Genomic DNA, 119,624 nt, shown 5'->3' with positions numbered 1-119,624 from the left:
CGAGGCCCAGCTTGCGCCCTTCCCCCACCCCTTCCCCAAGGAAGAAGGTACAGGCCCTGGTGACACAGGTGGGCTGGCAGCGCGACAGGCCGAGTCCAGAAGGCCGGGAAACTTGGAACCAGAGGGACGGGAGGAAGAAGAGGGAGAGGAAGAGGAGAGCAAGGGGGGCCTGCCCCTGCGCGCGTGAGCCAAGCCCCGAGCGCAACCCCGAGGCCGCGGGGAAAGGCAGGAGCCCCTTCGCTCTGCCGCGCTGCCCGGCGGCCTGCGCACCGGCTGCGGGGAGCCCCGGTGACCTCGCTCCTGGCTGCGGGGCGGCGTGGAGGGGGCAGCCGGGCACCTGCGCCGGCCAGACGCCTGCCTGAGAGCCAGGGGCCCCTCCCCAGGTCTCAGGCCCCAGGGCTGCCAGCCACCCACTTCTCCTGTCCCCCTGCCTGGCCTGCTCTGCTGATCTTGTAGCTCCGGGGACCATTCCTGGATGTACCTGGACCAAGAATGGGGGAAGTCATGAATTCAAAGCCCCCTTCAAAAAATTAATTAATTAAAAATAAAATAAAATTTGGTCACAGTGCCACCTAAATATTCTGTTCCCTAGTGACTACGTTGTAAAGTTGGCCTGCAACTTGTATGAAATTTTAAAGGGAAAGAAGAGAGAGAAAAAATTGTTCCTTTGCACACATTTATAATATACATACAATGCTAATGGGTGCGCACGTACACACAAAGCAAGGAAGAACATACGGATGGCTGCTAGAGTCATCATTTCTGTAACTAATCACAAAGCTATATTTATAACCTTTTCCTATGACCCATTTTATCTTTGCCCTCAGAAAAAAAAAACAGCCAGTCACGATTCTGAGGTGAGGCTACCCAAATTTCTATTCCTGAAGGGTGTGAATTCTTAGAACCTTTCTTTTTCTTTCTTTGTTGCTCTTTCTTTCCTTTCACTTTCTTTTGTTTTCTTTGTTCTTGTCATTGCTGCTGCTGTAGTTTTGGTTGCCTGTTGGGTCAATGGCATTAGTAGACCAAAATCAGTACTTGGCGGTCTTACCTCCCAGTTCAATGGAAACATATCTTGCTAGGAACCAAAACCTCCAACCCAGCAGAGCTCAAAGCTGCAGTGATGGGAAGCAACAATTCCACAGGTGGGTTATGAGCTGTAATAATGAAAGTAGCTAATAATAATGTTATTAGCTACTCCTACCTCCATCCTTGACTCTTGGACCCATGGCTGTGGGCGAGGCACACAAATATGTACTGGCTTCTGCTTCTTTGCGTTTACTGCATCCTGTAAGGTAGAACCCCATGCTCGCAGGGAATCTCCCCTAACTGGAAGTCTTACGGGGTCTTCAATAAGCCATGCCACTGTCCTGTTAAGCCAGCAGTTCCTGAGAGATGAAGTATGTGGTAGAAACCAGTGAATCCCCATGGGCACTAGTCCTCTGCTGAAATTCGTTTGCTGCAAATAGAGCTTCTTGATCAGAAGCAATCAATATGTTGTGGAGGGTGAAGTCACCATGATGGTGGGTCAATGTCAAGGACATATATCTATTCCAAAGAAAACACATCTCTTTGCCCTTCACTCTGGAAGGGGTCCAATGTAATCATAATCTTGCCACCAAGTGGCCATCTGGCTGGTCCCCAGGGGAATGATGCTCTATCGAAGGCTCAGTGGCTTTCTCTGCAGTTGCCAGGTTAGACACTCAGCCAGATCAGCCTTGGTGAGGGGAAGTCCATGTGGATGAACCCAGAACAAAATATCATGATAATCAACATTTATTCTCTACTTAAAGATTAACATTTTCAATGGGTTGTTTCAGATTGAATGCAGAACAAGGACTCTAGCCCTTACAGCTGCACTTCTAAAAATAAAAAATGAAAGAGAGAGAGCTATTCACAAGTTCCAGTCTGCCTCCCCATCAGCACTGGACTTGTTAAAATGCTATTTATTTAGTGAGTGCTCAGCAAGGAATCAGTCAGAGCCAGTCAGCTATCTGGCACGGGCGGGGGGGGGGGGGTGTGTGAAAAAATGTCTCAATTGCTTGGCATTAAATCGTTCTGCTGACTATTTCAGGAGAGAACAGTGGTGTGTGAGCGATCTGCGTTTCCTCCACTGCACTTTCCCTCGATTTTTTAAGGCTGTGGCGAATTTCCGTTCAAGAGGAAAGTCACCCCCACGGGAAATGAAGCCATTTCTTGCTAAACTAAGAAATAAGAACAACAGCCACATGATGATGCCAGGGCTCTGACATGGCTGATCGGTGCAACGTTGCCTGGAGGGTGTGACTTGCTGTTGGCTTTACAGACAAGCCTATTGTGGCTCAATTTGTTTGCCAGGCGGATGTTCCAGGAAGGTAGTTTACTGACAGAGGAGAATTGAAGGCCGAGCACTGATTGCACGATTAAAGCCGAGGGCCTGCTGAACTGAATAAATGCAACCTAAATCCCGAAGTCACTCTGGAGTAAAGAAAATGAAATAACAAGGGGAAAGAGGGATTAACTTGCAATAAAACACAAGGTGATTTCTACCTGCGTCTCCTAGTCCAACAGTCTCCTCGTGGGCTAAAGCCCAGTAAATTAGTCTCTATCCGGGCTGAAATGCCTCCCCGTGAGCAGAATTCCACTGGAAATCTTGGTAAAGAAGTGAATAAGCTTTGGGCCAGCGTGCACATCCCTTAGCTGTCACTGCTTTTTAACTCTTTGGAACCTTAAGAAAGATTTTCCATTGGATTTTACATCCTTCCGCATGATCCGTGAGTAGTATATGATTTTGACAGTCTCCTCTGACATTAGTTTCTCTAACGCTGCAACATGAAATTCAGCTTAAGGCAGGTCTATCTTGCAGGCTCGTGACGGTATTGATCCTACTGCCCAAATGGATTTCTGAATGAAGGTTTATAAGAAAATAACACTCTAAATGGACTCTTTGAGGGACTGGAGCCCACTCAGGCCTCCTGGTCTTTTCTCTTGTACTTTCAATGTCAGGAATAATGATTAATTTCAAAGACTAAGTGATACAAAAATAGGTCTCCAAAGGTGAGATGGATTTGGTGATCATTAGAAGCAACTGTAAACCTTCCTGAGCAACTGATTCATTTCTCCTTGTGGGGCAGAGTATTAAATTGCGTGGGAATCCACACTTTATATCAAGCAAGAGTCTCCAGAAGAAGGATCTTGGAAATAAACCCTCCCCTGATTTAGCCAGGGAAGGAAAGAACATGACAGGCTCCAATCAGAACTAGATTCCTCCTTTTTTTTTTTTTTAATTCTTCCATTTTTACGTGGAGCCTCAATGAAAGTTAGACATTTGCTAAGTGCAGTCCAGGAAGTGGTAATGAATATGAAATGAGGACACCTGTAAAACCCTCGAAGCTATAAAATGGCATAAAACTATAAAATGATGACGGCACCCAGAGCTGCATTTTCTCTGAAATGAATAAGCGTAATGGCTTGGGCAGGTTTGTGTGAAAGGCCGCCAAGTAAATATTCCCACATGGCCACACCTGCTGCTGAGGTAGATGCATAGAACCGGGAACATGATCTTCCTGGAAAAATAGGAGGTGTGTCTGTTTCTAAATCAACATCGTTATAGTCTTTTGTTCAGGTACCCTCAGGGTTTTTACACAGGAAGGCTTTCTGACACTTGGGTAAATATTAGCAAATCAACCCATGGCGATTATAAAGGGCAAACTATGTCACTCCCATCCTCTGCTTCCAGCTTCCCAAATGATGCCAGAGACAGTGAGGCGAAGTCATTTTCCGGAGGCCAAGCAGCCAGCACTGACCCAAGCGGCCTTGCTTTAGGCGATTCTGCTTCCTTTCAAACGTGGGCGCCCACCCTGAGGCTGTTTTATCCACACGCACCTCTACACCTCGGCCGTGCGGGCAAAGGAACACGCGCGGAACTTAGTCGCTTCCTCTGTGAACTTGGTTTCCATAAAGGAGTTAGGCTCCCATAAACACTTCTATTTCATGTTTCATAATATTATTTCTTTCTTTTGTGTTATTTGGCACCAGTAATGTACATGGCACCCAGCAGTGTACCTAGGCCCAGCAAGGCCCTGATGAGACCCTAATTGAACCCCCGGGACGGGAGCGCTGCTCCAGGTTGGAACACTGGAAGCGTTAGCTGTTCCTTTTCCTCAAGAACTTAAATTCCACCTACCTTTCAGGTTGTCACAGGCACCCTGCTCTCCTCGTCACCCTGGCCCTGGAGGAAATTCGGGCCACAACAAAATGGCTCTTTCTGCCCCTCTTCCTGAACCTGCCCATCCTGAGACCATGGGCCTGCCAGTCAGCAACCCCGCTTCCCCAGGGGCTAATTCCCAGCGGGACTAAAGGCATTGGCCCTCCCTCCGAAACAGCGCGGTCCAAGGCCCGCCTCCACTAAGTCCCAGGAAGGTCGGTGCTTGTTGAAACAGATTCTGAAACTCCCATCAGATCTCCTGAATTACAATTTGTGGTGGTGGGTTTGGGAACCTAGCATCACTCACAACAGAATAAAATGGTTAAATCCAAATTGGTCCTTTAGGAATGTAAAGAAACATTCATGGCAAGCAAAAGCCGAGGCCCTGTGTTATGAGAAATAGGAAAAAGAAGCCAGTGTTGCATGCAGCTCAGGCCAGGCCCTGCATCCTCTGGGCCAGCCCAGATTTCTTCTTTGCCCTGAGGACATGACTAGGACTGATCTTCATGGTTTGCACAACACACTGGTTATGCCTATTCTGAGTGATTGATGGCAGGAGCGGGTCTACACCGTCATCAATGCAGAGCATGAGTAATGTTCATTGAGGGATGCCAAGCGCACATTTCAAACAGGCATCTCCACCAGTGTAAACTCAGTGGTGCGTGTCTAAAGCACATCATAACCTGGGAGCCTAACCATAGCGTCAGCTCCTAGAAGAGGGAGGCTCGCAGGCCTAGATGGTGATTCAGGTCAATTTGTTCTACTCTGTATTCCTCGCTGTTCTCCTGCACCTGGGTGAAATTGAAATAGGCTCTATTCACATCAAAGAAAATCAGTTTCTTGGTGGGACTTACGAGTTAAGAATCTTCAGATGTGTTTTCTAATGGCTCAGAAATGAAAATGCACTGAGGCAGGAAGTCAGCCTCGCGGCAGGGAGGGGGCCTCAGAGAAATATGGCTCAAGCTTTTTTGAATTTACTCCATTTGGGGGGACAAAGTCCCTCACAGAGTGCCCACCATTCCAACTTTTCCATGGGGGGAGAAAAGCTGGATAACAAAGAATTAGAGAGGAACAAATCAATCAGAATAGTGATAATGGAGCAATTACCCAAGAACAAAACAACTACCAAAGCAAAACCATAATAATGATTTTACAAATACATTATTTAATACAAAAATATCGACACCTCCAGGTCATGGCCAGCTTAAGCAGTGACTGACCATTAGGGTAATGGCATCATTTATCATCCATACCACAAAACTTCTGAGTCAAAGGTGGTGCCATTAACAATTTCGTCAGGATAGCAGGCACAAACCAGAACTATCCCAGGGGAGCCGGGACTTCCGGCCACCCACGTGATAATTCCCAAAACATGTCCTTCAAGAAAAGTGTGGGCATTCCAAGCACCTAGATGTGCACATGCTCATTCAAGACTCTGCATCATTTGGGGTCACATACTGAAAGAAGGCCTCGGAATTCTCCAGCAGCAGGCCGATCCTAGTGTCCAAACACTCGTGACAGGGTTGGCCTCCTCGCTCCTCAGAGATCTAGGGTAACCTCACCTCACGTGAGGACCCAAATCTGCAATGCCCCACCTCTCCTGCCATTCGGTTCCAAATACTTCTTAATTTGGGGTTCTTTACACATTGATGAGTTCTTTCTAAATCCAAGGTTTCCTTATTAATGCTATTTGGTTCCCAACATATGAGCTGTTTAAGCTTTACTTCTGTTACTGATTTCTAATGTTATCAACTGTTATCCAGGTAACATAATTGGGACGATACTGCTCCTTTTGGCATTTATTAAGGCATCCTACATGGCCTAGTGCATTGTATTTGCATTTTCCAGGGAAACAGAACCAATAGGTTAAACAGATGTAGAAGAGGAGATTTATTATGGGAATTGGTTTACACACGGTATGGAGGTTAAATCCCGTAATATGCTGTCTACAAAGCTGGAGAACCAGGAAGCCAGTGGTGTGGTAGAGTCAAGTCCAAAGGCCTGAGAATGAGGATCTCTGACATCCAAGGGCAGGAGGGGATGGCTCTCACAGCTCAGAGACAGCCAACCTACCCTTCCTCTGCCCTTTTTGTTCTGTTTGGCCCCAACAGATTGGATGCCCACCCACACCGGGGAGGGTGGTCTTTACTCAGTCTACTGACTCAAAAGCTAATCTCTTCCCAAGACACCCTCAGACACACACCCAGAAATGTACACCAGGTATCTTGGCATCCCTCAGCCCAGTCAAGATGACACAAATTAACCATCACATGCATGGTTTTTTAATATTTAGTTTCTGTTCAAAAAGAATGTATTTTTCTGTTTGACAGGTTTACTGCCCCATTTTCCCTTCCTCGTGGTGCCTGTGTTGACACTTCTGTGTCTGTAGGTGCTGGCTCCTGGACACCACTGTCTCCATCTGTGTCCTCAAAAGACCTAGTACAAGTTCCTGAATGTAAATTTACCGGCAATTTGAAGTGTCGCTAGGAGAGTGTTCACCACGCACCGCCCAGCTTGGTGCTATTGCACAGCTCTCCCTCCTCCTTGCCCCCATCTCTCAGAGTCCGCCCTTTGCCAAGGTCCATGCTCACACCATGAGACCTTCCTGGGCTCACATCACAGGCAGCAGCCGCTCCTGCCAGCCAGCCCCCCAGACGGGAAGCCCGCCTTCTGTCCCCACGCTTTGCCTCCAGGCAACGCAGTAACAGTGTGACCAACTGCCCAGCACCGCCGCTGTTGGCGGCATCGTGGGAAGGGGCCCTGAGCCTCACCTACCGGGAATGTTGTGCCCATACTTCCCCTCTCTTAAAAAAACAACTTGGTTAAAGATCACTTGTGCTAACGATGAGTGCCTCAGAACTAATGGAATTAACCAGCCTGTGCTTTCTTTGTATGAGTGACAAATTATATAAACTGTGTCTTCCTCATACAAACAATAACAGGAATTTGTGACAAAGCCCTTTTTTATTTAATCTGCCTTCAAGCCACAGAGCAAGCTGTTAAAAAAAAAAAAATCAGGCACATATTAGCATTAACATTTCACAGGTGAGGAAGTGAAATTCTGAGAAGCCAAGTGGCAGATGCAAGGAGCTAAATTGCAGGGAAAAGCCCTGGAATCCAGGTGTCCTGATTCTAAATCCCACCCTCTTCCCACCACACTCACTGTCTCATGAGTTTGTCCTAAACCCAGAGTATAACACCTTGAAAAACCTCATAACTAGTAGGGGGAAAAAAACCCAAAATACTCATTCCAAAAGACTCCCAAAATTATTGTAGACTACATGTTAAATCACATCTTATGAACCATTAACATCAAAAACAAGCTATTCCATGGACAAGATTAATACAACCATTCTCTAAATAACTAACTCAATTAGCAATTTTTGTTAAATATGACAGTAGCAACTCAAGAATTTACATTTTGCCTCAGATTGTGTAAACATTCTTCTGAAACTTTGAAATAGTTTGATTTTAATCTTGTTCGGACAGCTCACCTTTGCTTAAAGGCAAAGTGTTGAGTTCAGTCACCTTTGAAAATCCCAGCGTTAAGATCCTATGACTTTAATGAGACTAGAAGTTTAAGTTCAGTTGTCAACCAGTATATGTGATTATAGTTTTGCCACCATTTATTTGCATTAGTGTGAGGAAGTTTAATGCACAAATAAGGTTGCTATTAAGGGGGAAACAGATTCATTACAAAGTTATCTTTGATAAGAATTAATTTATGTTCACTTAGTATTTTGAAATTACAGTTTTCTGGATTTTAGGGAAACGTAAATTAACTCATGTATTATATTACTGCTATTGAATATCTCATATGACAAGGTCCTAACATGTAAGATTTAAAACACCCAGGTTCTCTTCCAAAAATCCAAGTCATTTTGTTTTGAGCTCCCTATTTGTCCCAGATAGCAATGAAATTCCTCATTTGTTCCTTTAGTTTCTACGCCTACATAATTCATTTACCTCACCTCAGTTATCCAGATTTCAAGCCTCCAGAATTCTCAAGCTACCAGACTACCTCAGAGCCTGCGTCCCAAGGAAAAAAAAGCAAAGTAAATCAAACAATGAAAAAGAGAACCGCACTATTGTCTGTATCCATAGGTTATATATATATATATGCATATAAATTATTTGGTTCATCTCCCCCCCCCACCCCCACTTCCCCTCAGTCTGTTCCATGCTTCTATGTCACTGGACCTATTTTGTTCAAGAGTTTATTAAGTTCTTTAGATTCCATATATAAGTGAGATCATGTGATATTTGTCTTTCACTGCCTGGCTTATTTTGCTTAACATAATATTCTCCAGGTCCATCCATACTGTCCCAAAGGGTATGAGATCCTTCTTCTTTACAGCTGCATAGTGTTCCATGGTGTAAATGTGCCACCGCTTTCTTACCCACTCATCTATTGATGGGCACTTGGGCTGTTTCCAGATCTTAGCTATTGTAAACTGTGCTGCTATGAACATAGGAGTACGAGGAATAACTAGAGGCAGAACTGTGGAGGTTTGCCAGCAGTGAAAGAGCATTCTAGCTTTGTGGCGACCAGGCCTGGCTCTTTGTACAAACGCCATAAAGCACTGGGGAAACAAGACGCTAGGAGAAAAGAGCAGGGAGATGAGAAACAGCTGCTGATGGGGAGGAAACGGGGATGGCCAGGGACCCCCGCAGCGTTCACTCAGGCAGCAGAAGAGGAGCGGAGCCGCTCTGCTAAGAGGGCCACCTGCTCTGGGTAGGTCACTGAGCCTCTACCAGCTCTGCAAGTGCCACCACCAGACCACTCTGTGAGGAGGAGGTGCCCTGCACCTGTGCACAGCCTGGGTGCCAACCTATCCCCATGTCACCCGGGGAGAAAGGTTGGGAGACCACGGAGCCCGTCTAGTCCCGGCATACCCCTGACTTTGATAGTAACCACCATTTACCAAGCACTTACTAAGTTCAAGTCCAGCTCTAACTACACCTTTTACTCATTCAGTTCTGCCTGTGAGGTAGGTGCGATTATGAGCACCCTGTGGAAGTAAAGGTCCTCCAATAATCAGGTACCAAGATGGTATTAAAGTTGCCCCGATTTTTTGCCAGATAAAATGAGTCTATTAAAAGTTTAAATATACTTATAATAAAAATTATTTATCTGAAATTCTAATTTAACTGGTCATCCCATTATTTGTTTATCTGTTGCTTAATCTAACAACCCTGTGGTAGGAGAAATGCCCATTCGAGGGGAAAGAGAGAGGGAGCTGGAAGAGGCTGGATTGTGATGCACGTCTGAGCCCAGCCAGGAGACAGAGGGAAGATTGGCTGGAAACATCACAAAGGTCCTTTAGGCAAAGCCATCAAGGGATCCTCAAGCCAAAGTAGCAAACAAAGCAGGTCCGTGTGGCCCCGTATAGGGTTCGCCTTAACATCCAGCCGCAGCCGTGGGGCCTGCTGTCAGCGAGCCCTGTGACAGATATCAGAGCACAGTGGCCAGTGGCCCTTGGTCACTTATGATCCCTGCAGTCGGAAGTTTGCAAAGCACACCCTACTGGCCACATACCCCCCACCACATTTTGTAGGTAGTGAAACTGAGTCACAGAGAAGTTACGTTATCCAAAGTCAGGGCTAGTTAGTGGAGGAGCCAGGATCTGACGCTCTGGTTGTGGAGGCCACGCTGGTGGCCACTCTGCAGGCTGCTTCCTGTCTTAGCCCCCACTTTCCACACCTTCAGAAGCTGTCTGAAGGTCACCAGTGTCTTTAACAAATGACTGCACGTGCTTCCCTTGGTACAGATGTTCAGGGAAAGGAAGTTGATAATAGCTTAAATAGATGTCCATCAAAGCAGTTAACATGTTTACAAACCACCAAAATTAGGAGATCAATTCCAAAGCCTAGGTAACCCCAGAGCCATCTGGGAAAACTGCATATCCACGATGACTCCCAAGCCCCTAATATGGGATAATTGAGATTACTGCTATTCTTTTTTAATAGCACAACATTAGTAAACTCTACTATTTCATTAGGTTCCTCAAATCTCAGAATACCTGCGATATGTTTCTATTCTCTAGGACCAGGTGAGGCCAAACTCTACACGAGAAGCCAGGTAAACAATCCTATAACGCTGGGTGGGGTTTTTCTTAACATGTCTCAGTGACATAAATTTATTTCCTGTCTCAATAAATAGCGTCTGGGTTTTGGGGGCACACTATTTATTCAGTGGGGGAAATTCACACACTGCCTTCCATCTACCCACTCACATGCGGCACCCGGATCACCCAGTTTGGAATAGTACAGCTTCCCTAGGCCCTGAACCACACCCGGCAGTTTTCTGGCCCTCTTTCTGGGCTTCAGATTTGCTTAATAAAATATATTTTGTGTGTCTGCCTCCCTCCACATGTGACAGACGACCAGGAAACTTAAGTTTTTATTTGGAGAAAATCCATAAAAAGCAATAATAACCAAATAGTATTCATTTTATTCTTTTTTCCTTATAATTTGGGAAAACAATGGCCAAGTATAATGGTCCCAAATCTTCTAAATCTCAGACTGGTCCGAATTTGCAGCGTGTGTGTGGCCACCCCGCCCGCACGCCCACACCAGCCCTGGAGTGTTCTGGGCTCGTGAGGCTGGAGGTGGAGCAGCTGTCACCTCTCAGACCTTAGGCTTTACAAAAAGTAGGCTGCGTGGGGAATTCCAGCTGGGTGTGGGCTGAGTGGGTTTTTCCTTAAACTGGGTGTGTGAGAATGAGGAGGTGTCTTTTCTCATTCTCAACCTAGCAAAGCTTTCCAATGTACAAGCTGGAAAGAATTTCTCTTCTCTCAGACCTGCGTAAACCCTGGGAAATTACTCACCGAGGATCTAAAGTGGCCCCTGGCTGTTTTGTGTTTGCTTTGTTCTGGGTAAGCCTGTTATAACATACCACCCACGACATGCCAAATCATTTTTGCTGTACTTGTCTTTCAAAACACTGCCTTTTTCACTTAGACTTACGAAATTTGACTGGTAAGGACCACACATGGTGATCCTTAATGTTGAAACTGCAGAAGTAACTCATGTCCCAGCACTGGCACATGTCATACACCCTAAGGCCATTCAGTGGTTACCAGCTGAAAATACTGACCGTGACCCGGCAGCACAGTGATGCAAAACACACTATCTCCCTATTGCCGCACTGGCCTACCTGCCGGAGGGCAACGGGGTGTGTGTTCATTTCTTAGAGAAATCAGAGTATCGTTCTGGCTAAACGCCACGTTATTTTAAGCGAGATTCTGAGGAAATAAGAGTAAATAGGTAATGTAACTGCAGGGTGTTACAACTCAAGGAATGATATTAACATTCTGTACAAACTCATTTTTATCTTCTGCCTGGGCTTCAGAGAGGGCAGGAGGCAAGCCAGTAACAAAAAAGAATCTTTCCTATTAGAAAAATGCCCATTTATAGATTTTTACTCAGTCTCAGGGAAATTACTTTCACAGAAGCATATACAGAGAATTAGCAGGGTTTTTTCCCCCTGAGTTATATCATATAGATAAAAATAGGGAGTGCAGTTCTCTCTCTTACAAAGGCAATGAGAGAGCAAGTAACGGGCAAGGTTTCCTGGCTAAGGGCAGTTGTACATCAAAAGGACTTGGATCCAATATATACATCTTGATAATTAAGAAAAACAAGTAACAAATAATCGTGTACACAGAGTTATTCCATTTTTGTTTTTTAAACTACATATATAATTAATAGCCCCAGTGGGACAGAATTCCAGCTCTCTTCCAAATCCTATGAAAGCGTGTGCATGGCCAGCCCTCGTCCCCTGCCTCACTCCGGCCCAGCCACCCTGGCCTCCCCTCCCTCCTCCTGGAAAGTCTGTCAAATGGGCTAACCTCCTTCCTGCTGGAGGGGAGGAGAGACTGCTCCTCCAACCTCTCAGGCTCTGGGGCTGGGGCCTGTGAATTGAACTGGCAAAAGACAGACTTACAGGAGAAACAGCATACATACAAATTTTACTTGATGTTAATATTTTTCCATGGCCTAAGGGGCTTCCTAGAAAGAAGTGAAAGCCCCAAAGACACAGTTAGACCTGAGGGCTTCTGCACCACTTTATTTAGCAAAGTGGGATAGTTATAGAGATAGGACAAGACAATGGGAAAATGGGTTTGGGATAAGAGCAGTAAACTATGGGAAGGTGACCAGGAACTACCTGGAGGAACTAATGCAGAAGAAGGGTCATTTTCGACGGCTGGTCTGTGCAGCCTTGTCTCAGGTTCACTCCCTGTCTCCGATAAGAATGTTCTCCCTGGTACAGGCAGGGCGCCTCCCCACGGGAAATTGGATGCCCTACTTTTAAGCACAAAGGGAGATGCCAGAGAGCCTTCCTGCACCTGCTGTTTCTCAGGTGCTCAATCAGTTTGCCACAGTGGCATATGTGGGGGTGGCAGGTCCAGAACCCCTTCGGGCCCTGACTGTACCTTTGCCTGGACACTCAGCTCTTTGTATCACTGACTGCTTACCATTCTCACCTGAGCTGAAATGTCTCCTCCTCAACAGGCCTTTTCTGAACCCCCCCTCCCCCATCTAATTTAGGGTATTTCCCGCTCCTCTCACCCCATAACTCTATATCACAGATACCCTTTAAAAATGATACTTGGTTTCAAATATCTCAAGGTATAATCAAGGTATCTGCTGATCTGACTTGGCCCTCCTCTAGACCCAGGGCAGGGACCATGTGTGCTTGTCCCCCAGTCTCCCAGCACTCAGTACAGGGCCTACTCCATACAAATTTGTTAAATAAATGAGCACACAGAGGTCAGTCTATACATCCAATGTTAACAGTGCTTGTCTCTGGTTGGTGAGAAGAAGCCAAATTTATTTTCTTTTACCTACTTATATTTTCAAGTTGTGTTGGTTTTTTTTCAGTGCCTTGTGTTCATAGTAAGAAAATAAGTTATTTTTACATTTAAAAAGGATGAATGTTAATGTTAGCAACATGCTGAAGTGCTTCTTTAATTCCAAGGAGCCATATAACTACATAGAAGCTCCAGGCTTTCCAAGAGCTCCAGAGCAAAAAAAGTTCATCTCTGCAGTGAGACTCTTCTAAACCTGACCAAGGAGGTCACTACATTGAATGCAAGGGACTCATGGGTTTCAGGTTCAGCCAGATCCAGGTTCCCATAATGACACAGATCCCAGCTCTGAACATGGGCAATAACCTCAACTCTGTGAGCCTTATTTTCTTTATCTGCAAGTTACTCATTTTAAAAATATCCATTTTCTGCCATTGTTTTATACACAATATTTGTTCTTGGTAATATTTATGTTGGTATTTTAAGAAGTTAACTTTGCCCGGCTGGGCGTGGCTCAGCGGTTGAGCGACAACCTGGGATCCAGGCGATCGGGGTTTGATTCCTGGTCAGGGCACATGCCCGGGTTGTGGGCTCAATCAATGACTCTCTCATCATTGATGTTTCTATCTCTCTCTCCCTCTCCTTTCCTCTCTCTGAAATCAATAAAGATATATATTTTTTAAAAAGTTAACTTTTCTTTGGAAAACAAGCAAACAAACAAAAATACATGGAAACTAAAACCTCTTCTATAGGTTGAACCAAATAAGCTGCCAAGTTGACCATTTTTTTAAACTTAAAACAAAATGGCAATGGGATATGATTCAGCATAATTGGTGTGTTTCAACCTGGGAATTCGGTTGGAAGCCTAAGGATTTGGACTCTGCAGCCAGCCAAGGTGTTGTCCAAACCAGTGAAATTTCCAAATCAGCCAAACTGACAGGACCCTCAGCTTTTTGATCCCTACTATACTAGTTCAGGGTCCAGACATTCAGGGGTGAAAGTTCTTATTTTAATGTCCCATAGCTCCAATTAGATTGATCAAGTTCTCAAATTCATGATTGTCTGAACTTAATGGGAATTCCTATAGGGAGAAAAAAGGGTATCATTTACTTAAAAATGAAGAAAAGAATTTTCTCATGAAGCCATAGCCCACAGACCTGCTCGTCTTTGGTATAGCTCACAGATTGCCTTCCGCACCGTCTGCATTCACCCACAGCCACCACTTCTTTAAAAAAGATAGACATGCCCGGCCGGGCGTGGCTCAGTGGTTAAGCATCGACCTAGGATCCAGGCGATCAGGGTTCGATTCCCGGTCAGGGCACATGCCCAGGTTGTGGTCTCGATCAATGACTCTCTCATCATTAATGTTTCTGTCTCTCTCTCCCCCTCTTCTTTTCTCTGTCTGAAATCAATAAAGATATATTTAAAAAATAAAATAAAATAAAAATAAAAAAGATAGACATTCCTTGCTCCCTTATGGTTAAGAAGGTAAGAGAAGTGTAGTTTAGAGAACCGATGTACACAGGAAAGAACTAGTTTAAGAAGTAAGCATTCACTGTCAAGGAAGTTCTTATTCATATGAGCTAAATTAAACCAGGCAATAAAGAAATTAAATCCTTTAAAGGAAGCCATGAAAAAGAAATTAGCTCTCGTGACATAAAAATAATAGGGGATTTAACAATAAAGATAAATTTCAAAAAAAAATAGGGGAAAGCCCTGGCTGGTGTGGCTCAGTTGGTTGGGTGTCGTCCCATGCACCAAAAGGTTACTGGTTCGATTCCCAGTCAGGGCACATGCCTGGGTTTCCACTTGATCCCCGGCTGGGGGCATGTAGGAGGCAGCCGATCAATGTTCTCCTCTCATATCGATGTTTCTCTTTCTCTCTCCCTCTCCCTTCCTCTCTTAAAATCAATAAAAATATTTTAAATAATAATAACAACAAGGGAAACTCTTAAAAGGGAAAAAAAAAGCAATTGGTTGCCTTCTTTTTACAGCTAAGAGTGAAAAAAAACACCAGCGTGGACACATTAAACTTCTGGCATTGTTGCCACTTTTAGGTGCACAGACATTTCCAGCCTAACAGGAGACATTAAGTATATCAACATTTTAATGCACTAATTTGTTATTAATATTTCTAAGCCAAGGGGTAAGGTGGAAAAAGAAGACCTGTTCCACATTTGTGAGTGAATGGATATAAAATAAACTAGCAAAGAAAATAACCTCAGCTAAGGCTGTCATAAGATTTTGAACACCTCTAACTTAAAAATTTTTTAATGATCATCCTGGCTAGGTTTAGATTTTTAATCCCAATCCCTCCCTGGTCTTCATATATGCAAGTGTTTAACCAACACACCTGTTATGATTAGGTTTGGCTGCAAGTAATAAACAAAACACCAAAATTACAACAACGTAAGCAAGATAGAAGGTTATCTCTCTGTCTCAGAGGAACCTAGGGTAGGCAGTCCGGGGCAGGGAGGTCTACCTAGAAGTCCTCAGGAAGCCAGCCTACTTTTTCACGCGGCCACACCTCACTGCATGGAGATGAAAAGATGCTGTTTTATTCCAGGCAGCCATGCACCCACCGTCAGAGGGAGAGATTGTGCGTTGGAGCAGTAAATGAGCCGTCTCTACCAAAACCAGTATCTACCAAACACATGAAGGGGATCAGAATATGCCACCCCAAAATGTGCCTCTTTGGCATAAGGATTATTTTGACCCAAACACAACTGAGAAAAAGCAGGCACAGGAAAAGCTTTCTGCCCTCCCCCCATCTGCTTAAAATGGCATCAACTTCCTTGTAAAGGATCCCCTCTCCCGTATCTGAAAGAGGTGGAGAAGGCGCTGTGACCAGCTTCCAAAACTAAACCTTAGTAGATAACCCTTATCTTCTGAGTCCCCCCATATATTTCACCTTCCCACAATTTACCACTCCTAGAAGCCAAGCCCCTTTTCCTTAGACTTGTCATTTCTCCACGATTTGTCACCCTTTGGTATGTAAGCCCCGAAGCTTAATCACTTCTTTCACGCTTCATTTTTATGAAGGGCTCTGTGAGCATACAAAATAGTAGTATCAAATAAATGTGGATTCCTTTTCTCCTATTCATGTCTTCTTTTCAGCTTAATCCACAGGTCCCAATCAAAGAACCTAAAAAGGTAGAGGAAATTTTTTTCCTCCCGTACACATACAAAAAAAAAAAAGCCAAAACCTCCACAAAGCATTTAATTTTTTTATTCAACCAACACTTACTGGTCCCATACTCTGTGCCAGGCATCTCGCTAGATGCAGAAGAGACAGAGAACTAGAATCATCTAGACAAGATCCTGACCCCATAGGGCTTTCATTTAGGGAGAGGAACAGACATTTAAAAAATCAGGATGCATTGTAACCATCAGGGGCAAAAAGAGGGAAAAGTGAATTTGACTTTGTGGTGAGGATGGTCATAAAAAGCTTCCTTACCCTTCCTTATTGTTGTGAAGCGAGACACACAAGGAAAAAAAGTAACAAAGCAGAAGTAGACCTTGGAAGTCCAATTATAGCCCCAAAGCACATTTCCTGTGGTGATTATTTGACCACAGCCGCATGCAAGGGGCACAGTGCAGCTTAATGATAAACAAAGGCCAGCCAGAGGAACTTTGCTGGAAGCTATCGTTTGTCCAGTTAAAAAGCCCCTTTTGTTTCTGAGAGCTACTAAAAATGCAAGCCCTTCAAGTGCCTCAGGTAACTCAGGGCACAATTAGCCTGCTTCGGAGAACTCGTTTTACAGGGAAGCATCCTGTGGCAGGGAGAGTGCCGGCCCTCCGACCAGGTTATTTATAAAGACGGGACTGAGGGGATGGAGGCTCTGGGGCCCTTTAGCCCGGGAGCCACGCAGGCTGTGAAAACTCTCCGGTGTGGGAGTTCTGGGGGGCGCCGGGGGGGGGGGGGGGGGGGGGCAGGGCGCGGGGCAGGGTGTTCCCGGGAAGGCTGAACCAGCTGCAGCCAGCTGGGCTCCGGGCTCCGTGCTTTCTGTGAACCAGAATAAAAGGAAATCCCTCGAGGAGGAAAGGAGGCAATGCGATCACGAGAAAGGAAAGTCCTCATTAAATGTGCAGAGGTCAAAAGACACAAATGGGGAAGCAAGGAGGCCTGAGGCCCTCAGCTTACCTCTGTTCTCAGGCAATGCTAGGCTGAGGCCAGGAGGGCAGCGCTGAGAAAACATCTTACCTTTGTCTGGCCAGGAGAATGCAGTCATGGAGTCATTGCTGCAGGGCCTACGGTCCAGAAGCTATAGAAAAATCCTTGGCACTTCTTGAGAGCTCCCCACCACCATTTTAAGAGGATTAAAATCATTTGATCTGCTTTGGGGGTCTGGAGTCTGGATTTAAAACACCAGGGAAACATTGCAATGATTATGCCTAATTTTTTAAGTTGGAACAGATCATTACCTCATGGCAAGTAAGAAAACTCTTCAAGGAATCATCTTGACTGTTACTATAACTGTTGGCTATATTTTTTAAATGAAAGCTGTTAATACCGAGAGATGTAGTATAAAATAATATGATTCTCTCAGTGCAGCACAAAATAGAGCGAGATGCTCCCTGAGACACTGTCCCCTCATACTATCCTCAGAAAAGATAAGGCAATGTATCATCCAGACCCCAGAAAGGACACAGGCAAAGCTTCTCTCACAGGCACTGTGTGAGACTGAGCAAAGCTCACAGTCAAAAGGCTTCGTGCCAGCAGCACTCTCGAACGACACTTTAAATCCGAGAAAATGTCTCCTCATTCCACCCAGGGGATTTTTCACAGATGAGAACCAAGCCATTTGGGTTTTGGGTTTTTAATATGGTTTTCTTGAATTTAGAGAAAGAGGAAGGGAGATGGAGAGAGAGAGAAATATCTATGAAAGAGAACCATTGACTGGCAGCCTCCTGCACGCCCCCTACTGGGAATCGAGCCCGCAACCCGGGCATGTGCCCTGACCAAGAATTGAACCAGCAACCTCTTGATGCATAAGACAACGCTCAACCAACTGAGCCACACTGGCCAGGACAGAAAGCCAAGCAACTTGAATGTGAGTTTACCAGCTCAAACCAGGTCCAAAGTGGAGAGAGTTTCAGTGGTCCGGTTACCTGGCTCACTGCAATCCAAGACAAACCAGTTCTCGCCAGGGTTCTTGGGTTCCTGTCAAAAGCCCTGGGCTAGGACTTCCTTAGCTCCTTCCTTCACAGGCAGCCCTGGAGGTTCTACCACACCTCCAGTGGCCCAGCCGAGGGTGTTTCTCTCTGAATATACCTGACACGTCCATCTCCTCCTCCTTCGCTCCAGACAGTTGTCTGCACTGAAAGCCCAGGTCTGGACCTGCGAAATAGAAGCCTAACCCCTTGCCTGCCCCCCGGACTCTGTGGCCTCCACTACACCCTGTTTGCCAAAGGAATGACCTCTGAATCAGGGGTGACTCCCATTGGTCCAGACCTGTGAGCCTCTCTCAACTAAATCTGTGTCCCTGGGATGGCCCAGGCCTAGGCCAGCTCCACACCGGGAGCTCCACCGGTCTGTCAATAATCCCACCTGTCCGTTACACTTTACACAGAAAGTTTCACACTTGATTATTGCATTTGTATTTTACAGTAGTGTTGGGAAGGGAAGCGTGGTAGGAAGATCACTCCCTTTTACAGAGGCAGTTACTGGGTCTCGGATGACATGTGACTTCCCCACTGCTACCTGGCCCAGGGTTGACTTGAATCCAGCTTTTCTGACAGCCCCAATGCAGTAGATTAAGAATCCACTGAGCCAGGAGGGTGGAAAATGGAGCAAAGAGGTGACGCCGAAGGAAGCTCAAGTGCTGGTTGCTAGCTAGCCTCACGCCGGTTTCCCACCTCTCTTCCACCGGCACCACCTTTTCCAGGCAGCCACCCTTTCCATTTGGCCCGTCGGCTCCCCACAGGTTTCCTACCTGTCTGCCAACTCTACCTCCCACTGTCCCACCTGCCCAAACCCGTCTCTTCCCCCTCCCACTCCTTCCTAAGCAACTTTGACACTTCCCTGATGGGCTGCTTTTGGAAGCAGATTATTTCTATTTTTTACTAAGGGATGAATGAGGATAGCCCTGGGAATGAGAGTAGAATCTAAAAGAATCCTTGATTGGCAGATTACCGGGTAGCATGGGGAACAAAATGATACGCAGCCCTTTTCTTGCTGGTGGTAATCTTTCCAACAGCACGTGAACACGCCTCGGCTGTCTCCTGGAGGGTGAGAGGCCAGGTGGAGAGGCCTGGGCCACGCCGACGATCCCTGCCATCCAGCAGAGCCACGGACATACCCTCAAAGCTGACTGCCTGGCAAACCTTGGATGCTTGCACAGAAGGTCTGGCAAGTGCCTAGCAGTCTCAGACACACGTTGGCCAACCGGTATAACAAACTGAGTGAGTCTGCAATCAGTCCATCAAACACGGGTGGATAAAAAAGCAAAGGGCAAAAATATTGTTGTGCGTCTAGCCAGCAGAGCACCCCCAGGGGAACGTTTTCCAGAATTACTGCAAGATACTTACTTTTATCTAAGGTGTTTATGGTGATTGAAATGTACTAATAAAATTTCCTCTTGAAAAAAAAAGGGACATGCAACAGAGGATATTCCAGACAATTGAGTGAAGTAAGTATTTTTAACAAATATTGTGGTGGAAGATGCTAATTTCCCCCACATCACAGAACACCCAAGTTTTGACTGGATACATGGCTCCCAAGAATAAAGGTTTGTTTCTCAACCTCCCACTTGGCTGTATACGCTGTGTGACTACGTCCGGCCAGTGTGAGGCGAGTGGAAGTGACATGTACAACCCCTGAGTCATACCCTTGAATGGAGGAGTGCTATCCCCAGGCTGAGCTGTGTGGTGGCCATTGGCTGTTGTTACCCTGCACAGAACAACGTGGAAGCCTGAGGCCTGGACACCATGGGTCACGGGTCCACCCTGGACGCTTTACACCCGGACTGTTAAGTCGGAGAGAGAAACTATCTTGGTTAGCCTTTATTCTTTGGAGTCTCTGTTAGAGCAGCTGAAATAATATTCTAAATAATACAAGGGCCCCAACTGGAAGTCTGTAAACTGTTTCACTCTTCTTGGTGGAAACACTGTCCTTAGCCAAGAAGTAGTTTGAGACCAGCCTAATCCACCAGAACCTAAAGAATACAGCTGCAGAATCGTGTGGCTGGAAGGGAATGTGGGGAAGAAATGTGATCACCTGAGCTGCAGCCCACCTGCGGCTAACTGGGAGCGCATAGCTCCCACCTAAAGCAATTTTGATTTTATTTTTGAAAGCTAACTCCCAGACAAGCCCTGAGACCCACTGTGGCCCAGGCACCACTAGTTTTCACTTCAGATTTGGTCCAGTCCACTCATTTTACACATAAGAGCAGGGCACCAAGAGGTCAGATTGCTTCTCTAAGGGCCCCAGCTCCCGGTAGCAGAGCTGTACCTAGGTCACGGGCACTCCCCTTCCCAGACCTGCGCCACCTCGCACGCCCAGCTGACGTCCATGCATCTCTGCTCCCCGGCAACAGGCACGTGGGGGGCAGTCAGGTGCCATCTTGATACTGACTCAAAATCCTGCATTTGAGGAAAGGCCAGTGGTTCTTCTTCTACCTCCTTTCTCCCTGAACAGTTCAGTCCTAAGCCGCTGGGTGGGTGAGGATTTCCCACACAGGGGCAGCTGGGCATGGGTGTGAGAGCCGAGCTCATATGGGTGAGGAAGACATCCATGCGGGGGACGAGACCAGCACCCTCAGAGGTGAGCTGGGTGTCCTTAGGAGGATGGGAGGTCGGTTACACCACCGAGAAGATGCATCAAGGGGGTGGAAGGCAGGTTTCTTACCATCAGAGACAGGAGTTGAAAATACTGAAAGGGAAAAAACAAAAATGACAAGCCTTGGTCGGGTAGCTCAGTTGGTTAGAGAGTCACCCCGATAAGCCAAGGCTGTGTGTTCAATCCCCGGTCAGGGCACATACACAAAGCAACCAATAAATGCATAAATAAGTGCAACTACAAATCAATCTCTCTCTCCCTCTCTAAATAAAAAAAAATTTAAAAAAACTAAAATGAACACTATGACACTGAACTAAAAGTGAACGTTGTGATGTGAACCCATGGCTGTCAATATAAGCAGATGGTCTTACAAGTAAACATAGACGTAAGGGCCCGGGAGCAGTGACGTCCTTCTGTCCACAGCCATGTCTACACCAGACCTGAGCTTCTAAATAGGAGTCCTGACTAAAAGGAACTGGGGCTCCTAGGAGAAATGGCGGATTCCAAGGCTGGGGCAGGGAAAGGACAAGAACCTAGGACATCTTGTTCCAGAAAGTAAGGAGGTGCTCAGAGAATGGCGACACATCGAAAGGACAGAGGCCAGCAGAAGGGAGTCCTGCCAGCCAAAGCAGGGACATCCAAACTTATTTTAAGCATCAAAATAAGTAATGTAACAAGTGAATTATACCATACAAAACAGGGAAATGTAAGAACATACAAATAGGTGAATAAATAGAAAGTCTGGTGGAGAACAGGACACGGAGGTGATTTCAAAGTACTGTACCTCCCCACAAAAGACATTAATTTACAAGGCGGGAAAGAAGTATTTTACAATGGAGAAGTCTGGCAGACACCACCCTAATCAAGGTCAATGCTAATATCATCAGTAATGGGCAAATCACAATCACAGGCCACCTGATAGGATGCAACGAGGGGACCACAGCACCGCTTCTGTGACTGTGCTGCCCAAGATGCACAGCCTGAATCTAATCACGAGGAAGCACCAAGTTGAACGACATTCTGCGAAGTAGTGACCTGTAATTTCAAAAGTGTCAAGGTCATAAAAGTCAAGATGACTAAAGGAGACTAAGGAGATATGAAAACTCAGCTCCTTTTGCTATAAAGGACATTACTGGGACAAGTGGCAAAAGTTGAATAGGGTCTGAGAAGTATCTGTTAGTAACATATCAATAATTTCCTGATTTCGATGGCTGTGTTGTAGTTCTGTAGGCAAATGTCCTTGTTTATGGGAAACACACACTCAAGTATTTGGGGTGATGGGGCACCAGGTGAACAACAGATTCTCATATAATTAAAGGGAAACAGTCTTTGTACTGTACTTGCAGTTTTTCTTTAAGGCTGGGATTATGATAAAATGGAAAACAAAGGACATTACAAAAGAAAAACAAAGGGTCAGCAATGAAGAGAGAGGGGCACAGAAGAGAGCATTATACGAATCCCGAATCCCGAATCCTGTAATTTCAGGAGATTCTTATCACCAGAGCACTAACTCTGGAGTCAGATTGCTTGGGTTCCAATTTCAGCCCCATTGCTTATCAGCTGTGTGACTTTGGGAGAGTTACTTAACTTCTGTGTACCTCGGTTTCCTCAAAAAAGGGGATCATAATATTTCTTACCTTGGAAAGTTGTTATAAGTATTAAATGGGTTTATATTTGTTAAGTGCTTTGAAAAATGCCTGGGACATAGTATCATGAGTGTAAGTAAAATAAGTAATATGTCCCCTGGGGGAGTAGGTGGAAAATAAAAATTATGTTTCTTAATTTAAAAGACACTAATCTGCACTTACAGCCAAACATTGTTTTTTCTCTTTAACATTTTGGGGCTTATGTTTTAACCAAGAATAGTAATCAACTGAAGCTCAGGTGATCTGTGCAGTTTTCACAGAGAGAGAGGGGGGAGGGAGGAGGAGAGGTTGGTTGAGGGAGAGAGAGGGAAGGAGGGTTACCAACAGTGCTGGAATGTAAAACAGCTCATAAAAGTGCAGAGTTCAGCACATCTGTGAATAGAAAACTTTTTCCATGGTGACCTCCAGTACACCGGTCAACACAAGGCCCTTGCGGGCCAAGGGGAGTCGTTTGCTCTGACCAACACTGCCACCTACAGGTCAACACTGTAAAGACAATTGGGCAAATCCAATTCCTGGCCAGAATTCCAGAAAAACAAAATTACCAGGCTGAAAAGACCTACAAATGGCTGAGTAGTTGTAGGGTCTGTGTTTCCATTTTCAAACCTAATATACCTTGGGAAAGTAAATGGCCTCTTCAATAACTTACACATAAGGAGGGAAATCCCATTTAGTTACTAAAATGATAAAATACATAGAAATAAATTTAAAAGTTAGGACACTGCAAGGAAGTAAGCTACAGAATTTTGCAAGAAATTATAAATATGTAAACAAATCATATAACTAGATAAAAATATCTAAGTACTATAAGTTTATTCTTTCTAATTTATTTATAAATTTAAGGCGATTCCAATAAAAATCCCAAAGAACTTTCCTTTTCAAAAACCTGAAAAGCCCGGCCAGGCGTGGCTCAGAGATTGAGCATCGACCTAGGATCCAGGAGATCGAGGTTTGATTCCAAGTCAGGGCACATGCCCGGGTTGCGGGCTTGATCCCCAGTGAGGGGCATGCAGGAGGCAGCCGAACAATGACTCTCTCGTCATTGATGTTTCTCTCTCTCTCTCCGTCTCCCTTCTTCTCTCTGAAATCAATAAAGATATATATATTTAAAAACCTGAAAAATGCTTCTGAATTTTATTTAGAAAAATATGGAAAATACCCTAATAATAATAGTCAATACTGACTGAGCCCTTCCCGTATGTTAATCACTGCTACTTTTATAATTTTTCTCTGTCATCTTTACAATTATGTGGGACAAATATTACCATCCCAGAGTGGCGATGCACGATTTTAGCTGACCAGCATCCATATTTCTTTCCTCTGATATCTCTTGGATTTCCCAATCAAGGGAATTCTCCTCCCTTGACTTTGGCATTAGGACTATTAATCCAGCTGTCCTGCACTCCCCAAAGCAAGGGACAGGTAAATTACCTCACAAGTAAATGACCCATGCTATGCCAATTACCTGCTGTTGCAAAATTTTAATTTTGCATGAAGAAACAAAAACCCTAAAAATGGTTGAAGTTCACTCATTAGCAGTGGTGTCCTGACAAGACAGTTATTAGCTCCTATCTAGCTAGACTCCTGGAGGTAAGGAATCGAGGAGGGAAGGTGATGAACCCAGGAAGTACCAACAGAATGCCATGTGCACTTGCTGACAGGCAAAAGGGGACAGTGTTGGCAGAATCTGGTGTCACCATAGCAAAGGGGACCCCGACAAGGTCTGCGGTGGGAGGAAAAGGAATAAAACCATTGACAATAACTACCCGGGGCTGGGAAAATGAATATCCTGACTTCTGTCTGCTCTGATTTTCTACCACTGGCCAATCAAAAGCCAGGACACGAAGAAAGCCCAGGTGAAGCAGTCCACAGACCTCAGTCCCAAAAGACAGAGCAGGAGAGGGGATGCTGGAGAACAGACGTGGAGGAGCAAAATGAGTCCTGCACGCTTCCCAATCTTTGCTAAAGGCCAGATTGGTGTCTGCAGCTTCCAACAAGGCAGTAATACTGATATGCCCCCATTTTACAGGCAGGAAAATGAAGTTCAAAGAGGTTAGGTTACTTTCTGAAGGTTGCACAGGTAATATATATAGTACTCTAAAACAGCTTAAATAAAGGAAATGTAAAAGGCCATAAGAATTAAATCAATCCAATAGATGTGTTTGCATGTATATACACACACACACACAATACACAACCCCAAAACAGATCCTGGTATCCGTAAGTATGTAGTATATTATAAGAGGCGTCGGTGGGGAAAGAAAATTCACTTGTCAAATTTGGAGTGGGAGGGAATTATTAAATATTTGAAGAGAATTTATATCAAATCAGAACATATATCCAAATTCCAAATGGATTAAAGACCAAAACGTCCCCACCACAAACGTCTGTGAGAGCTCCCAGTGCAAATGAAATAAAACACAGTATATTTTAAATCCAGATCCTATATCCAATCTTCCATTCAATGTGGGGATAAAGTTATTTCCTTTAGAAGTTTTCAAAAATTAGCTCCAAAACAGTCATTCTTAGGAAGCCTCTGCAGGATATGCTCCAGCAAGAGTGTAAGCAATAAAGAGAAAAACAAAGGACCCAGGAAACACAAGACTCTAACAAAGAAGGGCAGCAAAGAGAAGTCCATGATGATACTTGTGCAATAGCCCTAGTGAGCAGCCCGTCTAATTGAGGCAAATAGGATAAAGGGCACTTGATTCCAGGAAAAGTAAAATAAAAACTGAAACTTATATGAGTAATTGGAAAATATTAATAGGCTTGTTACAGAGATAATTCAGGCATTTGGAAATAATTAGTAATAGAGATCCTACTTATATGAGATATCCAGAGTAGGTAAATCCACAGACACAGAAAGCAGACTAGTGGTTGCCAGGGACTTAGGGGTAAGGGAGAATGGAGAATGACTGCTTAGTGGGTATGGGTTTCCTTTTGAGGTGATAAAAATGTTCTAGAATTACACAGTAGTGATGGTTGCAAAATTCGTGAATGTACTAAATGCCACTAAACTTCACACTTTGAAATGATGAATCTTATGTTGTATTTTACTACAATGAAAAGATACAGAGCAAATTAAGCAACAAGGGCAATTATTAACTATGGGGAAAATAAAAGATTAGACAAGAAAGTAGGCATGATTTTAGGGCATGGTTAGGCTTGGTTGTTTTTGCATATTCACAATAATTAAATGATGTCTATAGATTTAACCAAAAGCTGCAATATTAGCAGAGTAGAAGTAAGAGTTTATGTTTGGGAAAGTGGTAATAAGAACATCATTGCTCACTTACCACAAGCCAACAGACAATACCTACATTGACAAATTGAAATATAGCAGTAAAAGCTTATTATTTAGAAATATGGAGGTCGATAACAGCAGAAAGGTGAGGGTGATTCTCTCTCTGGTAAGTGGGGACTGTGGGAGAGACAGAGCAGGAGGGAGCAGGAGCTGCTGGTGTTTGTTATAAGTATTCTAGCCCCATTTGAATTTTTAATTGCACACATACAAGTATTCTTTAAAAACACACTGAAACAAAAAAGTAAGCAGAGGGAAATATTTGTAACCTAACTTCTTAAATTGGAAAAACAATCAAGGATCAATAGATTTCATTATATGAAAAGTCTAAAAATTGGGTACATCAAAACGTATCAACAGTTTCTGGGACTGAAAATAATGGCCTGTCACCTAATCTCTTCACACACCTTCTTAGAAACCTTCAAGACCAAGTTATGTGGAAGGAGTGCTAAGCATGGAGAGGGCAGAAATTGCAGAAACAGTAACCTGTGCAAATGTCTAGAGCAATCGGGCAGATAAAATAAATCAGGGAAACAGGATAAACAAGTGACCAGGTCAGATGTAAGACAATGGGGTGTTGGGGACCACAGGAAATGAAATTTGTCTTTAGCTGGAAATACTGAAATAGAAAACATCTTAAAACACTCCAAACCAGCTTCCTGCTGGCAACCTTGTTTGAGTGAAGCCAACAGGAAAGAGGTTTGAAAGTGACTAGCTTAGAGCAGAGGAGCAAGGACACTGGCCCCTCTCGGTCCCTTCAGCATTCTCAGGGACAGAGAACACCCCCAAGAATGTTCTGTGAGGAGCGCAAGATGTAACAGCATCCTGATTGCTTTGAGAAAACTGCCTCATCCACTGTGTGACATCCCATAACAGAAGCCCAGATGGCCAAGTCTTCCACGCCCTTCCTATGGAGGCACTGTCAGGGCTCTAGGATCAGCCGACTGGATGCTCTCTCCAGGGGCTGGAGACAGACAAGATCCTAAGAAACCTGGGGTTCAGCACAGTGGCAGACGTTGGCCTGCTGACCACAATTTCCTCGGGTCCACAGTGAGGGTGGGAACCGGCGGTAAGGCTACCACAGCAGACGCAGGCAGAGGGCAGGACAGTCGGCCAGAGCTCAGTGCAACTAGTAATCAGCAGTACAGGGCCCCTAGCACCTCAAAACACACGGGCCAGGAATGACACATGCAAATACGCATTTTAACTTTTATGGCTGAAGATACTAATGAGCAGTTCTCACTTGTTAGGTCGAACATAGAACACAGAGAACCAATGTAAAAGTAAAATTTTTTAATAATTATGGCAAAAATGTCCTTGTTGTTGATAGAAATATGTAAAAAAACTATAAATTAGTTTCAAAGAAAGCTTTCAGAATCAGTTTAACTTGACTTCTACTTCGGAGATCAGAGCTGCCCGTCGCTCCCGCTAGCCAGTGTACTGGAAATTAATTATTCCGAGTGGACACAATGCCGTGACCTTTGCAGAAACACGGGAGGATGGAAAGCCTCCTTAAGTACCTAACTGCAGAGAAATTATACTGTAAACACTTATGAAAACAAACACTGATACTGCTTTTAGTTGGGAATGCTTGTTTAAAAATAATATGCTGGGGGGAAAACAGAATATAAAAAATATTTTAATTAAAAATCTTTCACAATTTCCCAAAACAAAAATTATCTATTATTACGTGGTTCCTAAAAATGTTTTAAGTAGTACTTTACTTTCTTCAGAAAGTATTGGAGTCAGTAAACCAGACAGGCCTAGAATACTTCACGCTGTGACACAAAAAGAGAAACCATGGCAAGATTTTTAAATGCCCACATTGCATAATTTTCTTAAGCAACCACTTATCTTAAACAGTATATGTGTATCAATACAGAATTATCTAGTCTATTTTAAACTCTAAAAAATGGAATAAAAGTAGGCTTTCAGTAGGAACATTTTATGAGACTTTTTTTTTTTTTTAATACTCCCCTGAGGATATTTTTTCCATTGCTTTTCAGAGAGTGGAAGGGGAAGGGAGAGAAACATTGATGTGAGAGAGACACATCGATTGGTTGCCTCCCACACATGCACTGACTGGGGCCAGGGATTGAGCCTGCAACTGAGCTACATGCCCTTGGCTGGAATCGAACCCGGGACCCTTCAGTCCGTGGCCCAACGCTCTAACCACTGAGCTAAACTGGATAGGGCTTATGAGACATTTTAAAAGAGCCCCCAGTTCAATAACGGGGAGCAACAAGTGTGCAGGTATGCGGGGAGTGGGGTGGAGGAAAGGGAGTCTGGAAATGCAGGAATCCACGGATCAGGAAATTCCTGATTCTCCAACAATTGGTGTGTTTTTTTTCATTTTAATTTTTATTCAGTTATACATTGTCTTGATTTAAAAGAACAAAAGAGCTCTACAGGACTTGTTATAAAAAAGAGCAATCTATCCTGTCTCCAAGCTCCACCCCCCACCTGACCTCCCCCGAAGCAATGCCTCTTTCGGAATTTACCTCCCTATCTTTATAACCCTGTTACTATTTTTCTTTTGTAATTTTAGGTATTACTGATGTTCCACTATGGAGCATACAGAACTGCCCTCCTTTCTAACGGCCTCACCCCTAACTTCTCCCGCCCACACCTTCTCAGAAGGCGTATCATCAGCACTGGGCTCGATGAGTACTGAAGGCTGAGAGCAGCACACGGCGCACACGCGTCGCACTGGCCCGTGGAGCACAGCACCTTTCCTTCCCGGATACATTTATAACTGCTTAGTTTTTTCATTTGCTTGCTTCTCTGTCATAACAACCCCAAACTCTTTGCCAGCTGTGAAAATCTCTCCATACACCCTGATGCATCAGGTCATCTACAAACGTCATCTTCAAAGGCACCTGCCCCGGTCCAATCGGCAGCAGCCCCGGGGCGGGGTGGACTGCCGGGAAGAGGAGGACCGCCCGGGCCAGCTGGAGCTCCGCAGGGCCCCTGGGCAGCTTCTCCAGGAGAGGCGGAGGGCTCTCAGCGAAGAGCAAGCGCACTTTGCTCAGTTCGCCAACACGCGCTGCCACACACGTGGCGGTCCTTCTCCGAGAGCAAACCCAAGGGCAAGTGCAGAAGCCTAACAGCTCAAGAAGATGGCCTAAGGCCGCAGAAGAAATCCAGACACGCTTTCTATAGAATCCTGCACAGGCCAAGTCCACGGGAGGTGCAGGCTCCAGGGCAGGAGTGACATCTACGTCCCCCACAAACTTCTCCTGTGGTGACACAAGCCACCGCGAGCAAGAGAAGTGGTGGTGGTGATGAACACCTTAGTCATTTTTCACAGAACAGGCCATTCCACAGGCACTGTGCTGTGGCCCCCAATACATGAGGATATACCCCTTTCTTCCAGTACAGGCTAGTGGAGGGCAGTGTGAACCAACACTCACCGGGGAATTCTTTTCTTGCTCAGATGTTCCTGCATCTACTGAGAAGACTTCTATTTTCTTCTCTATTATTTTTGTTCTATTTTTCCAAATCCCTACAATGGCATGTACTATTTTTCCTAAATTATAACCATGAACTTTTAAAAAATTAGTGACTACTAGTAACATAAAAATCCATTTTTTTTATCTTTTTACTAAATACGGCTATGCCATGACCATTTTTATTTTTAAAAAATGAGTCTCTTGATTTAGTCAGGACCTAGGGAGCATAAAGGATTAGCCACTGTCATACTCAAAATGATGCATTTATTCAGGGCAAATCTTAATTTTCTTTGTCTTCTTCAGAAGAAAGAGCTGCAAGAATACCTGGAAGACTTGAAGTAAAGTCAATTTAAAGCACCTTTACTGAAACTTGATTCCTTGGGCCAGCGGAAGGTCCTTACTGTAGTTGATGGTACTAGGGAGGGGAAAAAAAATGAACAAAATTAAATGAAGGATAGTACATACATGATATAGAACATTTTTATGCTTTTAAAAATGTAGCAGATCTATATATATCAACAAGGTGAAATGTCCAAGTTACAAGTTGGTGAAGAAAAAAATCAAGATATAAAACAATACTAATATGGATCTACTTTTATAAAAGAAAAAAAAGGAGAAACAAAAAAGTCTGGAAAGTATGCATGTTATTCATAGTTTTCAGGGCATAAGAATATAGGGACTGCAATAATCTTCTTTATCTTTCTCAATAACTTGTATTGAATTAGCAGGAAAAACACAGATTCCCATTGTGAAAAAACTATAATACAGAAAATAAAAACTTTAGTAATTTAATCATCTCATTTTTCTCCTACGAGAAAATGTGTCCCATTAAATGGGTTCCCAAAAGGCCATAGCTAAGTGTCTCCCACTCTAGAACTCAAGTGCACAAGGAAATAAAAGGAACATAAGTGACTTTAAAGAACAAATCAGGCAAAAAGTGAGCATGTATTTGAGACAGCAAGCCACAGCCAAGACCACCTCAGAAATTCCTCACAGATATAAGGTGCTAAGGCTACAAAGGGTCAGGGCTGAGAAACCCACCGGAGGTTACAGAACTAGTGGGAAGCAGTAAATGGGACAAGGATGGGTGTCCTTGGTTCCTCACCACATGGGCCTGACCCCACATACTGTTGTATTGCACTTGGGTAAAGCTATTTCTACCCAAGGGGGAGGGAAAACAGAATACATTTAACAGAAAGGACTCCTAGTCAAAATCTCCCAGAAGCTGGCTCCCTCACCAGCTATCCATGTGCTGGGTGAATGAACTAATCCTACATCTAAGGGTCATGCTCACTATTCTGAGAGCGGGGATCCCCCAGCTTGCTAGCCAGACCCCCAGGCCCCCTGCCCATCTCCTCTCCTCCTGCTTCTGCAGTCTGCAAGGGTGGTAACTGCGCCCAAGCAGAACTCAAAAGGACAGCTTCTTCCACTTTCTCCTGCGGGTTGACACCTTTCCCCAGTGTCCTGTTCCTATGCTGCCTCTAGAAACCACAGTTGGGTGCTAGCTGAAGCTGGACAGGGAAGGGTAGAAAAATAACAGTACAAAATGGATGCTCTGGGAGGGGAGAGCTGGGAACGTTAGAAAAATAAAATTAAGTGGAAATGCATAAAGCCAGAGCAGAAAGTAGAAGAGTTTAAAAGCACGTTGCAACAGCTTTAAGTCCAAACCCGTCTTCCCAAAGCCTTTTCTTACCAAGTAGATCTTCTCATGTACTGTTTCCAGGCGTCACTGCCAGACTCCCTGCCTCCGCCAGTGTGCTTTTCTCCCCCTAGAGAAACACAAAGGCAGCTCACATCTCATCTCCTGGGCTGTTTTGTTCTGTGTGGGTTCCTACTTTGTATCACTGAAGTGAAGATACCAAAAGGAGACCAGAGCTACCTGACCAGTTCCCGCACATTTAGCCCTTCACATTTATTCAATTCCTTTACATTTATTTGGTAAACAAATGCATAAAAGACAAAGACCAAAATAAACACAAAAAAGGAACTAAGAGGGAAAATAGAAGGAATTAAGAGGAAACAGAAATGTGTCAGGAAGAAAATCTTTAAAAAACAAACCTCCCATTAGACCAAGGTGTTAAGAATAGTGCCTCTGGGCAGTGGAAATATGTTATTTTCTCATTTATGCTGATCTATGTGTAATTTTCTATAATATATATAAACTGCTTTTATAATAAAATATTGTAAATGTTAAATTAATATCCTTAGGTTAAAAGAAGATAATGATTCCATAAAACAAGAAAATGATACTATTGAAAAATGTGCCATTGCCAGGCCGGGCGTGGCTCAGTGGTTGAGCATGAACCTAGGATCCAGGAGATCATGGCTCCATTCCCAGTCAGGGCAAGTGCCCCGGTTGCGGGCTCAACCCCCAGCAGGGGGCGTGCAGGAGAAGCCGATCAATGACTCTCTCATCATTGATGTTTACCTTTCCCTCTCCCTTCCTCTCTCTGAAATCAATAAAGATATATTTTTTTAAAAAAAAAGAAAAAGAAAAATGTGCCATCAAAGCACAGGAACTAAGTCTTGGTGGTGTTTTTAATTATAGCAAAGGAGAAAACACTTAATAGGATTAGAAGAAAATTTTGAAGAAATCTTGCATACAAAAAACAAAAAAGATAAAGAGATGGAAAATAGGAGAAAAACACAACCAATTTTTCAAGAGATATTCAAATAATAGGAGTTCCAGAAATTAAAAATAGAAAAAAATCAAAGGGCAAAAACTGTCAAAAAAACACTACCAAAGCAAAATTAGAACTGAAAACTATGAGTCTCTATATCCTAAGGTCAATCACTGGCCCACTGACTGCCCAACAAATACTTTTACAAAGATCTCCAGTGAGGCATATTACTGTGAAATTTCAGAACATCAGACATGAATTGTAGAACCAATATTTTTTGAAACAGGAAGAAAAAAAAAAGTATCAGAAATCAAAGTGGATCGATTGGACTTTTCAACCACAATATTAGAAACCAGAAGACAAATGGGTAATAGCTTCAAAAGTCTGAGGAAAAATTATTACAAAACTGCAGCAAAAGCATAGCAGGTCTGCTTGCGATGCTGCTGGCACCTGGGACCTTGGCTGCTAAACAGTTCCCTGCACTGGTATAAAACATTCCTAAATGGTCGAGGTGTCTTACTGAGCCTAAACTGTTTCTGCACAGACAATGTGGTTTATGTTCAACACCTGCCTTCCTCTGAGTCTGGAATTTGGGGTACGTGCCAGGTGGAGGATGCCTCCGAGACCAGCCCCCCCATAGAAGCCTTGGGTGCGGAGTCTCTCATGAGCTTTCCTGGCAGACTATGTATGTTGTCACAATCTGTGGCTGGAAGAATTAAGCACCTCTTTTGTGACTCCCCTGGAGAGGACTCTTAGAAGCTTGTATCTCATTTCCTCTGGACCCCACCCCACACGATAATGTCACATCACTTACAGGGAAAGAGAGAGAGGACTTAACAAGGTTAATCGAGCCCGGCCGGGCATGGCTCAGTGGTTGGGCATCGACCTAGGATTCAGGAGATCGGGGTTCGACTCCGGGTCAGGGCACGTGCCTGGGTTGCAGGCTAGACAGCCGATCAATGACTCATCATTGATGTTTCTATCTCTCTCTCCCCCCCTCCTTTCCTCTCTCTGAAATCAATAAAGATATGTTTAAAAAAAAAAAAAAAAAGGTTAATCGAGCATAGCAGAGGGTCAATTCATAATGTCCAAAGTTGTGAAAGACTGCAGTTAAAGCACACTATTAAGAAAAACTGAAGTAAATGCAAAGGTAAATTGACTTTTTTCTTTAAGTGTGAACCTCAAAGTGGCTGCCTCTGGGAAAGTAGAAGGAGGAGGAAGTATGGGCAGAACTGCTTTTTCCATTAAAAGATTTTTCTTTTTTAATTTCAATTAACTGTGAGGGCTGAAATGAAGAAGAGTCCATTGGAGAGAGAAGGCATGGGCTGGACACAGGGATTAAAGGGTTCAGAAGGACAGACAGACGCATTCAGGCCACTGAACAGTAGAGGGCAGGGGTGACGGGCTGAACTGACAGCAGGAACCTTTTGTCAAAGTCTGCACACTGAATAGTAATTATAGTCTTTTGTTTAAAATATATGAAAGAATGACCCCAATTATTTAAACTTTAACAGGTGTTCAATGAATGTTTGTTTTGCTTCTGTATATATTTAAAGGCAATCTGTTTTTACTGTACTTTGGATCATTTTTAATAAGAACAGCAAGTGATTGTTTGGAAAAGGTTTTTTTAATTATTACTATTACTAAGTTAAGCACTAAGAAATCAAAGCATATATAGAGAAAATAGAGACAGATTAGGTGAAAAGAAACAACTTAGCATTTTCTCTAAGATTAAAGATAACATTTAACATTTACTATGCCCACTTTGCCAGTAAAAGCCAGAATTTTTTGTGTGAAGTTTTCTGGCTTTAAAGCAGGGGCTCTTCATCTTTCTTGGGTCTTGAATCCTCTCCCCAGAAAATAGATGCCACCACTTTAGGGGCGCACACATCTCAGGCTGAGGGCCCTGCCCCAGTGTGATACTAAATAACTAAACGCAGCTGAGAATAAAATGCAGGACCTGGCCAGTCAGTCACTCAGAAAATGGAGCATGAGCTTTCTCAAGCATGTCCGACCAGGTAAGACTATCATTTCAGTTTCTTGGTCAAACTTTTCTAAAAGCTACTACTGCGTTTCCTTTACTGCCTGCCTGTTATGATCTGAATTGTCTCCCCCTCCCACCCCCCAACACCATTACTATGTTGAAGCCCAAAAACTCTGAATGTAGCTGTATTTGGCGATAGGGTCCTTAAGTAGGTAATTAAGGTTAAATGAAGTCATAAAGTTAGGGCCCTAAGCCAATAGGACTGGTGTCCGTATAACAGGAAGAGACACCAGGGATGTGGGTTAGAAAAAAGGCCACGTGAGGACACAGGAGGAAAGTGGCTGCCTGCAAGCCAGGAAGAGAGGCCTCAGGAGAAAGCAACCCTGCCAACACCTTGATCTCAGACCTCCCGCCTCCAGAACAGTGAGAAAATTGACTTCTGTCGCGGAAGCCACCCGGTCTGTGGTATTTTGTTATGGCAGCCCTAGCAGACCAATACACTGCCCAACATGGAAAGGAGAAACGATTCTCCACATACCAAAGGCACCTCCGATCTCAGCGCCGCTCGTCGGAATATTGACGTTTACGATGCCACAGTCTGATCCTTTCGGTCTGCGTGTAAAAAGGGAGGCATGGTGAGACCAATGTACAGGAAAGTAAAAAACAAAACAAAAATTAAAAATCCAAACAAAACCTCTAAGACTCTCAGTGCCAAAACATGGATTTTCAACTATGATGGTTTCATTTTCTATTTTTTTAAAGTCTGTCACCACACAGATCAGACTTACGTAGGTTTTTAAAATAAAGAGAGTGACTGGGGAGGGGGAAGGAACGGGGGGAATGGGTCATTGGGGAAAAAAAGGGACATCTGTAATACTTTAAACAAAAATAAAATAAGTAAATAAATAAATTAATTAATTAAAATAAAATAAAATAAAATAAAATAAAATAAAATAAAATAAAATAATAAAATAAAATAAAATAAAATAAAATAAAATAAAATAAAATAAAATAAAATAAAATAAAATAAAATAAAATAAAATAGTTTTACCCAAGCCAGCGGAAGATTCTGCCCAAATCCTTGGTAAAGACGCTACTTGAAAGTCCCTGTTTTACTTCATTATTCCACGCAAAGACTTCGTCTTCATTCTAAAAGGACAGATGTTAGAAGCTGATAGATGATACAGGGTTCAGGTCAAAGTTACTAATGTTAAACTCATTCCATGAGATGTGCCAGTATAATTTTAATGCAAAAAAGGAAACCATAGAGCCAACCTCCGACTAATTCTGTTTCTCTTGTACAGTGCCTTTGTGGGGGTTTTCTCCCCAATTGTAATTTAAGAAGCAAGTATCTTTCTTCCATTCTTCCAGTACTTCCTTCCATTCAAGCAATTATGTATAACAGCGAATGTTTACTGAGGCCTTATAATGTGCAGCACACTGACCCACACACTTAGAATATATTTAGTTATTTAGACCTCAACCTGTGACACAGGTTTTCTATTTCCCCCAATTTACAGATTAGGCAAAGGGGGCCGAGAGAGGCTAATTTGCTCAAGGCCTCATAGTCGCACACACATTACAAAACATGAAATTATACTCTCTAGTCACCATATGTGGAACAATTTAAAGCAAGATTTTAAGCCCTGGTGGGGTAGCTCAGTTGGTTAGAGAGTCATCCCTATGCACCAACGTGGTGGGTTCAATCCCCGGTCCGGGCACACATAAGAAACCACCAATGAACGCGTAAATAAGTGGAACAGCAAATTGATGTTTCTCTCTTGCTCTAAAATCAATACATAAAATATAAGAAAAAATAAAGCAAGATTTTAAAAAATGCAATCATGTGTTTGCAACGAGGTGTGATTCACATTATTCTTCAACTGTTAATCATGGCACATTCAAACCCTGATTCAATCTCTAAACACGTTCCAGCCTGGCTAGGGCCTGTCTCATGCTGGGGAAGGGGACCCTCTAGTTTTCTTCATCTGTTAAAATCTCCAGACTGTCCTCTGATACAAACTGTAACTGTAGATCTTTAGGTTGCCCCATACCTTCCCATTTTGTCTGCGGATACTTAGCTCTCAGTCTATCAAACTACCTAGTCCCTCTGCGTAGAAGCCAAATTTTTGGCCCGCAAGGCTCAGAATCAGGTGATACAGGCGATGAGGGTCACATTCTCCATAAATTACAACACTGGTTCTCTGCTCGTCTTGGTTTCCCTGGCAGCTGGCTTGACATGCTCTATAGTTTAAAGTGTTCATCCCATCATATTTTATCCATAACCTTCAAATTTATACTAATCAGAATGACTTTCTGAAACCTCCCTAAAGGCCAATCGAGTGAAATTTAATACGCCTTCATTCTCTCCTAGTCTTCTCCAAATGTTTGCTTCAGCATTAGACTAGAGAAAAGAGAGACAGAACCCACTTTTACCTTGAATTTGAAGACATAAAGAATTGGAGCAAAAGTCTCTGTGTGTGCAATGGCTGCATTGTGGGCAAGGCCTGTCACAATGGTCGGTTCTACGTAATTTCCAGGGCGATCCATGGCCTTCAGTAGAGAAATGAAATAAAAACAATGAAAGCATTTTGTTTTCTAGTACTTGTGGTCCGGGGACAACATCTTTGCCTAAACTTATGAAGGAGAAAAAAAAAACACACCCACACCATTTTAGGTGAATTATTTCTGCAAGGTAACTTCCCATCATGAATGAAAATTTTGTCTGCCTCTTATTGGCTCTAACTTGGTCAAAGAAAAACAGGAAAAGAAGAGGAATCAAGGATAGAGAGCTGTGCCATGTGTCACAACCAAGTAGTGTTGAAAAAACAGGTGCAGATGATGATTTTAAAATTTATATAACTTTAAAATAGGTCATCTATACCCACTGTATTATAGACTACATTGTGTCCCCGACCCCCAAATTCACATGTTGAAACCTTAACCCCCCAGAGTGACTGAATTTGGAGACAGAGCCTATAAGAAGATAATTAAAGTTAAATGAGGTCACATGGGTGGGGACCCAATCCCATGGAACTGATGTTCTTATAAGAGGAAGAGACACCAAGACCTCTTCTCTTCATGCACGGTGGGAAGGTCGTGTGAGAACACTTCCTGCCAGGGATAGAGGCCCGGCAGCATTTAGACTTCTAGCCCCCAGAACTGTGAAAAAAATAAATTTCTGTTTTTCCAGCCATCCAGTGTGAGATACTTGGTTATGGCAACCATTGTACAAAAATCAAAAGCTCCAACAGGATATAGTGTAGACACTCCTAACCAACCTTCGTGTAACCAAATTACTAGATTATGTGCAGTTAACGAATTTTCACTTTTCCTTCCATGCCACACTGATGCCCACAGCAAGCTGCTCTGGCAGGTGCTCGGCTCTCCAGTGTGCTGTGTAATTCTGCTCTCAGCCTCTGAGCTTATGTTTACCAAGAGTCCAGGGGACTTACTTCCAACCCTGGGCACAGCAGCTGTACTTGTTACTGTAATGCTATAGTACATTGCATAACTTAAATAAATATTACACAAAGGAAAAAGGAGCTATGTCTATAAAAGTGGAATATTTCAGAAAAAAACTCACCAAAAGTAACAAAAATATACATAATATTCATACGCACGCTGTCCAATGAGATGTGGGTATGTCAATGGTCAGATGACTAGGGAGGAGTCTCCTCTCAGAGAGCTTTGCAAGAGACTCAGTTCTCAGTGATTTTTAAATAAAGTGAAACTCAATTGTAGATAATTACTGGCATAGCTTATGCAAGGATGAAGACGAATTCCTCCCGCACAGGAAGAAAATGCTTTGAATACATCTAAAGACTCAAACAAGTATAGTTATCTGTGTTACATTAAAATGTTTTCGGCGTGTATTTTTTTGATTACTGTCTTACTTGACCTTTTAAAATAACCATTAAATACAAATCCTAATTACCTTGAATACAAAGTCTTCTACCGTATCATGACAAAGTCTCCCTCCATATAAATTCCTAGACCCTCAATTCAAAGGCAACCATGCCTCTGAGGTTCTTGTGCGTCCTTCCAGAAATTTCCATGCAGCCTATGTTGTCATTCTTTAAAATATGTATCCCCCTTACAAAAGGGAAGAGAGAAGCAAGACAGCAGTGGGGACCCTTCTCTTCTCCACCAGTTTTCCCAGAGCCCTGCTTGTGCCCAAGGGAGAGGAGCGAAAATCTCACTTCTGAGCTCCGAGGGGTCCTTACCTTGCCGCCATAGACCACTGTGCCTCCTTCCTTTTTCGCTGCCTCCACTGCTCCAAGAAACATGCTCACTGCCTGTTTGGTGTGGAGTGGCCCATAGAGAACATTAGCTGGAGAGAAAAAGGCATGTTTTTCATTTTCCCCTAAATGGCACCATTTTATTATTATAACAGCTTTCCCAAGGAACAGACCAATAATCCCTTCCTAAAGCTTCTCAGTTGAGAGCAGGAGTCTGCAACCTTTTTCTGTAAAGGGCCAGACATTAAATATTTATATTAAAATATTTACATGACATCTGTGGTCTCTGTCACAAAAACCTGGCCACTGAAAGCAGCCACAGAAGATACGTAAACCAGTGGGTGTGGCTGTGTCCTGACAGAAGTTTCTTCACAGAAACAAGTGGCAGCCAATCTGTGTGTCACCCCTGGTCTAGATCAATTAACCAGAGTGCACCTGTTCATTCACCGCAGTGTGATCACTCTCTAAGAACTTCGCAGGCTCAGCAGCTGGCGTGCAATTTACAGGGGAGAGATGGATGCCGCCCTATGACCAGCTGCCAGAAAGCAGAGCATTAAAGGTGAGCCCGGGAGAGGAAGAGAAAGACTTAGCTGGGCCTCAGGAGGAGGTGGCTTTGAGCGGAAGTAGATGTGGGATGGCTTAGACGAGAGTAACAGTAGTGAAGAGTGAAAAGCTCATCAAACTCATCCCAGCGGAACACCACCCCCCAGCTCACATTGACCACTCAAGATCCTGACCTAGGAGCAGATGCATCACCCTAAATGCCCTATAACCTGCTTTCTATGCCCTCAGTCTCCTCAGGAAAGGTGGGGCAGGGGGCAGGGGGATGGTCAGAAACACTTGTAACACCAGCTATCAGAAAGGAACACCTCTGAAAGCAACTCACCGTCCCACGGGTTCCCGACCCGGATCTGCGCATAGGCCTTTTTAAGCCTATTGACAACTTCATCATGGACACTTTCATGCAAAAACTAAGTGAAAAAAAGAAATATGCAAGGGCATCATCAAATAAATGTATAAATTTGTTAACAATTACAATTTTTCTTAATAGTGCTGATTTATAGTTCATAATAATTTTTGAAAAATTGTGATCTCCAAAAATATATGCAAATGAAGTATGTTTATTTTTGTAATTATAGAATTTCTAATTTTAATGTTAACTACATGAAGATAATAATTTCCTGTAGGTGGCTGTTAGAATAAAATCATAAGACAAGTCTTTATCAAGTCTCTAAGGATCTGTTAGACTAAGCTTTACAAATCAATTATGCCTGTTTCTGTTCTAGAGCATGTGACACCTTAAGAAACAGAAAACCTAAGCGTACGTATTCCACAGCATGCCTGTGTGAGTCACGGTGAGCACACAGCACAACGGCCTGGTCAGCCTACCTCTGCTGCTGTGTAACTACGTGCTCCCAACCTCAGGCTGAGATCTCCAAAGTGAGGCCTTACTCAGGTGACGACAGCCTTGGACTCGCTCTGGGTAGGATGTGAGCTCCACGCTATGTTCCCAGTGGTGGAGGTGAACTTGTCAAGCCACCCATTCTCTGAGTTGGTCTCCATGTGGCAAATGCACTGACATTACGAGTAGTACATTAGCCTGTAGTGCTACAAGGGATTTTTCTACATCATCACTTAACTGTTCCTCAGGAAATCAATTTGGGCAATGAGCAATAATATCCTCTAATTTTTAACACTAAATATAAAGCATGCCTATGTATATTTGCTATAAGACACAAAGGAAAACGAAAATTTGGCTGAATAAGGAAATACTTCTTTTATGTCATTTCATATTTTGCCATGTAATTAAGATTATAATCTTTTTTAAAGAACCCATTTTCTTCCCAGCATTAATGGAATAAATGTTTAAGGTGAATAAATTTAATAAACTGTATATACTTTATGAATATTGCATCATAGATTTTTTTGAGAACTTCAACTGAGTAATGTCAAAATAAAGGAAATAAATTTTTTGTTGCAAAATACAGGAAAAAAATGAATAAAAAATGTTATGGGAAAAGTAAAGACTTAATTTTCAAATATATGTTATCTTACTTTTATTAATTTAGATTTTGTCAACCTCATAAACAATTTGATCATACTCACTGTGGGTGAGAGTTAAAAACCGAAAGCCAATTCCTCGGTAATTTTACCATAAACTCTTTTTTAATTACAGGAGGTAAACACTAATAATTTAAAAATGACAAATGAAGCCAAATTTTGTACCTAATCAAACCTGTCAGGTGGTAGTACAGTTTTGTGTCAGGTTGTATCTGACACAAAACTGAAACCCAGCCCAAATCTAAATGTGAAGATTAACATCCCAAACCCTATTCATGCTGAAGCTAAACAACATCTCATATGCACTTAATATTCATGTCTTATTTATATATTTATTTATATAGAGAGAAAGCACATACACGGAGTCATTTGCTTTTCAATAAACCATGTCACATCAAGTCGAATCTGAGACTTGATTTATAGGCCAGAAATTAAAATCTTTAACATGTTTTTATAAATAAAAGCCAACAGCTTTATCTTTTAGCTCACAGTTTTAGAATTCTTCAAATATTGAGCTTGTTTTAGTCTCTAAGTGACACTGGACTTTGTCCATATTGTTCTGGGTGGGACTGAAAATCGTCTCATCTCCCAGTCCAAGGTTAACCAGTTAGAGTGAGGCCACTTTCAGCCTGGGGGGGAGGGTTAGACAGAGTCCCTGGCTGATTGGCAACATCTGCCATGGGCAGAGAAGAGAATAGGGCCATGTATTTGCCAACCATGTCTAGGAAGTACATGTTTCTAACAGTACTACCACACCTCCGTAACACTACAATTTGTTAAAAAGTGGTGTTTGAAGAGCAGGACAGCCTCATGTGCCTACACAGACACACTCACCAGGCGCCTTGCAGTGGTGCACCTCTGGCCGGCTGTCCCCACGGCGGCAAAGAGAGCTGATGGAACGACTAAGCTGAGGTCCGCATCCTCAAAAGCTTAGAGAAGCACAAACACACACCCATCAGTGTCATGAAGCAGGCAGACAAGGTACTTGCTAACTGGTATAAAATGATGCCTTTAGCCCGGCCGGGCGTGGCTCAGCAGTTGGGCATCAACCTAGGATCCAGGAGATTGAGGTTCGATTCCCGGTCAGGGCACATGCCCGGGTTGCAGGCTTGAACCCTAGTAGGGGGCGTGCAGGAGGCAGCTGATCAATGACTCTCTCATCATTGATGTTTCTCTCTCTCTCCCTCTCCCTTCCTGGCTCTCTGAAATCAATAAAGATATATTAAAAAAAAAAAAAAGATGCCTTTAATACTTGTAATAAATCATATCAGAATGAGCCCTGTAAAACAAGCATGTTCACATTGCAGAGGCCACTTTTCTTACACAGATTCTATGAGAATAGAGCGATGAACCCTATGGTCTTTATCCAAGTACATGTATACGGAGTCTCTCACTCGTCTGAGCTCCTCATCTTTCATTTCTCCAAGTTTCTGATACTGACTGAGACCACCACCCTTTTTGTCAGCTTTACTTGCCTCCTGCCTCAACCCCAAGCCCACTCTGATGCCAGCTTCCCTGGGCCCATAGAGAGCAAAGGGAGCTCTGACCATCACCGCCTCCAGACTGGCTCTCTAACATCTATACCCTCACGGGCACCAGGCCCTGCCCTGAAATGCCTCTTGCTGCTCCTCGACAGAAGCATCTCCAAATCTCTGAAGCCCCTAGAGCTCTTTACTCCTTCCCCAGGTCACCTCACCCCGCTCAGTAAAAACTCTCAAAGTGACCCCACGCGGAGGGCCCTTTCCTGCTTCCTCTGAAGAGGTCAATGCGAGCTCATTCCGACTCCTAAGTCTGTGCCTTCTTTCCTCCTCCCCTTTGGCCCTCGGAAGAAAACACCAGCACAGTCTTCACAAAGTGAGCCTTCCATTCATATTATCTGTAATTCCTTCCTTCCTGTCCCTTAGAGAAACTTACGGACATGATTCCCTCTGACGTCTTCAATGGTCCCGTTTCCAACCTGACAGCCTTCTCAGGCTGATGGTTAAGGTGGTTTGTGCAACCAAACGGCGGACCAGGGTTCTTGTCCATTTCCACCACTTTTCAGTTGTATTATTTTACCCTTGTAAGCCTCAATTTCCTCATCCATAAAATGGGATAATGATGTCTGGGGTATGATGGGTGATAGTAAGGAGTTAAGGAAAGAGCCGAGCTCTGCGGCCTGACTGCCAGGCTATCACTTGCTAGACCATCACTTCAGCATATAATCACTTTAAGCCTCAAAGTGTAACCTTCGAATGAGGCTGATAGTGAGATTGATAATTGATAATGGCCTCCTGGACTTACTGTGGGGGTTCAATGAAACAAAACATAGGAAACGGCTGAGCACCGTACCCAGGGAACACCCAGTGCTCACCGAGTGCTAACTGTATTTTTAAATGAACTCTCTCTTTAACTACATTAGAATTTCATCTTGAACAAACCCTTTGCCATGTACTTTTTAAACTTCTGGTGTGCACCACAAATGTATAGGCATTTAAACATGATGATGGTGGCAATATACACACATTAGCAAGTTTTTGCTTTTTATCACAAAATCCATGCTTTTATTGTCTCAGCCTACTGATGTTCATTATATTATCCAGTTACGCTGGTAGACTATTTCCTTTTGTGCCCAATAATTGAGAGACAGAATTAAGTAATGCCCAGGTCTATAGGTAAGTGATTAAAATGCCTTAATCACTCACCTGAGCATTCCATCTCAGTTATACAAGCACTAAATATCCCACTAAAAACAACTACTGCTTTTGAAATCTAATGTAATCAGCAAGTCACATAAGAGTTACTTATTCTAGAGATACATGTGGCCATTTTTCAGAAAACAGAAGGAAAAACAAACGATGCCTCATTAGGAAGTCTCATTAGGAAGTCTAGGTTACATTTTCCAAACATGAACCTTTCCTTCCTAGTCATCTCTGCCTTCAAACTATTGTGTCCTGTCTCATAAGTAAATTCCTAAACATGTGAATTAGGCCTTAGGCATGTACTACCTAGCACAGGTGAGTTCCTAAGCAAGTTCTGTACATTCAGGAAAACTACTGAAAATATTCTGAACAGGAAACAAAACAAAAACAAAGGGCAGCCTTACCAATAATGGCATTATTTCCTCCAAGTTCTAACAAGCTTCTCCCTTTAAAAACATAAGACAAATTAATGCCCGTTTTAGTATTTAATGCACACTGATAGACGGCCCCAAACCATAACCTATCCCACTTATGTTCTCATTTATTTTGATTGAAAACAAAGCATGAGCATTGAATCAATGTCAAATTTCCTGACTTTAATAACTGTACTGTGGCTATATGACAGAATGTGCTTGTTCTTAGGAAGTACACTGACATATTTAGTAGCAAAGGAACACAAGGTCTTCATCTTTCTGCAAATGGTTCAAAAATAACGTGCAACCACAATATACGTGTGTGTGTGTGTGTGTGTGTTACTGGAGAGAGAGAAAATGATAAAGCAAATGGGGCAAAATGTAAGCCATTGGTGAATCTGGGTAAGGGTATAGAGAAATTACTTGTGTGTCTTATAACTTTTTCTTTAAGTTTGACATTATGTTCAAAAAAATCCCAGTTAGTATAAATGGTACAGCCACTATGGAAAACTATATGGCAATTTCCCAAGAAACTGAACACAGAATTACCATATGATTGATCTAGCAATTCAACTTCTGGGTACATAGCCAAAAAAAGTAAAAATCAGATATTTGTACACCCATGTTCACAGCAGCATTACTCACAAAAGCTAAATGGTGGAGGCACAGATGGATGACTGGATAAAAAAAATATGGTGTGTGTGTACATATATGTGTGTGTGTGTGTATATATATACATACACACACACACACATATAATGAAACATTATTTAACCTTAAAAAGAGTGGAAATTCTGACACATGCCTCAACATGGATGAACCTTGAAGATATTATGTTTAGTGACATAAACCAGTCACAAAACGATAAATATTGTGTGATTTTAGTTATATGAGCTTCCTAGAATAGTCAAACCCATAGAGACAGAAGGAAGAATAGTAGTTGCCAAGGGGCCGGGGGAAGGCAGAAATGGAGAATTAGTTTTAATAGGTACAGTTTCAGTTGGGAAGACAAAAAAAAAAAGTTCTGGAGATGGATGTTGGTGATAGTTGCACAACAATGTCAATATACTTGATGCCAGAGAACTGCACAATTAAAAATGGTTAGAATGGTAAATTTTTATACCTTTTCTCACAATAAACAAGTTTAAAAATTATGTGGTCATTGAAGAAAATTATTTTTTTAAAAGAACAAAATGTATCAAGCAAGCAAAAAGCGATGGCCCATAGGTGACCATGATATCTGTCCTTATATTTTGGTATAGTGCCTTCCAATCTTTTTCCTGTGCATTTATATTTAGTTTAGATCACACAATCTAATTAACTTTATTTTCTGATTAATATATTTTATACCTTCTCCTAAGTTATTAGCAGCTGTTAAAAAACATATTGCTGCATTGTATCCATCATAGTGATGTACCAAATTTTATTTCGCTACTTCTCTAGTACTGAATATATGGACTGTTGAACATCTACATCTTACCTACTTAGGTCAGGGCCAAAGGACATGAATATTAGGGCATACACACACACACACACACACACATATATATATACACACACATATATATATATTGCCAGCTTACATTCCAGGCAATTATACAGCAGGGTATGAATGCCATTCTGACCTTACACTCCCCAGCATAAAGATCTGAAATTTATTTGCCTCATTTTAGAGCTGTGTTTACCACATCTTTTGAACATACACTTATTTTTCCTTGAATGCATTCTAAAATCAGCTCCTGTGCAAATCACTTTTATTTATTTGTGGTGTCAGGAGTGTATGTGACAGGGAGAGCATGTTCTCACTTCCACGGCTCTGAAACAGCTACGTATCAAGTGAATGTTAATTGTAAGGGGAGGGCTGTTATTACCAAGCCACTGAGTGCTACGTCAGCTCCAGTCTCCGCTGCAGCAGCTGATGTGGTGACAGCTTGCTGGCTACAGCAGAGCACTACACTAGACGGCAGGAAAAGGGGAGGGAACAGGAGATTCTACACCTCACACCAGCTCCTCCTGCCTGGCTAGAAGTGCTGTGCGGCAGAAGGGAAGGGACCTATACTCCCTGCACCCTTCCAATTCCCTGTCTGCTCCCAAACCACACTCCTGCAGACAACCCCCTCTAAGACAAGCACCTGTACCTTAAGACAGGTGGATACACTTTTTAAAATTACAAACCTATTATTAGTGCTACTTAAGAGAGAACAAACTACTGCTTTGAAGAAGAGGGGGATGGGAGGGGGACCAGAAGAGGAAATTTGCTAGTGGGGAGAGTGGAGTGAATGACCTTGAGCACCTCCGGGCATGCTTGTTGGCCAGTCCTATATCTTCTTTGAAGTAGTATCTATTCAAATCCTTTGCCCGTTTTTAATTGGGTTGTTTGTCTTTTATATTGTTGAATTGTTAAGAGTTCTTTATATAGTCTAGATATAAATCCCTTATCATAAGATTTGCAAATGTTTTCTCCTATTCTACAGGTTGTCCATTTTTTTAATGGTATCCTTTGAAGCACAAAACTTTTTCATTTGATGATATCTATCATTTCTTGTGTTGCTTGGGCTTTAGGTGCCATGGCTAAGAAACCATTGCCTAATCCAAGGTCACAAAAACTTATTTCTATGTTTTCTTCTAAGAGTTTTACAGTTCTAGTTCTTATATTTAAGTCTTTGATACATGTGAGTTAGTTTTTATATGCTGGGTAAAGCACATATCTAGTTGTCCTAGCACCATTTATTGAAAAGGCCATTCTTTTCTCATTGAAACATCTTGGCACCCTTGTCAGAATCAACTGGTCATAATGGTTTATTTCTGAACTCTCAATTCTACTCCACTGATCTTTATGTCTGTCCTTATGCCAGGACCACATAGTCTTGATTACTGTAGTTTTGCGGTAAGTTCTGAAATCAAGAAGTGTTAGTCCTTCGACTTTGTTTTTCTTTTCCAAGATTGTTTTGGCTACTTAGGGTTCTTCGTATTTCCATATAATTTTAGGATCAGCTCGTCAATTGCTACAAAAGGCAGCTGACATTCTGAAAAGTATTGCATTCAACATGTAGGTCACTTGGGCAGTACTGATATTGGGCAATAACATTATTAAGTCTCCCAAAAGGTGAAAATGGGATGACTTTACTTTTATTTAGGTCTTTAATTTCTTTCAAAGATGCTTTATAGCACTCTGTGTGAAAAACTTATACATCTTTTGTTGAATTTACTCCTAAGTAATTTATTTTTTCTGATGCTATGTTATTAAATGAAATTATTTTGTAGATTTCATTTTCAGATTGTTCATTGTTAATGTATAGAAATGTAATTGATTTTTCTTTATTAATCTCATATCCTTGCTGAACTTGTTTATTAGCTCTAATAGTTTTTTTTGCAAACTTGCATTTTAAAAGCAATGCCAAGCTCTGGCTGGCATGGTTCAGTGGTTAGAATGTCAGCCCGCACACCAAAGGGTCTTGAGTCAGATTTCTGGTCAAGGGCACATACCTAGGTTGCCAGTTCAATCCCCCACCCCGGTCAGGGCACATGTGGGAGGCAACCAATCAAGGCAACCAACTGATGTGTCTCTCTCAAATCCATGTTTCTCTCTCTTTCTTTCTCTCTCTCTTCCTCCCTCCCCCATCCCCATTCCTTCCACTCTGTCTCAAAAAAAAGCAATGCTTAAAAAGCAAAAGGGAGGCCTGGCAGATTTCCTAGTCAAGTCTCATCCTGTTAGAGTCTAAATTCACAATAGCCAAAAATGAAAGTCAATATTATCCTTAAAAAACCTCTTTAATCAGTCATAACGTACAGTGTGCAAAACTATGTTTACGTAAATGAGGGAACAGATTTAAATCTCCTATTCCACATTCACTGTAGGTCCTGTACTCAATGATGCTGTTTAAATTGTGAGTTTTCTTTTTTTAATTTGCCAAATAGGTCTGATAGAATTTGATAAATATATTTGATATGATATTATTATAGTCATTTGGAGAGAAATTGACATCCTTTTCCAAATTATGCTATTTAATTTGCGACTGCCCTAATATTAACCCACTAATAACTGTATTCTTTCATTTATTTGGACATTCAAATAAACATGGCTGGTATAACCCCGGAAAGGGTCAAAGAAAAAACACTGTTAGATTTCATATCCATAGCTCTGAGGGAATTAAAATCCTCATTAGAAAGCCGACACTTACCGAACCTCTCCTGCACCATAAGGGCCACCTGTTTCCCCACCTGAGTGCTCCCGGTGAAGGACAGCAGGCTCACTCGCTCATCTTTGGCCATTGCTGTGCTGCAGGGGAACAGACAAGGGCGCTCAAGCAGAGAAACCCAGCAACGGCGCCACCTGGTGGTACTGGCCAGAAAACCCTGGCCCGGGCTCTTGGAAAGGCAAAGTCAGGAGAGCCAGGGAAGGTCTCCGTAAAAATGAACTAGGTTTCCATAAGCAGAACCATATAACAGAATGGGCTAACCTCTTCCATGAGCTCTCTATAAACAGAAATCACCTTGAAGACATTATTAAGGAAGAAAGCCCTTGTACTGAGTGGGTAACTGGTATGTGAATTATAGGGTGGTTTTTAAAAACAATAAATTTAGATATAGAAGCTGTATTCCCAGGGCTCCCTTTTACAGTCAGCTGAAGAACCCAGACAGTAGGCTGTGTTCTCGGGGCAGGGGGTGAGACGCCAGACTACAATTCCACAGCTCTGCTTTGTAAGTAAGCACCTTTATAAACCCAGTGTCAGCAAGCCATGGACTGACACTGTTACAGCAGTTTGTTATTTCAGGATATAAGCACCTTACAATATCAGCTCTGGGCAATTTAAAGGATGATTTCTTATTCATCCTCCAGCAGAGGCTATGCCTTCATAAAGGCAGAGCCCACTGGGGTCCATAATAATAATGACTCCAAAAAACCACTCTCACTCCAGCTGCACTGGGTCTGGTTATTTTAGGGCAGGTGGTTCTAGTCGCTCAACCTGGGGACCTTCAACAGAAAGATGTTCTCTGTCTATCCACCTACCCGATATCGGCTCCACCACAAGTCAAGGAACAAATCGCACCAGGCAGCTTGTTGTCCTCCAGGACCTTGGCTATTATCCTAGGAAGGAAAAGCAAGTACTGCTGAGGGAGCAATTTCATTTCTTAGGGTTTTTGAAAAACTAAGAATAAATTCCAACCACCTAACTTCCCTGTTTCAACTCTCTTCCTCCCCTCAAACATCCAAGCCTGCATTTCTCCTCACATAACAGAAATGAGGTTTCCAACCCGGCTGGTGTGGCTCAGTGGTTGAGTACCAACCCATGCACCAAGAGGTCACCAGTTTGATTCCCTGTCAAGGTACACGCTCAGATTTCAGGCCTGATCCCCTGTAGGGGGTGTGCGGGAGGCAGCTGATACATGTTTCTCTTTCATCGATGTTTCTCTCCCTCTCCCTTCCTCTCTCTCTCAAATCAATAAAAACATACTTTTTAAAAATGTTTTTTTTTTTAAAAGAAATGAGGTTTTCAAACAAAAGCAGAACTCTTTTTTTTCTCCCTAAGAGAATCTTAAAAAGAAATTTTTTTAAGAAAACATGCAAAAGAAATAAGACATAAAGCATTGGTCAGATAGTGTTTTTCTGCCAAACTATGAGGATAAATCTAATTCTAGACGGTTGACTGATCACAGGGCATTTTTTGTCTTCTGGTCTCTCACTACAGAACCACTAAAATGATGATAAAGAAATTTAAAAAAGAAATACTAAGAAATAAGCCCTAGAAAGATGACAAAATGAAAGGGCATCCCCATCAGCAAACGAGAGGTTTCAATATGTCTCGGCAAAGCAGAGGCAGCCAGAAAAGTGGCTCAGACGTATGATATGTGGCCCGTGTTCCTCTTATGAGTCTGAACTTACGAGTTTAGTTGAATTTAAGAACTCCTGTTGGATATGGCGGCACCCTTGCTTAAATACGGCAAAATTTCAGCATCATTTTACTCATTGTCTTTCATTACAAAACAAGATATTCTCAATTACCTGAAATATCAGCCATGTTCCTATGTGAACATTCAAACCCTTCAACATATTTAAAGCAAATAATAAACAACTCAAAGCAACAATAACTTAGGACATTTGAAACTACTATCAAAACTGACAATATTTTAAACCAGTTGCTTAAATTGGCGAGTTCTATGTTTTTAATTTTTTAAAAATTGCCTGGGGACTCTCATCATTGTTGTATGTTTTGTGTATCAGAGTTCAGAGTGCTGTGTAATATTTCATTTAAACACCCCTGCCTTGAAGAATATATTTTCCTCAATATCACACATTCCTTTCGAGTACTGTAAATATTCTCTTTTTCAGCTCACTTTTCACTTCCTAAGCAGTGTTCCTAAATGACCTTCTAATATGAAGGACCCTCTTACATATGGACTCCACCACAAGCTCTCTACAACAGCTCAAATCAGAGAATGCAAACCATGAAAATGACACTGTTGTAACTGACCCAGTTATTAATAATAGGAAAGAAGCACAGGAAAGGCCAAATATTATGGGCCTGTCATTTGGGCAGCTCCACCAGGAGGCTAAAGCTTTACACAGACCAGGGAGCCACCAGTCTATTCAGTCTATTCCTGCAGATTTCTGGGGCAGGGACTGGACAGGGAGGAGATAGACACATGCCCAGTAAAGTGGAGGTGACACTGGGAGGGTACTTGCCTGTTAGTCACATCTGGGAATAGGTCATTGGCTAGAATGGGTGTGGCCACTGCAAGTGCTGGAAGATTCGAGATATTTAATCTCCTAAACAAAGGAGTTTGCCCTCTTGGTTGACTCCTAGCTTGCGGGGCTCTCTCTTCCGCTTCCTGGCATTCTCCCGTGTGGCCCACGGTCGTGTGGCCCTCCACACACAATGCACTAATGGACTAATGGAACTAGCCAGATGCTGAACTAGACCGGGCTGCAGCGTGGAACGGCAACTCTGGACACTGGCTTTCCTTCTAGCTCTACTGATACCCCAGTTACACTTCTTCTATAACTGGACTAAAGGAAATGCGACTTTGGAAACCCAGGGATGTAAGTCCACGCAAATAAAAACCACTCATCCTCCCGCGTAAATCTCAGAAAATTCTTTTCCCCAATATCGTAAGGACTCCACCCTCAGCACCCAGTGGGGAAAGGGATACCCCAATTTCCCCAATAACAAAATCAATCAACTATGAGGATGCATCATCACCCATCATGGGAAGGTGCTCTCTTCTATATGATCTCTAAATTCCAGAATGATAAATTAGTAACACTGATTTTATGACATAATCAGAGTTATCAAGTTTTCAAATATGAGTACATAAAACAATTTTTAATCAAAAGATAAAATACATTTTAGATAGTGTGAGAAGAACCCGTGGAATAATGTAGTGAACATTTGTCTCTGCTTTGCTATAGTCTATTAAACAAAAATAATAAAATAATTAGCTGGGTGGAAATTAAAACCATTAACATGTAGAATAGTTAAAAAATATAGCCCCTAAATCGCAAAAAAATTTCCTCTCTGCTAGATTTACTTTTATTTTGCAAGTGACAATAATGTTTATAAGAGTTCAGTTTCAACACTTAAATCAATACCTGGCCTGTTTCTAAAGAGTTAAATGATTTGGTCCTGAAAGAGCTCTATACACTGCAAAATGATACCAAATGTTATTACAACCAAATGAGAAAGAGGTTATCCAAATTCCATACTTAAATATGACACTTTCACATCCCATTAAAAATGTAGTGCCTGTCAATCACCCTTTTGAAATTACTCCATACCCAGGAAAAAGAAAGCCACACATACTCACTTTGTGACGGCGACACTGATGAGGGAAGTGGTCGGAGCACCTTTCCTTGAGAGGATTAAAGAAAAAAAGGCAACTTAACTTGGTGGAAATCATAAATACCTTTTATTATCAAGCAGGAGCCAAAGTCTTTTTAGACAACTGAGCATAGTAACTGAAATAGTGGTGTCTCTGAGACCTAGCAGACTACAAAACTTCCATAAATATAAAATGGCAAAGAGCAATTTTGAGCCTGCTTGCTGCACTGACCATAGGAACTGCTACATTCATCTCCACCAGTTATGGGAACTGTGTGAAGCGGAAGTCAGCATGGTTTTTGTTGGGAGGGTCAGACAGCTGCAGGAAGCATCGGTCCCTTTGGCAACACGGTGCCAAATCATCAATCCTCCCACTATGCATTGCTTCTGTAGACAGTCTTAGAGTACATTCGACTGACTACATTGAGATCGGCATATATAACTAATGGTAAGATGCAAACAGGGAAAGACAATTCTCCTGGTTTTCCTGACCTAAGTTCTTCCACAGAACGTGAAAGCTATAAATAGTGTTTTGTCATCTATAAGATACAGACATTTTCCCACTTAACTTTTATTATCAAACAGTTTATAAAATGTAAATTTTTTTTTCTGATCCTCACCAGAGGATACTTTTTCCACTGCTTTTCAGAGAGAGTGGAAGGGGGGATAGAGACAGAGAAACATGGATGTGAGAGAGACACATTGATTGGTTGCCACCCCAATGTGCCCCGACTGGGGCCGGGGATGGAGCCTACAACCGAGGTACGTGCCCTGGGCCAGAATGGAACCCAGGGCCCCTCGGACCAAGGGCTCATGTTCTAACCACTGAACCAAACCGGCTAGGGCTATAAAATGTAAAATTTAATGCATCAATGGCAACATTAGCCCAGTGCCTCAGAATCACTTGAGAATTCACTATTGAATTTTTATTGGGGGGGCGGAAAAAAAGGAGCCAAACTTTAAAAAGAAGGTTGTGACTTATCCCAAGTTCTTTTTCTCCCACTTGTCTGCTTAGTTTTCTGTTGGGGAGTGCAATATAACAAAGATTATTTCTCTGGTCTTTGTTCCTGGCACAGAGTTTCAGAACACCTTGGCATTCTGAGGGATAGGAGTGTGTTTGTTATGCCAACAAGGTGACTTGTGGTGTCCACTAGATAGCTTCCAGATGCGGTTGGTCGCTGGTCACCAGAAAGACCACCAATGGAGAAGGGAGGAGGAATCTAGATTGAGTTCGATCACATGTCCAATGACATAATCAATAATGCCTAGGGAATAAAAGCCCAATAAAAAAAACTCTGGACTCAAGCTCAGTGGAATCTCCTGGTTGGGAGAGTGACCTACCCCAACTTCACTGGGTGAAGGAATGGGAGCTCTGCATCTGGGACCTTCCAGACCTTGCCCTATGTGTATCCTTTATAAAAAACTATAATCGCCCTGGCCTGTGTGGTTCAGTTGGGTGGGCATCCTCCTCTGCACCAAGAAGTCTCAAGTTCGATTCGCAGTCAGGGCACATGCCCAGGTTGCGGGCTTGATCCCAGTGGGGGGCATGGGGGCGTTAGCTGATTGATGTTTCTCTCTCTCCTTCTCCCTTCCTCTCTCTCTAAAATCAATAAAAATATATATATATATTTTTTAAAAACTATAATCATTGAGTATTGTGCTTTCTTGAGACCTGTGGGTCATCATTCTAATGAATTACTGAAGCCAAGGGTTCATGGGAACCTCCAAATTTGTAGCTGGCTGGTCCAAACTGCAGAGGTCCTGGGACCTGGGGGTACTTGCAGCTGGCATCTGAAGTAGAGCCAGTTTGTGGAGATCTGAGCCCTCTGAGGAGCCTGACACTAAATCCAGGAAGTCACTGTCAGAATTTAATTCTACCTGCTTTGGATGGAAACAACCGCAAGGACAAGGCTGTGTCAAAAAAAAAAAACTAAATCAAAAAAATTAATTTTACCAATGGTAAAATGCAAAGTAATTCAAAGTCGGTGTTTCACAACTAGCAGATATAGCTTAATATGTTAATAGAAAGAGTAGAGTAGTAGCACACGTTTCAATACATCTAAAATACTTTTACTAGTACAATGGCCACTTTTATCACCTTACTACTGGATAAGAAAGTGAGCCGTTCTCACCAAAGGCAGACGTTGCCACAGATCATGGCGATGGCATTGTTCCAGCCGTACACCGCCACGGGGAAGTTGAAGGCAGTGATGATCCCAACCAGGCCGACAGGATTCCACTGCTCAATCAGCGCATGGCCGGGTCCTGAGGACGGGGGAGGTGAGGAACGTGCTTAAGCATGTTCATTCAATGCACGTCAAGTTAACAAGCAAAGTCTGAAGTCCTCCATTTTCAGGACAAAGGTACGCAGGACCAAGTAGGGATTCCAGATGCCTTGTAGTGGATTAAGTTACAGAGCCGAGGGATACTGGTACATTAATTAGCATACGACAAAAGCTGCTATGACTACACCACCTCATGAACTATAATGACAGACACTATGCCTCTGATCCTCATAGGAACTCTGATTGTTTTAGTCAAGGGCAACCAGAGCAGTGAAGAACCAAAGCAAGGAGTGATGGCTCACAAACCCTGGGGAAATCCAGAACAACTGGAAGGATGTTGCTCCCAGCCATGAATCTTTCTGGCCACACTCACACTGATAGCTAGGCACAGGAAAGCTGCCCACTGCTGCACCCATGCCACGCCCTCCTTTAGTCTAGGCACCCTGGACCCCATTGCCAGACCCTCCTTTAGTCTAGGCATCCTGTACCCCATTGCCAGACCCTCCTTTAGTCTAGGCATCCTAAGCTCCCTTCAAATGATGTACTGTCTCCTCCTCTCTTGGCCTCCCCTCTTTACCCTCCTCCCCAGGGAGACCAGTGCAGCTCTGGTAACATCACTCCTTTGCTTAAAATCCTTTGGTGTCTGGGTCACTACTGTAGCTGCCCTACCATACAGTCCAAACTCCCTATCAGGAAAGGTCTCTTCCCACTTCCTCTCCACCCTCTCTCTCCCCTCACACTGTGCCCTCCATCTCTGCTAAAATAACACAGTTCCCCGAATAAGCCACATCCTCCCATCCTAAACTATCACTTTTTTCCCTCCCTATTTAAAATAACACCTGCCCAGCACTCCACCCCTCTCTTTCTTGAGGCCTAAACTTGGATTACGTTCTCCGGCTAGCTTAGCGGCTCACTATGCTGTCCTCCAACCCATCAGAGTACTTACCATGTCCTATTATAATTTTCCATTTACTTATCTCCCACTTGCTTCTCACTCCTAAGTGTAAGGAATCTATAGGCTTATAAATTCCTTGAGGACAAGGACTGTGCCTTACTGGTCAAGTATCACCTATTATATCACCTGACACCTGGGAGACACTCAATAAGCATTAATTGCAGCACTGAGGTCAAAGTTACCCCAAAGCCTCTACATAGATGAATAATGTACTCTTTAAAAAAATCTATTTTTTCTTTCCTGATCATAAATGTAACCTAATTCCCATCACGGAAATTCTGAAAAATACCAAAAAAATAGAAAGATGACAATAAAAACCATTAATAATTTGGCCACACTGGGATAACCAGTTCCCACTCTGGCAGATTTCCAGCCCTTATATCTTCAGTGCAGCCACACGGAGCCATCTGTTTGCTCTACAAAAACTGCAAACATTACAAATCACGTAAGCCCTTCTCCTCTTCACTGAAACCTCTCAGAGTACAAGGCTGGTCCTTGCAGCAAAAATCTGAAAATATCCATCATTTGGGAACTGGTGAAATAAATTATGTGCAGTATTTTTACAGCAAATACACAAGCTATAAATAAAGATGAAGGAAGCACCTTCATGGAAAAATATGAAACAATTTCCAAGACCCATTACATAGGAAAAAGTATAGAACAGACTGTACAGTTTGCTAATGCTTGTGTTTCCAAAAGACATACATTTGCCTACAAGTGAACAGAAACTCTAAAAAGATATATAAGAAACCAGAATCACTGGCACTTCCATGGGGACATTATGGGGGGTCCAAGGGAAGTACGTTAAACCCTTTACTCTTCTATTCCCTTTTAATTTTGTGACATGAGATGATAGTCTCTTAAAAAAACAACAACATTAAAATCATTTAAAAATAAATAAATACAACCCTCCCATAAAAGTGTGGGGTTGGAGGAAGGCAATCTTCATAAACAGGATTTTTATTACCCACTAACAGAATGCCAACATTAGCTCAACCTTTGCCTTAGGACATTTAGGTCATTTTTAATGTTTCCTATTGATACCACAGTGAACATCTTTGCACATAAACCTTTGTCACATTTCAGATTACTTACTTAAATTATTGAAACTGGTATTAAATATCAGGCTCTTAAGGTTATTTCCAAATTGTTTTCCAGATGGATGGGCAATTCACGTTACCACAAGTCATCATAAAAGAGTGTCTGTCTCACCCACAGACTTGCCAACACTGAGTTTTATCTTTAAAAATAAAAAAAATTTTCAAGTGTCTTAATCTGATATTTTCACCTGTTTCAATTTACATTTTTGAGTATGAAGATGTGGGGAAGGGGCCAAGTGGCATGACTTAGTGGTTGAGCATCGACCTAGGATCCAGGAGATGGCGGTTAGATTCCTGGTCAGGGCACATGCCAGGGTTGCGGGCTCCATCCCCAGTGAGGGACGAGCAGGAGGCAGCCGATCAATGACTCTTTCATCACTGATGTTACTATCTCTCTCTCCCTTCCTCTCTCTGAAATCAATAAAGACATATTTAAAAAACAAAAAAAATTTTTTTTTTAAAGAAGTGGGGAAGACTTGGGGAGGGGACAGGAGCAGGGTGGAGGGGACCAAAGGCAGCAGTGGGGGGAGGGACATCTGTAATACTTTCAACGATAAAGATTAAACCTATTAAATAAATTAATTAAATAAAGATATTTTCATTCATTTATATGCCACTTACAATTCCCCTTTTGCAAAATGATCACAGCCAGGGTATTTTTTGGAGCTCTTTGTATCAAAGCACAGAACTCTTAGCCTAAGTGACTTCATTGCTTACTCTCAGAAGGCAGGATGGGTCCTCCGATCATCCGTGATAGGCCAACAGCATAGTCACAAATATCCACGTATTCCTGAACTTCTCCCACACCTTCCACTAAGATTTTCCCCATCTCCAAAGACACCTAAAAATACAAAAAGCCAAGCTCCAATATTCCAACAGAATTCATGTTTTAAACATTAAAATGACAAGGGGGAAAAGCGTAACACATTTGTGTCTCTCTTGTGAAGGTAATAAACTTCAGAAATTCTGTTCCTATTTTTCTGAAGAATTTTAAAACCCAAGAATAGTCTTCATTTTCCTGTCCGTCTTGCTCATTTTTCCTCCAGAAAAAAGACTTTTGAAATACATAAATTGCTTTCTTAAAAATCACAATCTTGCCCTGGCCAGTGTGGCTCAGTTGATTGGGCTTTGTCCCAGGCACGGAAAGGTTACTGGTTTGATTCCCAGTCAGGGCACATGCCCAGGTTGTGGGCTCGATCCCGTCAGGGGCGTCCAGGAGGCAGCCGATCAATGACGACTCTCTCATCATTGATGTTTCTCTCTCTCTCCCTCTCCCTTTCTCTCTCTGAAATCAATAAAAACATATTTAAAAAATTAAAAAATAAAATTAATTAAAATTTAAAAACCTTTAAAAAATCACAGTCTTACATACAGAAATGGGTGATGGCTTTATTCCCCTTTAAAGGATTATATTTTTACTACAGAAATACCTTACCAAGCTTCCTAGTACTTGAATCTTCTCCCGCAAGGCATCACCAATCTGTCTCACTATTTCTCCTCGCTTTGGAGCAGGAATCTAAGAAAAAAATGGAATTTTAGTGTCTGATTCAAAGTATAAACTCTAAGCCCTGGCCAGGTAACTCAGTTGGTTAGAGCGTCATCCTGATACGCCAAGGTTGTGAGCTCGATCCCTGGTCAGGGCACATACAAGAAGCAACCAATGAATGCATACATAAGTGAAACGACAAATCAGTCTCTCTTTCTGTTTCTCTCCCTCTCGCTCTAAAATAAATATATATTTTTAAAGGTGGTAAAATAAAGTATAAACCTCGTGTCTTTAACACTATTAGATAAATGTGCTCTGAGAGAGCAAACAACAAGCAGATGGCTTTTTTGATCACAACAAGATGATAGGTTCATAGCGAGCAAGGGACTGTGCCAAGAAGAGAGAGAAATTCAGAGGTTGAACACAATCTTTTAGGATGACTCCAGCAGGCTTCAAATACCTTAAATACCTATAAGGTTTTGTGATTCCCAGCAATGAGTTCTATGGGTCAAACTGGCTGCATGCCCAAACCCTCGATTTGGCTTCCTTATAAACTGGTATTCCATAATCCATTCAAATCATATCATGCACTCACGAAATATTTTCTAAACACTCTTGTGGCAAGAGTAATAATAAGCACTGGGACTACAATAAGAAGTGAGGCATTTATGGAGCTAATTAATAACTAGAGGGAGGCACAGAGATTTTTTTTTTAAAGGCGACAAATAATTACAAATTGCCAACAGGTCTATAAAGTCCAAGGAAGTAAACAGGGTGCTGAGGTGGAGAATACAGCAGGTTTGGGTAATAAATGGATGTTATTTAATCTAAAAGGTTGTCAGGGAAAAATCTCTAAGGAGATAAGATTTAAGCTGAAACCTAATGAATAGAAAAAGTGAACCATAGGAATATTCTTCCTGGAGTAGGGATGGGGGAGTGGAACGTAAGAGACAGCCACAGAAAATAAGAGCTTGTCATAGCCCCGGCCGGTGAGGCTCAGTTGGTTGGAGCATCGTCTCATACACCAAAAGGTAGCAGGTTCAATTCCCAGTCAGGGCACTACCTAGGTTGCAGGTTCGATCCCCCGGTTAGGGCACGTGCAAGAGGCAAACAATCATGATTCTCTCTCATCTCTCTCTCTCTCCCCCCGTCTCCCCCTGTAAAATTCAATAAAAAAACCATGTCAGCCCAGCCGGGCGTGGCTCAGCGGTTGAGCATCGATCTAGGATCCAGGAGATTGAGGTTCAATTCCTAGTCAGGGCACATGCCTGGGTTGTGGGCTCCATCCCCAGTAGGGGGAGTGCAGGAGGCAGCTGATTGATGATGTTTCTCATCACTGTTTCTCTCTCTATCCCTCTCCCTTCCCTCTCTCTCTAAAATCAATAAAAACATATTTTTTTAAAAAGAAGAAAGTAGAATGCAAAGGCCAAAGGAGTTTTTTAAGGAGTTCAAAGAGGCAGGAGAGGACTACAGAGGCCACACTGCAAAGGGCCATGTAAAGGATCCAAAAACAGTGAGGCAATTACCAAAGGGTTTCAAATGGGAGAGTGGTGGGCATGGATCACAGTGCGTTTTAAAATATCACCCTAGTTGTAGTATAGAAAATGGATCGGAGGGAAACAAGAATCAGGCAGGAAGACCATTAGGCCAGACCAGAGATGGTGGCTGTCAGGACTACAAAAATGGTAATAGAGAGAAATGTAATTTAAGATGTTCAAGACTTGATTATTGAAAATTGGTAATTGATTGATTCTCAACCCTGACTATATATTAGAATCACCACCCATGTAACTTTGAACTAGATTCCAGTTTAGACCACTCAATCTGGCTTCTTTTCTACCCCCAGCTTCCCAGATGGTTTACACGAACAGCAAGAGTTGAAAACACCAGGATCAGGTTTGGGGAAAGTGAAATGAGGGGGGTGTAGGAAACAAGGGAGAAAGCCACAACTCCGTGTGAGCTTCATCAGTCCTAGCATAACAGGGCATCGATATCCTCAGACCCTCCTGAGATGGGCAACAAGAGCCCTCATCCCTGTACACTTCACCCACGAAGTCACATTTAGAATTAGCATTCAAGACAGCCACATGGAGGGAACTGTGAGCATGGAGGGAAGTATTAACTGAGCCTTTGAGGAATTAATACAATGACACCCATGTTAAAGAGCTGCCAGGTATGTAGTATCCTTCATTCAGTTAAAGATGGCCCACTAACAGTTCCTGTCCTCAAGGGAGGGAAGAGGCTCTGGCTCTTCCTCGCCGGGGATGGAGAGGAAAGTGAGGATGCAGAGGGGATGCAGAGGGGCAGAAGCAGGTGGCCTTCTGAGCTGAAACTATCTCATGAAAGGAGCAGCACCCAGTATTCCCAGCTAGGTTCTCTGTGGTTAGTTCCAGTTAAGAGGAAGAAATCAGCTTTGATAAACTAGTCTTCTGTATTTTTATACTGTGTTCTTTTTCCCTTCAAGAAAAATGTTTCCTTAGAAAAATTCCTGGCTTAACTCAAATGAGCTAAATGAAACAGTGGTTTGTGCTCACAGAGGCAAGGCCAGCCAGAGGATCATGGCCAACTAGGGGCTCCATGTGAGTCAGGACTCAAGAGGGAAAGTGCATAGACCAGGAGGAGACCAAGCTCTGGTCTGTATTTGTTTGAGGCCCCAGCAACCTCTAAGTCACTGCCCCCATTGGCAGGGGCCCCGGAGGCACCGTTCAGAAAGTCTCTCTTCCCTAAACTTTGAACTCAATTGCTTAACTCAAATTCTAACAAGTGGATCCCCAACTGACTCAACCAGGACCCAGAAAAGCAACATGTTCCCACTTAGCAGCCCCCACTCTACTGGGAGGTCTAAAAAGTATGAAAAGTGTGCGAAAGAATGTAAGGCACAGAGTCCAGCACTGTTAAGTAAGAGCAGGCGGCCAAGTGAGATCCTGAATTTGAAAACAACCACCAAGCATAGCCCAATATTAAGGACAGATGTCACAACGTCAGCTGCCACCCCCTAGAGCAAAGACAGATTTAAGGGCCAGTTCAGAAGAAAAGACCCTGAATTCACACTAACTCTTTTCTCAGACACGACTGTATTTACCCTGGGTAAATACACACACATAATAGATGTTTCTGATCAAATGTTTCCCTGGCATTCAAAACAGTGTATACAAAGAGTGAAATCCTAATATAAATGATGGACTTTATATATTTAATGATAATGTATCAATATTGCCTCACATCTGTATGAAATATATCACACATGCAACATGTCAATAAACTTGCTAAGAGTGATGGGGGAGAGGAGAGAAAACTCTCTGTACTTTCTGCTCATCTTTCTGTTGAAGGGGCACAGAACAAGTCACCCAAGCATGTGCCATGTTGACATGTGGATTACTCTGTGCTGAAGGCACTCAAGACCCAGAAGACCCAGGAAAAGCATTTTATCTCCCCCTTAACTTCCTAGAAGAATTCAGAAAGGGGCCTGTATCAGGAAGAGAGCTATTACCAGACACAACTCTTTATATCTGAGAGACTTATCTGCATAGCAGGACAAACATTTGTTTAAAGCCCCAGACCCTATTCCTCAGGATGCTAGATAACCATCAGTTACCTGGCTGTCTCTAGGTTTCATGTCTTCAAGAGGCCCTGTAGGTACGAAATTAAAATTTGCTTTTCTGTTAATCTGTTTTATGACAATTTAATTACTAGACCAACCACAGAACCTAGAATGGAAGAAGGGATATTTTTTCCTCCCCTATAAACGTGAAACTGCTCTAAAAAATAAGTCTATTAATTTTGTTTGTTTATTGATTTTAGAGAGAGAGGGAGAGAAACAGATTTGTTGTTCCACTTATTTATGCATTCATTGGTTGCTTCTTGTATGTGCCCTCACCAGAGATCAAGCCTGCAACCTTGGCATGTAGGGACAATGCTCTAAACAACTGAGCTACCAGCCAGGGCTAAGTCTATTAATTAAAAAACAACAACAAACAATATACATACAAGAAAACAATGATGTTTAAAAATTATGCAGTAATTTAGGCTGGTATACAATGTAATCACAGGTCACAAAATTTCACACACATCGTGTGTGTGTGTGTGTGTGTGTGTATATATATGCATGTATGTATAATAATCATCACAATTATGAAATAAACACATAAAAGACTGGAAGGAAACGCACCAAACATAGCTCTTAATAATCATTCTATATTGAGAAGATAAGGGGATTAAATTCAATTATCTTGTTTACTGAATCATCCAATTTTTTTAAAGTAGGGAATATGTATTACTTTTATGAAAAGAAAATAAGTTATTTTTAAATGTCACTGCTCTGGACACTATTCTCTGCCCAGGTAGGGTGAACTTTACTTAGCACACTGTTTACTTTTGGAAGTGGTATTTTCCTGCTCAAGCATATTTTTGATTGTGTATAATGGAACTCTCAGCCTAACTTATGGCCAGAATTAGCTAAAGTAGAGGAAAAATGTTCCTCGTGCTTTGCACAGAGGCAGTCTCTAAGCAAACAACAAAGCTACATCCAACCCAGGGCTCTCCTGGAGAGTCTGCCCCTCCCCAAGACCCCATAAAATTACTGATTCAGTGAAAACACTTGGCTTGGCAGTCCCAGACCCACAGCACGTGTTTTATCACTGGCAGGTGCTGAGGTTTGCCCTGTGCCAGGCTCCCCTGAAGCATTTTACATGATTAACTCATTTTACCCTCCTGATAACACAGGAAGCAGGCACACAAAGTCTCCCCTTACTACATGACAAAGCACACTGAGGTGAAGTAATTTCCCCAGGGATAGAGCTGGGTTAACCCCAGGATATTCCTATAGCCTCAGATGAAAACGGGTATTCAGGGTGAGGTGAGGGAGGATTGGGAAACTCAGGCTAACCCGGTTCTTTACTCTCTCCTCCTCCAGAGCCTGGCCCTCATCTAGTGACAGCTAAGCTAAGTGGGGCAAACTCCAATCACAGTCCCTACACTTGCTCATATAACCCCTGGAGGAGACAGAGCTGGAGGCGGCAGAACCCATCTCAAAGCCTGATCAGACAGGTGAGGAACTCCAACCCCTGCCCTTTGAAAAGAGCTGCCCTGTGAACCAGAAATGTGGACCTATTTCTGAGATACCCCCCACAAAGCTGGTGGGGCGGGAGAAGAAAATGGGTATTTTTAGTATAAATATTCCTTGTACTTCGATAGCATGAATTTATGTTACATCAGTAAGAGTTTTTGTTTGTTTTTTTAATTGAGTTTTAGAGAGAGAGAAAGGGAGATGGAGAGAGAGAAAAACATTGATATGAGAGCAAAGCACTGATTGGCTGCCTCCTGCACACCCCCTATGGGGGAATCGCAACCTAGGCACGTGCTCTGACTGGAAATCAAACCGTCAACCTTTCAGTGCACAGGATAAGGCCCAACCAACTGCGCCACACCAGCCAGGGCCATCAATAAGAGTTTTAATCCATTTAAAACTGCCCATTGATGCACTGGCCTGTGTGGCTCACCAAAGAGTGTCGGGTTCAATTCCTGGTCAGGGCACATACCCAGGTTGTGGGCTCCATCCTCAGTCGGGGTACCCGTATGCGGGAGGCAATCGATGGATGTTTCTCTTGCTCTCTTTCTCTCTCTCTCCCTTCCTCGCTCTAAAAATCAATAAAATTTTTAAAAATTACCCATTAATACTGAAGGTCAAATATGTAAAAGGCATTATTCTAAGACCACAGCAGAGGAGATTATCACAGCCCCTAAAGAGCTCCTGTTTCAGCAAGGTGGCACTGACCTGTGCTCATCAGATGTTTCTTTTTTATTTTTTTATTTTTATTTTTTGGATGTTTCTTTATGTCACTGCAATTACAGTAAGTAATCACACCATGGCCTCCATACTTACGTCCGCCCAGACTCTCCATGCTTCTCTTGCTTTCTTTACAGATTCTTCATAGTCAGCCACACTAGCCTAAATTAAGAATTAAGGGGAGGGGGTAGTAACAAAAAAAGAATTAGGGGGAGACAAAGGGGAAGTGATGGTCTCCTAAGAACAGATTATTTTGGAAGAGAACTGGAAATCTCTCTGGGTGACCCTAAGATTTGTGGTTTGGAATGATTTTCCAAAAACTCTCTTGAACCCAGTAAGACACGGTAGAATCTAGCTGTGCTTTTTAAAACCTTGCTTCTCAAAGCAGGGTTCGTTAGTCTCATCTGGAAACAACACCTGAGGTGTATTAGAATATCAGAACCTGGGGCTCCAACCCGGGTGGAAGAGGTCAGAACCTTCATTCTGGAAGTGCCAGGTGATTCAGAAGCAAGCCCTTAAAGGGACCCCCTCTCTTTATGATTCACCTTTTCTAGGGCACACACACCTCCCCTCAAAGAGTGGACAGTCTCTCCCAAACACCCTTAAATGTCAATGAAAAGGAAACATTGTTCTTTGACTTTCTAATTGTGTATTGCTCTTGATCACTCCCACTAATTCTATGGGAGCTATTTGCAGGAAAAATAAAAGTACTTACCTGTCGGACTCTTGCTATTGGCTCATTGTTAGCAGGACAATAGGTCGTGATAACCTGAAAACAAAAAGATAACCACCATAGGTATAAAATGTAATGCAGTCCAAATTGGGGGAACAGGCCAAATGAGGGAAGAAAAGCGGAAGAAAGAACGCTAAGATACAACATCCAAACTCGGAACCTTAACTTCTGTTATGAATAAGTCACTCTACAGAGCTTTTCATTTTGACCTAAACATTCAGAACCACCTTTCTGCAAAAGTCTAAATGCAACCCGTTATTTAGTCTCTTTTTCCATTAACACACCAGACTCCAGTTTTACTTACTTCCTCCCTTACCCTGCCCATCCTCTGGTAATAAGATAAAATAGCCAAGGCCAAACAATTATGGGAAAGGCCTGTGTTCACACAAACTGAAAAGATCAACTAGAAAGAAAAAACATCAAGGCGCGGCTATTTTAAAAAAGGCCTTCGGGGGGAAATCTTTTCTCCAAGAACCTAATGATTAGAGGCTATAGGGGAAAACAAACAAACAAACAAACAGCCGGGAAACTAGCAATTGAGGAGCAGAAGGAAGAGGGGCTTGGGGTATTAAAACCACATTCATCCTACAGTCACCTAAAGGAAGGTGTTTCCTCTCACACAGCAGGTTCGTTACATAACACCCACAAACTTTGTTGCATGTTATATAACATTTTCTTCCAAAAGCTTTCTTCTGTGTGCGACTCTCAAAAACATCTGGGTGATAATAACTTTATCTTTCCATCTGATTCTACAAAACGTTTTATTGAGCACGAGCTGGCGCCAGGCATGGTGTTAGGCTCTGCAAACAGAAATGCGGAACAGCCGGTCCTGGGGGAAGCCAGAGCCCCATGGAAACGGGCCAGGGTTTCAGAAGTCCGCGCTTGCAGACTGCACGGGATTTCAGAAAAAGGATTTCAGCGGCGCACGTTACATCAAGCACGAAGCTAAGACAATTTCCACCGTTAAGCGGGTGACATGTCCCACTGCAGATCGCAGAACTCTGCCCTAAGGTTTTCAGGATGCGCGAAAAGTTTAACCCCAGCCGGCTCCAAAAGGACACCGAATCGACTCTTCCACAGCACCCAAGGACCTAAAGCCCAGGGGTCTTTTTAAAGGCACCCTACATGAGGAAACTTTTACTGTAGAGCTTCGAAACTTCCCACCCGGTACAGCCGCCCACGGCAGCAGCGGGGCGTGGGGCCGAGCAGAGCCCGCCCGGCCTCCCCGAGCGCGCCGACGCCGCAGAGATTTCCCGGGGCGCCCGCATACCTCTCCCCGGCCTCCCCAGCTTCCATTATACACGCCCTCGTTTTCCTCGCGGAGCCCCAGCTCCTTGAGCCAAGCGTACTGGGGCTGATTGATGAGCAGGGTGGACATGAAGGCGGCGGGCCTGTTCCTCGGTCCTAAGAGCTTGCTCCGCCTCGCAACGTGCACACAGAGGTGGCCGGGAACGCGCCACATACTGAGCCCCGCACCCGCCGCGCGCCTGCGGCCTCGGGGGCGCCTGAAATAGAGCCCCGCCCCCCGCCCGGGGGAGCCCATTGGGCAGCCCCGTCCCCGCCCGGGACACGCCCCCCACGCCCCAAGGCCAGCCCCAGTCTTCACCCTGCCGTTTAACTTAGGGCTGGGACCGAAGGGGCCGCCACGGGGAGAAGCGAGAGGGGTACTGCCACCTAGTGAAGACGCCCGGAACCGCGACGCCCGCTACAGATGCTTTCCAGCAAAATACTGGCTCTGAAGCCCAGTGGGTTAGAGCAGGGCCGCTTGGACCCCAACGTGCCTGGGCTCACCGGCACCTTCCGAATCCGCGGTTCTGGGTCCGGGCCTGAGAACCAGCATTTCCAACCAGCTCCCAGGTGATGGTGACGCTGCTGCTCCGTGGAATAGCCCGAGGAGGAGGAGGGGTGGTTGTTTTTTTGGTGGAGGTTATTTGTTTTCACTGCTTTGTTATGTTACAAATTAGAGTTTTCTAATGAATGGAAGATGTTACATTATGGTACTTCCTTCTAAAGATCCCGCCTGAGTATATATTCTTGCTTTTGAAGAATAAAGACAGTTTTGATCAATTTCCTTCATTCTCAGCTGCTTCTCCTTTCCACCCCTCCCCTCTTACCATCTCATTTCCCATCTAATTTCACAATAACTGGGTCTATACAAGGGAAATAGTAACATCTCCATCACCATGATTTGAACATGAGTTAATACACACACTCTCAAATTAGTCCAATGAGTAGGTGTTTCAGTGAGTCCCAACCTATTTTTCAAAATATTACTTCTCACTCGTGCCTGTGGCCTTTCGCATTGCAGCCAGACAGAATCAGTCCCTTTATGTTTCTGTGTAAAGCCTGTGTAGTCCTCCCACAGTATCTTTGCCCTTGCTGCTCTCTCCACCTGTCAAACCCTTCTTCCATCTCTGCACTCAAGCTTGAGCTTTATCTGTTCCACCCTTACGGCACAAATAATTTCAGCAAATACTTGGCATATATCAAGCACTTACCAAGAAACTGTAGTAAGTGCTGGATGATGCTTCCATTTGTAAATGTTATATCTTTCCATGTTAAAACAAGTACCATCTCTGACTGATCCTTGCATGGCTCCACAATTCCCATCATTGTATCAGGGTCAGATCCACCTATATGAATGAATGAATGAACAAATGAACCTTTGAAAACTCCTCAGGAGAAATAAGCATAGATACCCTGTCTCGCATTGGTAATCTCTATCAACAACCCAGCTACTGTCTTCCATCTAGTCTAGGATTGAGGCACTAACTTCCTTCATTTTATTTCTCAGGCATTTTAACAGAATTTAATTCTCACTTTCTGGCTGCCAGCAAGGTTCTTTGTACATGTATCCCAACACCACACCCTTCCTTCTCTTCTCATTTGATTCAAAAATGAAAAGACATTTAAAGATACACTAAATTTTAGTGCAACACATAATGCCCTTAGGAAATGTTAGCTTCCTTCTCTTCACTAAATCAAGGTGGGTGGCTGTCAACCGGATCTGGGAAGATACGCGTCAGCAAATGTCATCATTGAAAACTAGGATTCCATTTCTCTTCCACCTTCTTTTTTCAAAACTCACTTAGTTCTGCCCAACAGGAGGTCAGGAAAAAATGAATTTTGATAGGGCAGAGCAGGAAAAGATAAAACTAAATGAATCATATAAAAGCACATTTCATATATGAAAGAGAGTTAAATGAATCATATATAAAAGCACATATAAAAACCGCAAAAGCACTGGAGAAATTTAGATGTACTGACTGACCTCAAGACACCTTGAACCAATTCCGTATTAAAAGTGGCAGAGTTTGCAAATGGCTGATTCTGCTTTTCAAATGACTTATCAAAGGCATCACAGGGTGGTGATTAAAGCAAGGACTCTGGAATTATAGCATACGTACAAATGACCTGTGCTTAGGATACCCTCAGTGAATGCTAGCCATCTCCATTCTTCAAAGGTAGCTGGCCAACAGGCAGAGGGATGTAACCTGAACATGCATGCTTGCCCTAAAGCAGCAGCAAATTGGAGAAATCATCACAACTTGGGATGTAATTTCATTATTGCAAACTGGGAGCCTGATTTGTCAGAGCATGGGTGAATGACACTATTGTTCTGGGCAGACTGATATTAATCCAGTTCACAAAAAAATGATGCTACAACTAGAATGATGGATTTTATAGAAAAAAATTATCTTCAGAAAAACAACCATTCACATCCTCTGATCACTGCATTCTCTTCCAGGATACAATCTACCTATCTGGTTGTTCAATGAGCTCTGAATCAGAAGAATTATTAACAATAAATGATTCCAGCGTGGGTAATGGGTCAGGCTAAGACAGTCTCACTAATATGTGAATTAAGTTATAGATTCAAAGCAATCCCAATCAAAATACCAGAACTGGTAAGCAGATTCTAAAGTTTAAATAGAAATGCAAAGAATCTAGAACAGCCAAAACAATTTTGGGGGAAAACTGGAAAAAAAAATTCACCTAATTTTACAATTATTATATAGCTACAGTAACCAAGGAAGCTTCACATTGGTGTAAAGATAGACACAAAGATCAATGGAACAGAAGAGAGAACTCAGATATAGACCTTTGTGTATATATATATAGTCAATTTTCAGTGGCAGTATTAAGGAAATTCAATGAGGGAAAGGATAGTCTTTTCAACAAATCATACTATAGTAATTGAATATTCACATGCAACAAACAAAAATAAACCAAAAAACCTTGATTTTACTTCACACTATATAATTAACTCAAAAATGAACCATAGATCTAAAGGTAATAACTAAAATCTAAAACTTCTAGAGGAAAACACTGGATAAAATATTTTGTAGAGGGGGCGGGGCTTCTATGCATTATATATCTAGTTGCATCCCATACCATATAGAAAAATGATAATTATAGCATGAAATTCCACTCCTACCTTACACCACACACAAATCAATTCCAGAGGGATTGCCATTCTATGTAAGAAAGGTAAAACAATAAAGTTGTCTAAGAATTAGGAGACCTGGAGTCAAGACTCAGCTCATCAATAGCTTAGCTATGTAATTTCTCTTCATGCCTCAAAATAAGGAATAGGATCAAGTGATTTCTAAAATTCCTTTATATGTCTTAAATTCACATTTCAAAAATTTATATTCATCTTTCCCATAAAGTGTAGGAATGTATCCTAAGGAAATAATAAAACAAGTTTGCAAAAACACGTTAATTGCAAAATTGGCTACAGCCTAAATATACTATCAGAGACTAAATAAATAATGGTACCTCCATGCAATGGAATACTAGGGAGTCATTAAAAAGGAGCTAGATCTTTGTATTTTGGTATAGAAAGGTGTCTAGGATAAGTTGCTATTTGTTTATTTCTTTAAAGCAGATTACACAATAGTAAAAGATACAAATAATAAGATTCTCTTTATGTAGCCCTGGAGGGGTGACTCAGTCGGCTGGGCGTGGTCCAGTGCACCAGGAGGTTGGGCTGATTCCTTGTAGGGAGCCTGCAGGAGGCAGCTCACTTGGCACTCTCACATGATGTTTCTCTCTCCCTCTCCCTTCTACTCTCTCTAAAAATCAAAAAACTATTCTTTTTTTTCAAAGAGATCCTCTTTATGTGAAAAATATTCAATAACTATTTCTTGATCGTCTATTAGATACAAGAAGTCACTGGGCGGTATACTAGGGTGAACAACACTGAATGAAACAGACATGTTAGTGGCGAGCTCAGGCCAAAAAAATAAAACAAATATGACTATTGATGCCATGAAGAAAAACTAGGGGTTAAAGAGTGACATTAGACGTTCCTGTCTTGGGGTGGCCCAAGAAGCCTCTCTGAGAATACGGCATTAAATCAGAAACTGAATCGTGTGAGAGAACCACCTGTACAAAGAATTGGGTGTTGGCGCGTTGGAAGCGGTCTGTCTGGCAGCAGGAACCGCGACGGCAAAGGCCTTGAGCTTGGAAAGAACAAAGGGCGCCTGGGGAACAACGCGAGCAGCGCCGCGGCGGCGGAAGCGCTGGGGAGGGGCCCGGGCGCGGGCCAGCCGCCCCGTCGGCCGCGCTGAGGACTCGGGCCTCACAGTGCGGAGCGGAGCCCCGGAGGGGTCTGAGCAGGGCAGCGACTTCAGGCGACGGCTTCCCAGGAAGCTGCATGTGTATCGCGCAGGAGCAAGAATGGAAGCCAGATGTCCAGCCTGGGCATCAGGGCGAGGGGGTGAGGCCAAGGAGGAACCCCCGATGGCCGCTGTCCGCGCACAAACTTAGGTCTGCACGAAAACCAAGCCTGGGAGAGACGCGCCGAGGCGGCGGGGAAGCAGGGCATGCATCTTCCCAGGGTAGCGCGAGGAAGCAGTTGGCGGCGACCACGCTCCTCCGTCCGTCTTAGGCATGCGCCGCAGCGAGCCCCGCCCACCCCTCTGCCCCCACGCCCCGCCCCCAGGGCGGAAGCAGCCCCTCGCGGGGGCGCCGGAGACGCCCCCGCCGCGCCGGAAGTGCTCTCTTGACTCGCCGCGCTGTGCCGCGGAAACATGGCGCTGGAGGCAGGCGACATGGAAGATGGGCAGCTTTCCGACTCCGATTCCGACATGACGGTCGCGCCCAGCGACAGGCCGCTGCAGGTGCCGGTGAGCGCGAAGGGCGGGCGGCTGGTTCTGGCCTGGCGCGCGGAGCCCCGGCCGCGGGCCCTGCGCTCCCTGCCCGGCATCTCGCTGCCGAGGAGGAACCGCGGGGCTGGCGGCCTCCGGGAGGCCGTTTTTTCTCCACCGCTTTTCCTTTTCTAAACTTACCGACCTCCCCACTTCCGCGCCGCTAGGATGCCCCGGAGGGGACGCCGGCCCGCAAGAGCCGATGGAGCCCATTTTTGCCCTGAGCAGAGAGGGAGACGGGGGGTTAGGAATGAAGTCCTCGCCTGCTCAGGAGCCTGGTTGGTCTTCCATGTTCCCATCGGACCTAGCTTTGTCACGCGGTCATGTGGCACTGTTTTTGTGTTCGTGCCCCAGCTTCTAAACGGCGTTTGCCTTGACCCCGCACTGAGCACGCTCTCGGAGGCCTTGGGGCCGGGTTGCCCGCTTCGAATCTTGGCGCCGCCGCCGTGTGACCTGGGCGGGGTATTTAGCCTAATGCGCCCGTCTGTGGACCAAGAATGATAGCGCTCCGCCACTGATGGCGCGGTTGTAAGGGTTCAGTGGAGCATACTGCTTGAGAAATGTTAGCTGCCGTTATTATTTGAGCCCCGGCACGTGTGGCTCAGTTGGTTGGGTTGCGGACTCGATCCCGGTGGGGGTGGGGAGCCCCTGCCCGAGGCAGCCGGTGGTTGTACCGCTGTCACGTGGATGCCCCTCTCCCCTCCTTCTAAAACGCCTTAAAATCTATCTATCTATCTATCTATCTATCTATCTATCTATCTATCTATCCATCTATCTATCTATCTATCTATCTACCATCTATCTATCTATCTATCTACCTACCTACCTACCTACCTACCTATCATCAAGACTACCTAATGGACTTAAGTCACCCCACTCCCATTTCTAGCTCAACAGATTAGTGTTTAGTACAAAACAAAGATGATTCTTTTGCATATAAATGACACCAAGGTACTTTGTTTTCAATCTCTTTCAGGTTGTTTTACATAGATTGACCCATGACTTGGTAAACTTACTATCAGTGGCTCTACCAGTAGTAAGTCAGGGAATCCTACCCATAGTTTACTATCTAATCTAAAAGGAATCTAGTCACAAAACCGGGAAAAGGAAGTTGATGTGTTTAAATCGATCAAAGGCATTTTTGGAAAGAAAGGAAACAAATTCTGTTTTAAGGCCTAGTAAGTGTGTATGTCATTTTCAAAGATTCTGACAATAACTGAAAAGATTGAAAATCTTCTAAAGGTGAGAATGAAAGGCTTTGGTAATTTTTTAGAAAGAGGCCTTAGAACTAAATTCTGCATTAGCTCTAGAAATAAGCATTTGTGCCTTTAAAATTGGAAATTCCATGTGGACCTTTAGAAAAGTAGGGGCTGAATTGGTACAGAGATAATTGTTGAAGATCAGTTCTGCTTCAAAATGGTCCAGCTGAATCCCTAAGTAATTTTTTTTAAATAGCACATTGTGGGTGGAGTTGATGTGTTTTGTGGAATTGACTGATTTCCTTTCTCTGGCAGAAAGCACTAGGTGGGGACAGTGTGGTGAGGCCCTTCCAGAGCACTGCAGCAGCCTGTGCACCGGTATCACATTATCGGACTGTTAAAGGTGTGGACTCAAGTGAAGAGAGTTTTTCTGATTCAGATGATGATAGCTGTCTCTGGAAACGCAAGCGACAGAAATGCTTCAACCTCCCTCCCAAACCAGAGCCTTTTCAGTTTGGCCAGAGCAGCCAGAAGCCGCCATTTGCTGGAGGGAAGAAGGTTAACAATATCTGGGGTGCTGTGCTGCAGGAGCAGAATCAAGATGCGGTGGCCACTGAACTTGGTATCTTGGAAATGGAAGGCACTATTGACAAAAGCAGACAGTCCGAGACCTACAATTATTTGCTTGCTAAGAAACTTAAGAGGGAGTCTCAAGAACAGACAACAGAATTAGACAAAGAGCTAGATGAATATATGCGTGATGTCAAGAAAACAGGCTCAAAGGAAGAGGAAAATGGGCAAGGTCATCTTAAAAGGAAACGACCTGTCAAAGACAGACTAGGGGACAGACTAGAAATGAACTATAAAGGCCGGTATGAGATCACAGAGGATGATTCTCAGGAGAAAGTGGCTGATGAAATTACTTTCAGGTGAGCATTTAAACTTTTCCTTGCAAATGAGCACCTGACCAACTATCTTCCATTTAAAGGAAATAAAATAGATTCCAAATGCATTAATGATAATAGTACTTTTTAAGATTTTTTAAATTTAAGGAACAAACTCTGGTCTTATTTGGTTGTATGGATATATTTGGATTTTATTTTGGACAGGCTGATAGAATAATTCTGCAAACTTTTATGAACTTAAAAGCAATTCTTTCCGTTTAGTGCTATAGAGCTCTTTATATAAAAACATACCTTTTAAAATTGTGTGGGTTTTTTTTTTCCAAGCATTCATGACTTTTTTGTTACTTAATTGAAGCATATTGTACATTTGATGAAATTTACCCATTTTCAAGTGTTGATATTTTTTAAAATGTATCAGTTGAACAACTCTCACCATAAACCACTTTTAAAGCATTTCCATCACCCCAATAAGATCCCTCATATCAATATGCCCGTTTAAAGGTAACCCCTGTTCCCGTCTCCAGATAACTGCTAATCTTTCTGTAGTTACAAATTTGCATTTTCTGGATTTTTCATATTAATAGAATTACACAATGAGTGGTTTATTATACACACACATATATGCATATCTATATTGAATGGCTATTCCACCTTTTGGCTACTCTGGAAAATGTTAAGACTTAACAGCCAGATCTTTGGACATGTATTTTCACTTTTCTTGGGTAAATACTTCAGAGTAGAATTGCTTGATGTAAATTAACATTTCATGTATTTTTAGTTCAAATTTTGTTTAACTTGTCATTAGCTCTAAATCACTAATGAACAGTGTCACAGATTTGAAAACAAATATTGTTCAAGAGTAAAATAACTGGTGGGAAAACAAGTGCTTACTCTCCGGGCAAGCCTGTCAACACTAGTGCTGGATTTTTAAACTACTGAGGAAGCTTGGAAAAGTGTCAGACCTGGAACTAAACTGTGGTCCCTTTGTTCCTAGTCTAGTGCTCTTTGCACTGCCTCCTATTGAGAATAAATAAGGGGAGCCAGGTATAGTTAGGGAACTGGTAAGACTCCTGCAGCATTAATCCTCCTTCACTCTGTGGAGTGTGGGCTGACATTACAAGTGTTGCTTAGGCTCCTGATGTTTTTATTTCTGGGTGGTAAAGTGAAAGTCATAGTACCTATTTCCTAAGGTTGTTGAGAGAATTAACTGAGATAATGCATGTAAAGTTCTTAGGATTGTGCTTATCCTATAATAAGCCTCAGCAAATATTAGCTATATCCTTTTGTTCTGAAGTGGGGAGCCTGTCAGGGAAAATTCCTATCCATTTTAAAGCTCCCAGATATCTCTGAAGTTAGGAGAGCTGATTTTCAGGCTTAATAATTGAAAGCTAGTGTATGTAATTTGTTTTGACAGGAGTGGACTGGTTTTATCTTTTGTGTTTAGGCTTGCATTCTCCTTGGTATATATGCACATTTACTTTGAAATCCTCCGTAATCCAATAAAACAGAGTGAAGAGGCCAGTCATGAGACTTGAGATGGAACCTTGAGGTGCCTACTCCTTGGGTGACCCAAGATAGGAATGTCTCCATGTCACTGATTTCAAGGTTAAATACGGAAGATTTTGAAAAGCAAATGCTATTAGAATAGGATTTAATTCTAGTTGAGGAGTAAATTGGAGACTAAGGTAGATTTCAACTTTATACAAGAAATGAAGAGGTTAATATTTCTTTATTTGTTCTTTATCAGGTTGCAGGAACCAAAGAAAGATCTGATAGCCCGGGTAGTGAGTATAATTGGGAACAAAAAGGCCATTGAACTTCTGATGGAAACTGCTGAAGTTGAACAAAATGGTGGCCTTTTTATAATGGTAAGTCTAAGAGCTTCATTGTTTCTGTTTTGAATTGTGCTTCATATAATTTTTTTACAAAACAAGCTTGTCTCTGATTATTGGGTCATAAATTTGCTATAAATTATTGGTTTGAGATTTTAAAAAACTTTATTAACAATGAAAACTGAACTAAAAATTATTGTCAGTTTTGATACTTAGAAAAAACATATGTAATTTGTAGCCTTTTAGTGTGCAGACACTAACCCGGAACCTCAGATTTTAAAAATATGGGTTTTGGAGTTAGGGGGTCCTTGTTTTGAGTTCTGGGTCTGCAACTTATTAGGTGTGAGGTTTGACTAAATTATTTTACATCTGGGAGCCTCAGTCCCCTCACCTGTAAGAGGACGATTAATCCTGTGTTGTGGGGATTAGATCACAATGCCCAAGTACTTAGTTAGCAACAGTGAGCAGAAGGGTTACTCTTGGTATAATTCATGCATTCTTGAAAATTGGTTCTTGGGGACAAAAGGAAAAAAAACCCTTGTTTTGTAAAAAGCACAATAAATATATAGTATATCTGTGAGTATTAAATTTCATGGGTGTTGGGGGTGAATAGGAAAAAGAATGTCTAAAGGCTTCTGCTGTGTGGGAAAAAATTATGAGGAAAAAGGTTTCATAATGGTAGGAAGAGCACTCCTGTGGCTGGGGCCAGATCCCAGGCAGTGGCAGTTTATCCCATAGAATGATTTTGTAGATTTCACTTAATTCAGCTTTCACCTCCAGGTGAGGGTGAAGTTTAAATGGCTTCCTCCTTATTTGCTCCTTGGAAATCGGAATGATGACATCACAAGGGAGTAAATCAGTGAATGTGTGCTGTGGAAACCAATTAGAATTGATAGCACCAGCTGAGGAAACAGCCTGTGGACATAGATTACCAAAGTCAAAACTGAAACAAATTGTAGTAGTCATGAGTGTACTGGCCCCATTTGTGTCATTGTTGAAATACTTTGATTTTCATTTAGTTGAGCACAAATTTATAGGTTCATCAATGTTTTAATTCTATAGTAATATAATAAAACTTCATATTCCAGTTGAGCTAATGCAAATCTGTTGGGAAGATGGAAGTCCAAATTCATGCTCTTTTGATGCACTTTCCTTTTATCACTGTGTGCCCAGCACTGTGTTAACATAGGAAGCTTATGTTGTAGTGGGGGTGGGAGGGAGACAACCTATAAAGAATAGAGCATCTTCAAGTATATTAGAAAGTGGTAAGTGCTATGGGAAAAGAAATAGATCAAATGTAGGTAGAGAGAGGAGAGGAGGGCATTTCAGTTAAACTGGAGTGGCCAGGGTAGACTTTATTGTCGCCTTAGGCACATCTCAGTTTAAAAGATACTTTGGCCAGCGTGGCTCAGCGGTTGAGCATTGACCTAGGACCTAGGAGATTGCCCTTCGATTCCCAGTCAGGGCACATGCCGGGGTTGCGGGCTCAATCCCCAGTATGGGGCTTGCAGGAGGCAGCCCATCAATGACTCTCATCATTAATGTTTCTATTTCTCTCTCTGCCTCTCCCTTCCCTTCTCTGAAATCAATAAAGATATATATTTTTTAAATAATAAATATATATATATTTTTAAAAAGATACTTTGGCCATTTCTGGGAAGAGTCTATACAGTATGTTTTTCCTGTTTCTTTTGTAGAATGGTAGTCGAAGAAGAACACCAGGTGGAGTTTTCCTGAATCTCCTGAAAAACACTCCTAGTATCAGTGAGGAACAAATTAAGGTAAAAATGATAATGTTCTTGACTTTTAAGATCCATAATAATTTGACTTCCACTCAGGCTCTAGCTTCATTTTCTACTAATCTTTATCGCCTGCTCTGCTTTAAATTGGACGATTTTGTCATAGTCTCATTTCAAGCGAAACTTGTGCCTTTTGTAAAGCTCTACCTCTTTTTCTTCCCTTTCAGAGCCAAGACCAAGATTTCTTTTATGGCAACTTTTCCTGGTTTCTTAGCACGTAATTATTTTCTACCCTCCTACAACTTTTATTATTAAAAAATTTTAAACATGCAGAATAAATGAAAGAATGGAATGAGTACCCATGTGTCCTCCACTTAGATTCAGGGGTTGCTGATAGTTTAACATTATTACTTTACAATTTATTTTTGTACTGTTTGGAAGTAAGTAACATCATGACCCTCATCCCTAATTATTTCAACAGACTTCTCTCAGTAATAAGGACAATATTCTACATAGCCATACTTACGAGAAATAAAACAATTTCATAGTTTTGTCCAATTTCTAGACTTCAATATCCTGAATTGTCCCAAGAATCTTATTTTCAACCCTTTTCTCCCCAAAACATGATTCTGTCCAGATTTTCACATTCCATTTGTTATATCTCTTTTGATCTTTTTAGTCCCACATTTTCCTCCATGATTTAGACCTTTGAAGAGTCTTCAAGAGTGTACTACATTCTTGTGATTGTCTTTTCATGGGTTTGTTTTGTTCATCCCTCTATCTCCAATATTTCTTATAAACTAGAAGCTAGGCACTTCAGTATTCTTAATCATTTTTGTGTTAATAGAATGTCTTATATGGGAATTCTACAACGTGGGTGTTTCATAGCTCAAAATTTGATATCTTTCAATTTGTTAATTAAGGAACATGATTTTTTTCAGCAGGTATAATCAAGAGTTAACTTCTTACATTGGAAAAATGTATGCACAGGGAACATAGCTGCTATATTTGAGAAGGGTTGTATTCTCATTATTATAGTGGGTGATAAAAGTAATAAGAATATGTTGTAGCCATACTAATTATAATGCTAATGATGACATAAGTAAGAGCCATTTTTCTTGAACTGATGTGAGCATATTTTGCATCTGTTCCATGTTGGGGGTTTTTTCCTTAGGTTTTCTGGCTGTTCACTTCCCGGTCACATTTCAAAGCTCTGTTATTGAAATTGCTACAGGGAATGTTACTGTTGTTGCAGATTTGAAATCTCTAGTTAGTAACTGCTTTTTTTTCCTTATAGGAACAATTATTTTTATAACATAAATCTGTAACAATATAAATTTCCTTAGGAACACAACTATTGAGAGGTAGAACAGTTGTACCTTAATGTTTTCCTACCTCCCTCACAGGTATAATCCCTGACAGTGTGTACTTAGAAGGAACATTCTTGAGTTTTCATTAGATAGCAAAATGTCAGTCTTTTCAGAGAAATAGCATGATATGATGAGTAGAATTCTCTAAGATTCAAAATGTGGGTTTTAATCTTAAATTTGCCATTTAGCAGTTATATGACCAGGAGCAGGTCACTTACTCTCCCTTAGCCTCCATTTTCTCATCTGTAAAGTGGGGACTTTAATAGGTGCTCTGCCTAATTGAAAGACCTTAAGGGGGATTAAATAAAAGATCTAGAAAAGCTTTCTGTAAGTAACTAAACCTTGGGCAAAGAATTTCCAGAAGCAAGAGAAAAGAAAATAGCACTTACCCTTAGCCTGGATTAGACCAAATATTTATATGGCTTAGTCTTTACCACAGGCTGTCAAAGTGGGTGTTACCCTGTTATGCAAATGAGTAACAAAAAATGATGTGCCTGGGATCACACAGACACTGGCTTCAAACCTATGTTGTTTTCACTAACATGTCTTTGAAGTTCAGTTCTTCTGACTTGTACAGAAGGGGATTTTAATGTTAGGTTTTTATGTTAAACTGTCAGAAACACTGCATTAAAATAAACAATAGAAATATTTAGAATATCTAGTAATAGGGGAATGTTGACTTATAGGGACATTCTTAAAAGGACTATGCTATAGCCTCTTGTGAAGCAATTTTAAGAAAATGAAAAAATGCAATACTGAATTTTTTTTAAGAGGCAAAATACAAATTTATAAAGAAAAAAAGGCATGGGATAATAGTTTGGTATATAAAACATCAAAATGTTACAGTGATTTGATCTTTTGTGAGGGATTATAAATGTTTTGGCTTTTAAGATTTCCTCTGCTTTTCCAAATTTTCTGTATGTGCATGGATTGAGTACCTTTGTTATTAGAGGAAAAAACCTGAAGGCAAATAGAATTTTATTGCAGGTAATTTCATATGCCATCCAGATAATGATGATGTTATAATTATTCTTTTCATCACTATATTGCTAACAGTCACAGTCTGCAAAACTTGGAAGCCAGAACTAAACTGAGTGGGCTTTCCTTTTTTGCATTTGATTTTGTTTTGTATGTGGCCTTGTACTTTAATTTTTGTTTTAAAAAATACAAAGTCGGCCCTGGCCAGTGTAACTCAGTTGATTGGGCATTGTCCGTGCACCGAAAGGTTGTTGGTTCTATTCCTGATCGGGGCACATGCCTCAGTTGCAGGCTCGATTCCCAGTTGGAGGCGTGCAGGAGACAGCCAATCGATGTTTCTCACTCACATTGACGTTACTCCCCCTCTCTTCCTCTCCCTTCCTCTCTCAAGTCAATTTTTTCAAAAAATCAGTAAACTATTCTTTAAAAAAGAAAATAGTCACAAAGTCAGATAGATACTGCTAAACATTCTACAATACACACAGGAGACTGCCACAACAAAGAATTATCCAGCTCAAAATTTCAGTAGTGCCATAGTTGAGAAACCCTATACTAAAAGGATCTCATATTTTCATGCTATAAAGTCCTTTTTCTGGCATCCTGTGCTATTTTTATGCCTGTGATAAAAGTTTTTGACAAAGATTTACATTGTTACATGTGAATTACAGTAATTTTATTTATTTTAATCCTCATCCAGGGTATGCTCATTGATTTTTAGAGAGAGGGGAAGGGAGAGAGAGAAAAACATCAGTGTGAGAGAGAATATCAATTGGTTGCTTTCTGTAAATACCCTGACCAGGGATCGAACCTGCAACCTTTCGGTATATGGGACGACACTCCAACCAACTCAGCCTCACCAGCCAGGGCTACAGTAATGTTTTTTAAGTGATGGAGTTGTTCTTGCATTATGTAAGTTACATTATCATACTTGGTCACACAATTCAGGAATGGCTCAGTTTCTTAGCACATGGTTATTGATGATATTTCAAAGTAAATCTTTATTCCAAAGACTTCTGTTTTATTGTGATGAATTATATTTCTATTTTTGTTTTTTAAGATTTATTTTAGAGAGGAAGGGAGAGAGGCATGGGGAAACATTGATGTGAGAGAGAAACATCAATCTGCTGCCTCTACACAAGCCCTACTGGGGGCGGGGTCAAGCCTGCGACCCGGGCCTGTGTTCTGACCAGGAATCAGACCCAGTGACCTTTTGGTTCATGGGATAATGCTCAGCAAACTGACCCACTCCAGCTGGGCAGTATTTCATTTAGATTCTAAACGACATGGTTTTTCTACTGTATCTTTCCATTTAGAAACCTTTAATTTTAGAGATATGTGTTATGGTATAATATGCATGGGCCCTGGACCTAACACTGTGTTGAAGCATAGCTTCATCTTTTTCTTGCAGTGGAGACTTATTTAATGTCTTGGACTCTGTGTCTAATTATGAGTCTAATAATAATGGCTTGTTTTTTTGTGAAAAATAAAGATAATGTGAAGGGTCTGCCGTTTTTTTAAAAAATTTTTGAATGTTTTTATTGATTTCAGGGAGAGGGAGGGAGAGAGAGAGAGGTAAGAAACATCAATGATGAGAGATCAGCTGCCTCCTACATGGCCCTACTGGGGATCGAGGCCAAAACCTGGGCATGTACTCTGACCAATACTCAAACCATGACCTCCTTCCTGGTTCATGGGGTGGATGCTCAACCACTGAACCACACTGGCCGGACAAGGGTCTGCCTTTCAACGAACGGTAGTTCTTATTTACTAAAGTTGTTCCTTTATTGTAGGCCATTTTCTACGTTGAAAATCAAAAGGAATATGAAAACAAAAAAGCCGCTAGGAAGAGGAGAACACAACTGTTGGGGAAAAAGATGAAACAAGCTATTAAGAGTCTGAATTTTCAAGAAGATGATGATACATCACGAGAAACTTTTGCAAGTGACACAAATGAAGCCCTAGCCTCTCTTGATGAATCACAGGAGGGACATGGAGAAACTAAGTTGGATGTAGAGGAAGACATTGAGGTTGACCATTCTCACGATTTGGACATTTTTTAGTACATGTTGAGGAATAATCCCTCCTACAGTGGTAATAAACCATTTCTACTGAATTGCTTTGTTTTACTTTGCACTGATAAATATGAAAATCTGGAAAGACCTGTTTTCTTGTTTTAAATAAAATTGAATATATGGGGAGATGAATGCAATTGATGAAAACATTTAGAATTTTCTCATGTCTGACAAAATACTCAAAAAGTATATAGCAGAGGATTTAATTTCTCGATCTGTTGCATGTGCTAATTATAACTAGTTAATAATCAGTTTTGTCCAGGTCATTATAACATGCCATTCAAAAGTTTTTTTTTTCCTATTTATCTTTGCAGAGAATTATGACTGGTTTCAAAACATTCCATTAGAAGATCCTAGTAAGACACATAAATTGTTAAACTATTTATTACAAATGCATCCAAATTTAGTTTGTCTGTGTCCTAAGAACTCTTAGGCTATTCTAAGGTTAGCGATTAAAATTCAAATAGGTTTATACTGATGGTTCTTCTCACTTATTTGTCCAGAAGTAAGTAAACAGCAGAAGCTTTTCAAAGATGTATTGATTCGTAACCTTCATGTTGTTTTGTTTGTCTTTTTTTTTAACTTATTAACTTGGTTGTACACTAAATACTGAATGTGATCCATACCCGTGTTATTACTTACCATGGACATTTAAACTTTTTTCAATGTTAGCCTGCTTAAGACTGTTTTACCTTATATTAAGGAAGTATTTAAAATGTCATGTCTGGCCCTGGCCGGTGTGGCTTGTGGTTAGAGCGTTGGCCTGTGCACCAAAGGGTCGAGGGTTTGATTCCTGGTCAAGGACATGTATCTGAGCTGCAGGTTCGACCCCCGCCCCCACGTGCGGAAACCAACCAACCAATTGATGTGTCTCTCACATCGATGTTTCTCTGTCTTCCCCTTCCTCCCTTCCACTCTAAAAATCAATGGAAAAAATATCATACCTGCATGGATTTTCAGATTACTCATTTTGATTGAAGGAGTAAACCTTCTGAAGGTGTAGGTTACTTAAGATGTTCCAAAAGTTGACTATAGTTAACAAAATAGATTAAGCAAAAGCGTGTAAGAAGTGATTACAAATATTCTTTGCAGGCAATATGCTTGAACTCAACGGGTCCTGAAATACATGGTCATTGGAGTTGGATTTAAGGATCTAAGTGGGAAAAGAGAAAAGTGGTTATTGGTTGCTTTTTATTCATAAAGAATGCAAAAATATTCCCATCTTGATAAAAGGCTTACATTTACAAAAAGATCCAGATGCAATTTTCAACTACTCTGAAACCAGCAGGTCACACCTGACTGTAATAGTTTTCTTAGCTGAAATTGTAGGTGTTTTTCTTGAGATTAACTTATGAGAAAAGATTATCTGATGCATTTTGCATTGAACTGCCCCTTTAGTGGTTTATTTTCTTTCTGCCCATCTGTCTACTAAAAAAATGTGAAATAAAAGAATGCAAAAATAAAATTAGTTTTGGCAGTCCTTAATGAGATTCAGGTGACTTTATTTTTTAATCTCAAATATTCTTTCATAAAATTATAACCAAGGAAAGAAAAATATGTTAAATCGGTAACTGGATACTGGCCCTGAGATTGTTTGAGAGATAATTTTAAAGGTATAGTACATTAGGAAAGACAACATTCAGAAATCTAAATGCCACGTGTTCATGCAAAGCTGATTTTTCTAGTGGGAGTTATGGTTTTTGAAGGACATTAATGCCTGAGAGGCTACTTTATTAAATGGAGCCTTCCTCCCCCCCCCCCTTCCTGATTCATTTTCTTCAATAGTTATTTCCTTAATATTTGGAAACCACACAGATTTCTGGCTTGTATTGCATCCTAACGTTATATATAGAAACCAACACAGCCTTTCTATGTATTCAGATCTAGGGATAGGTATCTAAACTTGCCAGATATGTATTCAGTTAACATTCAATGGACCAGTCAGTATATTTTGCAGTAACTCTTCTGCTCGGCCTAACATTTTTCCTACTAGCTGCCTAGTAGGATCGACAATAATAACCCTCCCCCTCTCTGTCCTTGTCATTGAGGTGCTCATCCTCACTTGTAACCTTTCTTTATTAAAATGAGTTTTTGTAATCTAAAATACTCTACAGTGTAACTTGAAGATTAGGGTTGGATTGGTTTGGGTTTAAGCAAATTTGATTTATACTCTTAAAGTGCACTTCTGATTAATAGTTGATTTAACTATTAACGGGACACATCAACCACGTGCAATATATAGAGGAAAATCAACTAAAGACAATATTAATATGAAGTGATTTGTGAATAACTAGTCCAATATACGTTCTGCTATGTTTCTCAAATTTGTAGTATGTCTGCAAACATCCTCATTTTTTTAATTGTTCATGATAAGAATGATGTTTTACTCAAGAAGGGATATAAAAACCAGCCTCCCCGGCTGGGCTCCGGCACCCTACTTGGTCATTGGGGGGCAGGCGGCAAGGGGATGCTGAGTGGAAGGGTAGCTCCCACTAGTGCCACCGCCACCTTGGTTAGGGACCCACAAGGCCCTTGTGTCTTGCCCCCAGAACAGTGGGACTTGGCCCCTGAGGTGTCTGGGCCGTGTTCACCATGAGGGACCTTCCTGTTGCTAGACGGTCCGTGACAGGGAAGCCGGTGGGATCTTCAAGCAGAGAGACTTCTATGCTTACCAAAAACCCCACTTCTAAACCAACAGGGAATATCCTACCTGTGCCTTTCAGCCCTACAACTGAATCTCCCAACAACACCGTGAAACCATCTACACCTCCAGCTTCCTCAGTGGCAATCACCACCTTGAAACCCATAGCAACATCTAAAATGATGACACTAGTCACTCACAAATATGACTTCCACCACCTTAAAGTCTACACCCAAGATAAGTGTTTCACAAAACACATCCCAGATGTCAACACCCAGGAGGACCACAACCCACAAGAGTTCGGTGACATCTGTTTCTTAATTAGTAACAATCACAGCACTATAAATTCTAAAGAAAGCAAAGGATCCAAATTTGATACTGGCAGCTTTGTCGGTGGTAATGCATTAACACTGGGAATTTTTCCATTCTTTACATTGAATGTAAAATGTATTATTCAAAAAGAGGCATTCGGTAGAGAACCACTGATGAACATGATTCCATCACTTAAGGACATCCAAGGACCAGTGGAAAGAAAGGTTGAGCCCTGGCCTGGTAGTTCAGTTAGTTGGAGCATCGCATCCTGATGCGCCACGGTGGCAGATTTGGTCCCTGGTTCGGACATGTACAGAAATCAACGGATGAGTGAACAGCAAATTGATCTCTCTTTCTTTCTAAAGATAAGAGCCCTGGCCAGTGTTGCTTAGTGGTAGAGCATTGGCCTGCACACCAAAGGGGTGTGGGCTTGATTCTCTGTCAAGGGCACATACCTGGGTTGCAGGTTTGTTCCCAGGGGGTACAGGAGGCAACCAATCAATGTCTGTCTCTCTCTCTCCAAACCTCCCTCCTTCCCTCTGTCCCTTCCACTCTCTAAAAATCAATGGAAAAAATATCCTCAGGTGAGGATTAACAACCAAAAAGTAAAAAGATAGGAAACATTGAGGCAACCCTATTAAAGGCAATATTCTCTTTTTGAATAGTGTAAACAGGCCATGCATACAATGTACAATATATTATATAAATATGTAAAGACTCCTCATGATTAGTAAAAGTAAAGAGTTTGGTTTGGGTTTGTTATTTTTTAAATATATCTTTTACTGATTTCAGAGAGAGAGAGAGAGAAACATCAATGATGAGTCATTCATCAGCTGCCTCCTGCATGCCCCCCCCCCCAAAACCCGAGAATGTGCCCTGACCAGAAATCAAACTGTGATCTCCTGGATCCTAGGTTGCTGCTCAACAGCTGAGCCACTCCTGGCTGGCTGGTTGGGGTTTTTAAGGGACATTTGGAGTGCAATGGTTACATTCACTTTTAGAAAATACATAGTAAGACAAGTCCTGTCCCATTTTCTTGTGGCATTGGTCACATAGGGCCAGTAAGTGGAAGACATCATCAGGGAAGGGCATGGTGCTATGTGGGCCTTCAAGTAAGGAGCTTGTCACAGCACTCAGAATGTTGATTGTGTTTATTCCTCACACAAAATACTTAGTGCCACTCAGAGCTGGAGATGTCTTCATTACTAATGCCACACAGCAGAAATTTTATGACTAAACCAGGTCTTAAGGGAAATTTTATATTAAGTGCCTCTTCCGAAAGCATCAATATTTTGTTTTAAAGCTTAGTTTAAAAACAAAATGCACCCCCTCACCTCACCCCCCAAAAAAAGAGATCAAATAAAGGCAGAAACAATATGGGGGTAGCCCTGTTAGAGAACCACTGGACAGCCCGTATCTTTAATAATAATTTCTTTTAAGCTTTCGAATGTAGTTGATATAATTATCTTTTTCCACTGTAATTTCAGCAAATTGCATTGTTTAACAGGATAATGTTTTAAAGACATAGTTGGTATTAAATAAGGAGTTAGATTTTTTGCTACTGTGAGACTATCATCACCAATGGAAATTGCTTTATTTTATATTCAGCTATTAATTATATATTTAGTGAATATTTTAAGAGATATAGAGCTGCTTTCAATATCTAGAAATGTTTAATGTCTTGTAAACACACCTAACTCATAGGGTGATGAGTGTACAATGCAGTGTGCAGATGGTGTTTTACTGAGCTGTACATCTGAAACCTGAATGGTTTTGTGAACCAATGTCACCCCAATAAATTCAATTTAAAAAATGAGAACAAAATAAATTTAACAAAACAAAAGACAAGGTTCTGGAGACAGATGGTAGCGATCGTTGCAGAACAATGTGAATGTACTTAATGCCCCAGAACTGTACAACTAAAAATGGTTAAAATAGCAAATTTTATGTTATGTATATTTTAATACAATAAAAAGTTTGCAAGTGAAGACTAGGAAAAAACTCCACACTTAACTTATAAAAAAGCCCCTTACATAATTTCTAAAACAACACTTAGAACTCTATATAGTCAGAACTATAGACTAATGGTCTGTTTATCAAGCCCAGGATTGGGGCGCTCCCCTCGAGCTGCTAAACCTACAGGATGCAGTGCTGCATTTTCCTGCACTGTAGATTCCACTCAATGATTTGGGGAAACAGCATTTTTATACTAGAACACGAATGTATTTTGGTATACATTCTTATGAAGTTTTAAAATGGGAATTTTTAAGACAAGGAACTTCCTGCCTCCTTATTCGAGCATTCTTCAGCCCGCTCCCCTTCCTCCCTTGCTGAAGACACGGCAGTTTCATACCTACTGTGTTATTAGAGAGAAAAAGCACAGTTGTAGGGATGCTGGGACACCAATATTAGCCAACATTTTGGAGTGTTTTCAGGTGTTTTTTTGTTTTTTTTAACCCTGAGCTGATTTTTTTTATTGTTTTTTTAGAGAGAGTGGAAGGGAGGGGGAGTGACAGAAAGAAACGTCGATGTGAGAGACACACGTCAATTGGTTGCCTCCTGCATGTGCACTGACCAGCCGGGGATCCAGCCTGCTCTTAACAACACTCAAACAGGCAACCCTTCAGTCCGATGGCCCATGCTCTAAGTCTAACTACTGAGCCAAACCAGGTAGGGCTAGTGTTTTCAGTTTTTCAGTTTATATTCTAGCACTCAAAACTCAGGGTCAAGCTTTGACAAAAGTAGTATTTAATCAGGCTAAATACTAAGATAGCATTTATCTTAGATTAGTCAAAGTAAATCACACTGATTTCTAATAGTCTAAAAATGAGCTAACGTACTAATGAGCATGCACCTGCATTTTATAGGAATTAAATTAAATGTAATTGTGATCAGCTTTTGGTTCACAAGAATATCATCTATCAAGAATTTTTATATCAAAAGATCACTTCTACTCACTGTGCATCATGGCCAATCGCTGTGATGAATATGGATGATAAATGATCCAAAATATGGACAGAACAGGATGTATGTGACACACTGTGTGGAGGAAATATAATATAAACACATGTGTTTACATTAGTTTGAAAAAAGATGTGGGCAGTGCAGCCGGTGTGGCTCAGTGGTTGAGCATCGACCCATAATCAGGTTTGATCCCCAGTCAGGGCACATGCCTGGGCTCCGGACTCCATCCCCATTAGGGGGCGTGCAGGAGGCAGCCGATCAATGACTCTTTCATCATTGATGTTTCTCTCTCCCCCTCTCCCTCTCTCTGAAATCAATAAAAACATATTAAATATGTATATATGTGTATATATATATATTTATATGGGCAGATATGTAAGTTATATGTTACTATCTTAGCCCTAACTGGTCTTTCAACGATTGCTTTCATATCTCTGCAAAATATACTTAGAATACATTTTATAGTAATAGGGGCCTTCTACATTTAAGTTGTTTTGTCCCCTGCATTCTTGATATTTTAGTACTTCAAATCAGTCAGAACTTTGTAAACAGGCCTGAAATTTTCTTGAGTGCTTGTTTCTTTAGCACTTTGAAGATAAATAACCACTTTTTAAGTAGTAAATGTCATTATATGCCTTTAAAGTGTCCTGTGCTTTGGGTTTGAAATAATTTAGTTGTCTTTTCTCTATGTGTAAGTTGTATAATTTGTTACTTTCCAGCTTTATTGACTGTACTTCAACACAATCAGACAGTTGGGGTTATGCACAAAAATTGAGGGAAACAGTGATTCAAACCAGTATTTTGCTTTGGAGCTCATTTCCTAAGCATAAACTTATCTTCCTAATTATGTTTACTTAAGCATATGTTCGATTTTGCTTGCGTTCCTTGAGAATGTATTTACTTGGAGATAAAAGCAATCCAGATGAACATCTAAATATTGCACAGCCGTTGCCGGCGTGGTTCAGTCGATTGGGGCACCATCCTGTGCACCAAAGGGTCACAGGCTCGATTCCAGGGAGGAGCGGGTATGGAGGGCAACTGATTGATGTTTCTCTCTTTCTATGCTTCTCCCTTCCTCTCTCTCTAAAATCAATTTTCAAAAGCCTATCCTCAGGTGAGGGTTAAACGTTAGGCGGAATCCAATAACTGATTTTAAAATTCCCTTGGGTAGTCCACAGAAAGGGTAACTGAAATATATATAAACGAGAGTCGCAGTGCATTACAGTGATCATTTTGTGTTTTTCAGGAAAAAAGTGGAAAGTAAATTCCTCTTTTTTTCCTTTTTATTGCAATGGCCAGTTTTTGCCATTTCATTGTTACTGAGATCTATTTTTAGAATAAAATTTTGTTCACCAAGGAAAAAAAAAGAAGGGGTAAAAAAACAAAACAAAACAAAACAAAACACCCCTGGAAATAGCTTCCAGATCTGCACTTCTAATCAACTGCTGATGGGTTGCTATGAAGTTGGCAGAACATTGTTACATCGGAGGCGGCAATGGCATCATAATTAGACTCATGGGTTTGTCAGGCCCTAGGTGAGAATTCCCGTCACCACCAGCAGTGATGGCTTCAGGAAAGGACACTTGTCCTACCTTACCTAAGCTGGCCAACAACTGTTCTGATGAGCATTCATATAAGCCTGCTAATAAGTGAGTACTTAAGGGTTTGGGCGTTTGGTTATTTTTGTTTGTTTGTTTGTTTGTTTTTTCCATCTGTGAACTACACAGATGAGGCCTATACTTTGTGCTTCCCCCTGGCATCTATGTAGAAAGCTTTATGTTCCAGAGAGAAGCAATGTGTGCGCAGGGAAGGAAAGTCTGACCTGAGTGTAGAGCATGTACTAAATTCAGAAGCTAAATCAGTTACTGTTTTTTGGGACCGGCCAGAGATTCCTTTAGGCAGTGGGTAGGCCTGAGGCAAATCACGGTACTCTGTCTTCTCCCTGAAAATCAGGTTAAAATGGACGTGGTGAGCACATTCTGAAGGATGGCAGGCAGTTGGAAGTACAGAGACACAGCCCTGACTCTTGAACTTGGTGATACGTAGGGATTTAATGGGTTCGTTATCTATCAGGTGGGCCTCAAACAATGGCACAGCTCTCTGTCCTGCAGCTGCCAAGGTCCGAACATCATGGACAGGGCACAGCTTCCTCCATTCCCTGGAGTAATGCTAAAATGATTATATTTAACTCACACGATATCTTTTTTCCTTGCCTTCCCAATCTTCAGGTGTAGTGAGGTTCATTTACCACGGTTTTCATTAAAACAAGGGATGATCCCAAGACGATATGTTATGCCTTGGAAGGAAAGCATGACATTCAGGAATATAAATCTGAAGGTATTTCCTACAAATATTCATAATAAAAAATATATGCTAGTTAATATAATGAATAGACATAATAATTATATAAAAGCCATTTTAAAATTAATTTTGCATTTTTTCCAGCTCTATTGAGGACTAATGGGAAGATATAGTTGTATATATTTAAAGTGTACGCCCAGTCGGGAGTGGCTCAGCGGTTGAGCATCGACCTAGGATCCAGGGGATCAGGGTTCGATTCCCGGTCAGGGCACGTGCTCGGGTTGCGGGCTCGATCAATGACTCTCATCATTGATGTTTCTATCTCTCTCTCCCTCTCCTTTCCTCTCTTTGAGATCAATAAAGGTATATTTAAAAAATAAAATAAAGTGCACAATGTGGGGATTTGATACACATTGTGGAATGATTACCAAGATCATGTAATTAACACCCATCACCACACAGAGCTAACTCTTGTTTTCATTTGGTGAGAATGCGAAAGATCTACTTTTAGCAGCTTTCAAGTACACAATGCTGTGTTACTAATTGTAGTCACCACGCTGAACATTAGATCCTCAGAACTTACTCTTCTTATAACTGAAAGTTTGTACCCTTTGGCCTATATCTCCTCATTTCTAAGCTCCTCCCAGGTCCTGGCAAATACCATTCATTCTATTCTCAGACAAAAATACTTGATGCACTTACACATAAACTTGCAAGCAAAAGTTAAATATCTGTATCTAGGTAAATAACCCAATTGAAATCCTAAAAGTAGATACACCGAGATATTTCAGAACTCTTTGTCTACCCTTTTCTCCACACAGTGTCACTTGCAGTTGTTAAGAAGCTATCAGAAGTAGGGCCCATTAAAGCTTCAGTACAGAGCATGTATTTTTAAAGTTGTACTGCATATTTAGGTTGAGAGCTATGGGAACAGTTTGGCTAGATTTACAGATAAGACTTGTTGCCCATTCCATTCTCCTATTCAGTCAGTAGTTTCACAACATTTTCCAAATTCAGATGGACCATTCACTTGTGAAAAGGTAAGTTGTTTCTTTAAAGGAGAATAGAATATATTATAATAATCAGACTACAAGAGGAGATTCCAAGTCAGGATTCCTGGAAAAAGTATATCACTAATTTGCAAATTTCTAATAGATAAATAATTAATGTTGATTAAGAATATACTTTGCCCAGAGATGACATTACAAAATACATATATATATATATATATATGTGACCATTACATGATATAAAAAATATCCTAAAAATATGGCTCAATTATTTTCTTATAAAATGCACACATACAATGTAACAAAGCTACCATTTGCCTTGAGATGATTGTTTTATATGTATTTTATGTGATATTTTAATAACAAAGATAAAACTAAGGAAATCAAGACTCAAATAACAGACATCAAAGTTATGTGGTTATTAAGACTTTCTACAACTCAGCAGGCATGGCTCAGTGGTTGCATGTCGACCTATGAACCAGGAGATCACAGTTCAATTCTGGTCAGGGCACATGCCCAAGTTGCAGGCTCCATCCCCAGTAGCGGGTATGCTGGAGGCAGTCAATCAATGACTCTCTCATCATTGATGTTTCTCTCTCTCTCCCTCTCCTTTCCTCTCTCTGAAATCAATAAAGATATATTTTTTAAAAAAACTGTTTTGAACGCATCAAAACATTTCTTATTCTTGAACTTACTCTTCATAATTTGGCATAATTTTCTATAACTATTTCACTTTTACAACTTAGTTGACAATGTTTCTAACAATTTTTTAAATGTAATTAGTGACTGGTGTACAGAACATTCGACCTTACAGAATAAAAGTGAAAATTAAATGAGAGCCCAGCCAGTGTGGCTCAGCGGTTGAGCATCGGCCTATGATCCAGGAGATCGTGATTCGATTCCCAGTCAGGGCACATGCCTGGGTTGCGGGCTCAATCCCCAGTAGGGGGCGTGCAGGAGGCAGTTAATCAATGACTCTCTCTCATCGTTGATGTTTCTGTCTCTCTCTCCCTTTCCCTTCCTCCCTCTGAAATCAGACATGTTAAAAAAAATTTAAATGAGAATTAAATGAAGTGACTCTACACTGAGCGAGTGCTAGCTGTGCTTTCCTTCCTTCTGTTTACTTTCACCCTTTTTTTCCTGTGGGAGATGACATAAGTACTTAACAATATAAAAACACAGCATAGCAGAGATGGGGCTGCATCCCAAGACCAGGCCAAAATGCTATTCATCAGTATTGAAGAATCAGAAATAGCCCTGGCTGGTGTGGCTCAGTTGGCTGGACATTGTCTGGTGCACCGAAAGGTTGGGGGCTCAATGTTGCTCTTTCATCGATGTTTCTCTCTCTCCCTCTCCCTTTCTCTCTAAAAAAATCAATAAAAAATCTTAAAAAAAAAGAATCAGAAATATGTACTTAGGACAATAACCTCAAGTAGCTGTTATTTTTCCAGCTGCAGTGACTGTAGAAGCAACATGCTTTATATCTATTTATAATACACTTAGTAGTTGGCAAAAGTTTTCCCCCTCATATGTAATATTTTATTGAAAACTCAAAGAATCCTTTAATAGTTTCTATTTTATTTGAGAAAAAGGAGTCTCACAGGGTAAGTGACTGGTACACGGTCACATAAGGGGTGAAGTTGAAGTTCAACAAGCTGACTCCAGGTTTCTGTATTTTATAGTCCGCAGTGCACTCTGCTTTCCTGGTGGTTGGAAGACACGGGCCAGAGAGCACTGCCTTTGGAAAAGGGATGTTGCCCTGTCCACTAGACCTTCCTTCTCGGCAGGGAGAGTTGGGCAACTTCCATCTTAATCCAATAAAGTCCCGTTCGGGGTCATGTACAGCAGGTTTTTCCCCTCTTAGCATGCAGAAATGTGCGGGATCCACGCTGGGCCTCTAGAAGACTCTCTGTTTCTGGAACACAGTGAAAGGCTTTGCCATGGGGAAGATCGGAAAGCTGTCTTGAAGAAAGGCCCTCCAGAGATAAAAATTGCAGATATGCCTCTGCATTCACCTCTCTCCAGATACCAAAGCACGGTGATTTCCCACGGCTTCAGGAGGCGGCTGGTTTGATGAAAGAAGAATAAAGCGATGAAGTGTTTCAACCTCTCTCTCTCTCATAAATGTTTAAGTGTGTCATACATTTACATTTCACCTATAGGTTCGGTTTAAAGGCCATAAGTCAGCTGCATAGTTTATGCATTACAAAAGCTTCAGAATGGAAATAGGCTCCGAACATGTGAGATGAAGTAGGGGAGCAGGAAAAACTGTCTCATTGAAATTCATTCCATACCAAATAGCTAAGAAATGAGACAGACCAGTAAGCCAGGACAAGTGGAACAGGGAACCAGGCAGATAGCTGAACAAACTTGCTGAGCAATTTACAGCCAGATACAGAAGGTCGCCTCCCTAGAGATAACATCTAGGCCATAGCTGTAGTTCAGCTCCAGGCCCAGAAAAGCAGCAAAACCAGGTGGGTGACCCCAGGACCAGCTGCAATGACGGATGACCCACGGCCTGGCACTGACCCTGAAGCAGCGCACCTGGAAAACTGATGAATATTCTGCTGGAACCCTCCCCTGAAACCCCCCCTAAGATTCCTGCCAGCAAGAAGGAGATAAAAGCCTCAAGACAAAGGACTCACTGTGAAGCAAACCCTCACCATCCTCCTGCCCTTGCCCATCTTCTTCCCTCACAGGCACTCATCTCCTAAACTCCAAGGGTCCCCACGAGACTTGCAACCAGGGGGAGGGATGGGCAGTGGCAGCTCGTCCCGGGCTAACCCCTGAACCTGTCTCCAAGGCCCCCTTTTTCTGACTTCCCAGTGAGCCAGAGCAGCCCCGCCTAGGCTCTCCTGTGGCTTCTTTTACCCTAAGTCCTTATTTTACTGTCCCCGGCTTTAATACATGCGCCTTTATAGTCACCTGGACTCGTACTGTGAAATTTTTCCCACACAAAGACAAGAACCCCCACACTACTGGCTGGCCGTAGGCAGACCTGGTAACGGAGCAGACTGATCCAACCCTACTCTCCAGCTTCGCCACACTCCTCTACCTTTCTCTCCTCCTCACTCCACCTTTATTATTCATCCCCTCCAATACTCAATGCCAAGTGAGCCAGATTGAAACAGCTGCAGGATGTGGAATTATTTTAGCTACTTTTTTGACAACCCCAAAATGCTGCTTTTTGCCCCACCCCACCAACAACCCCCACCCACCAAGGCTATGGACACTGGTAACTAATCAACATGGTAATTAGAAGTGTCTGACAGACAACTCTATGATACATCACACAATTTTAGTAGAGATGTGCTTTCTGTATTGGTTCAGTGTGCCCAGGTATCAATTTCCTATAGCAAACTGATTCACATAATTTAACAACACAAAAATGACCACGTGCAACACAGTGTAGCACTGTGGAAGACTGTATAGTGGTTTCTCAAACAATAAACATAAGGTAAACATTACCTTATGACCCAGCAATTCCTCTTCTAGATATATGCCCAAAAGAATTAAAAGGAAAAAAAAATGCCCTAGCTGGTTTGGCTCAGTGGTTGGAGCGTCAGCCCTCGGACTGAAGGGCCCTGGGCTAGATTCCAGCCAAGGGCATGTACCTCAGTTGCAGGATCGATCCCCAGCCCCGCTCAGGGCACATGTGGGAGGCAACCAATCGATGTGTCTCTCTCACATCGATGTTTCTCTCTCTCTCCCTCCTACTCTCTCTGGAAAAGCGATGAAAAAATGGAAAAAAATCCTTGCGTAAGGATAAAAACACACACCAAAAACCAGATATTTGTACACCAATGTTCACATCAGCATATTCACAAATAGCCAAAAGGTGGAAACAATTCAAATGTCCCCCCACTGATGAATAAAAAAACAAATGCAGTATAGGCATGCGATGGAACAGTCGACATAAAATGTGGAGAAGTTCTGATACATGTTACAACACGGAGGAACCTGGAAGACATTAAGCTGAGGGAGTGAGCCAGACACAAAAGGACAAATATCATGACTCTGCTTACGTGAGATACCTGGTGTCGTCAGATTCCTAGGAGAGAGTGTAGGCTAGTAGTCACCAAGGGCTGCGGGGGGAGGAAACGGGTAGTTATGGTCTCATGGGTACAGAGTTACAGTCTGACATGTTCCAGAGATAGATGGCTGGACAAACAGGGTTAAAATGGTAAATTTTATGTCATGCATATTTTAACACAATTAAGAAACAGACAAACACCCTAGTGGGTCTAAGCTATGCTTCACCCAGTCAAGTGTTCATAGCTGAACACAACACTGAAGAAACTGTTATAAAAAAAGATATGGATGCCCATCTAACATCAATGTAAAGCTCAGTAAATAAAGGGTAAAGAAAGTAAAAACTATATATACAGAATGTTAAAAATGATTAAAGAAGACTAGGAAACATAAGTAAACTTTACTCAACACCTCATTAAGTGGACAGCCCTATTTGGAGAACTGCAAAATGGGGCAGAAGGCAAGAAGCTTTCATAGGATAAAAGATACGAAACAAGAAAGTCCTGAGCCCAGAGTTGGCTTGCATTTGAGGATTAACTGGACATTCTGCATTTCTGATCAAGGGAAGCATTTACAGGGACATGGAAGTTATCTAAGTTCTGGTTTGCTGATGGGGCACCCGGGCAGGAGTGTCTCTATCTTGGGCCTAGAAGTTTATTTCAACATTAGTGTTTTATTAGTGAAGGACAGTGGCATACTGCTTTCCAAGTGACACTCCCACCCTAGAAGCTGGTCACTGACAGTAGCCTCCAGTTTGCTCAGCTTGTCTCTCCCAGCTTGGAGCCACCACCTCAAGATCTGGGACAAGGGCGATGGAGGCCCCAGTATTCTCGGGGGCTCTGGGCCCAAGGCAGAGCTTTCATCCGCAAGTCGGGGCTGACCAGAAAGGGGAGCCCTCACCTCTTGGCCACACTTGCTTGGAACTTAGCCTCAGAAACAGGTAGCTGGGGTCAGGATGAGAACCACTGACATCCCGTCCCTCCTGGGCAGAGAGCCCTCCAGTTGGAAGCTGTGGGGAGAGGAGCCCTGTGTTGGCCGCATCAGTCTGGAGTAGGGGTTTCCATTGTGAGCTAGAAGGACCTTTAATAAATTTTTTCAAATAAATATTTCTCCATTTGCTGTGTGCACCTCTGACCATTTCCAGAGGCTTGATATGGTTGTCCCTTTATAGCTATTGAGACAGGCCACTAAGCCAGGACAGGAGAAACAAGGAAACTGAGACAGATGGTTCAACAGCGGTTTGCAGCCACCTAATGAAGCCTGTCTTCCCTAAACCCGGGGCACTTCAGAGTAAATGGTTTGCGCCAGGCCGGCCGTGGCTCAGCGGTTGAGCATCAACCTAGGATCCAGGAGATCGGTGTTCCATTCCCGGTCAGGGAACATGCCCGGGTTGCGGGTTCGATCAATGACTCTCTCATTGATGTTTCTATCTCTCTCTCTCCCTCTCCTTTCCCCTCTCTGAAATCAATAAAGAGATATAAAAAATAAATAAATAAATAAATAAATAAATAAATAAATAAATAAATAAATAAATAAAAAAGAGTAAATGGTTTGCACTTCTCCTCCCCGACCAGAGGGCAAATAGCTTAAACCACCCAACTCCAAGACAGGCAGCAGAAATACAATTAGTGCCATTTGCCAACCACACCTAAGGACAGATGAAGTTAAGAGAAGAAACCTCATTTTGGTAAATCAGCGTAAAGCTGATGAATATCCTATGCATCCTCTCCTAAGACCTCCCCTAAACACTCAGCCTTTAAAACCCCTCAAACTGAAGGTCCCAGCGCTTGCTCTCCTTCTCAGGAGCATGCTCGTGCCTCCCCCACCCCCTCCTCCCTTCCCACAGGAACGGTCTCCTAAACTCTAAGGGACCCTGTGAGGCTTGCAACCAGGGAGCAAAGGGCAGCAGCAGTTTGTCCCCAAGGCCCCCTTTTCTTTGACTTAGTGAGCCAAAGCAGCCCAGCCTAGGCTCGTTTCCCCAGTCCTTTCTTGTTTCACTGTCCCCAGCTTTAATAAATGTACTCTAAAATTCACCTAGACCCTTGTGAAACTTTTCCTGTACGAAGTCAAGAACCCACACACTACCGGCTGGCCCTAGGCAACTGGTTCAGGGCCAGGTCCCCTTTCCCGTAACATTATCAGTCATTTTTCAGGGAAGCGAGTCTGCAGACAGCTCCTCACATTGTCATGCTGGAAGTGAAACTCTAGCTTTATGCTTTTAAAAATAGTTTTAAGGAATCCAGTGGTCCTTTAGATCCAAGTTCTCTAGAAAACATAAAGTCCAGTCAGGAGATTTAGAAATACTAGACTAGCCCGGCCAGCGTGGCTCAGTGGTTGAGCATCAATCTATGAACCTAGAGGTTATGGTTCATTTCCCAGTCAGGGCACATGCCTGGGTTAGGGTTCTGGCTCAACCCCCAGTAAGGGGCGTGCAGGAGACACCCAATCCATGACTCTCGTTGATGTTTCTATCTCTCCATCTCCCTTCCTCTTTCTGTGATCAATAAAAACATATTTTTTTAAAAAAGAAAATGGTAAGTGGGTTACATGAAATCCATTGGTGATAGATTAGGGAAGCCTCTGAGATTAGATAAAAAGTAAAATGATACATCTTTACAGAGATGGGTGCAGGATACTTAAGTCAGCAATTAATTCAATAACAAGAACAAGGAGAGGATTTGCCATCGTTACCTAGGTGCACTGGTTGTGCCCTGAAGGGTCCAGGGGGGGAAAAAACAAAAAGGGAAGTTACCCTGACATTCCAAAGATATGTGATCATAGATGCAAAAGGACAACAGACAGGCTCAATTAAGGTGAAAGTGGACCTTTGTCAGGGAAGATTCTAGCGTAGGACATGACTACCCACCATAAAATGCTTTTAGTTAGAAAGTTTTAATTTCAGATCATCCTTTGTGGTTATTTTCCATCTCTGAGTTTGCAAGGCAGCCATGCAGGCCTCCCCTGAGCTTGTCAGGTTAGCATGTGGCCCCTTTTTGTCCTCACCCCACTGCTCCTCAAGAGTGACCATGGACAGGACTCTGTTCCTGTTAAGTATTTCTCCTCCACTATTTTCTCTTCCATTGAAAACAAAGGCATATTTTACTGGTCCTGGGATAATTTTCAGCAAGGTCTTCAAGTTATAATTTAAGATACTTCTTTGCGTTTATACCAATTAATTAGAATTTAAAATCCAAGGTGCCACTCGAAGCCCAGCTTCACAGATAGGAGGGACAGGAATGTGGCAGGACGTCATAAAGAGCTAAGTTCTCTGTGGAAGGCGCCTTAAACTCCAGAAGCTCATCTGAGTAGGGTTTTTATGCATCTCCAGGAATAAACTGAAGAGTTGAACTGAACAATGTTTTCCTCATGAAAACACCCGAATATATTGTTCGAATCCAGTTGCGTTAACTGTGGAAGAAAAGGGGCCATATGCTAAAACTGACAAGCTAAGGGAAGGCCTGCATGAGGGCCTCGCAAGCTCAGAGATCTAAAGTAACCACAAGGATGGTCTAAAATTAAAACTTTTAAATATATACATATATATATATATATATATATATATATATATATATATATATCTTTATTGATTTCAGAGAGAGGAAGGGAGATGGAGAGAGATAGAAACATCAATGATGAGAGAGTCATTGACCAGCTGCCTACTGCAGGACCACAACTGGGGATCGAGCCCACAACCCGGCCATGTGCCCTGGCTCAGAATCGAACAGAGATCTGCTGGGTCATAGGTCGATGCTCAACCACTGAGCCGCGCCCGGCAGGGCAAAATTAAAACTTTTTTAGCTAAAAGCAGTCTACTCTAAGTAGTCACATCCTAAGGCAACATTTTTCCCTAACAAAGGTTAATTTTGACCTTAACTGAGCCTGTTGATTGTCTCTTGGCATCTATTGGAATGTCAAAGTAATTTTCCTTTTTCCAGACCCCTCCAAGCACAGACACCACTCTGTGGAGACCACAAATCCCCTCATTGTTATTGAGTTAATCGTTGACTGTTAACTATCCTGCACCCACCTAAAAGAAGTGTGTGTCTATCATTTTACTTTTTATCCAATCCCAGAGGTTTCCCCACTTTGCTTTCTCCCACCTCCCTAATCTATCACCAGTGAATTTCATGTAATCCACTTACGTCTGATTGTAATGTTTAAAACACTTGATTGTAATGTATAAAACAAAGTGCGAAACTGCCATTCTCTGGAGCATTAGCTCAATCCTTTGAGGTTTTGGCTTCCCGGAAGTTGTCGACAGTTTGGCTCAAATAAACTCACAAAAATTCTTCACAAGTATGAATGATAACTCATTCACCCATCACCCCCTCATAGCAATTGTCTGCCTGTCTGTTAGGGGCAGAAATATTAATCATGCTCTGTTAACCTTGGTTTTTCTGTTCTGATTAGAGAAAGCGCCTTCTAAGCTGGCTGAGAGTTGTTCCGGGACATTCAGAACTCAATCCCTTCTCCTTAACCACCTATCATCATGGAAAGATTAACAGCCTTACTGTCGGAACAAAGGAGTCCGGGAGGCATCCCACCCTTTTGCAGCCCCTAGCCCGAATTTCCTGCAACCTGTAACCATTATCCCCGTTCTGAATCCCTTTGCCCACTTCCTCCTGTCATCTTTGTCCCTCTACCCAGTGTAAGCAGCTGGCTCATGCGGGGGGTGGGGTGGGGGGGTGGGGGGGGAGAGCAGACTTCATGTGGATGACCCTCCTGCTCTCCCATACTGCTGGCATTATTGGAATAAACGCTCAGATATGAGTCAACCGTGTCTCTGCTTAATTGGCTGAAGTAGTGACAGACAGCCCAGACCCACTGCGTCTGGTTTCACTTCTACTTAGTTTTCCCTAAGTTTCTGTGACACCCAACTTACTTTCAAGTAAGTAATCCTCTTTCAGATAGCTCCTCGCCTAGTTTCAGACTCCTAAATGTAAACTCTTTTTGGTCTCTTCCTTTCAAAGCCCACCTCCTCCATTCACCATAGATTGAATTTCCTCACAAGAGAGGAGAATATTGTGCTGCATTTTTAACCAGGTGGACCACTCCCAGTGACTGTGAAACCTCTGAGATTTCCAAGGTCAAAAATGTCAATGCATATATTTTTTATAGATGGAGATTGTTGGTGATCATATTTGACCATTGTTAATTAGCTTCCTGGCAGGCTGAGGGGCCAGTGAGAGCGGGTGTGTGGGTGAACCCCCACAGGGGAGTCTGGCAAAGAAGGTGAGCCACGGCTGGAATGCAGCCAGCACCCCCTCACCATGCTGGGTGCATCTCGGCACGTTAACCGGGGCCCTGGCCACGTGGGGACCAGGATAAGGTATTAGTTGAAATTTCTCTGGTTTGTAAATGATTTACCCTTAGAAGTCTGCTATTAGAAAACAGAGCTTTTTTTTTTCTTTTAAAATGAAAAGGTCAGGAATATTCAGTTTTATGGGTGAAAAAGAATGTATCTGACCAGAAAACAATGCTAAGAAGCCAGTGCATCAGAATGCATACAATTTTATTTCTGGATGGTGGAGTTATGAATGATTTCTATTTACATCCTTGTACCTTTATAAATTGTCTACGTTTTATTATTAGAAAAGAAGGAACACATTTGCTCTTGCACACGCTGCTCCTGTGTGGGATGCACGCTTCTCTGCTCTGCTTGTCAGAGTTCCAGAGTCAATGCACAGCCAACCCTTCGGTGAGACTGAGTTCATATTCCAGTTTCTCCTTCACCAGTTCACTCCATCCTAGCTCTCCCAAGTTGGTCCTCTGCCTAACGCTTCTGCTTCTTGACCAGAAGAGGTCTCTGTTGTATTGCTCAAGGGGGGGAAAAAGGTATCTATATATATATATATATATATATATATATATATATATATATATATATATATATATATATTTGTAAAATGTTTTCTTTGTCTGCTCTTTTTTTTAAATAAGGGGAAACTTTGTCCTAGCCAATTTTGCTTCATGGTTAGAGTTTTGGCCCGCAGACTGAAGGGTCCCAGGTTCAATTCTGGCCAAGGGCAGCTACATCAGTTGTGGGCCCCATTCCCCTGCCCTGGTCAGGGCGCTTGCCAGAGGCAACCAATCTATGTCTCTCTCACATCGATGTTTCTTTCTCCCTCCCTCTCTCTCTGAAAAGCAATGGAAAAAAATATCCTCTGGTGAGGCTAAATAAAAGGGGGGGGGGCGCGACACTTTGTCTTTACCTGTTAAAGACATTGTGATATTACAGAGGTTAAAGGTAAACATTCTTCAATGCCTCTGTAACTAGCAAATTTTCAAATGGAGTATTTTATTAACAAAGGGGAGCTTAAACCCTTTGGACTTAACACTCATTAGTACCTAGCTCTTCACTGAGCCACAGAGGAATTTTAACTGATATGTAAAAAATTGAAAGTGAAAAAGAGAAAATAAAGGGGAACACAGTTGGGACAAATTAAATCCCATCAGTGAAGTGCTTCAGGGAGCATGGACTTGGCACTTAGGCTGACCTCCAGGTTCAATAACTCACTAGGAGTGAGGCAATTTTTTACAGTTGTGAGTATGCAAAACACAGGGTTTATTCTTATATTATTAATTATTGTATTATTTTCCATAGGAACAACTGTAAACCTCCTTTTGCTCCACCCTATAGCCATATTCATAGCTATGATTTATTACAACAAAATGGTACAGGGCTGAATCAGTAAAGGGAACAGGCACATGGGTGAGTCCAGGGGACCGCTGGCACAAGTCTCCAAGAGGCCTCTCTCCGTGGAGTCACACAGGACATGCTCGACTCACCCGGCAATGAGTTGTGACCACTCTGTTCTTTCTTTGATTGGGATAGTAAACTTGTTCATCCTTGGGTCTTTCTGGGCAGTTAGGAGAATTCTTTGCGAGTACAGCAAGGCCCACTGCCACCCTGGTAGTGGAAGGCAATGATCGTAGTTGCATTACAGTGTTCTCAAGCAATCACGTGTGCACGTAATCTTACCTGATTACTAGGTAACAAGCCCTGACTGATGCTACCTTTCAGAAGAGAGAGAAGCTTGAGAGAGTCAAAGGAGTCAGGCGAATTCCAGGGGGAGCCGGATGATGTTAGGATGTGAGCAGATAAGAACCAGAGAGGAAAGCACCAAGAGAGGCAATGAGGGAGGAAAAAGCCTCTGTGTTTACAGGATGGTGTGACTATCCTGAGCAGAACAGTTTTCTGTTGGGAAATAAAAGAAGATAATCTTAAGAAAAGGGATCTAGTGTTTTTTTTTAAAATTTTTAAATGTTTTTATTGATTTTAGAGAGGAGGGGAGAGAGAGAAAGAGAGACAATTGGTTGCCTCCCAAATGCACCCTGACCAGGGATGTAACCCAAAACCTGTATGTGCCCTGACCTGGAATCTAACAGGCAACCATGTGGTACACGCGATTACACCCACCCAACTGAACCACACCGGCCAGGGCATGGGATCCAGTTTATAAGGAACTTTAAATCTTAAAACTAGTGATTGAAATAGATTATTACTCTGGAGAATTATGTTAATGATCAGAACAGTGTTTGAGAAAAATTGATCTGGCAACAGTTCAAAGGATGGATTCGAGATTAAGAGATAGGCACACTAGTTTAGAATTAAATCCTGGTGAGAAGACCCCATTAGGATCAACGCTGTGTGAGTGGGGAGTAGGGGGCTCCCTCACGACAGTTTACATTGGTGTGAACCAGGTACACAAGACAGGACTGAGCACATGGAGATGGAAACGAGCTCAGTTACACCTGGTAGTTACTTTTACAAATGAGGTCAGTAAGGCACTGCTGGAGAAAGTGCTTTTAACCTCCAAGAAAAGTTACGTAACACTTTCTACTAGAAAGGTGATAATACAAAGGGAGAAAAAAATCAATGTGTGGTGTAGGAAGCTGAAAGAGGCTACAGTGCTGCCTGTGTGTGTATGTGTGTGTGTGACGAAGTATTTTAAGAAAGCCATTTAGTGTAACTAATCAGTTTTCTCTTTCAACAAGCTTCCTTAAATATGGCCTAATTAGGAAGGAACAGGTAAGGCACCCAGTGTCAAGCTTGGGCCTGCTTTGCTACCTTATAAAAATTCATGAAAGCGGAATACCTCAGATCTGTTATTTTCAAATCTAAGATCGGAAGCTTTCGGAATGGGCTATGGGCTGACGTGTGGGTGCGTATTAATGAACACAGGGAGAGCATTTCTAATCATGTCACCAACTCGAATTTCCTCGCTGCAAATCAAATGAACACGATAGCTCTCATTTCCCCAGTTATCAAAAAGAAGCAATCCCCAGAGAGAGGTATTTATTTATTTAGAAAACAAGTAGCTTTATCAGCTCTGGGATGAAAAGAGCCTGGAGGAAGTGATAGTCCGAGTAGAAGCTGGCCGGGGCCTGGGCCGTGCCGCGTGGCCGGCACATTCCACTCCCTCTGGCCTTCCTCTGGCCTTCGAACATGCTAAGCCGTGCCCATCTCAGAACTACGGGGAATGCTCTTCCCACCTTTCACCCGGCTGCCTCCCTCTGTGGGCTCTGTGGGAAGTAACCTCGCAGGGGGGCTGATCATAACTTCCTAACGGGCAGGTCGTGGCAGCGGTCACGCGCCAGGCCTGGAACTTCTTCAGTAAAAGGCTTATCTTTGCCTTAAGGGAGCCCTGTCCATTGTTTCTGAGCATCTAGGTTAACACACCTTTGAAATGCCCCCTTGTAGACCCCTCCTTCTAGTACCATCCTCAAGGGAGCACCTGTCATCCAGTCCCCTCGCAACCCCCCTCGAGTTTAACCGTCCCGTAATCCAACCCCAGAACTGCTTTCTCACACCTCCATGCAGTCTTATGTGCCCTCCTTAAGCTCAAATGCATAAGAGAGGCTGCGAACTGTTCTTCTCAAAAGCATTTATCGCAGTCTGTTGAGATCTTACTTTCAGGTGTATCTTCTCTTTGGCTCAAATAAATTCTATAAAAATTCTCTGCCCACCTGGATGTTTTTACATCGACACTCTCATCCATTTTTGAAAAATCGACTTTCATCTTACGGAGGCATACCACCCTTCACGGGCCGGGTGTTCACCCCTGGATGGGCGTTGGCTGCCAGGGCTCAGGCCTTTGCTCTTACGGATGACTGACCGGAGCCTACTCACCCGGCAGTGGTCCTGGGGATAATGGCTGAAGTCCTGTCCTCCGCCCAGGGGAGGGCGGTGGGCAAAGACTAAGTGATGAGACATATGGTGGCCTCTTTGTCTCTGGGTGGGACAGCTTCTGTGGTGCAATTCACGATTCGGGGCTTCCCATGGGTTACAGCTGAGACTAGACTTCTCCTGATGTCCTATCTTTGCCAAACTTCATCCCCACTGTCTCCTACTTTTTTCACTCCCTAATAGGTTTCTCCTTAAGACCACTTAAGCAGGACTTCCCACCTCGGCCTCTGCTCATAGGGAACATAAGTGGTCCTAGAAGCCGACTAGACCTAGATTTTGGCATTGGGTAACTCACCCACTAGATGGCAGTGAGAACACTGTCATTGGTGGTGGGTAAAAGAGCTTTAGTCCCTGACGTGCTGTAGTGGTGCAGTTGCTAAGATTTCCACCTGTAGTGAAAACATAGGTAGAGGAGTCTGCATTAACTTGTTCAGTGGCTCTGATCGTTAACATGAATAGGAAAACAGTACATAGGACCGCTGGGGTCATATGACCCAAAATGTTCTAGGATACTAGATGTATCTGTGGTAAAGAGGCTGTGTGAATCAAATCACTATGTTGTATGCCTGAAACTAGTATAATATTATATGTCAACTACAACTTAATTAAAAAGAGCTTTACATTCCAGAATGCAAATTAAAATAAAAGGATGCTGTGTAAAATACTTGGTCAGACTCCTAGTTTATTGGGCAAGGGAGTGGCACCTGCATTAAAGTACTATACACACCATTCAAAAATAGCTTCTGGTACACTATTGTGACCTGGAAGAGATGATCTGATTGTGAGACATCAAGCGATTATAAAACCCAACATTCAGAGCTGCCCACCATGAGCGGGGTTTGGTCAGACCTACCAGGCCATATGGCTGGGTACACCAGCAGCATTCCATCGTGAGATGGAAACATGTGGTACATCCGAAACTGGGCCCACAGGCCCCGGAAGCATAAGCAAGCTGTACAAAAAGAGTGGTTCAGGATGACATATCCCTCACTCCTCTTCCATAAACACTTCTCCTTCAGCTCATATCTACAGCTTCTTGACGTTTCCCTAGGACCAACTGACAGAGGTGGCTTGCTAAAATAGGCTGAAAGCAGGCTGCAGCCCACTTGGGCTGAAAGATGGTGGCGGAAGCAAATTCTCCGTGTGGGTAGAGCTTCAGACAGTGCTCCTGGTTATCTACTTGGTGTGGGGAGGAAATGGTCCCCGAAAAAGGTTAGACATGAGTTTATGGGCAGTCAGTGCCTGGACGGAGCAAGACTGCAAAGTCATGAAAAAGTAGGCCTGGAGAAGAGGCATGTGAGTAGTGGGTCAGTCGGAGTGGGCAAGAAGCACCGGTTAATGCCCACCAGAGAACATCTACCGCAGGCGAGGCACTAACCACCCACGGGACAGGAAGAGTCACCAGCAGGTGCGAGCGAGCTTCTCCCCTCGGCCGCACCAGCCCCCACACGATGGGCTTGTGAGCAGGGAGCCCTGGTGGCGTGGGCCCCCTCTCCTCAGCGCTGACCTCGTTATCGCTGCTGCTGCGCACCCAGCCACCAGACACAAGAACAATGCTCAGGAAACCAGCCAGCTTCTTGGCGGCAGAAAGGCTATATCAGACCCCCGCTCATGCTGAAAAGAGCAACAATTCACCTGGGCGTGATGTATTGATCATAACCGCAGGACCGCCTGCAGCAGGCAGGGCTGTAGTTTGTCCCAGTCACCCTCCTCTCTATAGAGCCCAGAAGCTGCACCGGCTGGAATCCCGGAGGACCTGCGGCCAGGTGGAGCGACAGGAACATGAGAAACACCCGGCGTGGTGGCACACGGGGTGGACTCTGGCAGATGCGGTCGGTGTCCTCCGAAATCCCCGTTACAGGCTGGTGTGCCAGTGTTGGCTGCTGCCGGCTCACGCCTTTGCTCTTCCCGAGGCTCGCATTGGGCTAAGGGAGGTGCCTAAGTCAGAGACGACTGGAGGCTGAAGCACGTCCCACTCCGGGGATAGCCTGGGGCCAGTGAAGGAGTGATGCAGGGGTACAGGCCCAGCGCCTGGCTTCGGGGGGGATTCACTCCTCCTTCCACAGTGCTCAGAGGCAGCTGTCCAGCCACAACTGCATTTCCCAGCCCCTCTTGCAACTGGATGGGACCGAGTGGGCTGGCAAGACCAAGGTTAAGAAGCCTTCCTCGGGTAACACTTTGTAAAGTGTATGATTGTCTAAACACTAATACAAAATAACATTGAATGTAAACTGTAATTGAAAAATAGAATTTTAATTTAGAAAAGAAGAAGCCTTTTCTGCTTGTTCTTTCTGCACCTTCCTCCTGCGTGTAGAGGACGTGGAGATCCTAGGAGGGCGAGGCCACCAGCTAAATGGAGCCTGGGTTCCTGAGTCACCCTCTGGACGACTGGCACCATCAGGGCCACTTGTATTGTTAAACGAGTGAGAAACAGACTTTGATTGTGTTAGTCACTAAAGTTTGGGGGTTGTTTTGTGCCAGCAGCTGGCATTACTCTAATACACTCTACCTGTGAACTCTAATGGGATTCCTGACGTACCAGGAAATCGAACTGAATGCTTTGGAAGGTTCCTTCCGATACAAATTCTCAGGTATATTTCTTCTGAAAAATGCTTGAATTGGTTTTATTTTTGTTTAAAATATTACAGATGTCCCTTTTTCTCCCTAATGACTCATTCTGCTCCATTCCACCTCCCTCCCCAGGCCCTCACCACTCCATTGTCCGTGTCCTTGGGTTGGGCATATATGCATATACATTCTTTGGTTAATCTCTCCCCCTCCACCCACCTGCCCTCCTCCAAAACTCTTTTTTTTTAAAAAAAGTATATCTTTATTGATTTCAGAGAAAGGGAGAGAGAGATAGAAACATCAATGATGAGACAGTCATCACTGATCCCCTGCCTCCTGCATGCCCCTGACTGGGGATCGAGCCCGAAACCCAGGCATGTGCCCTGACTGGGAATCAAACCTCAATTTCCTGGATCCTAGGTCGATGCTCAATCGCTGAGCCAGGCCCGGCCTTGAATTGTTAATGAGTTATTATACAAAAGGTTATTTTGTTAGGTAGTACCACTTAATTATGCCATAGTAAGCATGTAGAGTTCAAAACCACTGGATCCGGAGAACTGGATTCTAGCTCTGGCTCCTCTACTGCCTGTGATAGAGTCTGGTAAAATATAACTTTACCTCTCTTAGCCTCAGTTTCACCAACTGTAAAATGCAAATAAAGGCAATGCGAGAGACGACAATATGACCTCTAAGGACCTTTCTAGCTCTTGTAGTTAGTGATTCTCTGTGTTGTATTAAAATCAAATCTCTTACAGCAACAGCTCTTTCTAGGCTGGAAGGAGTGGGAACACAGAACTTCAGTGCATTAAATATCGCACTAAACTTAACCTATAATAAACCCTTTAATCACAGAGTATCTTTTATTACTGGGCTTCAAAATTTGGAGATGAGTCAAAGACACTAGGTTCTTTGCTTTTGGCTCTAAATATAGTCAAGTTGTGTCAAACAGCTCAAACATCCCATTCAGTTAAGGCAGTAATTGGTGATGATTTGTTTCAGAGGAGTGGGAAATGGGGCCAAGTGAGTCCACTGGGAGATGGCTGCTTGGCAATGCCAAGAAGCACTCCAGGGCGCCTGGCCATGACCAGGTCAGTCAGTTCTCAGCCAGGCTGAGGATCAATCCAACTTTCAGCTTTAGGCCGACTGAAGTTTTGTTTTCTTTAAAAACAGAGGCCTGGCTATGTTCCAATAAAACATTATGTATTGGTTTCAGATTTCATTTTTTAAATTTTACAAACCTAAATAAAGTCATTTAAAAGGCACAAACTGATAAAAAAAAAAAAGAAAGAAAGAAAGAAAAATTGCCACAAGCTACTACAGATAAATCTATTTCTCTGGTAAATATAAAGTCTCCTGACATTCTGTGTCTCTGAATCACATAGATTTTACTTCCCTCTTTTTTTGTTCTGGCAGGGGACTTAACGAATCTCTTGACGTCTGTGTAAGAAACCCAGGCCATGCATAGATAAGGAAAGTATTGCAACATATCTGGGGCTTTCTCTGACCTTTTCCTGGGCTGCCTTTGTCTTACCCGTTGAAGAACGTGCGCATTTTCATTGGGCTGAGGTTTCCGCAGGTGAAGAGCAGGACTCAGAGGCTGGAGGAGCTGCGGGATTCCGCTTCGGCGGTTGGGCGGTGCCTTCCTGACCAGCCACGCAAATTTCAGTCAAATTCTGTAGGTCAGCGATGACATCCTGTAAAGCACAGCAAAGGGCGGTGGCCGCAGATGACCCCTGCAGCCTCTTTAGAAGCATTTGGCTCCGTTCAGCTCCCATGAACAAGACGCCCTGGCCTTGGCCTGTTTATCCCTTGTGCTCCTATTACTGGCATATATAATATTTATTTATATATTTATTAAAATATAGCTGGCATAACTATATTATAATTGCCGAGGATCTATGGGCTAATCTCAAGTCTGCTTACATGCAAAGACACAAACCACTGGAAGGCATGTTGCAGGATACGTCGTCTAGGACATGCTTTAAGGATCACCTGGAGTTAAAATCTCAACACCGCCTGCCCCGCCCCCCTTGCCTTCTATAGGCAATCATTTGCCAATTTACGTGTATTCACTGTACACAGGGGTTCTCGTGCCATCCCTTCCTAAGGCCACTGTCACTTCCTTCAGGCCCTCTGACCGTGTAGCCTCAGGCGCTAAAGCACCTGTCTAGCCTCAGTGCCTCTTGGCCATGCTAGTAGGCTACGCATTTAAAACTCCTTTCCCGTCGTATTAATTTCTGCTCGATCTTCCCAGAGGTCTCCGATTGCATCTACAATGAAGTGTAACCTAACTCTGGCATCTCTGAAAACTAAGCTCAAATCCACATTTTCCAGCCTTAATTTCCTAGCACCCATTTCACACATCCAACTCTGATGTAACTACCTGGAAACGCTTCAGCTTTCCTACATACGTGCCTTTTTCCATACTATGCCTGAGTCTCTTCTGAAACTTTTTGCATAGGAATAGGGTCTGGTTTTGTTTTATTTCACAATCTCCACTGCTCCAAGAGCAAAACCATTCACATAGCTAGTTTTCAGTACACTTTTGTGGAACTGAATTAGAAAATAAAGTCCCTCAAGGTCCATTCTATCATAGTCATGTGACAGGCACTGTTCTAGGGTTCAGGATACAGAAGTGAACATACCAAGAGGAAGAAGTCCCTGCCCTCGTGGAGCATAAATGGTTCCCACTGAGAAAGTCACATTTGAGCAAAATCCTGAAAGGAGTGAGGGAATGAACATGTGGCTACTGAGGGGAAAGGGTCTACAGACTGCCTCTAAAAAATTATTCTGACTGAATTAGAAAAGGTTTTCAAGCCCTGGCCTGGTGGCTCGGTTGATTGGAACTTTGTCCTGTCCCGTGCACCAAAAGGTTACAGGTTTGATCCCCGGTCGGGCTGCGTATGGGAGGCAACCGATCGATGGTTCTCTCTCTCTCCCTCTCCCCCCTCTCCCTCCCCGCCTCCCTCTAAACATATCCTCTCGTGAGGATTATAAGAGGTTTTTAAGCAGAGATAAAGTGCTTTCATGATACAAAATCTTTTGAGAGAAAAGGAAATTAGCTTTAAACTTAACTGGTAAAATTTTGCTTCTAGACTCCATTATGACTTTTATTACCAAATATTTTATTTGCCAAACATCTAAAACTTTAATTTTCCCAGGTAATGTTTGTGGGCGTTTTCTCCAAGTATCTTGTTACAGAGTGGCATTTATTTCCATTCAGAGAGACATACGTAAACCACAAGCTTTGATTCACATTCTGCTAGTAATTATATACATTATACTTTTTAAAATAACTTTTTATTTCTGATTGTAAAAGTAAAACATAGGCCTGGCTGGTGTGATTCAGCGGTTGAGCATCAACCCATGAACTAAGGGGGCGTGCCGGAGGCAGCCGATCAATGGCTCTCTCTCATCACTGACGTTTCCATCTCTTTCTCCCTCTTCCTTCCTCTCTGAAATCAATAAAAACATATATTTTTTAAAAAAGTAAAACATACATATTGAAAAAGCTTTAGAAAAACACAGAAAAATATAAAGAACAAAATAAAGATTATATATAATCCCAGCTTCCAGAGACAACCACTTTCATTGTCGTGACCTCTCCCGCCAGGTTTTATTTTACATATTACAGAGCACAAATACATGTCTTAAATCAGATGCATTAGACCATTAAAATGTGACCCTTTTGTTGTAATGTTTGGAGTAAACTGAAGCATGCCCGGGTTGTGGGCTCTATCCCTAGTGCGGGGCGTGCAGGAGGCAGCCGATCAATGACTCTCTCATCATTGATGTTTCTCTCTCTCTCTCTCCTTCTCCCTTCCTCTCTCTGAAATAAATATATAGTAAAAAAAAGAGAGAACATCTTGTGAATCTAAGAATTTACTATCAGAATATTCTTTTTCATAATTTACTAAGGTTTATGAAGAGTTAATCTATTGACGCTACTAATCCATCTAGATTTTAATCTCTAGGTCAAATTCATCGTCATGGACAAATAAGCCAGAGGTTACCAACTTGTTGGCAACACTGGAGCTTTGCAAATTCTGGGGCCTGATACACACATCACATAATTTTACACAGATGCTGTGGTAGAAGTGCCTGGTGATACCCTTCTTGTAGGGCTCGCTGTTCAGCTGGCCACATCAGTTACTGCTTTCATATGTTTCTCTGAAGTGCCCCTCGTTATTCTCTGACAGGTGGTCCCCTAAGTTACCTCATTCAGGACAGGGTAACTAAGCATGAAAATTATAACAGGAAACATGACCCTGTCTTCCTTAGGACATGCTACAGAATCCTGTAGACGGGTGGATAGAAACAAAGTGTCCTCAGGTACACCGCTGAGAAAGAGCATGCAGGAGGCCCACACTGGAGTGAAAGCGGTTACAAAGAACAGAGGCTGCTGTTCCTGCGTTTCCAGTTAGAAAGGGAAGAACTTTCAGAGCTCTCTGGCTACTCAGCTATTTTAGCTTTTTAGTGGTAAATCCCAAGTGACTATCATGTCAGATTTCTCTGGGGCCTGATCTCTCTGCATGAAACGTTTGCATGACAAGATGGTCGTAAAGCATTTACTGCTTAGTATGCTGAATGCCCGGTTTTAATTCAGACATTTGGAAGTTGCGTTAAATCTTAAAGATGTAAAATTGAGTCTAATCTAGTTGATGTATACAGTGATGGTCAACAGGGATACAGCCCCGTTCGAAAGTGTGTTCTGGAAATTTGTGGGGATCTTTTTATCCCTCACAATGATTGGAGGATTCGACTCTAGCGTTTACTAAGCGGGGACCAGGAATGCTGTGCCTGCGGAAATGTCTCACACGACAAAGAATTGTCCTTGGTTTGCACAACTTTCCAGTGTTCCAGTGTAAATCAGTGGTAATTTGGTAGATTTTAATTATGAAAGCCTTGTTGTTATTGTTTTTATAAGAAGTTACACACACACACACACAAACCCTGTAATTTAGGAGAAGGTGGTATGGAGAATAGGAAACACAAATGGGTTACAGACACAGTCTTTGAATAATTTATTAACTCTGAGCTTTCTTGCTATGCCAGGTATGATTATAGTTCTAAAAAAAAATATCGGTAATAAGTAAACTGAAAAGGGAGCTATTAGTACTGGTGGAAGAATTTCCCTTTTTAAAAACACTGTATTTTGTTATCACTGATGACACATGGTAGGGATCTCTTTATGTCACTTGTAGTAGTGCTGAAACTGCATAATAGCATGAAAAAGTGTTTTGCAAACCTGTAGTTTTGTAGATCTGACAGTCCTGGTGGGATACAGGAACACTATTCGCTCGGCCATTTGTGGGAATATCTTACCTCCTCATTTTCTCCGCTAAGACAGGATGTCATCCTGGCACATTACCCTTACTTCATTTAAATTTCCTCCTCTCATCAGCTTCAAATATGAACCACATTTGTTCTCTTGCTATTTCATTTTTGTTTTTCTTATATGGAGTATCTTCTGACCCTCTTACTTTTCTTAAATCCAATCCTATCGATTATAAATAGTTGCAAGGATCTGGCTACTTCATATCTATTTGTGCTTCACTACTACTCAAAGTGTGGTCCAAGGGCCTGTGGCATCGGCCTCACCGGGGAGCTTGTAGGAACCGCAGAATCTCAGCCCCCTCCAGAACTACCGCATGTTTCACAAGCTCCCCAGGCCCTTCACATGCACAGCTGAGGTTTGAGAAGCACTGGGATAATGTCGCCATGCCCTATGGCTCACACACTGAAATACTGAAAAATTACATAATATTTTATTATAAACTATGTTATGGGCTGAACTATGTCCCCTGAAAATTCATATATTGAAGCCCTGATCCCCACTACCTCCTAATGTGACTGTATTTGGAGACAGGGCCTCTACAGAGACAATTAAGTTAGAACGAGGCACTTAAAGTGAGACTTAATTCGATCCAACTGGGATCAAAACAGCATGGTACTGGCATAAAAACAGAAACATCAATCAGTGGAACAGAACGGAGAGCCCTGAAATAAACCCACGTGTATGTGGTCAATTAATTTATGACAGAGGAGCCGAGAATATAGAATGGGGAAAGGAGAGTCTCTTCAGTAAATGGTTCTGGGGAAACCGGACAGGCAGGTGCAAAAGAATGAAGGTGGACCCTTATCTTACGCTATTCACAAAAATCAATTCAAAGTGGATTCAAGGCTTGAAAGTAAGACCTGAGACCATAAATCTCCTAGAAGAAAACATGGGGGCAGTCCTTGACATTGGTCCTTATTGCTCTTTCCTTCTACTAGTTTAGAAAGTATAGCTGCACCTTATTTTTCTCACTGGCAATGCCTAAAATTTAAATATGCAGATTATTTGACAAAGTCAAAAATTAACAATTTTGCTCTCCTTCTGAACAATTTGAGAACTTCAGTGTAATTTAACTCTGAGTGCACTACTCTCAACTTTACATGCTATGGCTGCCTAGTATTTTAGTACATCCCTCTTCATCCACGAGGTAGAAGGGCCTCTATGTTGTGATAATGTTAATAAGTCTAGTCTTATTGTATTGTGATTAAAGAACACAACCTATATTATTTCTACTGTTTCAAATCTGTCCGTGTTTCTTTTTTTATTTCTTTTTTTTTAATGTGTGGACCAACATGTGGTCAATTTTCAATGGGTACTAGAAGGTACATTGTTTATTTTCAGGAGACACAATGTGCTATGTTTCATTGAATCTAAGGTATAATTTTTTTCTTTTACATTTTAAACTCCCTGATTGAGATTCAGCTTTCCATTTTGGCATCTTTTAATTATTTTTGGCCCGATGCCAATCATAATGCAGCTGTTATTGCTGGGACATGCACAAGCTTGGTCACAGCTCTCTGTATCATTGACACTTCAGCTCAGTTCTGTTTACACTGCTGGCTCTATACATGTTGGGTTTCATTTCCATGTTGAATTTGGTTGAAGAATTATAGTGTGTTTTGGCATTGACTGAAAGTTATTGGGTACACAGAAAGGCTTGGAAACAAAGCAGAAAGGTATAAATTTGATATTAGGAAAGCAAATATTATTGATGGAAGGATTACTATAATTCCACATTTTCTTTCAAAAAATAACCAAAGATTTTACAGAACCTTAAAACAATAGAGGACAATGACTGTGAGTAGATGAATCTGTGTGACATGTTTTTTTCCTGAGATAAATGCAAGAGGATACATATTGTTCACCAAACAAAGCAACCAAATTTAGGAGAAATTAATAAATCCCTCAAAATAGATGAAATAAATTTCATAATAAGCAGAGGAGAGTGAGATTTCTTCATGCATTTTTCAGAGCTACAATTAAGCCATTGTCATAGTTTAATGGATAGCATTTATTTTGTTATGTGTTTTACAATTGATGGCATCTTATTATACACAATGAAATGCAACACAGTGACCAGCTCTACCTTATTATGCTATCTATGTGTTTATATCCTCACATCTTTTTTTTTAAAGTTTTGATTGATTTTAGAGATAACAAGGAAGAGGGAGGGAGAGAGAGATAGAAACATCAATGATGAGAGTCACTGATCGGCTGCCTCCTGTATGCCCCCTACTGGGGATCGAGCCTGCAACCTGGGCATGTGTCCTGACCGGGTATCGGACTGAGATCTCCTGGATCCTAGGTCGATGCTCAACCACTGAGCCACGCCCAGCTGGGAAAAATTTTTTTTTTTTTAGAGAGAGAAAGAAACATTGATGTGAGAAAGAAACATGATCAGCTAAGATACATGGATTGGCTGCCCCTCACTGTGTGCCCCAGAGTGCCCTCTCCCCTACTGGGGATTAAACCCACAACCTAGGTTTGGGAATTAAACCCGCAGCCCTTTGGTGTGTGGGACGATGCTCCAACCAACAGAGCCACCTGGCCAGGACGGCCTAGTTTACTTTTTGCCCATCCTTTTATTCCAACCTTTGTGAATTTGCTCTAAGCATGTTTCTTCAACATACTCTAAAGTTTGTGTTTTTGCTTGTGATCTAATTTGAAAGTCTGTTTATTTCTAAAAGGTAAGTAAGCACATTTTCATTTTTTGATGAGATAGATATATTTGATATTTTTTCTATCATTTTCTTTTATATTTTCCTGTTTTAAAAAATTTTTCATTTTTTATTATTATTTTTTTCTAAATATGTCTTTATTGATTTCAGAGAGAGGAAAGGAGAGGGAGAGAGAGAGACAGAAACATCAATGATGAGAGAGTCATTGATCAAGCCCACAACCCGGGCATGTGCCCTGACCAGGAATCAAACCCCGATCTCCTGGATCCTAGGTCGATGCTCAACCACTGAGCCACGCCCAGCAGGGCTTAAAAATTTTTTTAATTCTTTCATTATATAACTCTTCTTTGCTTTTTTTGATAATTTTTATATTTGAAGAAGTTTGTGTTTTTTGTGACCTTTGCAATTGAAAATGGTTACGTTAGGAAATACATGTTTTTGCAAATCATGTATCTGATAAAGGAATTGTATCCAGAATATATAAAAGACTTATGATCCAATAATAAAAAGAGGCAAAAAAAAATCAATTTTAAAATGGACGAAGGATTTAAATAGACATTTCCTCAAAGAAGACACATGAATGGCTAATAAACTCCTGAAAATATGCTCAACATTATTAGTTTTAGGCAAATGCAAATCAAACCCACAGGAGATGCTAGTTTATATTTCCTATGTTATGGCCTGAATGTTTACATTCTCCTCAAATTCTTATGTTGAAGCCCCAACCCCCTATGTGACTGTCTTTAGAGACTGAGCCTCTGTGGAAGTAACTGAGGTTAAAGGCGGTCATAAGGGCAGGGCCCTAATTCAATAGGATTAGTATTTAAAGAAGAGGAAGAGAGACCAGGGTTCTCCCTCTTCACACACACAGAGGTCATGCGAGGGCAGTGAGATGGTGCCCACCTACAAACCAGGAATAGGGTCTCCCCAGGAACCACGCTGGCTGACACCTTGAGCTTTGACTTCCAGCCTCCCCAACGATGAGAAATCTCTCTGTTACTTAAGCCATTCAGCCTATGGTACTTTGTTATGGCAACCCAAGCTATACGCCCTTGAATAGCTATAAAAAAATGACACATTATAAAAGGTGTTATTGGAGATGTGAAAAATTACAACCCTCATCTATTGCTGGTGGGCCTGCCCCATGATGCAAACTATTTAGAAAGCGGTTTGTCAGTTCCTTCCTATGAGACCCAGTAATTCCACTCCTAGGTATCTCCTCAGAAGAAAGTGCAAAGCATATGTACACACGAAACTTGTACAGGAATGTTCACAGCAGCATTATGCGTGATAGCCAAAGAGTGGAAATAACCCGCATGTCCATCAGCTGCTGAATGGATGAACAAATGTGGTATATCCACACAATAAAATATAATTCGTCAATGAAAAGGAGTGATGTTCTGGTACTGCTACAACACGGAGGAACCTTGAAAGCATTATTCTAAATGTATAAGCCTGACGCAGAAGGACAAATAGCGTATGATTCCACTTAGGAGAGACACCTAGAGTAGTCCAATTCATAGAGAGAAAGCAGAATCGTGGTTATCAGTGGAAGGGGGTGAGAATGACTGCTACAGTCTTCTTTTTTGGGTGGCCTGTATGGGAGCATAGTCTTTTTGGAATAACGAAAGTGTTCCAGAATTACTTTGTGGTGATGATGGCACAGCTCTGTGGAACCACTGAATTGTATACTTTGAGTGGGTGATCTTTATGGTATGTGAATTATATCTCAATTGTTAAAACACAAATTGTATCTCAATTGTTAAAAATTGTTAAAAAACAAAAAATGTTTTTTTCTAATGAAAAAACATGATTTAAAGTTTCATACATTTCAAACATGAAAAAACATATACAAATAATAAATACAAATAATATATAAAACTGAAGGGGCTACAATAATATCATAATAGATATAATAGACTATAAAGGAAAAAGCATTATTAGAGCTAAAAAGAATCACTATGTATTAATAAAAGGCTCATTTCAGGTCCAAGATACACAAATTTTAAACTTTTATTAACATTGCATCAAATATATAAAGCAAAATTTTTTAGCACTATGAGGGGAGAAAGGATCATCCACTATCCAAGAAGAATTAATGTATCTCCCTCAGAAAATGCTCCTTCAAGCAGAAAAAGCAGCAGGGGTATAAAAGATTTCAACCACACAATAAGTTCAATCAAGTGGGCATATAATGAGACACATTCTTCTCAAGCGCATATGGAACATTTTTAGGATTTGTATATGAGCTAGGTGGCAAAACACAACATAAAACTCTCAAAAAAAGGACACAACCTCTGTCTGTAATACATATGTTATACCTTGATATTTTAAAAAACTAATAAATTTCTAAATTAAAAAATTCCAAAGATGATTATTTGAAAAGAGCAAAAATTTGACCACCCTCTGCTAGACAGATAAAACAAAAAAAATAAATAAGACACAAATAAAGAATATTATGAATGAAAACAGATGCATCAGTATAGATGGAGAGATCAATAAAAAGGAAAAATGTTATCCTAATAAATTTGAATACTTTCACAAAATATACAAATTTACATAAAATATGACAATAAAACAAAGTAAGACAAAGTAAAAAAATCCAGTTTTATAATTTAAATAAATTGAGTCAATAGTTTAAAATCTTAGCCTTCAAAAAAACTAATCAACTTGCTCCAAATGATTTTACAAGCAAGTTTTATCAAATATTCAGGTACCAGGTAATTTGCAATATTTTTTCCATTGATTTTTAGAGAGAGTGGAAGGGAGGGAGGGAGGGGAGAGAGAGAGAGAGAGAGAAACATTGATGTGAGAGAGACACATTGATTGGTTGCCTCCCACATGTGCCCTGACCAGGCTGGGGATTGAACCTGCAACCCAGGTAGGTGCCCTAGTCTGGGAATTGAACTCAAGACCCTGCAGTGCATAGGCTTATGCTCTGACCACTAAGCGACACCAGCCAGGGCAAGGTAATTTCAGTCTTATCACAGAACATAGAAAAAGGATAAACCCTTCCCAAATCATGTTCATAAGCCAGTATAACCTTGATACTAAAAGGCAGTGTCAGAATAAGAGAATATAGTTTACCTCATTCATTAACATAAGGTAATAAAAATCCCCAGAAAACTATTTACAAATTAAATTCAGCACTATACATATAACAAAGATAATATCTCATAATCAATTTGAGTTTACTCCAGAAATGCAAGGCTGAGCCAGCCAACATGAGACAATGTATTGGATTACTTCACCATATTGAAACATTTCAATATATGCGGAAAATTTTTTCCAGATGCAATTCCAGATGAAAGATAAAACAATAAAGCTCTCGGAGAAAGACATGGGAGAATATCCTCTTGATCTTGGAAGAAGGAAAGATTTATTAAATGGGTCATAAAATTCTCTAACCATAAGGTAAAAAATTATAAAATGGACTATATTAATATTTAAAACTTCTATTCATCAAAAGATACCATTAAAAGATGATGAAAGCAATTTACAGAGTAAGAGAAGATAGTCATTATCCATCCATCTGGTAAAGAACTTGTACCTAGCACATGCTCCCCCTCCCAGGAGCAGCCCGCGACTTTCCCTTCGCCTCTCCTTCCCCTGAGCATGCAACTCCTGAACTCTGAGAGCCCATGGGACTTGCAACCAGGGCAGCAATGGGCAGCGGCCTGAACCTGTCTCCAAGGCCCTCTTTTCTCTGACTTTCCTAGGTTCTTTCCTGTTGCTTCTTCTATCCTAATCCCTTGTTTCACTGGTCCCAGTTTTATTTTTATTTATTTAAATTTTTTTTTTTTAAGACAGTGAGGAAGGGAGAGGGAGGGAGGGAGAGAGAGAAACATTGATGTGAGAGGGAAACATCGGTCAGCTGCTTCCTGAACGTCCCCCACAGGGGATGGAGCCCGCAACCTGGGCATGTGCCCTGACTGGGAATCAAATAGGCAATCCTTTGGTGCACAGGACAAGCAAGGCCCAACTGAGTCACACTGGCCAGGACTTACTGTTTCCAGCTTTAATAAACATACTCTCAAAATAAAAAATAAAAGAACTTGTATCTAGAACAGCAATTTTCAGCAATGTGTCACCAGGATTTTTAAAACATGCACTACCTGACTAGTCAGGGCCACTAACCTCTTTTCCCTTAGATTGTCAAATTAAAAAATGACCACAGCCAACACCATAGCCATCCGGTGTGAATGAATCAAAATTACACCTATTTTTGTTGTTGTTGTTGTTAGATTGGCAGAATTTTAGTAATTAGTGTGCCATGAGATGAGCAAGGCCGACAATCCCTATCTAGAATATACAAAAACTCCTACAAATCAATAAGGGTAGACAATCCCAATAGAAAAAGAGGGATGTGATTGACACAAATCCACAAAACAGGACAGTCAAATAGCCGATAAGCATTTGAAAAGAAGTATGACTTTATTAGTAGTCAGGGAAATGCAGTTTAAAACTAGAGAGATACCATTACCTACCCACAAAGTGACTAATTTTAACGAGGCAGAAAACCAAGGCGGGAAAAGGCTGTAGAGGAACTGGGGTTCTCAGACAGGCCTGGTTGGGAGTGTGACTTAGCCCAACAACTTTGGAAGACTTTTTGGCAGTATTTATTAAATCTGAACATACGCATCTCCTATACCGGAAATTTCACTCGGAAGTTATACCCAGCAAAAATTCTTACATAAGTTTCCAAAAGACAGGCACTAGAGTTTCCATGGTGTCAGCACTATGTGTAGTAGTCCCAAACTGGAAAGAATCCAAAAGCCTATCCACAATAGAATGATAAAAGACAACTGATATATTCACACAATAAACTATCGTACGGCAATTAAAAAGAAAAAAAGAATTACTCATGTACATGTACCCTTTCTCAGGAGGTCACCAGAGAATGTGGTTTTAATTAAGGGACTAAACCAAGATAGAGGTTGTGAGAAAACAAAGATCCAACCCAAGAAAGAGACAAAAGGATTCTCCAGAAAAAAATAGAATGAACAAAAATAGTTAAAGGGTTGCTCTGGGAAATGGGAAATGGCAGTGGGATATGGGTGGGGTGCCAGGTTAGGGGGTGGAGAATAGCTGGGTCATAAACCTTATAGAATTATTTACTCTTTACACTGTGTGGGGGTAATTTTTGATAAAAATGAAATAAGAGCGCACAGTCAACTGTGTTGAATGCCACCAAGAGAAACAGGATGGAATTGACTATGATATTTGGCAACATGGGCCCACTGATGACCCTTGAAAAGAACAATTTCATTCTACTAATAGAAATTAAAATTAGGTAGTGATGAGCTTTACTAACACTTAGCCAACATTAATTTCCCTGAGAATTGTACATCTTTTATCTTCATTTTTAAGGCTTTCTCCCAGGTTCCTTGTGTATAGAACCTAGAGGCACTACCCACATAAATACTTTTTAGTTCATTATGAATTGCAGGCTCTCCATTGCCATTCTCTCGAAAGTCATTTGGTTGTAGAAAACTCCAAAGGATAAAGCGTGTAATCTCCACCCCTTCCCGCGACCCTGCACTCACTGAAATTCTTCACTGGTACGTGGAGGGCCTCTCCCAGTGAGCTAGCTCTGAGTCACTCTTTGCTTTAGGGGACAGGTTCCATTATTGGCACGCTGAAGCTATAACGCCACTGGTCTGTGTGAAGACTGAAAACTTCAGATACACATTTACAGTTTCCTGCCCCCCTCTTCCCACCCACCCCATCTGACCTTCTGACCAAATTAAGATTCCATGGGAGGGAAGGAGAGAGTGGGGGCAGAGACCGCACAGGAAGAAGTGGGTGGAGAGAGGCATAGGAGGCCCAAAGTCATCTGCAGGTCAGCTCCCAGAGGCCGTCCAGTCTCTGGGCGAGTGAGGAGGGCTCACTGTTCTGCTGTGTTACTGTGTTAATTGTCCTTGCCTGGTCACTCTCCTTGCCCTCTGTGACACCCAGAGCGGCCAGCATACCACACACTGCTTGTCTGTCAGGAACAAGCCCCATTCCCAACAGAGGCTTTGCCGCCTCCCCACACACCAGCTCCATGTGCTCAGCTGGCGTTTCTGTGGCTGCACAGCCCTCACCTGAGCAAGGCTGGCCGGACAGAAGCCAGAGCCATCGCCTACTCCAAGGGCTGGGGGGAGACAGCTCCCACTGTGCTCACTGCTGGGCTGGGCTGTCAGGAGGAGGCAGAACCTAAGGACAGGGAGGGATGGAGGGGGTCTGCATTTACTTTTCGGCTCACATTTCAAAGACTATTCCCTAACTCTGTAATCTCCACCTCTAGGAGCTCCACTCAGGGCCCCTGGGCTCTGGGTAAGGTGGAGAGGAACAGCCAGCCCTGGATATATCCTGTCCATCTGCGCACCGGTGAGTTAAACTTTTGGCTTGTTGCAGGATGATTATATTAATATCAATGGTTTGGGTCCATTGTTCAGTATTTTTTCAATGAGTTTTTAAATGAAATTTGTTGCCTTTTTTTTTTCACTTTTAGAGAAATGAAATATTTCAAGTATATCAACACCAAAGTTGGCCAAAAATATTCCGTACCTTTCTCTGCAAAGCATTGCACACTGGCTAAGGTTACGATCAACTCGAGGCCAAATGTGATTTAAAATACATACAATTCCAAAGAATGATGAAGTATGAAGTAATTTGTTTTGAACTAATAAACTAGCTTCAACTGAATTCTTTGTAAGATTTTTTTAAATGGCTTAAGTATGTTTTTTTAAAAAAACCTAGAAACTCATGTACTTGTAAGAACCTGACAAATCCTACTTCTTTTGCTGGACAGATATGTGACCGCCGGCTGTTCCCAGCACTGTGATCTTAGCACTGACACTTGGCTGTGTAACACTGATTTCTGAGGTTTCATATACTTATCTAAGTTACACTGAGACAAAAGGGCAATGATTTGGTGCTAGAAAAATCCTATAAGGTTTCCTGAACGTTGCTGACACATAATTCCATGTTAACCTTTTTTCTAAACCCTTAAAGA

General features: G+C 42.2%; 3 protein-coding genes across 8 annotated transcripts; 2 read left to right on the top strand and 1 right to left on the bottom strand.

The window, feature by feature from the left end:
* Positions 1 to 29,422: 29,422 nt before the first annotated feature.
* ALDH7A1 (aldehyde dehydrogenase 7 family member A1) lies at positions 29,423 to 69,240 on the bottom strand. Of its 2 annotated transcripts, XM_081133388.1 has the most exons (19): positions 68,732 to 69,240; positions 65,839 to 65,973; positions 63,323 to 63,376; positions 62,704 to 62,769; positions 56,772 to 56,852; positions 56,054 to 56,177; positions 53,129 to 53,261; positions 50,983 to 51,027; positions 48,188 to 48,265; positions 47,358 to 47,455; positions 43,168 to 43,209; positions 40,917 to 41,011; positions 38,908 to 38,992; positions 38,007 to 38,113; positions 36,217 to 36,333; positions 34,832 to 34,929; positions 34,319 to 34,392; positions 30,869 to 30,944; positions 29,423 to 29,590 (listed from the first exon to the last, which is right to left on the bottom strand). In XM_081133388.1, the coding sequence occupies exons 2-19, from the start codon at positions 65,872 to 65,874 to the stop codon at positions 29,536 to 29,538; spliced, it is 1,464 nt and encodes a 487-aa protein (XP_080989514.1). In that variant the 5' UTR covers positions 65,875 to 65,973; positions 68,732 to 69,240; the 3' UTR covers positions 29,423 to 29,535. The 2 variants fall into 2 exon arrangements, with proteins under 2 accessions (XP_080989514.1, XP_080989513.1); XM_081133387.1 differs by lacking the exons at positions 65,839 to 65,973; positions 68,732 to 69,240 and adding an exon at positions 64,611 to 64,854.
* Positions 69,241 to 69,282: 42 nt separating this feature from the next.
* Positions 69,283 to 80,209, top strand: PHAX (phosphorylated adaptor for RNA export). 5 transcript variants are annotated; one of them, XM_081133385.1, is made up of 6 exons: positions 69,283 to 69,474; positions 71,010 to 71,623; positions 73,347 to 73,467; positions 75,129 to 75,212; positions 75,398 to 75,447; positions 79,309 to 80,209. In XM_081133385.1, the coding sequence occupies exons 1-6, from the start codon at positions 69,379 to 69,381 to the stop codon at positions 79,394 to 79,396; spliced, it is 1,053 nt and encodes a 350-aa protein (XP_080989511.1). In that variant the 5' UTR covers positions 69,283 to 69,378; the 3' UTR covers positions 79,397 to 80,209. The 5 variants fall into 5 exon arrangements, with proteins under 5 accessions (XP_080989511.1, XP_080989510.1, XP_080989508.1 ...); XM_081133384.1 differs by lacking the exon at positions 79,309 to 80,209 and adding an exon at positions 78,216 to 78,469; XM_081133386.1 differs by having other exon boundaries at positions 69,335 to 69,468.
* A 6,861-nt stretch (positions 80,210 to 87,070) lies between these two features.
* On the top strand, positions 87,071 to 90,892 carry SPMIP10 (sperm microtubule inner protein 10; the record flags this gene model as incomplete). Its single annotated transcript, XM_081132654.1, has 3 exons — positions 87,071 to 87,156; positions 87,736 to 87,844; positions 90,683 to 90,892. 3 exons carry the CDS (start codon positions 87,071 to 87,073, stop codon positions 90,890 to 90,892), a joined length of 405 nt encoding a protein of 134 aa, XP_080988780.1.
* Between the last annotated feature and the right edge of the window lie 28,732 nt (positions 90,893 to 119,624).

The sequence above is a fragment of the Miniopterus schreibersii genome (genome assembly GCF_964146895.1).
Source record: "Miniopterus schreibersii genome assembly, chromosome: 3".
Lineage (NCBI taxonomy): Eukaryota > Metazoa > Chordata > Mammalia > Chiroptera > Miniopteridae > Miniopterus > Miniopterus schreibersii.
This window is presented reverse-complemented; position numbering and strand designations above follow the sequence as displayed.

Excerpts from the sequence above, each read along its gene's own strand:
- ALDH7A1 (XM_081133387.1), bottom strand. The coding sequence starts at position 64,802 with ATGTGGCGCGTTCCCGGCCACCTCTGTGTGCACGTTGCGAGGCGGAGC. Across the intron at positions 62,770-63,322 it reads CAATAGCAAGAGTCCGACAG|GCTAGTGTGGCTGACTATGA; the intron begins GTAAGTACTTTT and ends TTCTTAATTTAG. Across the intron at positions 56,853-62,703 it reads CATGGAGAGTCTGGGCGGAC|ATTCCTGCTCCAAAGCGAGG; the intron begins GTAAGTATGGAG and ends TTTTTTTCTTAG.
- PHAX (XM_081133382.1), top strand. The coding sequence starts at position 69,379 with ATGGCGCTGGAGGCAGGCGACATGGAAGATGGGCAGCTTTCCGACTCC. Across the intron at positions 69,475-71,009 it reads ACAGGCCGCTGCAGGTGCCG|AAAGCACTAGGTGGGGACAG; the intron begins GTGAGCGCGAAG and ends TTTCTCTGGCAG. Across the intron at positions 73,468-75,128 it reads ATGGTGGCCTTTTTATAATG|AATGGTAGTCGAAGAAGAAC; the intron begins GTAAGTCTAAGA and ends TTTCTTTTGTAG.